Source organism: Plectropomus leopardus, chromosome 1 (genome assembly GCF_026936395.1).
Source record: "Plectropomus leopardus strain MGB_pleo_1.0 chromosome 1, ASM2693639v1, whole genome shotgun sequence".
Taxonomy (NCBI): Eukaryota; Metazoa; Chordata; class Actinopteri; order Perciformes; family Serranidae; genus Plectropomus; species Plectropomus leopardus.
In genome coordinates this window covers 24,138,877-24,283,055 of record NC_142176.1, presented here as the reverse complement: position 1 = coordinate 24,283,055, position 144,179 = coordinate 24,138,877, and the positions used below count along the sequence as shown (strand labels likewise).

Sequence of the window (144,179 nt, the reverse complement as noted above, 5' to 3'; positions counted from 1 at the left end):
GCACACTGATACGTGACAGGAGAAGCAAACATTTGTTACTTTCCTGTCTGTGTTTGGGAGCAAAGACAACACTTTTTTTAAAGTGCATTTTTTCAGCTGAGCATATGACGTCCACAGCAGCAGGTGGAGTTTTCCTTGAAGTGATAAAATGAATATGATTGTCATAAAATATGATATTATGATGAGGTTGAAGAGGTAAGGCATTTCTGACTTTGGAAATCATGTGCCTTAGTGAAGGGCATTATTTGGGGTTGTCGACAGTGCATGAGGAAATCTGTGTTTGTCTCCTTCAGCATAACTGACCTGAACTGACTGATGAGTGTCCATACCCCCTGATTGATACTTTAAATTAGGACGTATTGTATTAACTCAATGAATAGTTCCATCTGTTAAAACTTCATAGGAGGAATTAGGTGTTTTTGACTTGGTTCACCCAGAATGCATTTATACTTTTACAAAGCACATATTAAAACAAACACAGAAAACAATGATATTAAGTCATTTGGAACAAACAGATAGACAAAGTCAGGAAAAGTTGAAATGATAAGTAAAGCGCCTGTAAAATATGAAAAGAATTATGTGGTAGAATGTGGTAGGATGATTGCTGGGAAATGACAACATGCCTCCTCCCACACACACATTCATGCACACACCAAATATGGACAGCAAATTATTGATTGTGATGTGAATTCCAGTTAGTTATAAAACATTATTGGTGGCTTCTTCGTGCAATAGAAACAATTTCAGTGCATCAGAACCTGCAATTCCAGCTTTCATTTATGCTCTCACTAACCTCTCTGATGCTTGTCAAAACATGTATTAACATAACCTGCTCAGCACATGACACTTGAAAATAATGTGCTGTGAATGAGAACTTTGAGCGCTTAATGGAAAATACACCGCTGAAAATCCTCAGAATACACCTACAGAGTCATAGTACGTCAATAATACATTCATATTTTCTCAGCATATAATAGAAGCATAAACCTGTGAACTCATACAAGGCATTTTTTGGTTTTGTTTTGTTTTTTGTGAGAAGAATAACTGTAGATTTGCTGAAAATCAGGTGAGCTGCAGTTTCTGTTGATGATTACAATTCACATCATGCCAGTTATAAAAGAAATGTGCAAAGCGCAGACATGAAATGAGTAAACACTTAATGTTTAACCCATTAGATTAATTTAAGCTTTTTATTAAAATTGTTTTTTGACTTTTTTAGAGAAGGCTGATTGTCTCTGCTGTATTCGAGCTTCTCTTGATCCCAACCAGATTAAGTTGTTTGATAAAGGTTATAATAATTGTATAATATCAATGACCCTCCACTGGATAAAAATGCTAAAAAAGAATTCTCCATGGTTCCCAATACTAAAAACTAAATATGCAGAGATCAAACTGTTGCACTCTCAAGGGTGACACCTGGAACGTACAACATACATTAAATCTCATACATCCTTATACAAGCCTTCTACTTCTACTACTATTTGTGTAGTTTACAGACAACAACCTAGTAGTCTGTTAAAATCCAGGCTTTCCATTCCATGTTTAACAATCCAGGTACTTAACCACGCAGGTTTATTGTCCTTCCAGTTTAAAATAATAAGTCTTAGATATGCAGCCTAATGTCTATAGTTGGTCAGCAGTGACTCCAACATTATTGTCTGGTTTTAGGTCCAGCCACCATGCTGTGGCATAGATAAACTCTGACATGAGAAATGTTACCTCTAAACAGTGTCTTAACAGCTGGACAGTCCCAGAGCAGCATAATAAACATCTGTTGCCACAATTGCCAGCACAAATCTCGGCATCCATCCTGAAAAATCTGACAGGGTTATATTGTAGGAATCCAAATTTTACACATTAGAAGAGCTCAAAGCCAACCCCAAAATTTTGTTCCACTGAGACGCAGTCAAAGATACGTTTAGGTCATGCTAAACCGCTTACGGCACAGTGAGTCTGTGGGTTTCCCATGTACTTATGAAGTCATACATTTACCGTATTTCTTTCAAGAAAAACTGCTTACATTAGCTCATCAGTCATCAGTCACTGCTTCACATCCACTGACAACAGTCTCTGTGGGGTCCAGACAAATCTCATGTTTTCATTGTCACTGTAGTCTTGTGAAATGATCGTGTTGTGTTTGCAAGTATGTTAACAATTGTGTGTGTTTGTGAGAGTGTGAAAATAGCGGTTGTCTCGACTGTCACAAACTAGAACAACCGGGGGGTGGAAACCAAGCAGACTAAAAAAAAAGACTTTTTATAGATGCACTGACATGCTGGCTGCTGCATGAAAACACATACTTACTTTAATACAAAACACAATATCTCAGATATTAGTGATTATATAGCAGTGCTACTCTACTACTTACAGCCCATGGGCTAAATCTGGCCTGCAACAGGATGCCAAATGGCCCGCCATCCATTTTCTAATTCACAATAACAACTAAATTGAGTCACACTGTGGAGTTTTTTGTACTTCTAATGTTAATACGGTGCTAAAAAGCATCAGTAAAGCTTGTTTATCAAAAAAGGTGCTGGAAAGATCCCCCAAACCTTTGGCTAGAGGTTCAGGCTAATTATTTATATATTAATTATTAATTTTTGTTTATCTATTGGCCCCTGGTCCCCTCTCATTTTGCAAAACTGGCTTCAAGACAAAGCAAGTTGAGTGACTGTTGTATAGGCATTGCAGCATTTTAGTATGCTTGAGTATTGAGTTTTGTAGAGAAAGGAGAGGAGAGAAGCAGAGACATGCTGTGTGTGCAGTGTGTGTGTATGACTGGGTATATGTGCCTCATAAATATGTCACAGTATGTGTGTGCGTGTGCGTGTGTCTGTGGAGGCGAGGATGGGCAGGCTAGTGTGTCATTTCCTGAGGGAAAATGATAGCAACTGATGTTACCACTTCCTGCAGCATCGTAAGTCAGCTGAAATGAAAAGTTTTGTCTCTCTGTCTGGATCTTCTTCTCGTCTTGTTTGAAACAGACAAGAAATAGGTATGGTCTGTTGTACAAGAACTCAACAAATATTTGACAGAGTGCCGACGGTAACACACACACACACACACACACACACGCACACACACGCACACACACACACACACACACACACACAGGTCATTAGGTCAGCCTGCACCAAAAGAGGGCAACATCATAAACCACAGTTTATTACGCGCTGTGTTATACTGTCCATGTGGTTGAGCAAATATTTCTGGTTCCTGCACCAGAAAAGAAATCAAATGTAAAATAGCATTAAAATAGAACGTTTAAAGATGAGGCGATGAAGAAATACCCCAAAATGTGATGTTTTTTAGTGATGAGAATCTGGTTTTGACTGGCTTTCATTTAATGCTTCTCTCTTACAAAGTAGTGAATGTTGGTTAAGCTTGTGTACCATGAAGAAAAGCGTTGTGGTGTAATATCACAACACCCCTTTGATAAACATCGAGGGCGAGGCACAGCAAGATAGTCTGATGTGAGATGAAATTGTCGACTCTCACTAAACATAACCATCACAAATACCACAAATATTATCAGCAAAGTTCCTCTTATTGCTAAGATTTGATGCTTGAAAACAGCTCAAATTATTGACAAAACCAGCACTCATTACAAATTATACAGATTTCAAGTGTTCATAGGCTTTAACCAGAGCCCTCACCAGAGCCCTCGGCAGGTGCAAATTAATGTTGTACAGACTGTTAAACCTGTTAAACAAAGAAAGCTGTCTTTTACATTCAAATCCAGTTCAATATGTTCAATATATTGTTAGTAGATACAGAGAAATAATTGTAACATTGTGCTGAATAAAATAGAAATCTCAACATATGTTATAGTTCAGCTTTCAAAAATTAAGTTTGAATATTTCATTCAATATAAAAGTGAGATTTTCAATGAAGAGTTGGAGGAGGCAGGTACAGAATATACAAAATATATAACATACAGTATTTATCACTGTATACAGACAGAGTGGATTTGTTTTCTGTTGACATAAATGAGGGCTGAAATTTAAAGAAATACTAAGGCTCAAGATAATTTCAAGGTACTTTTTACTGCTTTGAAACAATCATATGAACTGAAAGTTAGCAGTTTTGTTGTTGATCCATTTTCATTGCGATCACAAAGTCCTCTCATAACACCACTAAAAGCTAAAGCCCACTAAACAGGCCACAAGCTAATTGAAAATATTGTTTGACTTGACCAACTGAACAAAAGCCAACCTTGGCACTTATTTGAAGTCTTCTGAGAAAGAAGAAAAGAGACAGAGAAAGACAAATGTACACTCTTATGAATGTCTGTGAGGACAGAGTGCACCAATTCAATCAAACTCTGTGTAATTGTGACTAACTCTGACACCACTTCTCTTAATAGTGAACCATCATCAACACTTCCTTAAAATCATATGCACTTTGCGTCAGATGTTTGCAACATGACTTACCACTTCTTCAGGTCTTCCAAAGAATGTGCTGCCCTCTTCCAGCTTCTTATGAACATCCAGAGTAATCTCTGATTCATCATTGAGTTAAAATGATAGACATACTTAATTTGCCCAAGGCATCGGGACATACCAGGTGTTCCACACTTGAAATGTCTCGACTTGTGTTTACCAGCAGTGTTACGTCACAGAGAGAGAAACACACGGATACAGTATACTCAAACATAAGAGTGGTTGAGGAAGCATCTTGATCTTCTACTAAAGTAAAGATTACAATACTATGGTATAAAAATGCATTAGATGTAAGTCCTGCATTAAACATTTCACTTGCACAGAAGTATTTAAAGCAACATGTACTTAGTATCAAGTAAGTTAGGGGAGACTGCCATATGGCCCTGTTAAGAGTGGTGTTTTTATCACAATTTTAATGTGGTCAAGGGGGAGCTATTTTTAACTACTTCATATGCTGTTTTTGTAGTTTAATCTACAAGCTGATCATATATTTAATTTGCAAATTTTTTTTTTGCAAAGTAACTAATAACTCAAGCTGTCAAATAAATACGCACTTGCAGAGTAAAACAGTGCTATACTCCTAGTACAATACAAAAAATGCAAATATTCAGTTTTTTTTTTTTATTCAAGTACCAGCATGTCAAAACTGTAATTAATCACAGAACTTGAAAAACAAACTTGAACTCAATCAGCCACTTAAAAACATAAGCATGCATGCATACATAAATCTGCAGGGCATGTGGAGGCCCATTAAAAAAACACTAATACACACAATGAAAACAAGGTGCAGACACTTAAGCGGTAATGTGCTGTAGGTATCTCAGGAGATGAGGCTGCTGCAATGGAGTTTGTGGTGTCAATATTTTAACCCTATCAGGGGCAGTGACTCCCAGGCATACTCAAGGGCACCTCAGCAGTGCTCAGGAGGTGACCTAGCACTTCTCCAGCTGCCAGTCCACATATATACTTGGCCTGTACTGGGACTTGAACCTGCGACCCTCCAAGTCCCAAAGTTGATACCATCCCCTCTTTTTTCTGTTTGTTTTTTGTCTCTGACTAGATAAGTGCCCTTTTTGCAAGGCAAAATTGTAAATGTATTTCTTTTTCTAAAGTCATATTTTAGGGTTTCGTTTACGTCATTCATTATAAATTAAAAGCATGTTGTAATGCCCAAAAACTGCCTCTGAGTTCTAATAAATTTGTGCCCCCAGTTTAACTTTCTATGTCATAATCACTAATAGCCCATCCACGTCTCCTTGGCCAGCCTTCATTAATGACAGCCAGCCAGGTAACAAAAAAAAAGAACTTGTCACAGTTGTAAAATTAAGGGGCAACCTCCAGCTCACCAGGTAGAATCTGTGCACCATATGTCAAGTCCTTTGCAGCAGCCTGGGTTTGATTGCGGCCTGTGGCCCTGTGCTGCATGTCATCCTACCCCTCTCCCTCCCACGTTTCATGTCTGTCTAACTATCCTATCAATAATGGCAAAAATGCCAAAAAATAATTTATACAGTTGTGAAATTCAACCACCATGAATGTAACAAAATAAACATATAAGTAAGTAAAAATTGTATTGCTGCTCTATGTAAATTTTTTTTTTTCATTTTTATTTATTTATTTTTTATTAAATATAAGGGTTTTTCTTAAACTTGAGCCCCTGCCCCCCAAAATGTCTGTGCACAGCCCTGCTCCTAGGTCTTATATTAGTAATACCAGATAATTGCTTTTCTGTGTGTTATTTAGAGAAGTTGATGCTGTTCATTGATGTTGAATTATTGTATTTCTCTCGTTTCTGTTAAGTCTTGTGAAACTAGAAGACAGCAAAGTTAAGCTGGGTAGAACCACAAAAAAAAGAAAGTTAAAGGGTGATAAACAACCTTCTCTCTCTCACACACACACACGCACACACAGAGAGTGAGCATAAAATTGCTTTTTTCACATGCACCGAGGGGAGCTGAAACGAACAAATTCAGTTGCACTGAAATCAATTCACGTAAAAAGCAGAAGCTCTCGCAGATTGTATCGTTTTCTTATCTCACTACAAAACGAGCCCGCAGCCAATTAAGACAAATTGTCGCTTCCTGTCGGTCGTTATTATCAGAAAAACAGATTGAATCTCCTGGTATTTCCTCAGTCCAAACGTGTAGTTTCGCAAACTCCGACCTGATATCTGATATTTGAGGCTGCTAAATGCAAAAGTTTCCACGGAGGATGTTCAGCCACTTTGTGCACCAGAAGACTTCAGGAAACAATGACGCACTCAGAGGGCTGAGCTCCTTCAGGGGAGTTTGGCTGTCTGACTTCACAGTTTACACTTCATCTTCAACACGAGCACGAGAAGGCGCATTTTGGGAAGGAGAGCTTTTATAGATTTTTGGTGTTTTCGTTAAAGAAAGACAACGCTGAGGATGAAGCTGTTTCTGTTCCTCGTTATCTCCTGCCTCGCCTTGCATAACGGAAAGGGTGAGTCGATAATTTATGACAAAATACTTATTTACTATTGTGACGGATTTTACAGACTTCATGTGAACCTTATGTGAACAGGTTGATGTGGAAACAAGTCAACATCCTGACAGCTTAAGCGCTTTCCTCTTAGTAAAACAGCAGTGAGTGATCCAAACTGAGGTCTGGGGGCCGTCAGGGGTCTTTGATTGACGAGCAAAATTAGGAACTTTGCCACACTTTGGCTCCCTATGTCAGCAGATTGAGGTTACCGTAATTGTCTGTGACTCATATGTCAACGTCAAGTTTCTCTGTCCTCCCCCTGAGCTGATGCCCCAGACAGAAAACACAACTTTAAAGACTAAAATCATCCTTATGTGTACATTATGTGACGAGGAACAACAGACAACACCTTGAGGTTCACGTGGGGAAAATATGTGGGAGTCCCTGTCTGAAATGTGTGAGATCAGAAAAGAAAGAGCAAAGGCGTTTCAGTTTCCGAGTGGATTTTCGTTATGGCTTGTTGATCACTGTACTTGTAAGGGGGCTTTTTAGAGTTTCACTATGTCACAGGAAAACTGAGGAAACCCCGATGAATGAAATAATAACAAGCCTATATTATGTTTTCCCTGAGCTGTATTGGACACTTACAATACAAACAAACAAACAAAATAGTATGTAGCTAGTAGCCTATATAGATATTATAAGTAACGGTTGAGTAGTTCTTGTTATTTCTGTTTGTCTATTGTTTATTTTTATGTAGTAGCCAATGCCATGGAGCTTTTTGTGTCCTTATTAAGTCATTATTATTATTATTATTATTATTATCAGTACCAGTAGTAGTAATACTAGTATATACTATGTATTTATTATCCCTTGATATACAGAGTATCACTCTTTCAAAATTTGTTTTTCTATATTGTTTATATGCGAGGTTCTTTTTTAGTTAATTTCCCAAGAAATACATGCTATTAATGCAGGATGTAATTAAACTTAAGAAAAAATCAGATGAAAAGGCCTGCTACTGTTCTTTCTGTCATATTGTATTTTGCCAATTACAAGCCACAAGCATAATTAAAATCAGAAGCCTAATTTAAATTGCATTAGTACAATTAGGGTTAAAAATGAAATTATGAAATGCCACCTCACTGTATTGTAGTTGTCACAAAACATGCATACTTGACATTTAAACTTAAACTTATTCAACAGATTCTCATCACCACTGAGCCTGTTTTTACCTTTTTTAGTGACTGACTGTCGTATCAGCTATGTGTCACGGGAAACCAGCCATCAAAAAACAACCTATGAATTGATACCACTGTCATATAAATGGCTTATATGATGATGGTGGTGATAGATCATCATCTTGAACAGATTTCATGCAGACTATTAAGGGGGAAAACATTATTTTTAAAATACATCAGTGTTTAAAGTTTTCCAAGAGCCATAAAGCTTTTTTTAAAAAAAGTTTTGAACAATACCAAGAGCCCAATAGTGAAGGCAAACCAGAAAATATGCATTTTGACAGAGAACATAGTTTGATGTGGAATTCATATATTCATAACATCCCCAACATCAACCATCAAACAATCAAGATCCTAGATGGTTAACATGAATTTTATTTTACTTGAACTTTATCTTACAAAGACAGCTCATGTTATAAAGTTATATTGACTCCTGCAGCAAGAAAACACGTGAGAGCTATCAGCTAATTTCTTTACACTGGATATTTGTGGAAAAGAACTGTTAAGCAAAAGATAAGCTCCATGATCAGTTTGCTGCAGAATGATTATGTTACTTCCTATTTTACACATTACTGAAGAGAATAAACAGTGCTGAAGCCCATTAAGCCAACTGTCCCCTCACCATGTTGCAGAATAATGTTGTAATTTTTTGAAACACTCCAAACGTGGAACTAGTAAACCCTAATTGTCACACTGAACTGATCCAGATGAGCAACCAGATGTTGCCCAAGAGCAGTGTGACTGAAGTGAAATGTTGCAAAAAATATTGCATGAGAAAAAAATATATCTCTATCTCTCTCTCTTTTTTTAGGAGCACCAAGAACTGCTGTGTATAAGTTTGTGAAATGTAACCCAGAAGGTGACAAGGCCAACTGTATCACTCAAAAAACTCCAGAAATGGCATGGACTCCAGACCTCCCAGCCAAACTGCTTGCTTCAACTGCACAGTATCTGTAAGTATTCATGTGTGTGTGCAACAAGTGTGTGTGTGGGCAGTGAGTTCACACCAATGTTAAAATGAGTCTGGAAAAACAAAACAATATTGTTGTCAAATGAATGCAGACTTTCAATATGGAAATACTATGCTGCATTGAGTCTGTCACTTGGTTATGACATTTCCAGCAAAAAAAAACCCTCTGTGTGTGCATCTATCTTTGTGTGTATTCATGTTGTGTGTGTGTGTGTGTGTGTGTGTGTGTGTGTGTGTGTGTGTGTGTGTGTGTGTGTGTGTGTTTAAGTGTGAGGTAGGTGGCCAAGAAAAGCCAAAATAGAAGACAACGTGGAGGGATAAGAAAGCCAAAGGCTGACAGAGAGAAGGCAGCAGGGAGGTTAGGGCAGCAGAAAGACAGGCTTAAAGAGTTTATGGTCTATTTCATATTGTCACAGAGGACAGATGTAGGAGAGGAGTACACATAATTTAAAGCAGTAGTCTTTGTCAGCTTTGTTTCACTTTTCCAATACTTTTTAAGAGGAGAAATGTTGTTGTTTTCTCTGCACGGAAAGGTTATTTTCCCAACAGACTATTTTAAGAAAGATTATGGTAAGCACACGCCATGAAAGAGTGTAAAGCAGAAAAATGAAAAACCTTATTGTTTCTAATGCACATTAAAGAGCAAAAAGTATAATGCAAAATTACATTTGGTCATGAATATCAACTAAATTTAAATACATTTCCTCTAATGCTGGTGTGTGTTTGTTTGTGTTGAACGGGCTGTTAAATTAATGACTCTTAAGCTCTTGATTGACTTTTAAGAGTTTTAGCTGACTATCACAATAATCAATCTGAACATTTTTTTTTTATTATGCACAGTGTGTCTTATAGGTCATCTGCTACAGGTCTTCTACTCCCTTTGGCCTCTGTTCTTTCATCCAACCAACTTCTTCACAGTTTCAATTATTGATTTAAAAACAAAACAACAAAACAATCAAATTCTTCTGGGAGTAGTAAATTGTGAATTAATCATGCTTTGAATAGTTTCTCAAAGGAATTCAACCCATCCTTTTATTTACACTCTCTCCAGATTGTTCCATGTAACTTAACCTGAACTTCAAAACGGTGACCCTCTGAAATTAATGAGCCATTAAACAAGTGCATGTGTGTGTCTGTAAGTATTTGTGTGAGTGTGTGTGTGTGTGTGTGTGTGTGTGTTTAGCACATGACTTCTGAGAAAGTCTGTATCACAGTCTTGGTTTGAATGTTCAGTTTCCTCTTTTAGGGTTCTTCTTAATAACCAACTCTGATCTTATCAGTTTATGACCTTATATTTTAAAAACAGGAAACCTTTTCAGAAATAAATACCACAAATCATACTTCAACTACCAGCTTCAGACCATCTACAGTGTTGCTAAAACCAGTTAGTGTGTTTTGATTAAATGCCCAGACACCTGCATTAAAATGACAGACATCTTACAAGAATTCCACAGAAAAATGAAATTTAACATGTCATAGAGCACTGCTTCATATCACATTTTCTAAAGCATATTTTCTAGATCAGTTTTGTACAAAGAGACACAGAAAAGACAATTGCTTTAGCATCAATTCGCCAAAGCAAATAGTACACTTTACTCTTCTGAGCCTCTACCATCACATGTTGTTACCAGGTGTGATCAACAAAATGCTTTAAAGTCCAACTGAAAATAAGATGATTTGGTTGTTGAGCTTTTACATTTCAGGGCAGACTTAAAGAAAAAGAGAGGCAAAGTGTGAAGATGACTGAAGGAAAGGGTGGTTGTAGACAGAGCGAATGTAAGTGCAAAGCTTTTATAATGGAGGCTATTTTCAAGGACTGTTTTTGTTGTTAGTCAGAGTCTTATCTGGCCTCCTATATCATCTCAGCTTGCGTAAAGCAGCAAGGGCTGAGGCAGCAGCCCTCCCTTTTGCTGCTCACCCTAACAGGAAGTCAGAAGGAAGTGTTGAAAGGAAGTGGGCTGTGACGCCTGGTGGGCTGCTACTTCTGGTCTATTGTTTTGTGACTGCGTATATGCCTCAGTAGTCTGATACCCATGTGTGAAAAGTACCAGATTAAAAGAGATCCCTTTTTTTTTTCCTTCACTTTGACTTATTTAAACAATTCTTGAAAGGAGGTCTGTCTACAAAACAGCATATGATTAATAATTTAGTCAGTTTAAGTCAGGTTAAGTTAATGCTGCTTCTACATGAGAGGCTAGCTGTCCAAACAGAGTAAAGGTGACAGAAACAATCAGGGTTAGATGTGAGAAAAGACATGAGCATGAGGAGTAGGGCTTGTGGCAATGCGAATTAACTGCTCTGCTCAAGGAGAATGGAAATCTGAGAAAATTGACATAATTATAGATGCAAATAATAGATGCACCCTCTCTGGTTGTTTCTGGAGAAGGTGTACAGCAGCAGTTGAGAGAAGCTTTGAGCTCTCTCAGTATATTCAAATAGAAAATTTACAACAGAGTGGATAGTGGATGTCCAGAAAATATATATTAATAATTATTAAAAATATATATCTAGATTTGTGTTACAAAAATGATTCATATATATTTTTAGTGTTTGGCAAATTTGGAGGGTCACTTTCTTGTTTGTTTTTTACTTTCCTTTTTTTCTTGATTATTTTCAGGTAATTTTTTTGTAATTTATTTTGACTAATTTCTTACTCATTTTTGGGCTTATCACTTTTTTTTAAGAAACCCAACCAATTTGCCAAGGTTTCAAATGGTTAAAGCCCCCATTCACTTAAAAATGTGTTGTTGTTACTGTTACTATGCAGAATGTTATATATGCAGTAGGACTGCAACTAATAATTATTCACTTGATTAATCACTTTGTCTAAAAATTTCAGTGTTATGTCATAAAAGTTAAATCACTGAAATAAAAAATATTTGCATAGATGGTTATTAAATGAAAGAAAATGAGTAAATGTGCTCTTAAGATTTGCTTTTTTTCTTTTTATGGAGAAAAAATGTCACAGACAAATTGCTTGTTTCTTTTAATATGTCTGCTAGGGATCTTAAAAGCTGAAATCCAGAACGCTTGATGAGTTCAAGTTTAGGATGAGTGTCTAATGTTTCTGTGTGAAGTTGTGTTACTCTGTTGCTGTTTACTATGCAGTGATAAGATCACTGGGGATGAGGTAACATGAACATTTTGTTATTTCCTGATAAAGCTGCATAGCCTTCTTAAACAGACAGCTATGACCTGCCAAACTCCAGCAACATCTTTCAATGTCTGACTCTCTTTCTGTTTCCAGAGAGGCAGAGCCTGAGGAGGGAGAGAGTCCGCCCAGGGAGGAGGAAGTAGATGAGGTGGAGGAGGAAGAGGGTGAGAGTCCACTATGGGAGGAGGAAGGTGATGAGATGGAAGAGGAGGAAACGCCACTCACAAGTGCAGGGTGGAAGTCACCTGTGGAGACTGAGGAGAGTTCTGGAGGTTATGAAGGCTCTGCAGCTGAGGGTGAGACCGGCTCCGGCGAGTCAGACATGAAGTTATACAATGGTAATTTTTTTCGAAAGACGGTCCAGAGTTGCATGACTTCAACAGTTTTTAAGGTTATCCTTCTTTCTGCATCATGTCTGATCTGATCTGATTTGTTTTTCTGATTATAGATGGGAAGCAGAGCGGCATGAGTCTGAGGAGATTGTTCCCCAGCAAGTCTCTGGTTGGTGAGGCGAAACCAGCAGAACAGGAGCTGAGAGAAGACCTCCTCCTGCAGCTGTAGGAGTACACTCACCCCGTCTAAGACACATGCACAAGGCTCACATCTGTTTCATTTCAACCTTGTCAAATAAAACAGTAAAACAAATATTGCACCTCCCCCTGGTGGTGTAAAACATGGTTTCTCAGAGATTGACAAAGGCCAGATATATTTTATATTCTCAGTGCTTTTGGTGGGGGTTACTCTTTTCAGGGGCAAATAAACCGTAAACAATGTAAAAAGTAGCTGCCAAAGTAAACAAATGGTCTGCATAAATGAGACTTATACACACTTAAGTTTAAGGTGGCAGTGGGCCCTATCTATGCTTTCTTGTGAAAAAGATATGTAAGTTGGACTGCTTTTTTACTATAAAATTTGAAATATGCTTTCAAATAATTGTATAATCTGTGCAATAAGATGACGCCTCTGTCCTTGTATTGCTCACTCTCTATAGCTGTGGTTCCAGCCTTAAAAAAATAGCAATGAGGTGTGCATGCCTTTAACACACATTAAAACAAAGACTTATTTATATTATTTGATCCCTTTGTCTCAAATGTTTTGACACTTTACACTTACCAAATAGAGATATGCAACAATATTTGGGAACCTCTGGTCTGCAAAGTTGAACAAGAGAACCTTGCAAACCCCTCAGGAATGGATTCATGCGATCTTAACCACTGTGAGCTTCAACATTATATCAAAATATGTATTGTGCACATGCATGCATTTCAACATGCTCTGCGCTGCCTAATTTGCATTTGGAATACAATAAAAGGTTTAAAACAGCGGTATTCAGTAGATTTTATCCGTCCTGTTAAGTGTTCATTATATTTTTGCAATCGGCTGGGTAGTTTACAAATCTTACATTTGGGTGAAAAGGGTTTTAATGAGTTAGATGTTTCCTGTTCCAGCCTTATACTCACTGAAGAAATGAGAGATGCTTTTTGGATGATTTATGTCTGTGTCATTTCCTAGGAAAAAAAGGCTGATTTTTATTGATTTATTTAGCATTAACATTTAAATTAAATTGACTTTATAAATTGACTCTTTTAAAGACAGAAATAGAATATATGTATAAAGCTTTACTTATCATAAATGCTTTGACTTTGGAGTGTGCTTCATACAACATGTTATTGCTTCGTATTTTTTCTTTTTTTTTTTTTAAAAAAAAGAGGAATTGATAACAACAACATTGAGGACAACAGCAACACAAAGCCAACAAAACTGAACTACAACATGTATTTTCTGAGTAAACAATAGGCCTACAATTAAAGCACCAAACAGAATAGTTTGTGGAAAGCTATTTTCAAGCATGACCACATGATGCAAACCACTATTTAAAGTTTCAGTTTAATTCCAATTGATTTATGTACAATATGGGTCAAGGAATATTAATGAGGGAATTAAATTCTTCAGTTCAAAGAGAAAAGATAAAAAAAAAAAAATAGGCAGAGATTTCGAGAATTTCTGCTGGGGAATAAAAGAAAACAATTTTGCTGTTTGCTGGAATATGGTAACAACAAATAATATCCCTAACGTTGTGTGTGCCCTGTTTTTTCTTTCTTTCTTTTTTTGCTTGTTGTTAGTTTTTTTTTCATTCTTTATTACACAACAAGGTGTAACCATAAAAAACCCCTGTTTAGCATATAGCCTTCCAATAAAACAATAACAAAAGGCCAGGGGGTATCCCATTAAACAAAATGTGCTATTGTAAGAAATGCATGTGAAGTGTCTTGATAACTTTTTTGTGATTAGAATCAGTGAGAACTTTCATATAATCTTACATATCATTCAGAGAAGCGACAATATTAGAATATTAAAATCCTGACCAAAATTGCCAAAACAAAACTGTTTTGTCTTCTATTCTTGGATAATTGAGGAAAACACCACATTTTCCCAAAACAATGTTAAGTGTGCCCTGTATTTTAAATCTGTGACAGTGTCCATAACTGTATCCCTCGGGAGTTTTGCCCCCTCCCCGCCGAAAACAGCCACATGACCCGGGTCACATGACGGTGAGCCCTGGTACTACCTCCTGGTTCAGACCAGACAGACAGGCTGCACGGAGCGGGGCTAGCTGTTAGCTTCAACTGTCTACACGGCCGAGATGGTGAGTGTAAAAACAACCGTCAGCTGCTGGGACTACACTGAGATGAACTGCGGTATATATTCATAAAACCCCAGCATTTACACGGACCCCCAGTTTGACTTGACAACAGCTGTTTGATTTTTAAACCTGGCAGGAAAGCTAGCTGGGCTGGTCGAGTTAGCATCAGTCCGAGGCCGCCTCAGCTCTCTCAGTGATGTTTTGGCGAGCTAACGGCCCAGCAGCTTTGTTAATAATGACAGCTACTACAAGTGTCGGTAAATATGTGAAGTTGGTTCATTTTAGCTTGTTTGTGTTAGGTGACTATAGCAGTTTGAGGGGTAAGAGAAAGGTTAGTGTTAGCTAACATTGCAGGTTAGTTAGCGGGATGTAATGTGGAGTTTAACATTTGTGTTGACTTACAGCAGCGACTCTTGAATTTACGTAATGATTTTAATGTTTAAAGGATATTCTAATAGGAAAAGCGTCGATGGGCTATTGATTTAGTTAAGCGCAATAGGAGGGTGTAACTCTGACTCTGGTGCACTGTTCTTGTGTAACATGTTAAGTTGATTTAGGAGTTTCTGCTAGGATTCTCCTGTATTACATATGAATCAAGTAATTTTTATTTATGTTTTTATTTATTTTGCTTCGCACTTGCGCACAACTGCACCTCTTTAAAATGTTGCATTTTCCTTAATTAAGTGCATTTTATACACTATTTTTAGCTTATTTTTTATTAATATTAGCTCCGTGGGGTTTATTTTCCCTCTTCTGTAAAGCATTCTGTGCGTTCTGTTTTTATACTTATTTGTATCTTACTTTTGCTAGTATTATCAGTTGGGTTTTATCTATGTTTTATTATGTCTTTTCATGTGAAACACTTGGTGCATGCAATTGTTCAGTTGTAAAGCACATTGGGCTGCATTTCTTGTATGAAAGGTGCTATACAAATAAAGTTTATTATTATTATTATTATTATTATTATTATTATTATTATTATTATTACTGGATAGAATCGATCAGAAGCATAGCACTAGTGCCCAGGCAGTGATTGGTCTCCCCTGATATCTTGATGATTGGGGCTGATCCCTCCAGATTTGCAGCATGCTGAAGCATGTGTTTGTGACATTGTGCCAGCTCAGAGTTAAATAATATGGGTGTGCATCCAGTAATAAGTGGTTGAGTTTGTGCAGAAATAACAGACAGGGAGTAGCTGTGGAAGAGTTATGTGCTTACTACTTACTACTACTGTGATTGTTTACAAAGCACACCCATCAGGGCCATACATGTACACACATTTACACTCTTTAAATGTTTTCTTAGCAGCTGTAGTGGCGTTTGTGGTTGTTGCAGACAGCAGTCCAAAGGGTGTGTGTTAAACTCTAAACTAAAATGCTGCTCCAGTCCTGTCACATTTAAAGTTACACCTTGACATTTAGTCCATGCCACGCAAGTTTAATGAAGACAATGTTTCGATCCTACTTGGATCTAATACAGGTCAAAATGTTAGTCAAGTCTAAACGCTTTTTCAACGTTTCAGACTTTTTGACTTGAATGTTTGAAAAGTTTAAATGCTGTACGCTGTTTTAAGATAGCCTTGCACCTACATGATGTGCGTATAATATTTCTCACTCAATACTCAGATCAAGTTGGCCAAATGTCATGGTGATTATAGATTTTCCTGTCTTTGTTCTAAATTGAATCTGTATTTGTTGTTGCATTGTTAATTTGTCTGTTATTCCAGACCTATTTTGATTCGTTTCTTGCAGCATATCAGCAAAGATTATACTTGAAGATTTAAAAAAACAAAACCAGATGTAAACCGTCATTTTGCTTAAAAAATGTGTACCTTCTAATTTACTTTGAATAAAAACTTAGTCAACGTGTTATTCTTACAAACCAGTTTGTCAACTTTAAGTTTTGCATTTTTTAAATGGTCTCTTTCCATCAGTAATGCACTGTTTTGTGTTTTCAGAGTTTCCTAGGAGGTTTGTTCGGGCCAGTGTGTGAGATAGACGTGCTGCTGAACGATGCAGAAAACAGAAAGACAGCCGAGCTGAAGACAGAAGACGGGAAAGTGGAGAAACACTACCTGTTCTACGATGGAGAGTCTGTGTCTGGCAAGGTAAACTGAGTTTACATGATTTATAAGGTGGTATGCAGAGCTCTATAAGGTTAAGTAAGGCGGTCTGACACACATGAAGCCTAATTTAAATTTGCTGTAATTTTATTTATTAGCTGACAGCACAGCAGATAATGGACCTCTCTGCCATACTACAGTCTATTCTGGGATCCTCTGTTTAACTGAGCCCACTGGGAAATAATGTTCTTTTGATGTGTGTGCAAGATTTGCTCTGACTTCTGGAGGGAATGAAGCGTCTATGTTTAGGATCCACGAATGTATCAGCTGATACATCAGCTTTATTAAGTAATATTGGATGATTCAATAAATATGTAGTAACAGGGGATGGCTCTTTTCTTGATTTTATTTTCAATAGAGAAAGGATATTGTAGATGCACTCTAACAAATTGGTAATACTGTCAACTATCATTGTGAACAGTTTTTTTTGGTTCATGTGATACTTAATCTCATCAAATATTTCCTTTCAAGGTGAATCTAAATGTGAAGCAGGGAGGAAAGCGACTGGAGCATCAGGGCATCCGCATCGAGTTTGTTGGACAAATAGGTGAGCGTGATTGGAGCTCTGCTATCTCTCTGTGGTACTGTCTTTGCAAGAGGTGCACACTGTTAGTTAATTGTTGTTAATGTTTATGATGAGCTTATCCAACTCTGTTGTCGCTCCCGTGTTAGTAGGATTGTGTTGATGGATATATTTTGTTTACATTTTAACCTCTAATTTGCTTCATGCAATGAACTCTTTGAAAAATTTGACATTGAGTGCATGGCTTTATAGCTGGCAAAGTACTTGTCAACAGTAGGCTGCTGGCTTTCTCATGTGCCTAAAAGGTTTAACAGAGCATGTGGTCGTCATGTGCAGCCTGCCACAGTGGAGCTGTATTTTCAGGAGGAGGAGGGTGACGAAGGCAGTGTGTTGTAAAAGGTGTACAATCTAAACTAGAAAGATTTTTTACTGTGTTTTATTTGTCCTGAATTATACACCAACACTCTAAATCCTCTCTGTTGTGTTTCAGAGCTATTCTCCGATAAGAGCAACACTCACGAGTTTGTGGACTTGGTGAAGGAGTTGGCTCTGCCTGGAGAACTCACCCAGAACAGGAGCTACGACTTTGAGTTCATGCAGGTGGAGAAGCCCTATGAGTCCTATACTGGAGCAAATGTCAGGCTAAGGTATATTTATTACACAGTTTGACATAAGGCAAAATGTGGTTTCTGTTATCATATTAATCACACGGGATGAATGTATGACATCTATGTGTTTTAGTCCCACCTGATGTTTTAGATGGACAGAGAGTGTCTTTCCTCTTTTCTTGCGCTGTTAACCTACTGGAGGGGGAAAAGAGAATTTCCTTACAGTAGGGGTTCCCAAACTTTTTCAGCTCAAGACCCAAAAGAGAAATTAGCTGTCTCCCTGGGGCCCAAATAAATAAAAAAAAGAAATGCCATGACACTACATATATAAAAACCAACAAACCATAAATATAAACGGAAAGCAAAAAGGATTGTCTTCTTTTATTTTAATAAGGAAATGGCATTGTTATACATTTAATTTTGCCAATTTGCGACCCAATAATATAGGTCCATGACTTATTTTGGATCGCGACTATTGATGCATGATAATTTAAAATGAAATATTTGAATCGGACAACATGCTGATTTCTGCCAATATGACAAACCAATATTTCTTTTAAATTGACTGAGTAAACGTACAAAACATCAACTCTAAGTTTAAGTATTTTTTGTTATTTTGCACAATAAATTAATATTGCATAGAGTGAAAACCATTTTATTTTATGTCTTCATCATCTTTGTCATCACTAAAATTAGATGGGGAAAAAAAGTGGATATGTCAATATTGGTATTGGTTATCCGCCAAATGTTTTTTTGGGGTGTTTGTCAAACAGCATGATCAATATGACTTTAACTTATGAAAACTTAATTGTCGTTTTGTATCCTCTATAATCATAGTGATATGATCTAGTGGTAATTTTTAGTTGCAGCCCTATGTCAATATTAGGAAACACCCTGAATCTGACAAAATTGTAATGAGCAGTACATGGAAATTGCACTTACTCCTCAAAATGGAGAAAGAAGCGACTTGCTAACCCATTTTTTAATGGCTGTGACAGATGGACACAGTGGGGAATTTATCGCTGGATGACAGCATACTCTGCATTGCTGTGCTCTGACTTGTAAAGCTTGCGTTTTCTGGTGTGTTTTCTCACAGGTACTTTCTCAGGGTGACAATAGTTCGTCGTCTGTCTGACTTAGTGAAGGAGTACGAGCTGATTGTCCACCAGTTAGCCACCTACCCAGATGTCAACAACTCAATCAAGATGGAGGTCGGCATAGAGGACTGTCTGCACATCGAGTTTGAATACAATAAATCCAAGTAAGATTAAGATCCTTTACCTTTTTTTTTTAGATCTTTATTGCTTACTCAGCAAATCAGCAGCAAATTAGGACCAAGCATAAATGCACAATTCAAAGTGGTAACATTAAGGTATGGATTGAAGGAATTTTACAGCATTTAATATGCAAATAAATGTCATCCTGATTAATGATATAGTGAATTATTAATGTACAGTGTGCTACCTCTGGTATTGTAGAAGGCTCCTTTTTCTAGCTAGTATGGGCACATTGCCAGAAAATACTTCATACACAATTGAGTAGTTCAGTGAGAACAAGAATAACCTTGCAGATACAGTAAAACAGTATTCTCACTCAGATTCTCTGTATCGCTGATAAACTGTAGGTTCCAATAGCAAAAAAAAAAAAGCATTATAATAAATTAGTTTGGATGGATAGTGTATCTGTAGCTCTCACACATTGACTATACAGTGACCCATTTCCAAAGGAACTGATGAGTGAAAGGCGCTTTTACCCGATTTCAATCCAACATAATGTACTTGAACTGGTCCCACCAGGTCGTGCAGCATGACACTTTGGTAACTCATAGAAAATACTGACTTTAGACCCAACATACTTGCTAACCCACTAATCTTATAGTACACCCCTGTGGCCTTAAATCAGTCTGAGCAGCTTCTCTTGACGTGTCTCTTTGATAGATACCACCTTAAGGATGTGATTGTCGGGAAGATCTACTTCCTGCTGGTCAGGATCAAGATCCAACACATGGAGCTACAGCTCATCAAGAAGGAGATAACGGGCATAGGTAAGAATCCAGCGTAGCAATGTGAAAAACAAATGGATGATAGAAACTAATGCAACAGGAGCATGTGCTACCTGCTAAACGCTGTAGTTGCTTTACCCCTCTGCAACCTGATTCAGTCACAATAAGAGCAGAAGCTCGTGCTATCTCCGCTCCACTTTACTTAATCTGTCACTCAATGTAATTTTGACCTCTTTTTTAGGTCCCAGTACGACCACAGAGACAGAGACTGTTGCAAAGTATGAAATCATGGATGGCGCTCCCGTTAAAGGAGAATCAATCCCCATCAGACTGTTCCTTGCAGGTAAGTTTTCTCCACTCCTCACCTCAGGGTGTCGTTTTACCTGTTATTAGGACATTTAGATAAACATATTGTTTACTTGAAAATTGAGTGACAGATATGCATGGTTGGTACCACCAGGGTATTTAGGATTCCTGACAGTGTAATTTTCCTCATCTTTCTATAAACTTCATACTGGAGAGGCTGTATTGATGATGTTTTGCATGCAGTGCGCATCACATACCCTGGAGGTTACGCCCAGGCCAGAGAGCTGCCTACTGTTAAAACTTCTGTTTTTCCACAATTTAAAAGCACATACTCCACTCATTTATGAAGCCCTGCAAGGTACTGCATTATCAACGACACAGCCCTGCAAATGTTTAGCAGTAAAATACCTTGTGTCAACAAATGAAGGGATTTTGTTGAGAGAAACAGTGTCAGAAGGCTTTTATTTTGAAACAGTAACAGTACACGTTGAGTAAAACAGATACATTTTTATTTCCTCACGTCTGTTACAGAGAAAGACATTGAAACTGTTGTAAAAGGTGGTATAGAGTCAATATAATAATAAAAAGACCACTGTCACTGTATATTTTTAATGAAAACTGCGTGCCTCGTGTATTGTTAGCTCCGCACACTAATACTGTCATATACTGTATACCCCCCTGCAATTCCTGGAAGGAATGAAAAAAAAGATACCGCCCAAGCCGTACTAGCCATAATATCTTCTGTTTCCATACAGGATACGACCTGACACCCACCATGAGGGATGTCAACAAGAAGTTTTCTGTACGCTACTTCCTTAATCTGGTGCTGGTGGATGAGGAGGACAGAAGATACTTTAAACAACAGGTAATAACACACTTTCATGCACAGCAATTCTACAACAGTTGGCTGATATCAGCAACTATTTCTCCCGAACGCTGACACACGTGAAAATGACTGTTATCCAAGTTGTGTCTACTGACAGTAAAGTTTCCATTAAAGCTGTTGATTGGACTCAAGAGAAAACACTGTGTGCATGAGATCACATTGCTTATAAAGACATGTTATTATTTCATAAGTCAGCAAATTGTGTGCGTGAAATTATATTTGGATGGATCTTCCCTGCACAGACACATGTTCTCTCCATGGCTGCTTTGTATATTTTATTCTTTGTAACATGAATATCCTTATTTCTTAGTTCTTGACTACAAACATGTCTGTCTGTGTCAAGGCGACTACAAATTTGATCTATTTATTGTTGATAAACTGTAATGCATTAAAGGTGTCCTGTGGAGTTTTTGACCAATAGTAGAGCTATAGTAGCAGTGTTTTTACAAACAGGTCTCCTTTTTTGATACTTTGAGGATGGCTCAGTTCACATCCTGTTGTTGGTTTCTTGCTGACCAACAGCTGTTGGCCTCAATGCCCCAAGAAGCATAACAATGGCCAGGAAAGGCAGTGAAGAAGTTTGCTACCAAGCAAACATGGATATAATGTCCTTCCAGGATTTCGCTGGCTTTTATGGCGATCGTTGCAGACTGCAGTGCCTGGTTTCATGGCAGTTTTTTTTTTTTTTTTTTAATTGCAATGTATTTTGCTGTATTTTTAGGCGTTCTTTTTGACAAAGTTGTGGGGGCAGGTAAAAATCGCAAAAATAGTTGCAATGCTACCTCAGATTCTGGGTCACGATCATTCAGTATTTCCCAAATATTATGAATCTATTTGTGATAGTGGGGGGTTGACAGGACTGGGGGTAACAACAGCTGATTGCTGCTGTTTGACGCAGCTGAAGGACTGTCTCCAGTCTCAAACTAACACAACAACAGTGACTACTATCCGCCGCCAAGCTGTTGAACTGTCACAATCTCACAGCTAACTAACCTGGTTAGAACTGGTATTGCTAACATATTGGTTTTCAGGTGTGACGTATTTGTGAGATACAATGAGAAACACTGAATGTTAACACTGCCACTACAGTTTAAATTGAGATTTATTTGAGTTTTCATTCATCCTTCTTCCTCTGTGTTTAGGAGATTGTTTTGTGGAGAAAAGCTCCAGAGAAGATGAGGAAAAGAAACTTCCATCAGCGCTACGAGTCGCCTGAGCCCCGAACCCAGCCAGTTAACGCCGAGCAGCCAGAAATGTGAGGGCGATGCCATGAACTGAAAATACACACAGATACACACCAACTCTTCACTGCTGAACAGCCAGAGGTGTGAGGGCTGCCCCACGATTTCCCTGGACTGAGAAACGTATACATGAATACACATAACATACCAGACATCCCCATCACCACTCCGCAGCTTCAGACGTGAGCTGGCTGACCACCTTCACTCTCTCCCCGCCAGAACTGACACACACTCGCATACAGACGCACAAGCATACAATCCAAGAAGGCTGAAAGCTAAATGTCAAGGCAAGAGCGCAAATCAAACCGACCCAAGCAAGAAACAGTGAGGCAGCCTGTTTGATCTTGGCGTCTCAGGCTGAAAACACACACACAAGCACACACCAGTGAAGCCATACAGTCTCAGTTTGCTGAATGCAAAATAAAACAGGAGCAAAGATGGAAAAGAAGAGATGGCTACAGACAACCACCACATGAGTTTATCCCTTTCCTCTACTGCAGGAGTTCATTTTGTCCACGTATTTTGAGAGCACTTATCCTGGAATTTCTCTGGTGTCCTCCCTCTGACACCCCAACAAATTTTATCTGGATGGACTAGTCTGTGATTTAAAGTATTCAACACGTGTGGGGATCAGCCTGAATGAAGGACATGAGAGAGGCTAAGCTATGAGTCAACACATACGCTCTGTGTTTATTCACAATGCCCGAGTTTAAGCTACAATAATACCACTGTGCTCTCGTTCATCCATATGGCTGGGAAGTCAAGAGTGTCGCAGATGTCATTAAGTATGTTGCAACAGTCCTCGGATTGCTTCTTTTGTGCAGATGTCTGCTTAGTGCAACAAATGTTCATCTTAAACAGTTTAATCTTTATATTTCCTTTTTTTAAAATACTGCTGTTTTGCAAAAACAAAACGTTTTCCACTCTTAAAGTGTGTTCACACCAAACCCAAAGCAAAACTGGTTTGAATATAGCGACTGGAGTGTTTTCGGCGTATTCACTGTGCTAACGGTTGTGCTAACAGACCGGAAGGCAGCTAATGCGAACGTTAGTATTTACTTGCTTCGAACTAAATTAGAACTGATAGCTGGAATCGGGTGACGTGCACAGCGCGGCTCTGTGCTCTGAACCAGTGTGACCCAAAACGGCACCACCATTATTTTTTGCATTACTGCTTCCTTCCTTCTGCTTTTTACCTTTTACTATACAAGTCCAACTCAAATCACTTAAAACATTTTGCCGAGAGGCAACAAAACAAAATAGCTTCCACAAGAAACAAATGCATGTTTTCAGAACTAAACATGTTGTCCTATGGCTTTGCTCACCTTTCTTTAATTCTGTTTGTGCAGTACTGACGTTGAGTCGTAGAGCTCTGAGTGCACACGGACAGCAGCAATACCTCTGTTTTGGATTCTGGCGACATCAGGGAAATCTCAACCAGATCTCAACACTGATAGGCTTTCACAACAAAGCATCAAGCCAGTTTCTAGCGTGAGTTAAAAACATTTCAGCATGGGCACATATGTGTATTTTGCATTTTCCCAATGCTCTTTTCACCACCGCATGTCCAAGTCTATTCACAACTTTGCATTGACTTTATATGTGGTCACACCGCGTGAAAATTCACCTTGCTTTTGGTGTGAACGCACCTTGTTTCCAGTTCCAGTCCACATTTAGTTCCATACAATACTTGTGTTGGATTTAAGATCAACATTGTCATTTCAGTGTAATTTATTTCACGAAATAGTCACTTAATAATCATTTGGAGTTGCAATTAGTGATTAATTTCATTATTGCTGCACATTCTTGGTTAATTGATTAATCATATAGTCTATGAAATATCAGAAAAAAAGTGCAGCAGGACCATCAGAGGTTCCTATAGCCAGGGGTCTGCAAATATCTTGTTTTTTCTGATCACTTATGCAAAAATATTATAGATAGATAAATGATAAATGCAGCAGATGCTCACACTGAAGAAGCTAGAACCAGAAAATGTTAGTCCTTAAGTTGTCCTGGAGTTTATCTTTAAAAAAATGAATGAAACACTTAACTGACAAAATAGTTGCCGATTAGTTTTTAGTAAGTGTACAATTATTTAATTAATCATTGCAGCTCAAAGCAGCATATATTCATTTTAACTTTTTCTTAAAGAATCCTGAGCTCAAGACAACATTTCAGCCTCCTTGTTAAGATGAATATTTGATGCCATGATCATTGAGGGTTCATGAGGTCCCTGGTTACCACAGGATTGCCTCCGAGCTGATGTGGAGATTCACCGAGTTTTTCTTAAATCAAAACGTTTCTCTCGCACGAGGCCTTTTGTTTGCTCTTCAAAGTGCTGTTTATTTATGACTAATCCTGAAGAATACTCACCGTTTGTTTGTCCTCCTCGAGTTATTTTAAGGTTTAATACAGCCCAAGGAAAGAAATTGTAAAGAGAGATACCAAAACTTGGACAATCTGTATTGCAAAATACAAAATATATTTATTTCTAATTTAGGTGAAATGAACCCTTGAATTCCTGTATCTGCTAACTCACACATCAGATGATGTAAGACATAGTTTTAAAAAAAATGGTTGAAAGTCGAGGAATTTGTCCAGCTACTTGTACCTGGAAATCCATGTCCTGTCTTCACCACATACGTAATGGTTTCTATTTAAATTTTCAACAGTTCAACAGAAAAATGAAACCATTTTTCAGATTCAGTTTTTCAGAGTTTTCAGCATTTTTGAGCCTGGTGGTTTGGTGTAAGCTGAATCCTAATGTTAAAAAAATGGCTCTTGTCTGCTGCGCTGGAGGGGACGCCATGTCAGTATACTGTAAACTATGTTCCACTGTGACGTTCAGACCGGCCGTTTAGGTCCTGCTTTTAAGACACACACACTAACAAATGCACAGTTTGGTGATGTTACCAGTCTTCTGTGTACGTTGAATTTGCCCTGAAGCTCTGATCTGTGGCCAGTTTTGCACTTTCCCCTCCGATGCTTAACTTTGTTTAAAGGGGCATGGAAGCTGAAACGAAACATCACTCAAGGACAACTTCACCTCAGAGATCTCCTGTGTCTATAATGGAAACAATACTGTCATTTATATATCACTACTTGTTTTAATTGGACTTGCTTGGTAATTGTTTGTCTTTTTTGTGTGCAAGTCATGCTGTCATATGTTTCATTTCATAAACCTCTGAACACTCACATCTACAGTTCAGATTTATTTGTTCCTTTACAATATGTTTTTTTTTCTTTTGGGGAACAGTATAATTTATTTTTCTCTGCCTGTCAGACATATTTTCTGTCTTTCTAAACACTGTCCAGGCAGGGTTTGTTTGCTGTACTTTAAATACCTTCAAAGGTACTGAAGAAACACGCAAATGCCAGACTCTCTGCCCCTGTCTTATCTACTGCATGTTTATATTTTCACAATGTCTAATCATGCCATTGACATGTGCGTGTGTGCGTGTGTATGAAAATATGTGTATATACACCAAACCCAAATATATAGCCAAAATGAATCGTGAATAAAGCAAATTTATACAGAATATCTTTGGAACAACACTCTCTCTTTAAAATAACATATAGTTATAAAAGTCCAGGTCAGGTCTCTATTATTAACAGCTATGATGGAAGTAGCTGAAGAGTGAGCCTTCTCACTCTCATGAGTCGTATCGGGGTAAATGATTAAGACAAAGGTTATGGGCTGAAGCACATGTAAGCATTTAATTATCCTGGAAACATGATTTAAGTTGGATGGCATTAAAAGGATGTGGATGAATCTGCAATTAGAAATTGAGCATTTTGCCGCAAGTCTGAGAGCAAGGCAAATAAAACAGGGTTTTTTTTCAGAACAGTAAACTTTAGTCTTTGTTGTTATTTGTTAACCTCCAGCAAATAAAAAAAATGTTATTGGAAGAAGTAATAATAATAATAATTAATGTATCCAACTTAACATCCGTGTGGAAAAACACTCAGTGGTATAGAATAACCACCTATCAGCCAAAAGGCCAAAGAAACATATAGGAGAGCATACTGCCTGTTTGGTAAACTATACCCATCTACCAAGTAGTACACCCAACCCATTAACTACCACTACACCACTGTAAATACCCACAGCCTTTAACAGAGTTTTTAAGTCACACATTCAAGAAGATCATTTACATTATTCTAGGTATGGCTTTTTCAGTATTTCTAGAATGACCATCTGAGGAATTTTTAAGCCTATGAGAGGTTTTAGAAATACTTTATTTGCTCGTTAATATTCTAGTTATTTCTTCAAATACAGCTGATGAAACATTTCATTGATTATTGTCACAACTCAAATGCTGATAAGTGATTAAAAAAATCATACTGCAACTTTTGTCTTGAGTCATGGCTTTCTATTAATTAACCTAATTTACTGCTCATAAATAGGCCTACAAGTCTGAATCGTGTTAATATTTGGAACCACAAGGTTTTTTCTTGAGGAGTTGACTTCAAACCTTCAAAGATCGTTTGACTCGAGGCGGGCGAAGTGCAAAGAGACGCTTAAATCGGGACCTTTTTTTTTGGGTGGCGAGTCAATCATCAATTTGTATATACGATCTTCGGGTATCGCTTCAGAGGTGTCTATTTTTTTGCCTGTTCATAGTTTTTACTTTTGAAGTCAAACAGTGTTAATAATAAACCACTTTTTATCATGTTGAATTATCTGACAAGTATTAGCTAAATTAAGTGAAAATCACTAATTAAATTTGAATAAAAATAATATTGTATGCCCAATATCAACACAGGCACATTATCGAGCAGCTAAACAGTGCCGGGTCCTGTCTCACGTTGTGTTAGCAGGAAGAGACTCACGTTGAATACTTCCATGGTTGACCGTCCTCTGGTGAAGTCGGTGGTGTGTAATCAACATATTCACACCTGCTGAACAATATGGAGCGACACTAGTACATTTGTGTACGTGTCCCGCAGAAGGTGCTGACAGCGGGGGTGTAAACGGCTCGCAGCGATGTCAGTAAACCGCTGTTTGTATCTGTTCTCTCGGCTCCAGCGCCACATTAGCTCCCGGACTGCGCGCATCACCGCCGGCGGCTGTCCTGCGTCTTCTGGGTCTGTTTTGTTGAACTCACAGCATGAGGCTGGATATGTGGTCTGCAGCAGAAATGTCTCATCCAGCAGCTCCCCACCAAAGCCTCCGGACACGTCTCTGTTTGTCCCCGTGTCTCTGAAGACTGACTCCTCCGCTGATGGGAGTGTGGGAGCGGAGCTGACACAGCCGCTCGATAAAAGTGAGTAAACATTCAGGTCTTTAAAAAGTCCTAAAAGGCATTGATCAAAAAAAAAAAGGGTTATAATTGGTGTTAATATGACTTAATCTTACAAAATACTTACATTCTCAGACACTGGACGTTGGATTTTATGATTTTTTTTCTTCTGGCGTCACATTGTAAATTATCAAAATACAGATAATAATAATCGACAGATTATCGGCCTGGGCGATTTTTGGGGCCGATATTTGGTATTTTCTGATTATCTGTATTAGCGTTTTATGTTAATGAACGCCGATAAAATTGATTAATTTAAAGTGCTAACAAAATTGTCAGCATGGGAGGACTTTTTTACTTTGTCAAACCTCAGGGAGCTATTGTTAATTATTCTTTTTTTTTTTAGTTTCAGTTTGTTAGAAATGTTTTAATTAAATTAGCTAAGGGCACTTTAACACAGTTGTGTTGGAGTTTTTTTTAATTCTAAATAATAAATATTGATTTTCATTTTTAGTGTAAATGCATATCACTTCCAAAAATCGGCCATGGAAAACCAACAGCTGTCGACCTTAGAAAACAAGTTTCTTTCATGAGCCAAGGTTATCTAAGGTGTCAGATGTAAATCTAGAGTGTTTTCTTTTAACACAGTTTGTTTATTGTTTGCTTTCTGTTAATCATAGAAATAAATGTAATTTTCCATGTTTTTCTGATTTAGGTGAACTGCTAAAAGTTCTGAACCGGTTTTATAAGAGAAAAGAGATGCAGAAGCTGGCAGCAGACAACGGCCTGGACGGTGAGAATTTCATTCACATGATTTCCATTTGTCAGCAGTGTTAGGAAGGTAACTATTGGAATGTAATAGGTTACAGATTACAAATTATAGTTTGAAAATTGTAATACATAGTTTAAGTATTTTCATTAATTCATCAATGTAATGTAACTAATTACATTTGATTACTTTTTTAAGGAATGTTTTCAACAGGTTAATAAAGCTATGTCAAAAGAGTATTTGTGCATGGCGAAAAGACTCAAAGCAGCAGAATGAATGTTATATACTATATATAAACTTTTACAAAAAAAAACACAACTCCCCACCCCTGGTTGTCAACACAGAGTTTTCAAAACCACCTAATTTCAGCCTATTATTAAAGCCCTGCGAATAAAAAATGTTTGTAGATATGCACACAATTTACCAAAATCTTTACAAAAGAAGTTTAATGTATAGACATGTTCCAAAATAAGGAAATACAAAACATCAAGAGTCAGATCACTTGCATTTTTTTTTAAATTAAAGCTTAATATGCAGTGATGTCACGATACCATAATGTGTATAATTAGACAGTCAGGGGTTGTTTTGAACCATCATGTCCCACTTGTAGTTTTTGTGAAATAAATTTCCGCTTCTTTCACTCAATAAGTGTTGACATCAACAAGACTACTAATGTGTGTGTGTGTGTGTGTGTGTGTGTGTGTACAGCTCGTCTGTTCCATCAGGCCTTCATTAGCTTCAGGAAGCATGTTCTGGAAGCGACATCACTCCCTGCCGACCTACACATCGTTCTCAGTGACATCTGCTCCGCAGCAGGTTTGTCAGTATTTAACTGGACTTTAAGTTGGAGTTGTGTCAAAAGAGATATTCTAAATCACTTAATTAAATTCAAACTTTAATCAGCTTTAATTTCTGGTGTTCTCCAGGTCATGTAGATGACGTCTACCCGTACTTTATGCGTCATGCCAAGCAAATCTTTCCTATGCTGGACTGTATGGACGACCTGAGGAAGATCTCAGACCTCAGAGTCCCTGCAAACTGGTGTGTATTAAAGAGCACGACTCAGGAACGTCACGCTCTACTCGCAGTACAGTAATATGCTGTATGTGCTGTTTTTACATTTGATATTAGAGATTACCGTCTGGTGCCATCAGGGATGGGAATGAGATTTTTTTTTTAATACCAAAGCCTTTATCGATTCTGCTTATCAGTCAAAGTCTTTATTATTTCCCTTATTTATTTCTGATCAAGATTTCTGTGGGAAAAAAGTAGGCCTACACAGGTTTTCAGCATCAACTGTTTATTATCCCTGAGTGTGAGCACAGTATAGATGAAATAAGAGAGTATTTGTTCAGCTTTCTTTTTAATTTGGGTTTTCTCAGTCAAAGAAAAAATAGCTAAACCTGTCTGTGTGGTGTTAATAATATTATAACAGGATATTTATTTACCTTCTGTACGGACATGCTGCTCGGTTGGGAAGCAGTGGCACTCGTGCGTAGAGCGTCAAATATATGAAATTCCTGGAATTTAAGCCCAGTTTGTGCAGCAAGATGTTTCAGCATATTGCTGGTGTTTCCGCCCTCAGGTGAAATGATTGACAGACTTTATAAGCAGCACTGAGGCCACACGTTGGCCCGTTTCTTCCTCACTGTCATGACTCCCAGCGGCACAGATACATGAGTTTGACATCACATGCAGTGTGTGACTGTGAGAAAAAGATGGCATCATCAATGAAAGGAATTGATAAGCTCAGAAGCACACGATTTGATGGAATCGGACAATTTGGAGCCGGTTCTCAACTGGAACTAGTTGTTAGTTTTCATTCCCAGTAGGTACCAGCAGTGGTATTTCACCTTTACTTAACATTAACTTGCAGGGATGCTCAACTTGCTTTGCATGGGGCCCACTGTTGCAAAATGGCAGGCCAGGGGCCAATTGCAGCAGACCCATACATGTTTCAAAGATTTTAGGACATTTCTAGGATATTAGGACATTCGGGGCTTAGCCAAGACCTCTGTCAGGGGGTGCGGGGGACCCTTCAGTGGCACTTTTTTTTATAAACAAGCTCTATTTTGATGATGTCTTGTGCACGCTGGCACCTTATGTATACTAAAAGCACAAAAGCAATTCCCAGTGTGAATCACTTTATTGTTATTGTGAAATAGAAAATGGTTGAGGGGCCACCTGGCACCTTATCAGGGGCCAGATTTGGCCCATGGACTGTAATATGAGTATCACAGCTGTACTGGCTTTAGGTTTCAGTCATTGTCTGTATACATGCGTCATAGCTTGCCTGATGTTATAACGTGTGTGTTTTCATCAGGTATCCTGAGGCTCGTGCCATCCAGAGGAAGGTGATTTTTCATGCTGGTCCCACCAACAGTGGTAAAACTTACCAAGCTATCCAGCGCTACCTGGCTGCTAAGTCTGGAGTCTACTGTGGCCCCCTGAAACTACTGGCCCACGAGATCTTTGAGAAGAGCAACGATGCAGTGTGTATTTTTTTTTTCTTCTAGTATGGGTTTAAACTGTCCAGCTGTTCTTTTTAAAGGTCCTTAGGATTATGTGTGTGAAAAAATGTCTTTCAATTCTTTCAAATAGCTTTCTATTTATCAAATGTGTGTGTATTTTTAAGATATTATCTTTCATATCTATTATTCCCTACTTGTGTGTGTGTGTGTGTGTGTGTGTGTGTGTGTGTGTGTGTATTCACAGGGTGTGCCATGTGACCTGGTTACTGGAGAGGAGAGGACCTTTGTAGACCCGGATGGTCGAGCTTCTGGTCATGTGGCCTGCACCATAGAGATGTGCAGCGTCACCACACCTTGTAAGTAGCAAACATTACAAATTTAAACATTTCAGTTTAACAGCATAAATATAACAAGAAAACTCAACATTTCTCTGTTGGATATCACATTGATTTGCATATTATCAGATTGTATCCACTAAATCAAAAACGAATGTTTGATGGCTACAGCCTCTTTTCGCGTTGATCCCAAAAAAGTGGAGTCTCATCAGTTTTAATCACAAAAAATAAGATAAAAGATATCTTGGTTTTTGCATGTTTGACTCATGATAAAGAATAAATATAATAAATCCTCTTTTCTATAATCCATAAACTGAAGCAATACTATTTATAAACCTGTAGTTTATTTGTTTATGTTTCATGTGATATTTCAATTGCAGGAAATTTTAACTCCCCATCATACTAACTGATATTTCTCATTAGTTAGTAGAACAAACTATTTCTCCTGTCAGGTCATGTAGAAATTTAGTCACTGAGGGAAACTATGTTTACGTTGATTGATAAATAAGGCGAATATTTAACACAGTTTTTTTTTTTTTTGTATGTCTATTTTCAGATGAGGTGGCTGTTATCGATGAAATTCAAATGATCAGAGATAATGCCAGAGGCTGGGCCTGGACCAGAGCACTTCTGGGTTTGTAACACACATGTCAACCGTACAGTCAAACACACACCCACACAAACACCTGGTTGCAAAAGTAGCATTTATGATTATCAAGTTATCAGAATGAAAATGTTCTAAATGTCTTCATGTCCTGACACACAGTCACAAACACAACATTTTTAGGCAAAGTGCATACATGGTTACCTCTAGATGTGTCGCAATATACATATGAAAATATTATGTAAATAATTTTATTGTTAATTTGTTTCCTTTCATTCATTAATTTTCCAAAAAGGGACAAAAAAAAGCACAATAACCAAAGTTAACGATAAATTTGATTCATATTATTATGTTTTTTGTTTGTATGTTTATTTTTTTATCTATTTCTTTATAGATACTGTAAAAGTATCATGAGATGAACTCTCTTGGCCACAATACTGGTGTGGTAAAAATCTGATATGGTGCCAGCCATCGTCACCTCTAACAGCCCTAATGTAGAGAAATTTCACCTGTTCATTTTTTCTTTGTACCCTTTTTGGTTTTAAATTCTTGGCAAAACACAGCTCACCAGGTGTTTGGACTTAGACGGAGGTGCTGGATCTGAATTGTTATCAACAGTGAAAAACCAAAAGCTGGCATAGTAAACATTTTTGCACAGATTTGAGTGTGAGGATGTGCTTTTTTTCACTGTTGATACCTTTTTGGTTTGTTCTGAGTAATGATGTTTCTGACTTCTGCTGACATCTTTGTGTTTGTTTAGGTCTGTGTGCGGAGGAGATCCATGTGTGTGGGGAACCTGCAGCCATAAACTTTATCAGAGAGCTGATGTACACCACAGGAGAAGAGGTTGAGGTGAGGCTCTAATGCGTAACGCGACAGGAAGAGTTGAGTGTCACTGATATTATGCAGTGTTTTTTTCCTTTAAAAATTAAATTTTGTGTTTGGGTCTCTGTCTCTCTCTCTCTCTCTTAAGGTCCACACGTACCAGCGTTTAACTCCATTCTCAATCTTGGATTACGCTGTGGACTCACTGGACAACTTGAGACCAGGAGACTGTATTGTCTGCTTCAGTAAAAATGACATTTACTCCATAAGCAGACAGATTGAGGCCAGAGGACAGGAATGTGCTGTAATCTACGGGAGTTTACCTCCAGGTGAGTTTGTGAGGGCTTTTTGTTACAAATTAATATTTTTGGTGTATGTTTGTCAGAAAGGAAATACCTAATATATCACCTTGGTCCACAGTTCTTTCAAACTGAAGGTTTGCTGCAAATACAAAGATAAAATGTACTTATTTGTGTTCCCATCGATGAAGCGTTCACATGTTTATCACAGTAGGAGGTGGTCATGTGTGAATAAAGTTTAGTGGGCTCCATTTGTAAAAATGTTCATCTTGCTGCAGTTTAAACTCTACTTTTGTCCTAAAACATACAACAATCAAAGAAAGGTTTAATTTCTGTCATTCATACCAACCATTATATATCTAGCCATTGTTTGAGAACAAGCTTGATTGTTCTGTGATCTGCAGGTACCAAACTGTCACAGGCAAAGAAGTTCAATGACCCTAATGACACCTGCAAGATACTGGTTGCAACAGACGCTATTGGCATGGGCCTCAATCTGTAAGTACTTTCATGCACACAATCAATCCAGGTCCTTCCACTTTTTTTTCCAAAAATTTGAAAAGATTGTAAAATTGCAGTTACATGACGTCACTTAAATAATAGCTTTTTCCCCCAAAGCAGTAATGAGTGAATGTGTTGTCTTCTCTCTGTATGTCCCTTTCTATGGAGATTTTGTATCACCCTGCATGTTGTATTTCCCATGTTCATCTAAATGGTCTTTCTTTAATGGTCATTTTTGTTGTGCAGATTCCATTAACTCGTCTCATGTCTCTCCATTTGTCTGCCTTTTTTTCCACTTTCTCTCTACAGGAGTATAAAACGTATAATCTTCAACAGTCTGGTAAAGCCCAACATAAATGAGAAAGGGGAGAAACACATGGAAACCATCAGCACATCACAAGCTCTGCAAATATCCGGCCGTGCAGGGAGGTCAGTCTCATTTTCACTCATATTACTCCCCTTCAGGAGGGTTAAAGGTGGGAGAGAAGATACAATATTAACAAGCAGTTTATGTATATGTGCATTTTTATGCCTTCACACTGTAGGCTGGAGGCTGTAGATGTTAGGTTTCAGGTTGTCAGTCCATCCCGTTCTTGTGACTTCAGGGAAGTTCTTTAAATTTGGCACGAGCGGTGCCAGGTCACTGTGACCTCACAAAACATTTTTTTCAGCCATAACTCAATTATTCATACGCTAATAAGTTTTGCACGAGTGTCTCAGATAAAATTATGACAGAATGACTTTGTATATCCAAAAAGTCAAAGGTCATCGTCACTGTGACCTCATAATGTTCTGTAAAACCCTTTCTGTGCCATCCAGTGTCATAACTCAGGAACAGACGTTTGGTCAGATACTGAATTGGTGACACTCATTTTGGGTGTCCACCTTGAAACTGTGCTGCTGGGTTGAATGTGTGTGTGAAGTATCCAAGATTTGCCCAAAACACACTTAATACGTCCTTCAGAGGCGTCACTTCATATATTATATGAGTCTGTGGTGGTGTGGGGGTCGACCTACGACCCACGGGCCGGGTGGTTCGGGTAAGTTTGTTAGATACTATCACAGGTTTTGGGCATGCAGGTCAGTATGTGACAAAGCAGAGCTCTGAGTAAAGGTGGAGGCGACTGGTCCTCGTAAACGGTCCGGTTTGGTGCGGATTTTTAAGAAACCCTGACCCGTGCGTCACTACTGGTCAGACATGGATATAAACTGCAACTTGACTGGTTGACAGAGGTGTACAATCGCAAGGCCACAATTCTAGTCAAAGCTGTCTCCTTTGTCACATCTCCCAGATTCTCCTCCAAATTTAAAGAGGGAGAAGTCACCACCATGCACAAAGATGATCTGCCAGTTCTGAAGGAAATACTCAGCCAGTCCATAGACCCCATAGAGGTAACAACTGACACACAAGCATGCAGTCAAGCACATTTGCTAAGGTTAACCCTAAAAAAACCAAGCTTCACTGTATATGTAAGCCGCAGAAATGAAGTTGGCCTGATGTTCAGCTCTCTCTGTCACAGACTGCAGGCCTCCATCCTACAGCAGAGCAGATAGAGATGTTTGCCTATCATCTGCCTGATGCTACACTGTCAAACCTTGTCGTAAGTATAATTATCCATAAATTCATTCATTCTTCTACCAAAGAGTTATTTGTCCTCAGAACAGCCTGAATTCTTTGAGGTGCTCATTCAAACAGTCGCAGCATGACTTTTGAAAGGGATCGTTGCGCGTTTGTCATGCTGGATGAACCTTTTCATAAAAGTGCATAGAAACACTTAAATCTGACTGGTATATACACGTCACATCTTGATTTATCATTTGCACGCTGCATTACTTTTCATCTCACCTTGACAAACTTTGTGACTCCTCTCTCTCTCCAAGGACATATTTGTCAGCCTCTCTCAGGTGGACGGTATGTATTTTGTCTGCAACATCGACGACTTCAAGTTCTTGGCTGATATGATTCAGCATATCCCGCTCAATCTGAGGTCGCGCTACGTCTTCTGCACCGCTCCCATCAACAAGAAGCAACCTTTTGTATGCACCTCCTTCCTAAAGGTAAGGATGAATAGAAGTTAACATGGGAACAAGGGAGGTATATGCAGGAAGAGAGGGAAGGAAATAAGGTTTGGCTGATTAGCTGCAGCAACACTGAGGGGCTGAAGTAAAACATAGACAATATCCAAACAAAACATTTGATCTGTTATCAGTGAGGCACAGTCACTTTTGAAAAATAGATTTTTTTTTTTTAAATTCTCAATTCATTCAACAGGAACTGATTCAGTGATTAATTGTCGAAGAAGAAAAAAACAAAGATCTGAGAATGAGGGAACACTTTTTATAGTCGCTGTACTGTTGCTATGTCACTTTATGACTGTATTATACTTATAAAACAAGATTATCTCCAGAATTAAATTACTGTCCTCAACATGCAACCTTTGAGATTCAAGGTGCACACTGGAGCACACTGATTTAACACAACAAACTTTATGTAAACTCTCAAGTACTCTAAACTCTTAGGACCAAACCTCTGAAGTGTCTCCTGATACAAAACTTTCTTGCTTGTCGATTTCAGGAAACGTGATGTAAATGCATCACAAAACATTTTATTTGGATTGTGTTGAATTCTGTTTGAATTATTACACTGTTTAGTTTAGTTGGTTTCATGAGAATCCCCTTCAGCTACAGCATTTCACTAAATAAGGAACAGACATACATAGTGACAGAGGTGTAGATATTGTCGGGGGACAAAACCTCCTCAACCTCCTTTGTCCCTTCCAATAAAAACATGAAAGTAGCAAAGGACTTTTATTTTGACAAAATTTTAAGATATTTAGACAATAAATTGATGCTGAAAAGGCACAAATTGAAAAAAAATCCATGCCAATAAAATTCACAAGAATGCAGGAAATTTAAGTGTCAAAATTTTCTGGCGGAGGACTCACACACACACACACACACACACACACACACACACACACACACACACACACACACACACACAGACAATTTCTTGTCCAAGTCAATAATCAGAATATATGAAATAGTCCATTTCACTCTAATGACCCCTGTATGCACTATGATGCTGCTCAAGACAATATTTCAGCACAGTTCCTTTTATTTGCTTGTCTGTTGAGCTTTGCATACTCTCCTGTACTTCCAGCTTTGTTGCACTGATTTAAATCTTTATTTCTCGCTCAGTTTGCTCGTCAGTTCAGCCGAGATGAACCCCTGACATTTGACTGGATCTGTCGCCATGTCAACTGGCCTCTGTCTGCACCCAAAAACATAAAAGACCTGGTTCACTTGGAAGCTGTTCACGATGTGTTAGATCTTTACCTCTGGTTAAGGTAACCTGTCATTAAATGGGATTATCATGTGCATACAATCAATCATATCATATTTTGGTTGTGTCTGAGAATGTGGTGCAGTGAATACTGTTATACTCTTTACAGTAAAACATTATGTTTTTCTCTGTTTCCACAGCTACCGTTTTATGGACATGTTTCCAGACACGGCCTTGGTTCGGGATACCCAGCAGGAACTTGATAACATCATACGAGATGGTGTCCAACATATCACCCGTCTCATTCGAGCCACTGACCCAATCATCACTGACCCGCTGCAAACACAGGGCAGCAGGCAGGGACAAACAGGTACTAATAGTGCTGGCAGTAGTTATTCAGCCGGCAGCAAAGGTCAAAGGGGACAAAGATTCTCAGCAGAGCGGATAGACAGCTCTCTGACTAGTCGCCTGGTGAGAGAAGGGCTGTTGACTCCTGAATTGCTGCGGCAGCTGCAGAAGGAGTGGTCCAAAGAGCAGAAGCAGCAGCCCAACAATCAGATCGCAAACAATACACAACAGTACAATAAAAACAACGTGAAGAAAACAAAGAAGAAGAAATGAAGAAAACAATTGTGTGTTGCAGTTGCATGTGGATGGTTAGCGCTGTTCCCATGGAGATCAATAACTGACACAAGCCTTGGATAATATCTGGTGTTTTCATTCAAATGAATCACGTTTTCTAGCCATGGACGGATCGTAAGCAGCTTTTAGCTGGAGCTATAATCATAAAAACACCCACATGTAGTATAAACACACAAGCAGTGCTTGATTATGGTTATTTGGTCTGGACTGAGATCTGGACCAGAATATTGGGTCATTAAATGTTTTCATGTGATTTACTTGTTTTTACTTCTCTAAAAACCTATTATTTTCCCATTTCAGTGAAAGCATAAAATATCTCACAGAATCACCTTGACAACTAACTTAAAACTGTGAAATTTGCCCAAAGACAAACTTTACTGACCGCATTTTAGTGTGTGTGTGTGTGTGTGTGTGTGTGTGTGTGTGTGTGTGTGTGTGTGTGTGTGTGTGTGTGTGTGTGTGTGTGTGTGTGTGTGTGTGTGTGTGTGTGTGTGTGTGTGTGTGTGTGTGTTGGTTATACAGGTCTGAAATCAGTTTGCTTTCATTTTGCTCCATTTAGTCAAATGCAAAACATCAGAACAGTGTGAGTGTGCATCTGTGTTAATTCGGCAATTACAGTCAGGTAAACTTATCTGACATTAAAGGTCCAGTGTGTAGGATTTGGGATTTAGGGGTGTCTGTTAGCAGAAATGGTATTAAATATTCTTTAGTATGTTTTCTTTAGTGTATAATCACCTGAAACTAAAAATTTTGTGTTTTTGTTTTTTAGAGTGAGCTATTTTTATCTACAAACAGAGAGGTTCCTCCTCCACAGTCTGTCATGTTTTTCTACAGTAGCCCAGAATGGACAAAACCAAACACTAAATCCTACACACTGGATCTCTAATTACAGTTTCTGTAAACATTCAGAACAGATTGGATCAAGTGCAGCCCTGTTTGTGTCTATATGCAGATGAGATTGCCATAATTTTTGTTGTTTCTTTGTATATTTAAAGTGAATTCATAAGTCCATTAAAAGTCTGCTATATTTTAGCAATCATGATATGTTTAGATTGTATTTTGCAGCTCACTCTAGAGAATACCAAAGTAACACAAGCACATGAAAAAACTAACTGAAGAATGATAAATGGCAAAATTCAGTCAAGATTTTCACATGTGAATTTTCATGGGACCAACAGCCAACAAAGAGCTCCGAAGACATTGAATCTAATGTAACGATTAGAACCAAATTGTAAATGTACTGAAATAAAAACAGGGAAGATGACTTCATATACAACAGGAAACACTAGACAAACCACATCAATGTAGAGCAACATCAGTAATAAGTTAGAAATAACAACAGGGATGTGGCAGATATACCTGCCTGTTTGTATTTAGTTACATAAATCCCTTAACATAATACTCTTTTCCCCTTTTGTCTCTCTTTAAGTAGCCCTAATAATGATAATAATAATATATAAGGATCTTTATTTAAAGAGCACTTTTCAAGAAGTATTACAAAGTGCTTTAAAAGGCAGCAAAACAAAACAGACAAGTCATAAAATCAACAGGTTTTAAAAGAAAACATTAGAAAAATGTATGTTTATGTGAGATATCTGACTTGGCTGACTTGAATGCTTTCCCCTTCAGTTTTCAGGCCTCTGAAACAGACAAGAAAACCTGTGTGCGGGGGTCTCAAAGTGTTCAAAATTGTTCAAATTCTTCTTTGTTGCTTTTAGATCTTCAAATGTCTGCACCATTAGATCAAATGGAAGTATTCTAGATGTCATGTGCACTATTTCAAACACGTTTCTACAAAATTCAGCCTCATATATTCTGTATCTGATAACATGTTGGGAATCCCTTTAGGATGTAAAATAATGTTCTGTGGGTTTGTACAGCGTTTATCTGCACAGCATGAGTTTGCTTGTTAAACCATTATCTTATTAGGGCATTATCTAATTCTTTTAATTGTTTCACTACCTCATATTCCTAAAACATGCAGTTTTTGATGTTTTACAGACATTCTTTTAATCAGTGATAATGACCTTAGAAAATGGGTCAAGTTAAGTCACTGACAACATTTCTGTAAGTATCTCATTGCTGATATTTGATGATCCTACTTTCCCACAGAACTTCAGTAAGGTCAGGTGAAGTTCACAATAGATGCAAACTGAAACTAAAAATAAGACAGGGCTGGGTGATAAGAGACAGTAAAATCATTGGAGGAAATGATGGGAGAAAGGGGTTTGGCCTGTTGTTAATCATTGAGTTGGTGGTTGGTCTGTGCTCAGTGGACTCAACAAAACAAGACCATCGGGAGGGAAGACACAGACCGGATCTTAATATGTGCACACACTGAATGAGTTTTTCACCAACATTTGTGTGCAGTTGTATCGGGCACTGACAGGAACATTAACAAACCAGCTGGCAGAGTTTCTTGGTGGTGTGTGTTGTACATCAAGATGTTTGCCGTTCACCTTTTTTCTTTCTTCTTCTCCAAACTCCAGGAGGACCCCACAAAGAAGGTAAGAGTTACCACACAGTGTTACATGATGCACACACTGAACTTTCAATACTGTGACATTTAAGAGACTTTCACTATGTGATCTGCTACACACGGGATATTAGGAGATGAACAAAAATTTCAGATAAATCTTTTTGTAATATACAGAATTTTAAAAATCTAAACAGATGTAATAATGTAATGCTGTAATAATGTGCCATTATCAGTAGTTACTGTGTCACCATTTTTCTCCTGAGCAATGATCGTCTTTTTCTGTGTGCCAGCACTCCTCTCTTAGTGCAGATGGGATCAACACACTGTCTCAGGGACAAAGTATTGACGCTCCCAGATTAAACACTGACTGCACACATTCACACTCACAGTTTGACATGCAGCCTAGTGACCTTTCCCTTAACATGACACCACAGTGACAGAGATGTGACTGAGTGTGGGAGGGCTTGTTCATTCATGCTTTTTTGTTATTTCTTTAGATTTTGTTTTTCACACACCCTTTATTTCCCAACCACTCATAGCAAATAAGTCAATAGTCTTTCTTCTTCATTCAAGCAAGACTTCCTGGATTAAGTCTAACCACAAAATGACCTTTGAGCTTTTCATTGTACCGAATCTGGCATGCAGTAACAAGCATTGTGTTGTTTTAAATGTTTGCCACATGGTAACATTTTTAAAAAAAATCTGATAATTGTCAATAAATCTTCACATCAAGCCCACATCTTCATTCTTCTATGAATATATACCTTAATGTAGAGGGTTGAACAAACAACACTGAGCGAATGTGATCTCTTCTAAACACATCAGTTCTGCTACTCTAATGTGTTTATTACTTTGTTGGCAAAATAGAAAACATAGAATAAGTCAGTATGCATCATTTCTGTTTGCCTGTGTTTGCCAACCGTGTTTTGCCTGTGTTTGCCAACCGCTTGTTCTTTTTCTCCTTTCATTTTTTAGGTGGACAGGTTTCTGTACGCCATGCGCCTCCATGACGACCAGTTAAGTGACATCTCAGCCCGTTTCCAGGCTGAGATGAAGAAGGGGCTTTCAGCAGAAAGCAACGCTGCAGCAGCTGTGAAGATGCTGCCAACACATGTCCGCTCCACTCCTGATGGATCAGGTGACTCACATCAATGGTTCTCACATTTCTTCAGGCCATTCTCAGTGTATTTTGAAGAAACGTATAATACAGATAATGTATTTTTGCCTGTTTTGACCACTCCTGCAGAGAAAGGACAGTTCCTGGTGTTGGATCTCGGAGGCTCCAGGTTTAAGGTGCTCCAAGTTAAAGTGAGAGAGGGCATGGGGATCAGGAGGGGAGGAGTGGAGATGGAGGAGAAGACCTACCCGATACCTAAGGAGCTACTCATTGGGAGAGGCACTGAGGTACGGAGGAGAGGAGGAGGCACAGGGAGCATGGACGGTGAAAAGTAGAGAAACAATAGAGGGCATGTTGAGGTGTTTTGGATAAGGATGGGAGCAGAGGTGGGAGGGTTTAACCCTTTAAAACCTGGACTGACATCAGTTTTCCTGCACTGTGTTCAGGAGCCTTTCATAAACCATTTAACCCTTTGAAAGATGAGCAAATTGGAATGCATTTTTTTAAAGCACAGCAGGCAAAAATTAATTTTTTTAAAAGGTGAAGAAAATTAGAAAATTGATCCAAAAAACCAACAAATCAAAGGAATTTGCTCAGGTGTCAAAGAGTTAAGAAGGGTGCAACAACAGAAGAGAGGTAATATATTTTCAGCCTTTTCCACCCACTTGACTGTCTTCATGTCTTCCCTCCCTCTCTGTCTGCAGCTATTTGACCACGTGTCAGAGTCTCTGAAGGACTTCATGCATGAGAAGAACATCAGTATGGAGAAGAAACATCCTCTGGCCTTTACTTTTTCCTTCCCCTGTGAACAGTCCGCCTTAAATCAGGTACTGACACTCTACATCCATCCATCTGGTTTTCGTGACCTGCACATGCAGTATAATGTGTTGCTATTTACTTTTTGCCTTTTACTCTGCAGGGATCATTGTTAAACTGGAGTAAAAACTACCGGCCTCGAGGCCTTCTGGGTAAAGATGTGGTGCAGACCCTCAGAGGGGCTATTGACAGGACTGGGGTAGGACTTCTATATTCACCACAGTACACATTAGCTTCTATTGCTCATCTGTATATGATCCACAAACTATTGTTTGTGGTTCTTACCCACTTTTCTTTACTTAGACCTGATTGCTTTTCTTCAGAGACACTTCATTTAGTACACAGACTGTATTGTATTTAATCACTCATCCTATAACTCACTCTGCAGGGTATGGACATAGAGCTGTTGGCCATGGTCAACGACACTGTTGCAACCATGATGACCTGCGGCTTTGATGATCAGTACTGTGAAGTAGGACTCATCATTGGTGAGTATTAGTGTTGTCACTATACTAGAATTTGTAACTCCAATATATTACAGTAAAAGATATTGCATTTAATACCATTTTTGACATCAAGAGTAAAGACTGACATTGACCTTGAGGGCATCAAGTTGAAGATTTTTATTAAAAGATAAATATAACTAGAAGAGAGCGGAGAGTAGGGCCAGCCCTGGCAGACCACGGCCTGACTCTGCCACTGTTTACCCTGATATTCTTACCCTAACCTTTTCTCTTAAGCTGACACAGGGCTGTGTAGAGGTGTGGCTATGCAAGACTATCCTAACCTTAACCAATGTGACTCCTTTTGCCGAAGCCGTATCAACCCAACTAACGAGAGCAATGAGTAATAGCCAGGATATGCCACAAAGAGATAACAATACTTTAACATAACAATGTCAACTTTTTGTGTTATTAACAGAGAACATCAAAATAACTAAAGTAAACATTAACAATAAGAGAGAGCGAAAAAAAAATGTATCTGGTGCCAGTTTATCAAATACACAGAATCAATATGTATCAATATATTTTATATTTCTGACAGCATGAGTGAGTAAATTAATCTTTAAAGTTGATGTCATCAGATTTATATCATTTTCTGTACCTGATCATTGTGGCAGCAGACAACTGAGGTCTCTAGGATACTTTGTGCCAGTTTTATCTTCCACAATTCAGCTCTCTGTGTGTGAAAACAGTGCAGGGGGTGGAAAAAAACCTGACAACACAAATATATCCCAACAAAACAGCAGCTTTAAAACGCGCAAAAGAATTGAGCAGAGACCTTCCTGAATGCCATAAAAGTTAGAATTTGGTTGTTGTTTGCAATGAGCATATTTTGGCATGCTATGATTAGATGTCAAATGCTGTTTCACAAAGTTGTTGTACACCTACATGGTTTTGTATTCTGCTTTAACAGTTGCCAGTTTAATATAAGTTTAGGTTTAACATATTTTTTTTTATTATTCAGAGATAGAGAAGGCAACAATTTTCTTTTAATAGATTAGATATGGACATCTTTTATATTTTGGGTTTAGGTACTGGCACCAATGCGTGCTACATGGAGGAGCTGCGTCACGTTGACCTGGTGGTGGGAGACGAGGGCAGGATGTGTGTGAACACTGAGTGGGGAGGCTTCGGAGACGACGGGGCTCTGAAAGATTACATCACTGAGTTTGACAAGGAAGTGGACGCAGCCTCCAGCAACCCTGGGAAACAAATGTGAGGAGAGAGGCTTTGTTTAATCTCAAGAAATGACACAGCGTATATTAACCTAATATATTGACCCCATCTGTTTCTTTTTTTCACCTAACTGTAGCTTTGAGAAGATGGTCAGTGGGATGTATCTGGGTGAGTTAGTGAGGCTTGTTGTTTTAAAGATGGCTAAACTGGGGTTGCTGTTTGAAGGATGGGTGTCTGAAGCCCTGAAGACTAAAGGGAAGATAACCACTGCACATGTAGCAGCCATGGAGCAGTAAGTTACCTGCCCGTCCATCTGTCTGTGTTACTCTTCGTCTCTGTTAAAACAAGTTATCTGTACAAGTCTGTCTATTTCAGGTACAAAAACGGTCTGAACAACACCAAAAACATTCTCACAGATCTTGATTTGAACCCAACATTTGACGACTGTGTTGCTGTTCAGCATGTCAGCACCATAGTGTCCTTCAGGTCCTCAAATCTGGTGGCTGCAGGACTGGCTGCCATCTTGACTCGAATCAAGCAAAACCGCAATTTGAGGACATTTAGGATCACTGTAGGTGTGGATGGAACTTTGTACAAGACGCATCCACAGTAAGTTATCGTATTATGGAAATATTCACCAAAAATCAGATTCAATGCCAGTGGTGTACATCAACAGGCCTGTTTCATTTGGAGATACAGTATTTCGAATTATTATCCTCCAAAGCAGAACCCTTGAATTATTATTGGTATGACCTGTAAAAATACATTCGTATCTAAACTTACATGTCATTGCAGCTGTTTCAGATTACCAATAGAGGTTTGACATTAGATCTCCTTCCATTTCAGGTATCCTAAACGTCTCCACAAAGTAGTGCGGCGGCTGCTTCCTGAGTGTCAGGTCAGGTTTGTCCTCTCAGACAGAGGCAGCAGCAAAGGAGCTGCCCTGGTGACAGCAGTCGCCCAACGACTGGCATCACGGAGGCAACAGGTGAGGATGCTGTGTGTGTCTTTCTGTATACTGTGTGTAGTTTGTGTCTTTACAAGTGTACACATTTCATCTCCATCAGTGCTAGTGGATATCTGGCAGGCTTGTGCAGAGGGGGAAGTTTAGGGTGCTCAAGCACAATGGCTGGATTTCTGAACAGGGTCTACCAGGCACAGGCCCGGGAGCTGAGTATCAGGGGTCGCTCTGGCATTCATCTACAAAATTGGACTCAAATATCACTTATTGACCAGGAAGAGACTGGAGATGGAGCAAAAAAGCCACATAGAGGTGCAAAGGAACTGCAAAAAGACACAAAATAACTAGTTAAACAGGCAAAACAACCACAAAGAGACACAAAAAGATATAAAATTAGCTCAGAGAGACACACAAATACCTCAATATGACACAAAATTACCTTGAGGAGGCCTAAATGACTACAAACTGACACAAAACAACCACAAGGAGAAACAAAATTACTAAAAAGAGACATAAAACCACCACAAAGTCTGTGTATCTTGCTCCTCTGTGGGCGAGGCGGTTGGGCCCTTTGCATTTATGTGCCCAGGGTCTCATTAGTTCATAATGCGCACCAGCTTTTATGCCCCTTGATGTTCAAGGTCAAAAAGTCAAGATATATTGCATATTGAATGAAATCTAACTATAACAAATTGGAATTCATTATAATGTAATGTTATTTTGTAGTTAAACAAAGGGAGCGCCAAAGTCAAATAGTCATTTTCAATTTGTTGTTCGATTTCTTGAGTGAACTCCAGTTTCCCAAGGATCATCACCAGCACAGTTTTTGAGAAATACAAAAGGAAAGTCCCCTAAAACAACACCATAACACATTCATAATTTCCCCATATTATAAATTTCATTTAAAAAGAATCCTTAATAGGTTATATAGAATTTCCTATCGTTCAAATTCCTATTATTCAGAGTTTTTGAGCTGCCACCATACATGTCACTTTCCACCAATGGCAAAATTCAATTGCAGTGGTCAGATTTCAACCAGTAGAGGGCAGCCACTATTCATATTTATAACACAAAATGTAGAGGTGAAAATACTTCGCACTCAAATGTCAAGGTTTGAACCTGACTCTGTCAACAAACAACACTACTAAATACCCAAGTACATTGGTTTTCAGCTGAAAAAAAAAAGTGGTTAGAAGGTTCAGTTACTCTTTAAAGGGTTTGAATATGTGTTTGTATAATTCAAAAGCTTATGCTGTGAGTTCTGTTGGCGTATTGAGTTTTAAAATATTGTTCCATGTGCCCCATTTTAACTTTGAGCTGCTGCCCACTAAAGGACCCTGCACGGCCCTGATATCTGATGTCATCCATGTGTGTCCTCCGTGTATCTCAGGTTGATGAGACGCTGTCTCCCTTCAGACTGACTGCAGAGCAGCTGCAGCTGGTGAAGAGCAGGATGCGTGCCGGGCTGGAAGCAGGGCTGAAGAGTAAAGGCTCCTCTGCTATCAAGATGCTGCCTTCTTTTGTGTACCGTACACCTGACGGCACAGGTCAGACACTAAAATGAAACGCACTATAAACAATAAAAGTTGTTTCAAAATTGTTTTGTTTTTTTCTTTTTCAATTTAAATATATTGAACTCAATCATATCAATACAGATCATCAATAAGAATTTTTTTGTGTATTTTTCCAGAGCATGGAAAGTACCTTGCCTTGGATCTGGGTGGAACAAATTTCAGAGCGTTGCTGGTGAACTTTAAAAAAGGTCTGCATCAGAACACACGACTTTACCACAAGATCTACACCATACCACTGGAGATAATGCAGGGGACCGGAGAGGAGGTAGGACCGTTTGTTACTAGTATTAAAAACTACAGGTATAGACAAATGACATGAAACTGAGGTTTGGTTTAGTGAAATACTGATAATGAGTATTTAAATAACTGAGCTAAGAAGCAAACCTCAGAAAAATGAATTGTAATTTCCACTGCTGGCTAGCTTTTTTAGACAGCATTGCATGAAAAGTACAAACCTGATGATTTTCAATTCAAATAAAACTTTCTTTCTCCATCTCTCTGTCTGTCTCTAGTTGTTTGATCATATAGCGCAGTGTGTCAGTGACTTCCTGGACTACATGGGGATGAAGAACGCTCATCTTCCCGCCGGCTTCACCTTCTCTTTCCCCTGTGAGCAGACAGCCATCGACACGGTAAGTGTGGACTCTGTTGACAGAATGTGAGTCTTGTCTGTTAGTTTCTTTTTATGCAACGAACAAACTCTTTCTAATAACAGCCAATGATCAAATTAATGTCTTTTCAGGAAAAAAAAAAACATGATTAAACAGATATTAAAATGAGAAACATCCATTTTTTAAAAATTTTTTCAACCTTTGTGTGTTCTGTAGGGCACGCTGGTGAGCTGGACCAAAGGCTTTAAGGCCACAGACTGTGAGGGACATGATGTTGTCGGCATGCTGAGGGACGCCATCAAGAGGCGCAACGTGAGTCCAAATACCACAGAACAGAGTTTATAATGATTACCAGAGTTTTGTCAGTGGTGAAAGAATAATGCTGCAATCTTTCCTGTTTGCACTTCCTATTTGTTTATCTACAAATGCTGTAAGATGCGCAAAACTGTTTCACCACAAAATGAATGTAAATTACGAGGACAAAAGAAGTCCAGTCACTATATTTTTGTTTACTGTAGAGGAAATGACATTACATTTTCTTGGATGTTTAATCCATCTTTATATGTGTGTTTTTGTACACACATGCATGTTTGTACCTGCAGGAGTTTGACTTGGACATAGTGGCGGTAGTGAATGACACAGTGGGGACCATGATGAGCTGCGCCTATGAAGACCCCCAGTGTGAAATTGGACTGATTGCTGGTATGTGACCTTCAGAGTGTTTACACTTTTTACAAAGTGTTGACATTCTGGCTAGTTTTCAGTAACTCAGTATGCGTTTTTTAGGTGTATGTCCTGTGCTGGACCTAGCAGATTCAGCTTCCCCTGCCCCAAATCCCCCAGCCTAACCAAAAAATATTTCTTTTATATTCATTGTATTTATCACAAACAAGAATAAGAGCTAATAAGAAATTAACCCCACTGGGTGGCACCCTAGGCGGCCGCATATGTTGCCTCAAATAGGATCTACCACTGTGTGTGTCTTTCTATTTACAGCTGAAATTATGTTAAGGGTTATGGTCAGTCCTGTAGCTATAATGTCAAATATTATAATGTGAGGAAAGAAAAGGCACCAATCGGGGTCCTTCAAAATACTGTAACAGTAATGCATGTTTGTGTGTGTTGCTAAGCACAATGGATTTTGTCTCTTAACTCAGGCTACTGAGTTTGAGCACACAGTATGAACAGTATGAGCGCTTGCTTTATGTAGTTACAGTGTTTAATATAACACAGACCTTGCGACTCTGTTTCACAGGAACTGGCACTAATGTTTGTTACATGGAGGAACTCAAGAACATTGAGAAGACAGGACAAAAGACAGGGAAACATGAGAGAGAAGAGAGGACGCCTGAAGGAGAGGATAAGGTAGAAGTCTTATAAAAGGTTTACAGTGTTTAGATTGTCCGTAAGCTGTGATGTTGTCAAATAATTTTGGGATGTTAACCTGAACATTTAGCCTCCTTATTTGTTTGTGCTCCTTGCAGGATGACGGGACAGAAAGAGAGAGAAAGGAGGGGGACGCTGAGATACCAAGGATGTGTATAAACACAGAGTGGGGGGGTCTGGGTGATGACGGCTCTCTGGATGACATCATCACACCTTATGACATTGAGGTCGACCAAAACTCACTAAATCCTGGAAAACAAAGGTAAGAAACGCTAACCGTGTGTGTGTGTGTGTGTGTGTGTGTGTGTGTGTGTGTGTGTGTGTGTGTGTGTGTGTGTGTGCAAACAGTAGCTTCATTGTGTTTCTGTGTAAAAATGTGAGGACATCCTGACACCTGTACATGCTTGTTTGTGTTAATTGTGTGGTTGTGTACTCGTGTGTTTAGGCCACGTGATATTTTCAGAGTTCATACAGAATGTGTCTCTCGGCTGCAGTGATTTAATGAGTGTTTCAGATTTATTGAGCTGATCAGTAATTCCATCAGGTGGTCACATGGTCTTTCTGACAAATGATTTGTTGTCTTTGTGAGTATGCAGGTTTGAAAAGCTGACCAGTGGGATGTATTTGGGAGAAGTTGTCCGTCAAGTATTACTGGATTTAACCAGTGGAGGTTTGCTGTTCAGAGGACACGTCACTGAAGCTTTAAAAACATCTGGAATATTCCAAACCCAATACCTGTCACAAATCGAGAGGTAGGTGCTACTGTGTATTTATATAGAGTATAAATTGTATACTCTGTGTTTGTATGTGAGACTGCGTGTGCAAATGTATGAAAGATCTTTTCAGGTCATGTCCGAGTCCACAGAATAAAAGTTTTTTTAAAGTGTTGTAATTGTCCAAATGATACTTTCCTACCAGCGGGGGGCGATGTAAGTGTGCAGGACTATAAACGTGCAGCTGTATTTTACTGTAACGTGTCTGAGCTTTGTTGTCTCCCCCCAGTGACCGCCTGGCTCTACTGCAGGTCAGATCTGTTCTCCAACAGCTGGGGCTCGACAGCACCTGTGATGACAGCATCATTGTCAAAGAGGTAGATCACAGAGGATAATGAGCGACACTATGTTGTGTTTGTACACAAACAGCTGTTTCGATGCAGTGTCAGACTTTTGACCAACTTTTTTGATCAACAGATGCAATACTAAAGACTTAATCACTGTTACACTGTAACTGATGACTGCAGGACAAACGTTCTTTGATATTTTGGCATTTTAATATATTTTATATATTTACTACTAGAGTAGCATCACACAGTCAGACTACCAGTGCGTAGTATACCAAAAAAAGATTAAGTATGTCCAAATACACAGTATAAAATAAATTACAGATTGTCTGAGACATAGCTGCAACCACATTTTGTTCTGGTGCCTACATGACGCGCCTCTACAAACCATGCCCACAACCAGTACAAAACTAACCCGCCTACGGTGGTTATTTGTACCCTTCTGCAACGCAACATTGTAGTGAATAAATAGGAGCCCAATTTGGCAATAATGCACTTTGTGATTCATTTTATATGAAGACATGATTCCCCATAAAAAATAACAAGATGTTCCACTTACCCTAACCTTAATTGCGTCTCTTTTAACCTAACACTTACTTGCAGGTAAATGCTGACTTAGCTCTTCCTTCACGGCTTCCTCTTTCCACACTTAGGGGGAAAGGGGCTAATCATGGGCTGATGGTGGGCAGGTCACGTAGCTGCTGCAGCTGCACCTATAATCTACTTACGATGTCCTTCTGCATGTGGTCACATTTTGCAGTATGCATGCCAGCATGCCTTTTTGGCTATTTTGATCGACAGTCCTCTGCACAGCAGAAAATACGTGACATTTACTGAGCTGCAAACAGACGACAGCTGACAGAAGCCACAATGACTTTATCAGTTTATCAATCTGTCAATTACAAACAATCAGTATGCATTTATAGCTTTAAAGGTTAAAGTGAAATACACTGAAAAGTAACAGCAGTAGAGTTCTCCGGGTTTACCTCCATTGCTTGTTGGTTTGTCGAATCTGCAAGGTAACGTTAAGTGATAGCATCAATATCTGCTGCATTCAAAATCCCATTCCCTTTTTTAACTTTAAATTTCACGCTACAGACTGCAACAGATGTACAGCATGAGGAAGAGGGTCAAATTTCAAGGTGCAATTTTATGATAAAGTACTACGTCCCAATTGTATGCATACTCCATGCAACAGTATGTACCTTGTAAGAGCAGGTGGGTGCAGTGCTTACTGAAAGTAAAAACAAAAAGTGTGCAATTCATAATGCAGCAGTACATCCCACAAGACTTATGTTATAATTGATTAACCTTCTCACTATTGGACAAGTAGTCTTCTTCACAGCAGTTACTTTATTTACTGCAGGAAAAACACAAGTGTGACTCCTTCACTCTGTTCCATTTAAGTTTTCTTGTTCGACCATGCTGGTGAGCCAGAGTGCAGGGCCCCGAAACTGGCACATCTACATGCATGAAGCCATCTTCAAAGTTAAACTTTTGAACTTTGTTAATCAGTTTAAAGAAAGCTGTTAGAAGTAAATATCATAAATGTGCAACCCTCTGGCCTATTTATTTTTTCAAAAGCCAGAGGGAGGTTAAGAGTTTAATTTTGACACACTTCCCAGAAAATCATGTTCTCTGTTGCAACCTCACTTTGAGATTCAGCAACATTTCTTTTCACTGAATGAGGAGTGATATGATGTTATCTGGCTCGGAAAGCTGTGGCACCAACAGTCTGTTAAGTGTTGCAATAATGATGGTGGTTTTCATTGTTATGCAGGTATGCGGCACAGTGTCACGTCGTGCAGCTCAGCTGTGTGGGGCAGGAATGGCGGCCGTGGTTGATAAGATCAGAGAGAACCGAGGACTGGACCATTTGAACATCACTGTAGGGGTGGATGGTGCACTCTACAAACTTCATCCACAGTGAGTTATTTTTATTTGTTGCAGTCTTGCTATAATACAGGCATAACATTACTCAAAAAGGATTCAATTCAGTTCAAGGTTTTGTTTGTCGACTGTTATTCAAAAGCTACTTCTACTTGCTTCCCTTTATTTAGCTTGTTCATACTGCTTAAAGGTCCATTGTGTAGGATTAAAGGGAAATATATATATATAATGTATATACTGTGTTTTCATTAGTGTATATCACCTAAAAATAAGAACTGTTCTGTTTTTGTCGCCTTAGAACGAGCCGTTTATATCTACATACATAGCAGGTCCTTTTCATAAATATTTATAGAAATAATGGGTTCAGTCCAACAGAATTGTTGGCCTGGTGTATATGCCAATGAAAGTTTCTAGCTTTCAGGCTGACTTTGAGAATATGTAGCCCACTGAATATGTGCAGTAGTGTTTCTCCCTGTGGGACCCGCAAGTTTCTAACCTTTACTCTGTGATTACATCACATATTGTCAAGTCTCTTTTCTAGGACTGAGGAAAGTTTGCTAAAATGTTAAGCCTCCATGAATCAAAATTTCATAATAGAAAGTTTCATAACTGACCTTGTTTGCAGTTGGAGGTGTCCTGTCAACATCTGACCTATCTTTTATAGTGATGGTCTATGAGGGAAAGCTTTTTTTGGGTAGCAGGGGATTTTTTTCACTGCAGTTCTGCAAGTGACCACTGGGAAAAATAAGAAGCAAAGCTGAGCCGCGTCCTGGGGACCTTGTGCTCTTCCTCGGAGTCCATCATGTAGTTCTATAGTATCCCTGAACGAACAAATCAAATACTGGCTTTGGATCCAGCCAGTCACATTTTTTACGTCAGCAGTCATAGTTCTCCTACACGCTTGGCACAAAGGAGAAGTTTTAGTTCTTTTAATTAAAATAATTTTTTTTTCTCCTTATTTTGCTGCGGTTTCTAGTTTCTCTCGAGTCCTCCAAGAGACTGCCAGAGTTTTGGCTCCTCAGTGTAACGTGACCTTCTTGCCATCAGAGGAAGGCAGCGGGAAGGGTGCCGCCCTCATCACAGCTGTGGCCAAACAGAAACCGGACATGTAACTTCATGTAAATGAAAATATCTATCTATATATATATATATATATATATATATATATTTTGTGAACTTCTTAGAATGTGTAACTCCCTCAGCTGCTGTTTTTGTCGCTACAGTTGTCAGATCTGAGAGCTTCTTTTCAGCTGACAGCAAGGAGTCTCACCTGAAGGGCATAAAACATGCTGAGGTTTTTACTGCATGATCCCTCACAGGCTTCCCACTCATGAATACAGCTGCTTGTGCTGCATTGTGCGGTCAGCTAAAATTGAAGTGCTGCCTGGGATTAATTTCTGGTCCCCAATAATATTTTAAGAACTGGACTAAAACTATTGTTTTTGTTTTTTTTTACAAAATGACACCAAAGCCTGTCAACCTGAAAACTTTTCTCATTTGTTGCTCAAGAAGCCCTTATTTTGTTGTTTGTTTTTTTATTAGGCATGGACTATACTATCTGAAAAATCAAATAAATATAAGATTGACTTAGCAAAAAATATTTGGTTTTTGGCCCATATTTGGTATTCGAGGGCTTTAAATCAAATCCTTTAACTTTCTAATCATTACCAAATCAGCTGTGGGAAAAATGTCACACCCACAGCTGCACAGTCACATGCCAGTGTTAGCCATGCACTGATTAGAGTCTCCGTCTTTGATACTGTGACTCAGATCTTGGTTTGGGAAAAGAAAGAACGCTCATATCAAAAATCACACTCTGAAAACTGCTCAAGGTCAGCACGTTATGTGCGACCAAACAGAAGGGATACATGTGTACAGCTGTCATAACAGTCACCATGAAGTTATCGTGTAAGTCTGATAATGAGCTTCAGTTGTAAAAATGTGATTTGTCTCTGAAGTCTCTGCTCAAGCCTTCTCTCTTTCTCTCTCTCTCTCTCACACACACACAATCTGCTTTGTTTGAAGTGTTTCCATTAAACTTTTACACTGCAATAATATGTATCAATAATTTGATTAAAAATGTTTTTGAACTAGATAATTCCTACATGCTATAAATAACTATTTTGTATATTTAAAGGTCCAGTGTTTAGGATTTAGTGGCATCTAGCAGTGAGGCTGCATGTCGGGTTGTTCAATAATGATCTAAGATCGCTGACGCTTTTCTAAGCTGGAAAACAAATTCAAAATTAAAGGATATTTTAGGGGAAAAATCGTTATGTAAACGTATATGCGTGTGTGTGTGTGTGTGTGTGTGTGTGTGTGTGTGTGTGTGTGTGTGTGTTGTCTCAGTATTGATGAAAGGCAGGAGGAGGATTGGAATGCCACTGACCGCATTTCCCAACAATAACAACAACCGGCGCTCTGTTCGGTTATTCTGGACCGACTGTCCTTGTGATCATCTAACTGTCTCTCTCTCTCAAGTTCAAATTCAAATAAACTTTATTTTCATGATTGCTCAAGTAACATTATTACCAAAGCTAGATTACATACACTGGAATAATATAAAATGTTTAGTGCGGGGAAACCAAATAGATAAATATAGATAACAAATACACTTTAAATACCCATTTTTTTTAACAGATGTAACAACAGAAACATTTACTGCAGAGCTTTCTACTGATGTGTGGCAACTTTTAATATCTTTTTCAGTTTCTTATCGTTGGGGGGGGGGTTAGATAAATTTAAGATGAAAAGATGATTCTACCTCAACGTCTCTGTTATTACAAACTGAACACAGCCGGCCTGTTCTGCCTCTTCTGCCTGTTTCTGTGGCCAAGCTGTGTCCAATCAGTCCGTACACCATCAACGTTTTCCTTAATTTTCTATCAGTTACAGTGGTTAGTTAAAATAATTTCAATTGACTTTGTCACTTGTTGATATAATTTTCTTTTTGTTTTGAGATGATTTTGTTGGTACAGACTGTTTGGTGATGGTGTGTGGGAGCAGAGCTTCATGATCAGCTGGTAGAGACACCTCTTATCTCTGTCTGTCCATCCGTCTGTCTGTGTGTCTCATTTTGTCTGTTCTGTCTGTCTGCTTATCTGTCTTGCTGGATACTTGCCCATTTGCAAATGTCGTTATCTGGTCTGTCTGCATGGTACATGCTGAAATATCAGTGCAGACAGAAACACGAAGAAATCCATCCAAAGAAATTTGATGTAACTAGTGATGTGTTTCAGTATCACTGATTACATTTTAGCCTAAAATCATAAACTATGATGTCATATTTATCTTTAGGAATGTGATGTTTAGACTTTTTATCAATCCTTTTAGGCAGAAAATCCAGTCAGTTTTTGTGTTTACAAGTTGCATTATAATCTCTTACTATTGATTTGACAGTGCTGGTGCAATCCAACATTGAGCAGCGCAGTGATCAGTGTATTTATGCTAATCCAGTCATGACAGATTAGATGATGTGTTGAAGATGAGGGTGGGGAGAAAGCAGCATCGTGCCAGCAATACAGCAAATGATGCAAAGCATCAAGAAAGACTGCAAGGGAAGGAAATAAATCATAAAGGATTAAAGAAAGGAGGAAGGAAATGAATTGGGAAAGGCTGCGTGCTAACAGGAGCAAAACTGAAGCTAATCTGTCAGGGATTAACATGTTAGAATGCTGCCCGCCGCGGGCTACGACACACACACGCTGCACAGTAATCCCTCACTGTCCTAGTAGTGACCTAGTAGCTTCACTGTTAAACCACACATGCACTGACTCTGCAGCTTCAGTGCAGCAAACACAGCTGGGCTGCTGAATCTGCAGCTCGTGCAGCACGGCACAGTGAAATGACTGATACAGAAGCTGGCACGTTCTGTCACTCCGGTTCATGTCCTCAGTTTCCCTAAATGTCTCTTTCATCCTGTGCAAACTCCCTTCTCTCTTTTGTACACCTTATACACAATCACCATACACCCCCTTTAATTTTAGCCCTTATTTTAGTTGAATAACCTCAAGTGCTCCGCACATTTTTCAGTCTTCCCGAATGAGCATTCTTCAGGGAGCAAGGTGTGTGAGTCCTATTATACATTCACTTTCTTTGTGTGTGTGTGTTCAAGGCTCTGTGAGTGTGTGCCTTTGTCTTCCCTGTAAACCAACAATCAGAGCTTTGACACACACGCACACACAAACAGAAGAGGTCACCAGTACATGGGTAGAGTTGAGACGCTGGTTCTTCGGACTTACAAAGCTCCGCGCTCTGGCCCTTTTCTTTTTTGTCATCACACAGTAGTTTTCAGGGACCACAGGTTTTCATTTTTGTTTGACACTCATTTATTGTCTTTAAAGACAAAATGAATGCAAGATTTGAACCTCTATGTGGAGTGGGCAGTGGAAAAATGAGGCACCAAAATGCCACACAACAACATTGTGGTGACAGCCGTCGGATGCCGGCTCTGCCTGATCATGGGAAAACGTTATTAATGAAGGTAATTTAATTATCTAGATAGTATAATAATCTGGAGAAGCTAACATTGCTGGGATCTGGATTATCTGTAATGGGTCTGTAGAAAAAAGATAACACATTTTCTTGAAATGGATGATGTGAAGCACAAAAAAGTTGAACTCTAGAGCCTGAAAACAGTGCTGGCTGTAGGCACTGCGCCGTGATCATGGTTGACTTATTGCCATATGTTACTATCTGAGCAGGGTGACTAATGATAGCTTATTGATCTGTAGTGTAAATTTAGCTGGCTGGCTGTTGATCTTCATGGTGAGAGGTGTGTAAACAGGTGGCTAATTGTTATCCATAATTAAGAAAGATTAAGACAGAAAGAGTTGCCAGTGAAACAGACTTTCTACCAGCATTTTTTTTTTTGTTTCTTGCACTGACATTCTCTATGATTAACTTTTTTAAAAAACACAGGTTTCTAATTATTATTACAATTATTTTATTTTATTTGTTTTTTAGGCATTAAAAGCTCATCAGAATAAACCAACCAGATGCTGTTTGGGGCTTGCAGAAATTAGACATGATTTGCATGGCATTTTGGATAAATAAAGCAATATGCAGATGATTTCTTGTCAAAATCTTTGATTAATGTAATTAGTACTTCTAGGAATGACTTTCACTTAAGCAAAAATGCACCGATAACAGGATTAAGAGCAGATTTAATGGACTTTAATGACCAAAATATTTCAGTTTTATTGTGGAGGACAACTTTGGACATGAAAAACAGCAGGAGGGGGATGAACCTGTGAGAGAAAATGTTTTTGTTATTGCTGCATGCAAGCAAACTAAATGTAGATGACATGATGTTACATTAATTTATTTTTAACCTCATACAAAGTTCCATAAGTGAAACTGTGTCACTGAAACATTTGTTTCAACAGACCTATTTTCAATGCAGCCAGGGCAGTCTGTGTTTGGTGTAAGCAGCACAAATCTCACTGCACAAATAAATACTACAAGTCCAGGCAGGTTGGCAGAGAGGATGTTGGAAGGCCCTCTCTGGAAGGAAGAAATCACAAGCAGAGGCAGATGGGTACCATGGCAAAACAACACCATTAAAATACAGTGAAACGTCTGGAATGCATTATTAAACATCACAGATGGTCTAATGTTTAACATTCTGAGCATGGAGCTTCGTATTACGGCACAGATTCAGGGTTCTGTGCTGTATTCTGTCAAACAAAACAGAAATGCCAGGACAAAAACTGCCCTATAAACAATATCTGCTGTACTGACCAAACAAATATTGTAGATTTGGGTTACCTTTATATAGGACATTTACTGTAAGGAAGCACTGAAAAGTGTAAAATTCAGTTAGTGCTATAGTAGTTGACAAAAAACACCTTTTAAATGTACCTCTTACGATTTGGTTGCATCTAGCTGTGAAGTTGCAGATTGCCAACTGAAACTTGTCAACTTGTCAACTTTGCCAAGCAGAAGTACAGTGGCCATCCACTCCATGAAAAAGGATCTGCTTCACATGTAGATATAAATAGCTCGCTCTAAATTCTTACTTTAAATGTTGTTTTGCTAAAACCCTTCCATAATGAATTTAGAAGTCAAAGCATCATCTGTACACAGTGTCTTAAAGGACACTTCAGCAGATTTGGACTGAGCCCTGGCAACTCACTTTGCCGCACTGCTGCCTTTTAGATAAGGTATTAAGGTGGAATTAACTCCACGGCCGACATATTAAGTGTATAAAGGATTACAGCTGATCAGTGTGTGTGTGCGGTTGTTCTCTAGAGAGGCCAGACAACAGACAGCTGTTGTCATTGTGACAATGACGTCACGTCTGCCTGGGAGAGAAGTGGAGCCAGAGAGAGTGGCTGTCTGATGGGTCGATCCTGAGTGAGTGAGCGAGCGAGCGTGTGAGCAGCGGGTGGGGCGAACAGGCAGGCACATTCTGTCAGTAACACTGTTCTGCATGTTTAAAAAGGTAGGAAGACAAATGAAAAGACATCAAAGCATCTGTACACTGGTTTCTCTATTGCAGCACCTGGTTTACTGTCAAAGCTTTCAATCACACAGACCCACACAGTACTATCAGTCCCACATATAGGGAGGTGGGATCATACATTTTTTAATTGGCCCACCAGAGGTGATGAAAGACAGTAACCTTTTCAAGGTGCAACACACCAAAGAATGCAAAAAAAAAATAACATGACAGACAAAACAGAGGCCTTCAATGACAGAAGCATAACACTGAAATGTAAACATGGCCAAGTACATAAAGCAAGTTCAGGTCCATGAAATACATTTGGAACAATGATGAATACCAGGATCATCCACTGCCAACCAGCAAAGGCAACACCAGAGACCCACATGTCGTATCTGAGGCAGAAAGGCCAGAAAGAGATGGAAGAAATTATTGCAAAAGAGAAAGTTAGACAAAGATTCATTTATTACGGTAGCCCATTGCGGGGAATTTACTTTGTTGTTATATATAAATGTCGAGCGGGCTGCCCATGGACTGGTGCCCCGAGCAGTGCGTTTGCTTCCTTGCTTAAAGGTCCAGTGTGTAGGATTTAGGGGGATATACTGGCATAAATATAGTATAAAAAGTATGTTTTCTTAATTGTATTATCACATGAAAATAAGAATTGTTGTGTTTTCGTTATGTTAGAATGAGACATATATATCTACACAGGGAGTGATCCTCACCTATGAAGATTGCCATGTTGCACCACAATGTTTGTACAGAGGCCCAGTACAGAAAAACCAAACACTGGCTCCACAGAGGGCCACACGCGTTTCCACAACAGCCACCACAGTTAGAAGCCCCTCCATTCTGAGTACCTTTGGGAAAAAAACTGGTCCATTTGTTTTGGAGAGTTAAAGATCTCTGCAGATAATCCAGCCCGTAATTACCTCCTGAAAGATGAACACCGAAGTTACAGCTGGTTGAAATCTGCAATCCTCACCACTAGACGCCACTAAATCTCCCTCAATCTTACACACTGCTCCTTTAAGGTCACCACGCCAGTACCCAGGAGAAAAACTGGCACTTCTCCAGCAACCAGCCCATACTCAGTACTTAATGTCATTTGGCTGATGGATGGATGGATGGATTGATAGATGGATGGATGGATGGATGGGGGTGGTTGTGGCTTAGAGGTAGAGTGGGTCGTCCTCTAACTGGAAGGTTGGCAGTTCCATCAGTGTGAGTGTGTGTGAATGGTCTAAAAAAACTGAGTGGCAGGTGGGACCTATAAGGTAGCCCCGGCAACCAATGTATGAAGTGGTTATTGTGACATGTAGTGTAAAATGCTTTGAGTGGTAAAAAATGACTAGAAAATCGCTGTACATGTGCAGATAATCCACTTACCATAGCTAAGATAAGATAAGGTAGACAGATAGATAGATAGATAGATAGATAGATAGATAGATAGATAGATAGATAGAGAAAAAGTCCAGTTTCTCAGAGCCTAACTTGAACTATTCATATTGCTTGTTCTCAGTGCAGCAGCACCAGTTGGGAGGTCAATGTACATAACATTGACTTCCCTGCTGTCACAAAGCTTTGTATTAAATCTTTTCTTCCTCAGGCTCAAAGAGCTCAAAGAAACAGAAGTTTGCAACTTTCCCTCCCTTTCTTACCATCCTTAGTCATTCTTTATGACTTTGAGTCATTCTCACTTACACATACCACATGATTACCAACTTTACAACTTCCTTGAAACAGCCAATCCCAAATCCCCCTCTCATCTTACTTCCCTCTTCCTCTCTCTGTCCCTCCCCCCTCCTGCTTCCTAATTAGGCAGTCCCCTCTCTTTCTCTTTTTTCCTCCTCCATCACTAAGTTTGCCTCCAAGGCGTCAGCAGGCCGGCCAATCACAGAAAAGAGGATGTGGCACTCACCCTCCCATGGCCACTCAGTCTCTCCAACCAATGAGCTCAGAGATGGTGGGCCGGGCTCGTGCTCTGCCCCTCCCTGCTCCTCTCTCTCTCTGCCTCCTGCAGCTAAACTTGCTGTCTCACTCATGCTTCCTGGCTTCACTCACATGCTCAGAGAGGGAAGAGCTGTAGAGTCTTAGCAGCACATGAAGAAGCTCTGTCTATTTTAAACCACACCGGATTGGACTCAGGATATTTGTATATCTCTTGTGGCGTGTGACAGAGTGTATGTGCGTAGAAGAACCAGTGCTGAGTCTGACTTCCTTTGTTTTACCTTTTTTGTGTAGGATTTTTATCCATCTGACTGTAGGTGATCGTGTGTGTGACAGAGAGAGGGAGAGTGTGTGTTTGAGTGAGTCTGCATGTGTGTGTGAGAGCAAAAGAGGACCAGGATGATTGCAGCCCAGCTACTAGCCTATTACTTCACTGAACTCAAGGATGATCAGGTCAAAAAGGTGAGTGATGTCCGTCCCTTCTGCCTCCATTTTTGACTTTGTGTTTGAGAGGCTCAGAGAGGCTGATGGAGAGAAAAAGCAGAGTGGGGAGGAGAACATGTGTTTGTAGAGGTCATTGAGTTCAGTTATACTGTCATCATCATAACTTCGCTAAGTAAGACTGGAGTTTTCTTGTGAGGGGAACTTTTGTTATGTGATACATCTCTTTCAGGAAGTGCCTAAACATAATGCATGCTGGGAGAGAAGTGTGGTAGTCACCTCATGGTCGCTAAGATTTGTTTTTGTTGTAAGATTTAAATCAGCCAGGCGAAGTGAGACGTGACAAACTGCACACGGCGGTAGTAAGACGTGTTGTACTGACACATTCGTGTGTGATTGTTGCCATGATGTAAGTTTTTAGAGGTGTGGCAAAGAGGAGGAGTGAGGAAGCCGAGCATTGATGAGAGGACACATGAGCTGATGGAAGAAAAGGTATAGAGCTCGGCAACAAAGAGCAAAGTTATTTAAGGGGTCACCGGCTTCTTTTATGTTCTAATTAAAATTATACTTGACACTTATATTTCTCTCAGTAGAACTCAACAGAGTAGAAAAAGGAAGAACAGCCAAGACACCCTTAAAAAGATCACATATGCAGTAAATTTGCTGCCCGTCTTTTTGTCATTTTACAGCAGCATGTTAACAACTGATCTTTGACATGCTCATTATCATAATAATAAGCTGTTTGTTTGTTTTTAAGAGAAAAATAAGTAAAAAAGTAATAGCAGTGTTGTCTCAATATTTGCTCCAACCCAATGTCCACATGCTTTGTGTCCTGTTAAAAGTCTCCTGTAGCATTATGTGTTTAACTTAAAAGAATTAAGAAATAATTTGAGTTCAAATAAGAAAAAAAAGTCCCAAAAGCTGGTTGTTTTAAATTCTTTTGGTAGGTTTTAAAGCATGATTGAATATATTGAAGTTCAAGGTGAAAGAGAAGAAGGGTGACATAAGCTGAGCATCATGATTATCATAATAAATTTAGGGTTATAATTTGTGTGTTAACGTATCTCCCTTGTCTCCATCTGCTCCTACCCAACATGCTTTGTGTCTCGTTAAAAGTCTCCTGTAGCATTTGTGGCTTTAACCTAAAACAACAAGGAAAACATCTGAGTGTAAATCTGAAAAAAAAATCAGATGATGTAGAGTATTTTAAGTGGTTTTTAAAGCACGACTGAATATGAAAAGTTTCGAGATGAAGAAGGAGAAGAGAGACATGAGTTGAGCACCATGAATGTGTGTCTTTCATAACCTCTCAGCTGAGCAGCCCCCACTGTAAAACCTCTGCTATAAAACTGACTGGACCAGTTTGAGTTGCCCTGAGAGTAGTGTGCGTGCGTGCGTGCGTGCGTGCGTGCGTGCGTGCGTGCGTGCGTGTGTGTGCGTGTGTTGAAGTAACTGAGCTTTTCCAGTCAGACGACCCCAACAGTTCTGAGCACTTCTTAACTGAATGTTTCATAAACTAATGTTGCCAGGTGAATAAAACAACTCCATCCTGTAAAACTTACATAGTCCCATAAAGTAAAACTGAGTCAATGTAAGTTTGTGACATCAGATTTCTATCGCTGCTTTTTGGTGAGCATTTTAACTTTATGTTATGTTGCAAAACTGCATGACGATGACCTGTGAGTCCTGAGCAGTGAGGAGATAATTAGAGAGGTTTCCCATCCTCTTTTTAGTGTAGACCAGCTGTTACCATCAGGCAGACGGTGTAGGGTGCTATCCCTTCAAAGCAGCCGGGCTTGCAAATCATTTGTGCCAACTGTCGTTGCACTGTAACAACTATTAACAAAAAGCACTGAACCTTTGTGTGTGAGGATGCTGCACTTGCTTATGTGTAGAGTACTTTAACCCCTTAAAACCTGGGCAAATTTTCTTGATTTCTTTGAAGCACACAGAAAGAAGGCAATGAGCAACTTAAGAAGAAATGACTCAAAAAATGAACAAGAAACTACAAAATAAACAAACAATAGATGGGAAATTAAAAAAGAAAAAACAAGAAAATAACCTGAAAAATGCTTAAAAGATTATAATAATTATGTAAAATATTTTAAATATATAATTATTATAATAACAGATGTAGTTTAGTTTTAGACCTTTTTGCTAGTTTAAAAAAAAACATTTAAATTTATCTATCTAATATCTTGCAAATTGCAGGACATTTCTTGTCAAGTTGCTTAGTGCCTTTTCCCCATGTTTTTGAAAGAAATCAAACCAGTTCGCTCAGAGTTCAAAGACTGTAATACTTGTAAAAGGCATCTGAACTCAAGAAGAAGAAGCACAAGAAACGTGATTATGATCCAGGTTGCAAAGGGTTAATGATAGCAGGTGAATAGGTCAATAGCAATGCAGAGGTGCCCTGTTGTTGTTGTTGGGTGCTGTTGTTGTCCTGTGTTGTTAGGGAGTTAGTTTTAGGGCTGTGCCTTTTTTATTTCTGGCCAGTTAATTAGCTTTAATCATTTGTGCTTACGACTATTTTGTGTTATTTTGGCCAGGGCTCTCCCTTGTGATTTTCTCACACTGTCATGTCTGACAGTAAAAGAGTTAAGCTGCACCATGTAACTCCTCATTTTCCTCATCTAGCTTAATGTTACTCCCCTCTCCCTTAGACCAATTTGGGGTCCTAAAATCAGTGTTGTTATAGTTGTCTCTCTATCTGGCAATTGCTGCACATTATGTCTTCCCCATAATTTATGTTTATTTCAAAGCCACATCTCCACATGTGCTGTCAGCATATAGTGCAGGGTCCCTTTAAGGTCACTTCCTGATGTTGTCACCAACTGCAGACTCTGCATCAAATGCTGATCTTCTTCCTGTATAACTGGAAAAAGTTTCCAGCTATCATGCTTTCCTCTTCAATTCCCCTTTCTGCCTGAGGCCACTTTCTCAGTTCAGTTAAATCCAGCAGTCTTTGTTCACACGAGCAATTGCTGTCATTCCCAGGTGTGCCTGGTGTGCCAGAGTCAAATCAATCTGTTTTGGTAGAAGACATTCATTAGCAGTGAGGATCTGATGTAATACAACACATCTCCCTTCTTCTTTACTCCTGCTCTCTTCCTCTCCCTGCCTCCCTAAAATAGGCCAGCTTTGAACCATGTGACCATAGGTGACAGGAGGAGAAGGCTTACACACAAATACACACCCACACACACTATGCCAGGTGTGTAGCTATTGTGTTTCTTTTCAAAGAGCCTTGTGTAGACCCCAACGTCGACAGCACTAGTTGTAAAATTGTGAAACACAGAGTTCATGACTTAAGCAACCAAAAGTGAAATTAAACAGATAATCTCATTGCTAATGTGTCCACAGATAAACTATGTGTCGCTGCAGCTGTCAGAGAGCTGCAATCAGCTGAGTGCGTCCCCACTTCACTCAATCCACTGCAGTATCCTTGACTGTACTCTTTGATACACAGAGGGCTGTTAGCGGGCATCCAGAGCTCTGTGTGTGTGTGGGGGGACGGGAAGGGTGCAGAAGAGGGCAGCCAGTGTAGAGGACAGTATTTTTCCACATGGCGAGGCCATGTGTGCACAACATAGTGCACACGTACGTACACAATGGAGTCGGGTTTCAGTGCTTCCTCGAACCACCTCACAGTGACAAGGAGAACACGGCATTGTTGAGAGGAGGAATGCAAACAGAAAGGAGAGGGAGAAGGAGAACAAGGGGGGAGAAAAGGGGAGGAGGGGAGAGACAGAGTGAGTGAAATTCAGCCTCAGGCAGTGTTTTGTGTCAGAGGTGTGTTGAAGGGAAAACATGGCCTTTACAGTTTTATGCGCACAGACACACAGAGGCCTCAGGTCACCTTATCAGGAAATGTCTCTTTGCTCAACATGAGTGGAAGAACTGGAAACTCCTGTTTTGGATAAAAGACCAAATCAGTCTAATGGAGATGTATCATACTTGTGAACAGTATTTCCACGTGAGGTGTTAAAATCCACAGCAGAGATCTGAGCTGTGATATCAGATAATACCAAGCTGTAACAAAGTGCTTATGCATGGTTTTTAGCTGCAGAGTGCTGAGTCATAGATGCTAATTTCTTTCCTGCAGCAGAAACCAAATTTAGTCTTAGTTCAGTGGATCTAATGTGGAGAAATGTGAACAATGCCTGCTTTTAATCCTCCCCTTTGGAAATGAGACCCCCTGGTCAGCTAGTGACACATTGTTATTCAAGTAGACTCTCTAAAAATGCATTCTCATTCAATTAGATGATTGGGAAGACACTGAGAATCGAGTGCACATGTACTGTATATAAAGTGGTTGGCTCACTGAGAATACAGTCAAAACACTCATGTTATTAAGTGAAAACATTATGTGTGAATGGTTACACAATTACATTGCATTTGGATGTACAGTTCCCATCATCTTTTTTTTTTTCTCAAAAAAAAATCACAAACATTAATTCATTTTTTTAAGAGCAGACATAGAATTTTTCAACATAATGAATTCCCACCCCACCCCAGCCCAAATGTAGTGCAAAACAGCACATGCCATTATACTAAGATCTCATTAAGCTCGAGCAGAGTCTCAAAACAACATCAGCAAAAAAAAAATAAAAAAAATACAGCAAATACAGGCTATAATTATATTACATAAACTGCTCTAGTTCACCCCCTATACTGGGGATATAATCTACAACATGACCCCATACTTTTTGTAAATGTATTTGTTGCCCTCTTACATGACACATGTTTTTCTCAGGGGTGCAATAGGTTAACAGTTCTGTCCACCATAAATAAGTTTCTTTCATGACCTTCAAAGTTTATCAGCACTTCACTGTTGCCCAGAATACTTTGTCTAGTTCCCATCATCTTGATTAATTACAAAACAGAGCAGAAAGGGACAAGGTGGCGATGGGATGAAAATATCTATTAAGAGCAATGAGAAGCAGCACTGGCAGGCAGCAGCAGAGTAGTAGCAGTTGGCATGAGCAGGATTGGGTTGGCAGAAGCCTGAATAAGTGAAACCTGAATGGATCTGTATACATCAGCTGGCAGCCTGAGGGTTCACATGACCTGCACTGTACTAACGCGTGCTTAATTTCTTCACTCGCAGAGACAAAAAATCTCTTTTAAAGTACTAAGTCACATTTGTGTACCTCAGTTTGATACAAAGTAGACTCTAAATTAAGCTTTGAAATGCTGTTTAAACTTATTAAATTTTATGGCTGTTAACATGTTAGCAAACACTTTGCCAATGTTAAGTGACCTTTGAGGCAGTTTTTTGGATTTTATGTAGCTTCCTCTGAAGGCATAAAAAGCTTAATGCCACTTTTTTCCAGTACTCTGCAAGACCTCTAAACAGATAGTAATGTTTGAAAGTCGGAAAGACTACCAAAGTTTGATGTTTTTTGATGATGGTCGCTATCTGACCTGTGGCCTTTTTGGCTACATTTAATTTAATTTTCAGTTTTGGTTCTCCTGTGAGAATACAGCCTCCCTCTTTCATTCCCTCGAACACCATCTTGAAAAGGTCGGTGTTGGGATTTTTGCACATATACAAAAACCTTTTCTTATCCAAAGCTTTTCATTAAGTTTCAAAGTAGGTGTATTTCTTCTTCGGGCCAGAAATGTGGGCTTTTATTATGGGCATGCATCGCTAGTGTGCAAGTAAACGTAGTCAGTTGTTATCTGCTTCTCAGACACTTAGGCACTGGAGAAACCTGAACTCAAACAGGACCAGTGAAACAAAACAGTGAGCCACAGACAGCACAAAGCTGCAGACTAGGCTATTGATTCCCAATGGAATCACCAGAACTGGCAACCATTACACATTACAGGGATGCATTTGTTCCAGTGTGAGTATCATAAATATTGATAAATGGAACTTTAAAAAGGTGTCATGTAAAGCGAAGTGTTAATGTGTTAGTACATGGTCTCGCAAGGTTTGTAGTAAAGCCAGGGCTCCCAAATCATCACGCCATCATCATGACATCACTTGTGGCAGTTTATTAGATTTAGTGAGGCCCCCCTCGGAGACAAAAGAGGCTTCATAAAGCTTTTTTTTTTTTTTTTACATTTGCTGAAGAGCTCTGCAAGACCTCTGAACAGACTTTGATGAGTAAAAGTGGAATAAATGTTCAAAGTTAAAACTTTCACGTCATTGGAAAACTTAAGTTGGTAAATGTTTAATTTGGAAAGTTTGTTCTGAGGATGTAAATATTGTTTCCTAAGTTAGCATTAATTTAGGGTGTGATGAATTGCATGACAGTCTCCAGCTGACCTTATGTGTCACTGATTATGTGTATATGCACAAAATATTACAGTATTTTCCCTGTCTTATTCAGCTGTGGGATTCAATTGTTTTCATATTTATAGTCTACATGTGATGTTGGCTGTGGTTTAGGTGGGGGGTGCACTTCTACAGATGCAGATGAGAGCTTATCTATATATTCGGATGGCTTTTTGGCTTATAGGTGGTACTGTAAACCAGAAAAAGAGGTGGGTATATCCTGTTTACCTGCGTGTACCCTCCACTACACCACTGGGTGTTGGTGGAAACTACAGACATTTGTGTTGCAGTAACTTTTATCCAACTCTGCTTTCATGTCCTGAGGTTGAAGCCTTGACCTGGGTCAAACAGACCACATGCAAATATATATGTATATGCAAACAACAAGCTCTGTCTTTACATTTCTAACCTGTTTGGTGCCTTGGCTGTGCAGTGACAGACAAACAGCAGCATGTTTTAGTTCACCAAGTTGACTTTAAAATTCTTTGCTTTTAACAGCTCAAGTGTTAGTGAGTTTGCGGCTTTGTAGTCTGTGTCAACACTATCCATCAAGTGTTTGACAACACTGAGGCGTTTTTTCTTTTACATAGAACTCTCATTTTCAACTCTAAATTGTTGTCAGAATAGTTTTTTTTATATACTGACCTATTCTGAATACATTTAGTGTGTGGAAGCAGCTAGAAGGGGCAGTATTTGTGTTGCAACAGAGAGAGCTGAGATGTTTTAACAGTTGTTTATAGTATAATTGGAATAACAGATGTTGAGGGCAAGCTGTAACGTCATAAGGGGAGGATGTTTTCAAGCACCCACGTGTCAGTGCTGTTAAAATCCCTCTTTAAACTGCAGACTAGACCTCAGGGTAAAATACAGCTCAGGTTGGTGTTCGTGGAACGGTCCAGCAGGTTATGAATGTATTTTACTGAGCTGTATGGAGGTGAGTGGTTACATTTAGTCAGCTGCCGGCTCCTGTACTATAAGAGCATGTGCTAATGAGCTTTCATCCCATATAGGCAGACTCCACATTTAGACAGAATATAGGGAATGTAACACCTGAAGAGTAGTTATCAGTTGGACAGTGCTGTTCTCATGTGTGTGCCTCTCTATCCAAGTTGACTCATAACATTTTTGTACTATTCAAAACTGACTATAGGGTTACATAGCAGATCAATAATGTTTGTCTACTTGTTAGTGCAAATTTATTGTATGATCATGAAAGCCAAATTGACCTCTGAAAGTGGTGGAAAATGTCTTGTCACACTCTTAACACGCATGCTTATGGTTGTCATATCAGAACCTGTGTATAATACACTGATTTGCTCTTTCTTTATTTTGAAAAGACATATTTTAAATTCAATATGTGTTCATTAATTGATGCCAAGATCTAAATGTGGATTTATGTACAATGAGTTAATTGTCTGCTGATTTTAACTTTAATTTAAAAAACACTATATTGATCCTTTCCTGTCAGCACACATATTTTCTCCATTGTTGGGGAGCAGTCAACTTCATGTACTCCAATTACTTGTTTCACCACAATTTACTGCAGTTGGGTGACATTTCTTGCCCTACAATAACACAATGCCACACCTCATTGCCCACAGTCATTTAACGACTATCATCTGCTATCTGACTAAAATCACCACTGGTTTGGAACCAACATGTCTTGATTGGATACTGTGAATTTCCCAAGAAGTTGAGCATTTTTCTGATTTCACTCCAACAATTGCTCCCTCTTCTCTCCTTAAACCACATCCTCGCTCAGGCTGCCTATGTGAGAATTGGCGTGCCCTGATCCGTAAATCAAACACATTGTTAGTTTAGTTATGCTTCCAAGTAATGACATTAAAGTCCAGGCTCCGATTGTGATTGTATCTCGAGAGGTAGACTTGTTTGGATGTAGTTCAACTTATATTTGAAACTAGTGTATTGTGTAAGTACTTTTCAGTGTGATGTAGCTAATAATTTGGTAAACTACAGTTGTAATGTAGTTCAGCAACACTGATTTTCACTACTATACAAATCCATTTCTGTGGCCAGCAGATAATGATAATAATAGTAATACATTTTATTTATAGGCGCCTTTCTCGACACTCAAGGTCACGTCACATTCAATGATAAAACACACACAGCAATAAAATTGTCGTTAATAAAAAACAATAAAATTAAACAGTGCAATGTGGTCAGGGGGAATATGTGAGTGTGAATAGGTGAGTTTTTAGTTTAGACTTGAAGTGTGGGAGGGAATCGTGTTGCAGATGTGACTCACACCCAAACTGGCATTGTCCCGAGCCAGTTACCAAGGACCAGAGCTGAATGGGAAATACAGTTAATGTGCGACTCCTTTTTCAGGAAGTTAGAACATTCCAATCTGATGTCTGTTACAATGAGTTGTACGAGTAAATTATCACATTGGCGTCACAGTACATACAAACATTGTTTTTGTGTGACTATTAAATCATGTGAGTGTGTTTGGTTGTACTAGGCAAAGTATATCAAATCATATTCTGGTAGTTAATGTTAATCCAGTTATGGTCTGGCCTCACTCGCTATAATTTCAACACAAGAAGTTACAGTGAAGGTGACATTTGAGCAGAGTTATATGCCTGAAACATTCTGCTCTTTGTGTGAAACACTTGTGAATAAAGTAGGTCTTTGCTTCATTAAAAAGTGTGATGCAACAATGGGTTTCACCAGGATTGGTTAACATCCTGTTCCTGAAAGGTCAGATGGCTCAGTCTGTTGTGTGCTGTATCTGCATCAGTTTACACAGTTCGCAGTTTCAACAGGCAGTCAGACCGGTCAAGATATACAGTATGTGCTGGACGTGCTGATAATTACTTGAGGGCACACCTTGTTGTGCTTTATCTGTGGTTATGATACGAATTATACTTTTGTAATTAATTCCCCAGAGACTCCTCTACTCATCACAGTCACACCTGTAATAAAGTCATAAGGAACACCCTTCTGTGTAAATACGCTTGATAACATTTCCGCACGAGTGTCCCGTACTTCCTGTTCTCCCTGTGTGTCACCCTGACGATGCTGTGTGTTTTCATTAGATACCGACTGTGCGATATGACCACAGTATGATAGGTGCAATCAAAGTCACTCAGTTATGTTGCAATAACGCTATATAAAAATAGTTATTTTGTTTTGTGGCTCTGATTCATTTCTTGGTAAAGCACAGTGTAGATCAATCAGTGTAGGAAGTGTTTAATCTTCACAGATGACTAAAACATTATGGGATGGTCAGTCATATTCACTGCATCATCATTATTACACAAAATGTGGACTCTGTCTTGACCAGATGCGGGAAGTCTCCATTACTTCAATCAGAAACTCTGAGTGCATCAGGCAGAGATGCCCTGGTAGCTCACTGGGTAGAGTGCGTACCATTAAAGCTGTGTCCTGACTGCAGTGGCCAGGGTTTGAGTCTGGCCAAGGGCTCTTTGCTTTATGTCCTCCCCTTTCATATCTGCCTCTCACTATAAATAAAACATAAAAAATGCTCAAAACATCCTTTACAAAATGATGATGAATTGTTTAGAAAGACTAATGCCTCTGTTTCTTTTCTCTCTTTTCAGATCGATAAGTACCTGTACTCCATGCGTTTCTCTGATGAGACATTAAAGGAAATCACACAACGTTTTCGGAGGGAGCTGGTCAAAGGACTGGGGCGGGACACCAACCCCACTGCTGTGCTGAAGATGCTACCAACATTTGTGAGGTCAATCCCTGATGGCTCAGGTTAGTACCTTTGACCCCAAATTTTAACCATGGTAAAATAATCTCAGCCCGTCGTCAAGAAATCAGTATCAAGGACATTTCACTGGTTTTGCCACCGTATGAATGGATGACAACTAAGGTCAAATTGCAAACTTCTTTTGTGCTTATGTGTTTTTGTATGTTATCTTTGACAATTGCAATCTTGAAAATTTCAGTGCTGGTTGATTTGGCGACATTGGTAGTTACTGGTGGTTACGACACTAATGGTTCATATCCACAGGGGCGTTTTAAGTTGCGAGAGGTTGCACCATCATGCAGCATTTTTTTTAAATGTCACCCTCCACACCCAGTTCGTAATACGGCAAATATAGAAATATTGCAATATTGTCATCATAGGCTCAATCACCATTGTGGTACTTCACGATATATTGTAAATCTGCAAACTATATTTAAATGAAAATCTCTGAGATTATTAATTTAATGCCAACACCCTGCCTATGACTAAATCTGGCACGTTTACCTGATGGACTCAGGTGCTCCTGTTAATTAATTGCCTCCTCTTAAATAAAATAATCATAAAACATAAACATAATCAAATTCTAGAACAGAGAGAAAATAATCTACTAAAATGACAATGATCATTTAGTCTCCCCTTGCTACCTCTCTAGTATCCCTCTGCACTTTCCAAAAAAAAACAGTAAAGATTATTTTGCCACCACTGAGGTCCAGGTCCAGCTACATTCAAAAATATTTGACTATATGCAATAGTAAACTGAGTCATGTAGTCACCAGGACATTGTATTGCAGTGGAGAAAGAGAAAATGTCAGTTTGTATTTTTAAAGTTGCTGGGCTTGGTCCCAGCTTTTAGAAGACAGGGATTAATCTGTGGTAGGAAGTCACTCCCATTTTTTAAAAGTGAGCGATCAACCTGATCTTGCAGGTTTGATCTTGCAAAGGAAATGTAACCACAGTAATGCAGGGCAGACATGCAGAATTTATACAGACAGCTCTGGTGCTGTGATCTAAACTTAAATTCTTGTAGCTGTGATTCAACAGTGCGCACCACAACAGAGTGTGTAATAAGATGACATCAGTATCAGAAGGGCTTGTGACAGTTGTTGATGAGAACATATAAAGATCTTGAACCATCAGTTCCTGAACGGATGACAAAAAGTAGCTTACTGCATCTTTCACTCTCCATCTGGCAAATTAACTCAAAAAGAAAAACTACTGTTTCCTCTTAATATAGTGACACTTGTAACCGATTTAAATATTTTCATCTCTCTCTGCCTGTCATGATGTCAGTATCCACAGCATGCTGTCTAATCCTAATTTCCTGCAGTTGTTCTGCCCTTATAACCCAGGTGAATGTGAGTTAAAAATTTGTTCCTATCTGGTACGTACTGTACTGTAGGAGGAGAGTGTCCGTCCGCTTAAACTGAGAGACAGATTTTATTGCCTTGTAGTCAGCTGAATATTAATGGAAGTAAAGCTCTGTCTCTTTCCTTCTCTCTGAAAGGAACGCTTCACCCACAAAATGACCATTTTTATATCATGTAGTCATGCCATGTTACTTTGAATTCATATAGAAAACTTCATTTTTTCTCACCTGCCTCTAAGGAAAATGGCAAACATATTGATTTACTGATTGATAGGGAACCGCATCCACCAGCAAAGCTATATCAAAACAAACAGTTTCCAAACTTGCAAACAACTTGTGCAGTGTAATCCAAGTCTCATATATCCATTCATACGCTCAGTACTTCCCAAACACATGACTTTTGTGAAATGAAACTCATCTATATTCTCTTCAAGGCCAGACTCCAATATCAGGTTTTATTAGTGAAAATGCATGTAAATGCTCCCACTGACCAAAACAGACTTTAATCAATAATTAGAAAAGACTAGAATTCAAAAGAAATGTTTTATAATTTTTCTCATCATTCTGAAACCATAATCACAGCTGTCCTTTTATTTACAGAAACTAACACCAAATATATTTTCTCTGGTTTCCTCTGCAGATTTACATTCCTCAGATAAATTATCAGTCAGTCTGACCTGGCCTTGCATTCTGATCTGTACAAAAAGTTGTGGCACAAGATCATAGTGAAATGAAATTACACTGCTGGGTAAATTGTATCTAATATTAATAGAACTTTTACTCTACAACCTAAAGTGAAATTTCTACATTTTTAATCACTGTTTGCAATCATTATTGCCAACAGAAAAATGTGCGCAAATCAGCAGACTCTCTACTCTGAACTCTGTGCAGCAACACCAAGAATCTTCTGATGTGTTGGAGATCTTGTACTTGTTACTTTCTAAATGGGAACTCGAGGTTGAAAGTGACAGTTTTATTTGATTTTTACTGGTCCCATAGGAATCACAATTTTTACAAAACACAGCAATAACAAGAAAACAGACGGTATGTGCAATGAGTTAGGGGGCATTTCCTGCTTTATCACCTATTATCAAAGACCAGTAAGTTCTTTGAGTCATATTACTATGGATTTATAAAAAGCAGTAAAACACTATTGCAGTTTGTCTAATTAGAATGATTGAAAATTATGACCCCACTTAGACAGAAAGAATATACTGGAGTCACCATTTACTGCCAAGTGAGCACAGACTAAAAATATTGCAGAATTTCATGGAACTGAACTAAACACACTGTATGTCACAGACACCATTCCCAGGGCGTAAAACAAGGCCTCTTTGTCATGTTCCTTTGCATGTGATATGAACACCATTGCGCCTTTATGCTATGCACAAGGCTTTTAAGTAAATCCAATGTAAACCCATCCATAGCAACATTTGATGCTAAAGCAGCTGATGTAGGCATAAAGAGGGAGAATGTCAGCGTAGGGCAGGAAGGAGACAACACCAAAACCCAGTGTTGCTGACTTTCATTAAGGGCTGTTTTTTTTAATAAAATCAAAACTCAATGTTTTATCGTAATGCTATATCACTTACCTAACTATGTTTTGTGTAGAACTAAAATTCTTACATCACGACCTATTTATTTCAACCCAAAACACGATCTCTTTCCTACACCTAACCAATAGTTTTGTTGCCTAAACCCTAATCCCTATTGTTTCACAACACTAACCGTAAGTAACGATGTGTTTCAGCTGTGCGGCACATAGATACGCTAAAGATTGCCCTGTGCATTGTTATAAGATGCAGAAGGGTGTGACAAAGCTTTGCTTTTTGATGATTTGGGAATGAAAACATTTGCATACTTTCTGCATGGTAGAGGTTTCTATCTGCCACTGCAACATTTGCAAACATTTCAACATCTTTTTATGCAGATCATGTTTATTTGACAAAATAACTGCTAACAGTGAGTGAAGACATAATGATAATGTGATGATGATAACTTATTGTGGCTGAAACGGCAGTTTCTGTTTGAATAAAAGTAAACAGTGTTAAGATTGTTGCCATGACACCTGCCATGGGGTTTGGCAATCATTAACCAATAACTATACAGGAAGTTCATCTTGCAAAAAAGATGTAAGCAAACCTATAGTAAAGACACCAGTGTGCACACACAAAGAACCACACAATGCATGCATATAAAAATACACTTCAAACTTAAGTTTTATGGATTTATTTACAAACTCACAGTATACAGTATACTGTATTTGGAGGAGTTGATGATGGCAGCTTTAGCCCAAACACAAGACATCACTTCTGTCCGAAACAGCTTTATTTTCTCATACACAGTGTCTTCCCTATGTTGCTTATCAATGACACATTGTGCGACATGAATTCACTGTAGGGTACTAGAGAGCGCTGTACTTGTCTGCTAAGTGAACAGAAGGGAGACACACTATTGATGCACGTCTTCCTTCTGAGTAAAGTCCCAGTTCAGAGCTGAGTAATTAAGTGTGTTCTTCAGTAATGTCAACAACATGTTCCTTATGTAACTAACGCTCCTCCATCTCCCCACCTCTTCTTTCACAACAGAGAAGGGAGACTTCATTGCATTGGATTTGGGAGGCAGTAACTTCAGGATCCTCCGCGTCAAAGTGAGCCATGAGAAAAAACAGACTGTTCAGATGGAGAGTCAGATCTATGAAACACCAGAGGACATCATTCACGGCAGTGGAACCAGAGTAAGTTATACTGCCAGTACACAGAGACACACACACACACACACACACACACAAACAGTCTCACAGTCTCATCAGCTCACCCTCATACAACCTTTCCCTCTTTTCACCTCTGTTCCAGCTGTTCGACCATGTGGCAGAGTGTCTTGGGGACTTCATGGAAAAACAAAACATCAAAGACAAGAAACTCCCTGTTGGATTTACCTTCTCATTCCCCTGCCAGCAGAACAAACTAGACGAGGTGAAACTAAATAAAAAATTGATCAATGGACAAGGATGTTGATGTTGTTGACTTCCTTGTGATACATGACACTTTTCATGTATTATCTTTTAATTCAAATATCTGAGGGTAACCCGATCAAGTATGTCTCTTTCCTTTTCTCACTTTCCTCTGTGTCTCTCTGTTTGTCTCCAGGGCGTTCTGATGACATGGACAAAGCGTTTCAAGGCCAGTGGAGTGGAGGGAATGGATGTTGTCACACTGCTCAACAAAGCCATTAAGAAACGAGGAGTGAGTCTTGTTTCATTTGAGGCCACACTCAACGTATTTATCCTAATGCATTCGGTTTAATTCAAGCTGGGATGCAGGATGACACAGATAAGTTACCGTACTGAGTTACTTAGTGTGCTTTCATGTCTTTTAGGACTATGATGCTGACATCATGGCAGTGGTAAATGATACTGTGGGAACGATGATGACCTGTGGTTTCGATGACCAGCGCTGTGAAGTCGGCATTATCATTGGTACGACAACAGTGTGCAACTGAAAAGTCAAAGGAGCAATCAAATTCAAGAGTGTTTTTGGCATTATTACAAGCAAAATGGAATTTATTTCTCTCCAAACCAATAAAAGGAGCATAATACATATTGATTGAACTGTATTGACACATATTTCTCTGCGATTAGGTACGGGTACAAATGCGTGCTACATGGAGGAGCTGCGTCACATCGACCTGGTGGAAGGAGACGAGGGCAGGATGTGCGTGAACACTGAGTGGGGAGCTTTCGGAGATGACGGCAGGCTGGAAGACATCAGGACAGAGTTTGACAGAGAGATAGACCGAGGCTCTCTGAATCCCGGCAAACAGCTGTATGTCAATCCAAAAGTATTACACTGTTGCACATCTCTGAGATAATCTAAGTGAGCTAATCACTGAATCAGCTGATGACTAGCTGCTGTTTATTGTTCTGGATAGAGAGAAAGATTACAGTGAGTTTACAAATATTTATTCATTTGCAGTTAAAACAAAAAAAAAAAATCTATCAAAAAGTATTTTTATGTAGTTGCCAGAAACTTGAAGGATAACAGTCATGCTGTTTTATCTTAAGGTGAATATAGCTGATTTATGATGCCATGCTTTAACATCCAAATTATCCTGCATGCTTGCTGCTTACACAAGTTGTCACAGAAATCCTGCACTCTGTTAAAATGACCAGCAGAGAAAAAAGGCAGTGCTCTTTGATTGCTCTCTGCCCTCACATTTTCCCACACGGGAGCCAAAGTCTGTTTCTCTAAAAGTGTGTGACGCTAAAAGCCTCACTGTGTGAAGAGCAGCATCTGAGTCAGCACATTAAAGCAATACCTCCCCCACAAATTATCATTTTTATATCAAATCTGTTATGTTGAATTTTAAAAGACAACTTTATTTTTCTCGCAAGCGCCCACACTGAACAAAGAATCCAAGATTGGAGAAAATTCTTCATGAAATAAAGTAAATAGGGACTGCGTTTCACAACAGCAAAACTATATCAAAACATCTATTAACAAATTATTACTCTCTTAAGAAGTATAATCTCAGTCTCATTTATTCACTTGTGTACTCAGTACTTCCAAAACACATGTATTTTCACTAAAACCTTACTAATCAAAACACTTCTGCATATGAGTAGCATGCTTGGACAAGCGTGTGTGTTAAAATTCTGCTGCAAAACTATTTATGAGGAAGTGTTTTAAATTGTAACTGAATTGAAACACTGGACACATGACTTGAAAGTCAAAGAAAACTGCATTTATATGTATATGTTATTTAATTTGATTTTATTTTAAGCACTTTTTTTCAGGCCATTTTGTTGCTTGTTTGTTTGTTGGCCATTTCCTGAAGTAGCTTACTGGCTCTTCTCATGTTTTTGGAAGGAATCGAGCCAACTTGCTCAGGTTTCCAGAATGTTTAACCAGAAGTTTCCAATTTTCTCTTTCACTGTGTCGTAGATTTGAGAAAATGGTCAGTGGTATGTACATGGGGGAGCTGGTTCGTCTCATCCTGGTGAAGATGGCCAGAGAAGGCTTCCTTTTCGAGGGACGGATCACCCCTGAGCTGCTCACGAAGGGGAAGTTTGAGACCAAACACATCTCAGCCATAGAGAAGTAAGTCAATCTACATTTACATTCAATGGGACCAACATATAAAATAAATACATAATAAATTCAATATGTTTTCTTAAATAAATAGCTGTAATAAATAATTGAATTCAAAACGATGTATATCTCTAGTCTATCACTGCTTCTCTGCCTCTGTCTTTCCTGTTAAGGAGTAAGGAGGGGTTGTCCAAGGCCAGAGAGATTTTAACCAGACTTGGTGTTGAGCCCTCAACCGACGACTGCATTGCTGTGCAGCATGTACGTATTGTTGCTGAAATAGCTCTCTCATCTTCATAATCACAATCGCCATAATCACATGAATTAAGGCTGAAGTATAATTTTACCAACATATCTGAGATCTACGCAGTCGTATCTGAAAAGAGTTTACATCAAATAAAATGTGCAGTTAGTTAGTCTGCAGTTTATTAAATTAGGATGTGTTTCTTGATGAATTTCTCTCCTCCCTTCCTCCCTCAGGTTTGTACTATTGTGTCTTTCCGCTCTGCCAACCTGATAGCTGCCACACTATCAGGCATCCTACTGAGGCTAAAGGAGAACAAAGGTGTGACACGACTCCGAACCACTGTAGGCATCGATGGATCTCTATACAAGATGCACCCACAGTGAGTGACATTAAAATATGTTTATTTTACGTGCTCTGTCAGCACTTCGAGAAAATATCAAGCATCTCAGTGCTCCTCATATTTCCATAAATTTCACTGCGATCTGCTGTGAGGTGTTAAGAGGTGGCTGAGTGCATATCCTGCATTATGTTATACATGTTATTTATCAGTATTTAGCCCATTCTGTCTGGAGAAGAGCAAATTTTCTGGAATAAATGTTCATAGATCAGAATTTAAACTCTCTCAAATGTATTTCAGATATGCTCGTCGTCTTCATAAGGCAGTCCGCCGTTTGGTTCCGGACACTGATGTCCGATTCCTCCTATCAGAGAGCGGCAGTGGAAAAGGAGCAGCCATGGTGACAGCTGTGGCCTATCGACTCGCAGAACACTCACGAGAAATTGCCCAAACGCTGTCCGAATTTCGCCTGACGACCGAACAACTGCTGGAGGTGAGGACAGAGTGACACTGTGGTGTGTGTGTGTGCGCTTGTCTGTGTGCGTGTGTGTGTGCATGTGTGCATATGTGTGCCTTCATCTTTCACTGTATGTTACTGTACTATTCGGGGTATTCTTAATTTCTACAGGTAAAGAAGCGAATGAGGATAGAGATCCAAAATGGCCTTTCAAAGGACACACAGGACACTGCCACTGTCAAAATGCTGCCAACCTTTGTCAACAGCACTCCTGATGGCACAGGTGACACACACAGACACACACACACACTCACTTGCACATACACATTTAAGCTGGCAACTTGTGATTGCACCACATGTGTGTCTGTTGGGCAGAGAGAGCAGCTAAGATCATGACATGACATATTTCTCACTTTTTTTTTTTGCCATTTCACAATTCCACAATTCAGAAATTGGTTTTGATTTGCACTGATGAGCACTTCATTGTAATGTATTATTACCTAGTTCTTATGACAGTGATGTTTTGCAGGTTATTATATTAACTTATTATTGTATATTAATGATTGCCTTTATGATCTTAGTGTTAGGGTTAGTATTAGTATTGTTGTTCAACATTAACATTATAGGGGTGTAAGTGTAATTGCAGATTTAGACTACAAATGAAACAGAAAAGTTTGTAGAATTTCGGATTTTTACATTGACTTCCTCTATTTTTTAGGACCATTGTACAAGGAAAGGGTGAGGGGAACATATATGAAATTGTGTCACAGAGGGTCCTCTGCTAGAAAATTTTGAGCATAAAACAATTTCCTGAATTCTGATGAATGCACCAATTTGTGCCTTCTCTGTATCAATTTGTAGTGTAAATGTCTTGAATTCTGTCAAAATCTGCTACTTTCAAGTTTTTGTATTTCTGTTAGACATGGTTACTGTTTCATTTATTTATCAGTCTTATCTGTTTGTCTTGTCATCTAGAAAATGGTGATTTCCTGGCTTTGGATTTAGGAGGAACCAACTTCAGAGTTCTGTTGGTTAAGATTCGTTCTGGCAAGAGGAGAACAGTGGAGATGCACAACAAGATCTACGCCATTCCTCTAGAAGTGATGCAGGGCACAGGAGAGGAGGTGAGATGCATTAGTCATTAGACTCATTAATCTGCGTTAAACTGACTGAAGTGATGCAGGCGATGCATTCAGGCAAAAGTCAGAAGGGTAGGAGAGAAACTTTGAACTTCACCTCCTGTTGCCTTGTGGGTCCAGTAAAGATCAGGTGGGTCTGAGGTCAGGGATGTGACGCTCAGTGGTAAGTGGCTAGGAGGTAACTAGGTCGATAGATAAGAGGTGGACAGAAATAGATATAGATGACTGGTTGAGATTAGCATTGAGTTGACCGTCTTTAAAACATATATTTGAACTTAACTCTTGTGCAGCAGCTGAAGCTTATCTCGTCTGTCACCTTTTGGCCTTTTCATCTTCACTCTCACTCCACCATGTGTTTCTCTTCATCCTGAGGGACACAGAATAGAAATAGAAATAGCACTATGTCACTGCAACTTCACCAGTGTTTGCATTTATTTTGCCTAAGAAGAGTCTTCTCCAGACCAAGCATATCACTGCCCAAACCTGTGTGGGTGTGCAGGGCCTTTTTTGAAGTGTTATATGACTGTGGATGTAGCCTTGTGATTTAGATATTTTAGAGGTTGAAATATACAGAACTGTTGTATAATATGACTGGTCTGCAGACCTGTGACTGTTAAATCTGTTGACGTGTGTCGCTTACTTAACCAGGCAGGTTAATTTATATTTACAGTAATGGTCAGGGAGAGTGGTTGTTATAACACAGACAAAATGCTGAATGACAGTTGTTTAATGCTGATCAGTGGTGAAAGAAGTATGCACTTAACAACTTGCATTGGAAAAGTTACTTTAGTAAAAGTAAGTAAGTATAACTAGGGAAATGCACTTAAAGTATTCAAAGTAAAAGTATCCAATGCAGATTTTTTTTAAACTAAAAATTAAATTAAAAAAATCATGTTTTGCAAAGCCCTCTTATGTTTTTTATGTGAACATCTTGGTTTGTAAATTAATTAGAATTTAAAGCTCTCAGATAAATGTAGTAAAAAGCAAAATATTTAAAGTATAAAGTGGCATTAAAAGAAAAGATTCAAGTAAAGTGCAAGTAAAACTAGTAACTAGTCTCATATCACAGCATCAATATATTGCCCATCAGTGGAGCAGTAAATTTTCTATCCACTGTACATGATTCAGTGATGATTTATCTGCTTATTGGTCATCACTGTGATATGAGACTAGTAATTGTCACTATCCTGTTGTCTTTTCCTGATTTAAAAGCTGCATTATATTAAAGTGATGCAATTTTCTGAATTTACCCGACTGTTCCAGCTGTGATTTGTAATTCGCTGTTATTATATCCACATCACTGATAATCATGTATCAAAATCCCATTGTGTAAATAATTTGTAAAAAAAAAAACTGTTGCAATCGCAACATTAAAGGTATTTGGTCAGAAATGTCCAATATTTTATATACTCCATATCTCTGATCCATATTTTTATCTTTAAGTACTCCTGAGCACCACCCCCTTCAGTTATGTCCCCGCAGATATTTTGTACCGGACAGCTAATAGAAAACACATGTTATGAGGTCTCTGACTGATGTGTGGCCACTGACGCAACATACTTGACTTTTACCTTGAGGCATTGTGAAATCATTTGAGTCAGTGGCATAGGAAATATGATATACTGGTATGTAAAGTGAATAGTAAAAAATCTTGGACACAAACCATGACTCATTGCTACGACAATTTTCTGGCTAATATTAGGATTTAAACCACTCCTTTAATGTGCTCTACAAAATCCATGCTATGTATGATTTTCCTAAAACACAATCTACACTAATACAATAGTAATCCCTCCCAATTTATGAGAGGGATTTATGAAACTCTAGAAGTGGTTTAGGGTGTCTTTTTCTGCAGAGACTCTGCTCTCTGCCTGGATTTTCTCTTTTCTGTGTTGGGGACATTTATGGGCATGTACCCACACATTGTTTAGATGAGGTCAGAGCTTTGGCAAAAGGTAGCGACTACCAGACTGTAAGCATCAGGCTTAAAAGAGAGACGGCCTAACCTGGGGTTTGCTTGTTCTTTCACTTCCACTCGCAAGTGTGTTTAAACTAACTGAATAGTACACCTTTTTTAGACCAAATGGATTACACTTGTTACTTCCTGTGGTCCATTATTTTTGCTAATTTTGCCAGACAGAACAGTAATCTGGCCACTAATAAATACTGAGGGTTAAAGGTACCAAACTGATTACCGGAGGCTCAAAATGGAGCAAAATATGCTAAATGTTCTCAATATAAGTGCTGTAGTTTCACATATTGTCATATGTTGTTTTCTTCCAGTTGTTTGATCACATTGTGCAGTGTATCAGTGACTTCCTGGACTACATGGGGATGAAGAACGCTCGCCTTCCTCTGGGTTTCACCTTCTCTTTCCCTTGTCGACAGACCAGCCTGGATGCTGTGAGTGTCCTTTGTCTATGATGTGCTAAACTGTCTCTTACTTCCTTGGGAGTCTTAAATCAGAAACACACGTATTACCAGCATCAAGAGGAAACCCCAGATGTTTCCAAACTGCTTTTCAAAAAGCAGATTCACAAAACTGCTTCATGAGCCCAAAAATTACATTATCTGAGCCACTAGCAGGACATGAAATCCTTGTATGCTTTGGAAGATATGACAATTCTCACTTTTGTGTGTGTGTGTGTGTGTGTGTGTGTGTGTGTGTGTGTGTGTGTGTGTGTGTGTGTGTGTGTGTGTGTGTGTGTGTGTGTGTGTGTACAGGGCATCCTGGTGACATGGACAAAGGGATTCAAGGCAACAGACTGTGAAGGAGAAGACGTGGTGGGTCTGTTGAGGGAGGCCATTAAAAGGAGAGAGGTAGGATATGAGGAGCAGCATCATTCACTCAAACATGGAGCTGTGAGCAACAATGTTGACTGTGACGTTGCATCATGTTCTTCCTTCTTTAGGAATTTGACCTGGATGTAGTGGCAGTAGTGAATGATACAGTGGGAACCATGATGACCTGTGCTTATGAAGAGCCCACCTGTGAGATAGGACTCATTGCTGGTTAGTTTACCTGAAATCTACTATTTGTTTGCCAGTGTTCATTTTTTGTTTTTCTATCTATATAACTAATGAGTCTCATTACAGGCACAGGCAGTAACGCATGTTACATGGAGGAGATGAGGAACATCGAGATGATCGAAGGAGATGAGGGACGGATGTGTGTCAACATGGAGTGGGGGGCTTTCGGAGACAATGGATGCCTTGATGACATTCGGACAGAGTACGACCGTGCTGTGGATGACTTCTCCCTCAATCCAGGCAAACAAAGGTTAAAATACACACACACACACACACACTCAGAGAGTCAGACACGACACCTGTTGGGGCATTAACCGCTTATTTCCTGTATGCATAGATGTATTGATGTATCTTTACATGTGCATGTTTGGTGTTTGCATTTGTTTTACAGATATGAGAAAATGTGCAGCGGCATGTATCTTGGCGAAATTGTGCGGAACATCCTGATAGACATGACCAAGAGAGGATTCCTGTTCAGAGGACAGATTTCTGAAACACTGAAGACGAGAGGCATCTTCGAAACAAAGTTCCTCTCGCAGATAGAGAGGTAAGAAAATGTGTCTCAAGGATGTGAAAATTAATCTGGACTTTTGTCTCTCATCTTTCCAAACTGTGAAAGTGACATCAGTCCCAGCTGATTGCACTCCATTAGCACCCCTTGTAGACCAGCTTCTGCAATGATGTATCTTTCCTTATTTTGTTGTTAGGCTACTGATGTTTGACTTTATTTCCTTTCTGCTAATGGCTAATGTTTTTGTCTTTCTCCAGTGACAGATTGGCTTTGCTGCAAGTGAGATCCATCCTGCAACACTTAGGACTGGACAGCACCTGTGATGACAGTATCATAGTCAAAGAGGTAAGGTGAAGCGAGTGGAAAATGTTTGCACAAAATATTACATTAAAATTTGCTTATCAAACAATAGCACAAAATCATGTTAAGTAACTAATTCAGCGTCATGCTCAACCCTTAATAATGTATCAAGGGCAGTTAATCACACAAACTCTTGACCATTATTGCACCTTAGAGGGGAAAATATTCGCCCAGTTAGCAATTTTTTATCAGTAAGGAGTAGTGAAGTACATGTAATTAAACTAGCGGATTAACTGCATTTAACCGTATCTTACTGGTAGCCTAACTACCTTCATATTGTTTTTAGTAATTAAAGTATTCCATTACTTTTTTGCCATTTTTTTCCCTTTTGTTAACTACTGAAAATACAAGTAAAAAAATGAAATAAGAAAATGAATAATCTTTTTGATTTTATTTCAATGAGTCATAAGTATAGATTATAGCTATTTATTAACAAATATTCAGAGAAGTTACCTGGATTAACTGCTTGGTGTAACACTCCCATCTAGACTCTAGTTTCTGGAGGCAGTTGTCTGATGGACAATATATGTATATTGGGTATTTTATCATTTTGGTTTATGTATGATCTTTTAACAAGTAAGCACTTTCTGACATAAACTCAATTCAGTGTTTCAGTTTTTGGCTGACACGTGGATTTCTGTTTTATATTTTGTTATAATTTTACATTACATGCACATTATGAATTTGATCATTTTTAATTTGTTTTAATTAGCTTGAGTTAACCAAACTGGATTTTTCCCTCAGGTAGCTTTGCTGTAGTTCGGCATCTTCCGCTGTGAAGTAATTAGTAGTTTGTAAAGCTGTGCCTTCAAAGTAGCTTCACCAGCACAGTTTACTAGGTATACATGTACCTAGCTCTAAGGTGACCATTCAGTTGAATTATCACCTCTCACAGTTTCAACAAACACTGAACAATATAACTGTCACGAAAGTGCGGGACTGTTGAATCAGACTACATTACTTTCAGCAATGTGTACCTCATAAAACTGGCAAGTGGACATTGTGAAAGAATCGGAGCCCAACAATATATTATTATCACACTTGTCTTGTGAAAGAGGCAGGGATATGTGACTATACAAGAAACAGACGTAAGACACGACACGATATGATATACTTTATTGTCCTCGTAGGGGACATTTGTCTTGGACTCAGTGCTGCACAGATAATGCCTCCACTCCACGTGTTAAGTTTTATTTATTTTCAGTGTTGGTGGCGTGACATAAGACTTTCTGGCTCAGCAAACTGTGGCACCAGTGCTCTGTTAAGTGTTGCAATAATGATAATCATTATCATTGTTATGCAGGTATGTGGTGCAGTGTCACTCCGTGCCGCTCAGCTGTGTGGGGCAGGAATGGCGGCTGTGGTCGATAAGATCAGAGAGAACCGAGGACTAGACCATCTGGACATCACTGTCGGGGTGGACGGGACGCTTTACAAACTACATCCACAGTGAGTTGAATTCATCAGAAATTGATCATACTTAACCTTTCACTGGCCACTCAAGTGCCTAAGAAACCATGACAGGATGCAACATATGGCGACCACACCAGTTTATGTTCTGGTACAGCTAATGAAATCTTTAACTTTAATATGTAAAAATTGTGTTCGTCAACCCTGGGGGAAATTACGAAGGAGAAGATAAGCAAAAATGCAAACAAAGGCAGGTCCAACCTGTTGTGGACAACAAGGAGCTGTAGGCTCAACAAATAAGTCTCCATGTCAACTCCTTTTTAAATCCTGTCCTGGCAGTTTTCTTTCTCAGCCAGCTCATGATAAATGTAACTGTTGTTGTGTTTGAGCCGCCCAAGGCATTTGGCAGAAAATCATTCTGGTTGATGACAACATTCATGTGCTACCTGCTTGTCTAAATCTAAAAAGAGAGACCGCAGCATGGAGCAAAGGACACTGGCTGTATTAGACTGGTTTCTTGTGTGCTCACTTGTTTTATATTGCCAAATGTTAACAGTGTGGGTAGTAATTCACACCCAAACTGTGCAGACCCTGCTATTTCATGTTTTTGCATTTACATTTGCCATACTCATACAGCATGAGTACTGCACACAAAAAAGCAGTAATCTGAGATTCTGATCACATGCACCAGTCTGATACACTAATTTAAAGGTACGCTTTGCAGAAGCTTATTGCTTTTAACACAGCATCCAAAAACTAGAGAGTGGATTAAGAGAGGGAGTGGCATTAATGAGAACAAAGCAGTGAATCACAGAAATAAAACCACATTTTCTGATTGATTCATGGCAGTTACATTGTGTATTACAAATAAACACACCCACAGTGCAGCACTACCCCCCAGGAAGACACCGCAATGCCAGATTTTCTCTAAATTCAGCTATAGTTCATGATTTTTCCACTTGTCTCAAACTTGCTTTTAAGAAAACAGACACGCAGACCTGTAGATTGCGCCCACAGGGTAAAGAAGAGTGACTGAGACATGGGTGTAACAACATTTTTTAAGTTCTGACCTTGTGCTGCTGTTGGCTGGGGGCTACACTCACAGAGGTTCCTCAGATATGTACTTAAGTACATTCATTGAGTAAATGTATTCGGTTACATTCCAGCACTGGTCAACAGAGGGACACAGAGTAACAGACACTGCAGTAATTGGGATCAATGCACCAAGTATAGTAGTATTTCTTTAGCCTTGAATGTTATAATCCAGTCATTACAATTACTATTAAACATCATCTAAATTTGATTAAAAGATATACATGCATTTTTTAAATGCGCTGGGCAACAATTTGCAGCCTTTGAAAATGAGATGTTTTTCTCTTATCTGGCTAACATTGGCACATTTACAGAAATGTTGATTAATGTGTGTTGTCCCTATAAATTAAAGAAAAGAAAATTAAATTAAATTAAAAGTTTACAATTCCTGCTAAGCTGGTTTAACTAGAGGAGTGTGTCTCTTTATTCAGGTAGCTTTAACTCGCTTTTCTGGAACCTGCAAATTGTTTAACTTGTCAGATGAGTAACAGTTGCTCTGCAGTTTTAGAGACACATCTCCATCGTTTCAATATTACATTTACACTGTCTTTTTTTCCTTCTCAGTACAATGTTTTTCAGTTCACTGTTTAATGTCAAACTTTTTGTCTTTGCCTAGTTTCTCTGGGATCATGCACCAGACGGTAAATAAACTGGCCCCTCAGTGTAACGTCAACTTCCTGCTGTCAGAGGACGGCAGTGGGAAAGGAGCTGCACTCATCACAGCCGTGGGCTGCCGGCTGAGACAGGAGCTGAACAACAAATAGAAAATGTCTTTTATGTCTCGCTGGTATCTCCCTTCTTTTCTGTGTTTCCCCTCTCTCCTCCTTTCTGTTCTTCCCCCTTGTCTCCCCTGTCCTCCTGAAGCCAACCAGTCCAGTCAGCGCTCCTGTAGGTGCTTTAGTCGGTCTACATGACAGAGAGAGGAGATCTCTGCTGTGTTTGGTAGCAGAGAGTCAGGCCCTGTGTTGTAGTTAGAAAATGTTTGATTAACCATTGTGACAATACCCAGACTCTTAAGGTTTTTGTGTTTTCCGAGGTTAAACGTATCTGTAGAGATAAAAACGCACGCATTCAGCTCCTGTAAATAATATGCAGGGCAGAAACAAGAGTCCACACACTCCTGTAATGCTCCCATGAGCTGTGTATCATCGCCATCTATGGGACTCCTCTGATAACTGCAGTCTGTTACAATATACCAAGTACAACAGTTGCAAGACAAAAAGCATTGCAGAGAGATGTTTATCTTTGCAACATTTTGAGTGGATGCAGGGACATAAAAACACTGTTTTAAACCAAAGTTTCCAAAGTGTGTCTGCTGTCTGCTGTAGGCGACTCACTGTCTCTACAACAAGAGGCATGAGGTGATATATAAATGTGTAATGAGATGAAAGGGAATATTTTTGCTTTAAGAATGTTGATATCTTACCCAGATATGAAACAATATGTTATACATACATTGTTGCTATTTATTTTATTTTTGTATCAGACAATGTTGGAAAATATTGCTGTTGCAATAATGAGGCACATGGAAGTCCCCTTAGCCGGTACCTGTCCTGTAGTGTTTTTTTCAACCACGTCAGGGCAGAAAAGTGATAAGAGCGGGATTTTTACCTTGTTTGATCTGCAGGAGATGCTTGCTAAATGTGCAGATTTTATGTAATTTATGACAGCAATCCTATTCTACTCCGATGTGCTCTATACTGTAAAATATGACCAAAGAGCACCTGTATTTTACTATTCTTTTAGTTTTCTTCCCAGCTGCTGCTAAGTTGTCGTCAATGTCTTAAGAGGTGCTGACTACCCTCATCATCACAGTGAGACTTACCACTTACTCAGTAACAGCCATGAAACAGGAATGCGGTGCTAACATAGATGCCAGTGGAACAACAATGGCCAAACGACCTATAAGAAAAATATTACAGTGACTGAAAGGGGAATTTGAACATTTTGGAAATAAAGCTTCTCGCTATACTTATGCACTGTACTCCATATGCTCCTACAGACTCAGAAGGGTAATTAAGTGAACTACTGTATGTCTTATTAATAATTCAAACCACAAAAAAAGTCATTTCTTTTTGTCTGCAATAAAATCAAATAATGATATTATTGCTATTACTCATTGAAATTCAGGTGAAATTGTCCACTTGCATTTTTCTGAGACATATTTTAATTGTAAATCCTAGAATATAAGAGCACAAATGCTTTTTAAATAATGGCACTGTAGCTAACAGGTCATTCTGGTGCATGGATAAATCAGTGAGATGCTACAGCACATTTAAAGTTTCATTAACCACAGTTAAAGTTCTGGTTTGTGGTGACAGATTAGCATCAATCCAAAACTGTTACAGTTAAGAAATCTCAGCAATGACATTGCAGGCAAGTTGAATGTCCATTCCTACCTATTACTCACACTGCCAGGATAAAAAGGGCCAGGCTCTCCAGCAGGTCCTGAGCTGCCTTTAGATGTTCCCGAAACTTGCAGAAAAGTCTGAAAACCAGCCCCACACCACACAGACACTTTAATGTCTTTGCTTCTGTTCACAAAACCCAGACTGTATCTGTCCAACACTGTCAATCAATCAGTCACTAAATAAAGACAAACCTGTGTCTACCCAGTGTGTTGTTGGCTGTTCAATTGGCTAAAAATATTTAAGGAATACTTGACCTGCAAAATGACCATTTGTAGGTATGAATTACTCTCTGCATGTTAGATATAACTGTGAGGAAAACCTTTTCTTCAGAAAAGGTTTTTCTCTCAAACCTCCATGATGAACGGTGAATCCAAAAAAGTGAACGTTCCCCATGAACCAAAGTAAACAGGTTCTGTGTTTAACAGCAGCAAAACAAAAAATCTGTTTACAAACTCTCACACAACTCGTGCAGTTTAATCCAAGTCTACTTTATCCAGTCTCATGCTCAGTGGCCTACTTTCCAAACACATGCATATTTGTTGAAACCACATGATTAAAAATAAATAAATCAGCACAAACAGTCTCATGCACGACTGAGTGCGTGCGCTTAAACCATTCCATACGCAGGCGCGTGTCAGGCACGCACAGGTAGGCGGAAGTGTCAATTCTGTTGTGACTTTTTTTGTGAAAATCCACGTGTTAAGGAAGTACGATTACGTATCAAGTTGTACGAGGATTTGTAATCGGATGTTTTGATATAGTTTTGCTGTTGTTAAACGCGGTGCCCGATAAAGAATTGTGGAGGATGTTGTTTATCATGGAAGAAAAAGAAAGTTGTTCTCAAGAACTGGACGAAACAGGCAGTGAGTAATTAATGAGTAAATGGAAGCTGATTGTACGGGTGAAGTACTCTTTTAAGCTCTGTCAGCATCAGGCCTTCTGAAGTTTCATTAAACTTAGCCCGGACCTCTGGAGCAATTTAACTAAGTTCATTTATTCAAGTACATTTATGGAATGACAGATTATTAGAGCTGGGCTTTTTATCATTGTTAGGACTCTACAGCCTATTTAAATCAGGGGCTATTTATAAAATATTCAAGGCTGTAGCCTCAGACACCTAGGCCTGAAAACACCTCTAGCTCCCAGCGCTGCAGAATGAGGGCCAGACCTCTGCCCCCTCTGTAATATTATTACAGAGGGGGCAGGATATAATGTGTAGAGGACAACAGACAAACCATTGCACTTACATACATACAATGTCATATTTATTAAACATATTATTAACTTTTATTTTAGGCCACAAACAAATACCCTGCTGCTTAGTGTAAACAACAAATACAGATGTTTTCACTTTTTCACTGTGTTGAAATTTCATAAAGTTGTTGCAAGGAATCAAAAGGTTTTCTCTACATTCAGACACGTTAACACTAACAAAGCTTTTTACAACATCTGCTGCATGGTCACACAACCATCGCGCAAGTACAACATTTGCATTTCCACTTCATCAGCGTATTTTACACATAAAATAATATGATATTCAATAGATTACATTTTTCATCACATTCGTCTAAGTAGCTGCACTTTTATAATCTCAACACTACTTACACTGACCATATAGAAAAATACAGTTGTCACAATCTTTTTGAAACAAACTATATGAGCACACACTGTGAAACTGATGTGTTAAAGCAATGAGCTGTACACTAACAGATACATGCTAACCATTTAACTAATAGGGAGGGATATCCAGCTGCTTTTTACTTCTAATATGTGCAATAATAGTTAATGTTGAAGTTTTATGTGTGTTTGACACAGGAGGTGATGCCCTCAAAGTACTGAGTATACCGCTGTACCGTCAGAGTATAAATAGTTAATTCTGTGTCTGCTATTTTCATATGTTGAACAAGTTTGATTGTAATTTTATGTTTATTTTACCACTAGGCTACTCAGACAGAACTCCATTAAATGAACTAAATGCTGACTTCATAAAAGTCTTTTATGAAAAGATCATCAATATGGCCAATCCCTATTCACTATAGGAGCTAACCTGCACGTTGGTGTTAAATTTGAATGCTGGCCAGACTAAAATTACCTTTTTTTCCAATAAACTGAGTGACCGATAACTGTCTTTAACTATTACTGTGTGTTATGGTGGGTGAAGTAAATAAGTGCATCAGAAAGTGTCCCCTTGAGAAAAAGCCAATTTCTCGTCCAAGAAGTCTGTGGCAATAAAAAGAAGAACAAACCCACAAAAAGCAACATTATTAAGGCTTGGTGCTGATGCCAGCGGATTTTTCATCCAGTCTATGCTCTTAAAAAACAGTAACAACACAAAAACTCTACTGTTACACAAAAAATATATACACAGTTCACAGCAGAAAAGTGATGGAAGAAAGGATGTAGATGATTTAGAGGAGGAGAGAGATTCGGCTCCAGTAAAAAAAATGAATGAGACTTAACTACAGACTTTCCTACTGACAGCAGATTAGAGCTGCAACTAATGATTATTTTCATTATCTGCCTATCTGCAGATTATTTTAATGATTAATCGATTGATCATTTAGTCTATAAAATGTCAAAATATTGTGAAAATGATCATCACTATTTAAAGTTACTTCTCCAAACGTCTTTTTTTGTCCAACCAACAGTTCAAAACCTTAAGACCCTTCATTTACTGTCATAAATGACAAAGTAAAGCAAATTCTTACATTTAAGAAGCTGGAACCAGAAAATGTTTGACACTGTTTCTTGAAAAACACTGACTGAAACGATGTATCGCTTATCATAATAGTTGGTATATGGTTTCTTTCATTGGATTAATTGAATAATCAACTTAAAGATGAAGCTTTACGGCAGGTCTTAACAATCCAATCTCTCTTGTTGTTCGGCATCCAGGTAGCTTCTTTATATATAACTTCATTTTTACAGGCTCTTATGACCACTTTTGCATGAGCAAAATATCCATCAGCTTGGTTGTCGAATTCATTTATATCCCACTTTAAAAAAAGAGGTCATTGGTCCAGAGTCAGGTCCAATGAACAACACTTCACTTCAAGGTTTTCCAGGTGGATTAATGTCCCCATATTTTGCTATATATTTATAATATCTCTGCTCGGCGGTTGGCAGCATCTTTACTCAACGAGGTCTATTTAATCATCAGCTCTGTCACTGTACAAAATCCCTGTTTCCTTTCTATCGAGGACGACCTCTTCATGGTTTGTTTCAGCACTCAGTGGCTGTGCTGCAAAAGTCTTTCAGCTGGGGATTTTATATCATCCAGCCTCTTCACCGCATGCGCGTTGTTTGTGCTAAATGTTTTCGATGGTGTTTGTTTTTTCAGCTGAATGCAGGCATCTCTCTCCTTGTTTATCTCAGCACTGACAGCCACGTTTGTGTCAAAGTTTGTTTTGATGGAGGTGTGAGTGCTATTGTTGCGGTGGCTGCGTGTCATGGTGACTCTGAAGGTGTGTGTGTGCTGCAATTCCATCCTGTCCTCCTCTGACACTTTGATAAAGGGACACCAGGCGAATGCATGACGGAAACCAGCACGAAACCTGCAGAAAGAGAGAGAGAGTTGTTTTTGGGATACTGGAACTTGCTGAATTAATGGGAGTGAATAAGTCGTTTACCTTTGGTTTAGACAGCAGTAAATGATAGGGTTGTACATGGTCGAGCTCATTGCCAACCAGAATATGGAAAGATACACCTGAGAAAGAAAAGAAACATGATGCTGAGAAAATAAGTCAAATGAATCAGACTAAAAAGAGTTAATAACAGACAGAAAAGCAGCTGCTAACCTGCTGAATGTAATGCTGTTTGTAAATGTCTCTGTTAAATGATCCCAGTATGAAGTAGATGTGGTAGGGCAACCAGCACAGGGCAAAGGTCACCACCACGACGACCATCATCTTCACCACCTGTCAGAGATCACAGAGAGGAGGATACGCTGACTTAGTCCAGGTCATCTGAGCATTTTGATCACAGTGAGGTGTGTCAAAAGCTCAGATTTATAGTTTATAGCAGTAGAAAAACAAAAGAGTGTGACCTTTCTCTTGGCTGTTATCTGGCTGTGGTAATGGTCTGTTGCCTCTCCAGGGATGTGCCCTCCCCACAATGATCGGCCGACTAAACTGTAGGTCACCAGCATCACCAGCAGAGGGAGCAAGTAGATCAGCAGTATCACTGCATACTGGTAACTGCAGAGGGAGAGAGACCGAGTAAAGCAAAATGGGTTAAGATATTGTGAATGATCCCTCTGGTTGATCTCTGCTATCATAGTTTATTTTGCCTCTGAACTAACCCAATTTACTGCCTTACCAACATTTAAATAATTTAAATAAAATAATAATAATCATAACCCTCCATAAGAGTCAATCAAGCTGCAGTTAAAAGTGTAGAAAAGAAATTGTCAAACCTCGGGAGCAAAAGAGATAAGCCAGAGGGAAAAAAAACATCCACATACACAAACTGTACCAATCTCGTAACTGTACGCTAGCAGTCCTAGATTTTTAGAAATTTGTGCACTATAATACTGATTTGCATTAATTTCACCTTGTAAATTCGCTAACAGGTGTCTTTTCCATTTCAAGGACTTTACATGCATAAATATGCATGAAAAGTGTCTGTATAATACATTATTTTATCGAGCAAAATGTCCTTCAGTTTATCCTAATTGCAATATGAAGATACATTATGTAAAAACCTGTCTCTACTTTCCAACACACATTCCATGAAATGTTACAATAACAGTCCTTTACAAATTTTTCTTTTTTAAACAATTGTTTCAGTCTATTTCTATTTATAATTTAAAAATAAAATACATATTTCTCATCTGAAATTCATAATATGTTCATTAAAGTTTGGATCATAACACAGGTCCCATGATCAACAGGAGGTAGTATCACTACTGTCTCCTGAAGGCCATAGGACGACCAAAGGAAAGTTCTCTCATTCAGTCAGTCTCAATCTACAGTCCTGTTACCTTAACTATTTCTTCTTCATAGTTCTCATACTATTACCATTGACGTTATGTGGCTGCATTTCGTTTCATGTCACAGATCTTCCTTATTGTAAATGTCTGTCTGTTTGTCTATCTGTGTTTTCTATAACAGTATTCTTGTTCTTTCACCTTAGTTGATGTGTTCCTCCGTAATCGTCAGGCCAGTCGACCATGCACACGGTTCTGGGGTAGTAAAATATTGTCACACTGTAGTAACACTGAGGGAAAGCCAGTAAGACTGCTACAATCCAAATCATGGCGATCACAACCTTAGTGGAGGTGGAGGAGAGACGGGGCTTCAGAGGGTGGATGATGGCCATGTACCTGAAAGAAGACAAAAAGGCTGATTCATTACTATCTTTTTTTTACACAGAAATCTGATGTTGGGCGTACAGGAACAGGCAGAAAGAAACCAGGGTGACTTTGTAAAAGGTCGTCTGTGTGTGGGCATCTGTGCTGCAGATGATCCTCTCATGAAAAAAACATTCATCAAACCATTAGCTGGGAGATAATATTTTCAAAACTCTTTCCTTGTGATAATTTAAAAAATCTGCTGGATGTTTTTCATTGTAAGCCTCTATCAAAATTCAGCCCTGCAATAGTCTGGCAACCAGAGTGTAACCAGCCTCTAGCCCAAAGACAGCTGGGATAGGCTCCAGCACCCCCGCGACCCTTACAAGGACCAGCGGTTACAGACAATGAATGAATGAATGAATGAAAACTATATCAGAGCATCTGTTTACAAACTCTCACACAACTCATGCAGTGAAATCCAAGTCTCATTTAGTCGTATGCTCAATGCATTTTCACTAATAAACCTCAGTATTGGAGTCTGGCTTTGAAGTGAGCATTGATAAGATAGTTCAGTTTAAATAGTAGATTGATTTTTTTTTTTTTTAGCAAAAGTGCACGCAGTATTGAAAGTACTGAGCATACGACTGGATAAATGAGATTTAGATTACATTGTACGAGTTGTGTAAGAGTTAGTGAACAGATGCTGTGTCCCCAGACAGTCAATAAATCAATATGTTTGCCGTTTCTTGTGGAGGCAGGCGAGAAAAACAGTTTTGTGCACAAATTTGAGGTAACACAGCATGACTTATTGATTTACAAATGGTCATTTTGTGGATGCAGTATTCCTCAAAGATATGATTTCACTATCATTTTTAAATTGTATTTGTTGTATTAAGGTAGGTGAAGCATACATGAAAATAAAAATGAATGATGCTAATAATTTGTAAATAAGAGAGTACAATGTTATCAGTTATTCTGACTCTTTTGTGTAGAAACAACCCCACTCTCTGGCCTCTTTTATCAATTCATTGCTCACCTCTCATTTCCATTCTCAGTTAATTTTCTGTTTTGTTTTCATAGTAAAATCAGACCCACTTGTAAAAAAGGGTAAAGAGACCTTTTAGGGTTGTTGCTGTGATGTGCTGGTGGCAGGGAATTATTGTATGAATGCAGATTATGTTTCAGAATTTATCTGTTTAACATATGATTGTTTTTGCTTGCTGCTGCAGCTGCCGATTCAAAGCAAAACTGATGGTTCCATAAATGGAAAACTAATGAGGAGGCATTATCGAGTTTTAAGCAGATGTTACTCCTGGTTGATCTTAGCATATGGCTCATCCATCCTGAGCCACAAAGAGCCATGTATCTCCTATGTTATGTATATGGGAGAATAAAACAGTGGGAAAACTGCGGTAAAACAGTGTCTGTGTCATAGAAGCAGCGAGGTCTGTTGTTGCATGTCACAACCTACGGCTGTTTTTTGTTTGGTTTTTTTTCATTATGCGTATATACAGTAGACATACCACACACACACACACACACAAAACAAAATGTTCTTGCTCCTCTTTATTTATGCATCTACTTTTTTTATCCAGTTGCTTATGATTTGAATATCATCATTGATTCTTTTCTTGTATTTATTTATATCATCATTCGATTGTATCTGAGGCTTTGGCAATATTGTTTTACAAACATTCATGCCAATAAAGCAAAATGAATTGCATTGAATAATGAATGCTCCAGTGAAACGCTCTCTAGTACAACTGCATTGCAGTGTACAAACAGGTATGAGTCTATTGGGGCCACCTGTGCTTTCAAATGCAGTCTAACACAACAGCACTGCGATAAATCCTGTCTTTGTGAAGTTTATAATGTTCTGTTTTTTTTATACTGTTTTAGTAAAGTGTGGATTAAACAGTATGGCTTAATTACTAATGGTGTTTTACTCTGTTGAACACCTTATGCATGTAAATGGAGGTGGACAAATAATGACTTCCATACAATGCAGTCAATACAACACATCCAAGCACCGCCTATATAGAATAAACATACACTTAATTAATGCAGAATTTGTAGCAAGGAATTATGTCACATGTTTAGCACAGTTTCAGATGGGGAGCAGACCGACCATTCATGCTCCAACACGCATTAATAACATCTGTATCTCTGCTGCTTGTTGACCCATATCTCCTTCATGCAGCATTTTCCTCGTACAGGGTGAACACTTTCTGCTGCTGCTGATATTAAGTGATGCTCATTCATCTGAATGAATCATAATTTCACAAGTAGTTTCTCTTTAACTGCAATTGACAAATCTCTGACTCACAAAGAAGCTCTGAAAACATTCAGTTAAGAATAATCTGATGAAAACCTTTGTACTGGACCAGCCACCTGTTATTAAAGACCAAATACATGCAGGTAGTTTTCAGGATATTTTGTACTTAGCAACCTGTATGTTAATAACATATATACATAATTAAAATCCATAAAGTGGGAAACATAATTTTGTCACATAGTGTAGTAATGTAGCAGTCAAGCAGGTTATTTGTATACTGCTGAGGTGACTGTTTCAGTAAGTGGTCATCCATCCTTTTCTGACTGTTTCCATAATTCAGCTCCAAAATGGGGTGTTGTTGTAGGACACAAGGATAAGTCCTTCCATTAGTGTCCAGTGTCTGGTACATTGTCTTTGCTCTGGTTTATTTTGTGTAATTCCAAATGCAGCAAATGTACAGATTACTCAGCGTCAGTGTTCCCATGATCATCTGGTCTCATATCTGGGTCAGGTCATATGGTCATGTTTCATCAACATCATGCATTATGTTTGTTTTTGACGGGAAGCATGGAAAAACTGCCCTTGTGTGTGTTTATCCAACACTGGATCGACTCCACAGACACACCACCACGGGCATCCACCTTTAGTGAAAATGCTGATGCTTTCAAGTCATTAGAAGAGTACCAAGTCCTCAACTATTTAGGTTTAAATTCCCCCCAAACAGATGGCATTGTCAAATACCATATCTCGTGCTCAGCTGTAAGAAGTCTCTGCCTACCTCCAACAGATGGACCCTCTCAGTTACTGAGCTTTGATCGTCCATCGCTGTGTTAAAAACAACACTGAGAGGGGAGTTTCAATCCATATGATGTATAACATTACATGTATTACAATAACAGCAAGGCAAATTACCCGTTCTCCCTTCTGAAAGTACGAACAGTGGATGAAATCGTGTATCACCTTAGGTTGGGTTGCAGTGGCTGTCTAGTTTCTCTCATAGTCCTCCCATGTTTGAGTTACACTATGAAGAAGCTTGTCACGAAGTTACCATTACTTCTCTTTGTTGTGTTGTCTTCTTCCTTTCTGCTGTCTTGCAAAATATTATCAGATTTTCTGAATTATTTTTCATACAGATTGTCTTTCTGTTTACAAGACATTTATTGCACATCTATTGAGAGAGATCTTCGACAAATTGTGATTTGTGACAGTGGGCTTATGAATAAAAATGACTTGACTTGTTTTAAAGCAGTGGTTCCCAACTGGTGGTTCGCGGTCCAAGAGTGTATCAAAGGTCCATTCTGAATGAACTGCAAAGTGGCTGAAGAACACGTCAAGTTTGTAAAAAAAAATAAATAAATAATAAAAAAAAAGACTTTATTTTGAAGTGCAGTGAATTTCCGGCACAGAGCTTTTACTTTGAAGCGCCATTTCCTGCTGTTCAGCAACTATTATATAGCCCTGTTCTTGGTATTCCTTGATCTATTAACATGATGTGCCTTTTCAGTGTTTTGTGTCAATGATCTTGAAGCAATTTTATGCACTTTTTTGATTGCATTGCTTTTTATTTGCGTTTTAAGTGATTGCCTTTTATTTTGCAATATGTTTTATTTCTTTGTGTTCTAAGCCTACATGTTTTGTGACTAAGGATAAATCTGGACCCCATGGCTGGACCATTTGGGAACAATTGTTTTAAAAGCATACAGACACACTTAGAGGCCCTGTGCTATTCTGCTTGTTGTTTGGACACATTTAAGGCTTAGTGTTTGCACATGGAGAAAGGTGTGCTATCTGAGTTTAGGCTGTGATGACTGTAGTTTATATTTAGAATGTGTTTTATCAATAAACATACAGTGCAATGAATGAGTTTTTGGGCCACCTTTGTGTTAGAGTTTGTTGAAAGAATTGTGAAAATTGAAATCTGTGGAAAAAGGTGAATAGTGTTTAATGTTTTGGGAAATGTGTCTGTCTTTTGGTAGACAGTGTCATGGTATGGGAAGTTTAGTTAAAATGCCCAGTTATAATGGAGTAAATGATCAAGAAAAACTGTAATTTGGTCTTTCTTTGTTTCGTAAGAGAGATTTCCTACCTGTCCACTGCGATGGCAGCCATGGAGTATATTGATGAAAACATGGCGGTGATGGGGAAGAAGTTCTGAAATCGACAGTAGCCAAGGCCAAAGTACCAGTCGTTGTGAAGCGCATAGACAAAGTTGAAAAGAGTGTTGAAGGTTGCCATGGAAACGTCGGAGAAGGCCAGGTTGACAATGAAGTAGTTGGTTACAGTCCTCATGCGTCTGTGAGCGAGAATAATCCAGATCACTGTGACATTCCCGGTGATGGACACCAGGATGATGAGGGAGTAGGCTATAGCCCACAGAGCCACCTGAGAGAGGAGAGGAGAGGAGACGAGATCAGAGGAGAGGAGAGGAGATGAGAGGAGAGGAGATCAGAGGAGATCAGAGGAGAGGAGAGGAGAGGAGATCAGATGAGATCAGAGGAGATCAGAGGAGACCAGAGGAGAGGAGATCAGACCAGGGGAGAGGAGAGAAGGAGACAAGATGGGAGGAAGAGGAGAGGAGAGAATAAGAGGAAAGGGGAAACAAGATGAGGAGAGACAAGGAGAAGGACATAAGATGAGAAGAAGGATAGGAAAAAAGACAAGGACAAAGAAGAAACAAGAGAGGAGATGAGATGAAAGGTTGGAGGAGGAGGAGAGGAAAGAAAATAAAAGAGGAGAAAATGAGGAAAATGAGAGGAGACAAGAGGCATGGGGGGTTAAGGAAAGATGAGGAAGAAGAAACAAGGAGAGAGGAGTGGAAACCACAGTAAGGGGAAACAAGAGGAGAGAGGAGGAGTGGAGAGGGAAGGAAAGATGACAGAGGAAATGAAAGAAGAGAGGAGGAGATGGTACAAGGGGAGAAGAGAGGAGCGAAGAGAAAAAACAAGGAGGAAATGAGAAGGAGAAAGGGAGGCGAGAAAGAGGAGAAGACAAGAGAAGAGGAAATGAGAGGAGAGGCGTTGAGGGGAAAGAATATATGAGGAAAAGGAGAGAGGAGGAGTGAAACAAGAGCAAGAGGAAACGAGGAGACAAGAGAAGAGGAGAGAGGAGGAAGGGGAAATGAGGAGGAGTGGAAACAACAGGAAGGGGAACCAAGAGGAGGAGTGGAGAGGAGAGGAAGATGAGGAAGAAGAAATAAGAGAAGAGGGTACAAGAGGAAATGAGATGAGAGAAAGAGTCAGAAGGAAAGGGGGGAGAGAAAATGAGAGAGGAGAGGAGGGAGATAAGAGGGGTGATAGGGAAAGAAGAGATGGGGAAGAGGAAGCAAGAGGAGAGGAGAGGAAGAGACAGAGAGGAGAGAGAATGTTAGGGAAGGAGACAAGAGGAGAGGAGAAGAAGAGGAAAAAAGAAGAGAGGAGAAGAGACAAAAGAAAAAATTATCTCCACAAAATGCTGCCCCAAATGACAACATTTGTAGACTTTCATAAAAGAGAGGATAAGTGTTGCACCAGATTCAACCACTGGCTCATCTGCAGTCTCTGGGCAGTCAGACACAAATATCATTAGATCAGCTTTAGTGCACTCTTTCTTTCATTCTTTCTCTCAAGATTCCTCTAAATGCTCCTGTTCTCTCTGCTGGATGTAACTCCCCCATTGACAAAGAGCTGGCACTGACTTCAACCACTTTCATCTGCGATTTGTGTTTTCCCACCTGCCAGTCAGGCTGCTGGAACTGATTCCCAATGGTTTCGTTTCCATCCTCCAGCCAGTCGGTGGTCACTGAAAATGGGAATGAGGTGGCCTCCATATCTCCTTCAACGTGTTGAATAAGATTCTTGCCATCCATTTTTTCCCCCCAGTTCACCTGGTGATAGAAACTTTATGCATCATGTGAGACATAATTATTGAATAAATCACCCAAAATATACCTTGCTTTGGAAAAAAATCTCATGCAGTTTATATAAGCTTTTGCAAAACACTAGCTGATGAATTTATATTTCATTTTAAGCTGACTGAAACATCCATGAATTTCAAATTTGAGGCAATCTCTTCAGGTGTTACACTGTCAGAACATTTGGCTCAATGAAAAGCAGCACCCTTAGTTAATAATCATACATCATATCACCATTATGGCAACTTCTGCAGTCTACTGATAGCCTAATCTCACAGTAGCACGTTAGCTTTAATAAAACATCCCTTTGTGCACTGAGTAAAGCTACAGTTTGTTTTCAGTCCACATTTGTTTGAAAATATGGTTTGATAACTGTTATAAAAAAATTTTTAAATCATTCATCGCGCATCATACATTAGGGTGACGCACACACACAGACACACACACTTTGGGTGCCGAACTCAGTCTAAAACACAAGTGAATAATTATTGCACTGGAGAGCACTAGTGCAAGATGTTCTTTTCAAAAATAAGACCAAATTTCTGTCAGATCATTACTTTAATTTGCTTACCTACCTGAATACGCGGTTGAGTTGTCAGTTTCGACATCAGTTTGTCCAATCCATAGTTAATAACGTCCGAAAATTAGACTGCTTCTGCGTAAAGGACAACCGGATCCATCCAATAATCCATCAAGACATCCTCACTCTGTCTCTCTGGCACACGCACATACCCACGCTCTCACTCTCTCCTGGAATGCGTAAGTAGCTGATTACGGTGCAAACTGCTGAGAGTGAATGAGGCGCGCTGACAGCCGGCACGCGACTGTGCGCGTGCGCCAATTCAGAGGAGGTGGGTGGGGGGGTTGAACAACTCCACACTCTCATTTTCTCAATTTCTTCTGTGTGGAAAAAATGAAAAAATATATATGTATTGCAAGAAAAAGAGGAGTGGCATTATTATTTGAAGGCATGTGTTGGCTGTGCATGACTCCATCTAAAACAGCATGAGTAGAGTATGAATGAAATACGGACCAAATCAGCAGAGGGCTGACAGCTTGGATAGGAAATGAATTTCTGCAGCCATCATTTCCCAGCTCCCCTGATAAGCTGAAGCCCCTCTGTACTGGTTTCCTCTTAAATTGACCATAAACTATTAATTATCTATCCTCGTCTATTGCGCAGCATATAGTAAGGGAGACACCGTGAGGGGTGATATGTAACATGTACACTGTAAAATCTGACAAGTTGATTTTACTTAAAATAATCTTTGAAACCAATTGCTTTTAAAAAAGAAAGCATAACCACAAATCTTAATGTATGTTTATTTTATATCTATGTTAGGTTTTTAATTTAAAAAATGTGCTGCATTAACTTAATTTTGTGAAGTTTATGCAATGTAAAAATGACAAGTGAAATGACCTTGTTCTTTCTCAGTGTTTGCAACAGCAGTAAACCAGGTGACTAACCTTGATCATGACAAAGAAATGTGCAAATATGACCAACTAGGCTGCAGGCAACAGAAAAAATATGGATATATAGAACAGTATACTTTGCTTACAGAAGTTGCTAAACTTAGAAATGTATCATTTTAAGTTGCAACAATATTAAGTAAATAAAATAACAAATTTTTAAGTAAACATAACACTTTTGCATAAAGTAAGCAAAAATTAAGTCACATTTTACAATGGTTTCCTAGATCTCCTTTTTTTGTAAAATAAAATCAACTTGTCAGATTCTACAGTGTATGCTGGTCCTCTGAGAACACAGGGAGAGCTCTTTGGGGATTTGGCTATCCATACCTTCATTATGTGTAGTAATGTAATGTAGAAGCACTGTATGTTACAGGCCAAAATGAAATCCCCACTTCCTCAGCTTCTTTAATGGAGTTCACATAAAAGTTACTCTAGAGATGACTATTAGATTTTTGCATCAAATGAACCCCAGCTCAATGCGCCCAGTTCCATACATTGCACTACGTTTGGGAATTTTACATGGACCACATTTGCAGGGATTGTGTCACCTGTCTTCTTAGAAAAGAAGGAGAGTTTTGGCATTTTCAAACATTGGCATTATGTGTGTTTGGATGCATTATATACAGGCCAAAATGAAATGTCCACCTAATAAGTAAAATGCTTCTTAAATTGAGTTTACATAAAGTTCTGTGAATACTGCATGAAGATTCATCTAGATTTTTGTGCCAAATAAACCCCAGAAATGTTGCAATTGGTTCGTCATTGCTTTGCATCTGTGATTTTGACACTGAACTATTCTGTGATGTTGGTTTTGCACATTACCATACAATGTCCTCATTCCCATTACTTTTGTTTTGCACTGTAGCTTGGAAATTGTACTTGTTTTGTGTGTGAATTTATATGCAACTGTTTCTACCTTGTGTAGTAAATTAATGTTTCATTTATTAATCTAGTGCTTTTTTGTATTGTTTGTTTTGTTATATTGGATTGCCTATGTTTGTTTTTTTGGATGATACTGGTATCATATAAAATTAGAAGACCTGAGGAATCCAGTGTTTTCAACCATGTCACGCTAGCTTCTCATGAAGGGGGCTAAATAACTCTCCAAAGTTAGGCTCAATTTTGGCAATAGAAAAACATCATGGTCATTTCACAGGGGTCCCTTGACCTCTGACCTCAAGATATCTGAATGAAAATGGGTTCTGTTGGTACCCATCAGTCTCCCCTTAAACGCGCCCACTATATGCTTATCCCATGCAGTTTTTTTTTTGTGCTCACTTGATTCCTAATCAAGATAATCTGAATTACTTTACCTTGTCAATATGGACTTCAAAGGTGTTTAGTAATGCAAAGTAATGGAAAAGATTAAAAAATGTGAATAATCGTGATTAGCCACAATTAAAAAATATAATCGTTTGACAGCCCTAATTTCTGGTGTGTGAAGCCTTCATGAGGCTGTGTTTGCATTTCATTGTACAATCCTGTACTGTATAATGACGATAAAAACGAACCTCAGACCACAACTCCTGAGATCCATTTAAAAAAGTCACTTCTTTATGGTCAAGGTTCTGTAGTGCACAATCATCTGTATTCATCTGGATTTGGTGAGATTGTCTTCTTGCGGGGTCCTTTTTGTGGCTGGAGAGGTCAAACTTTTTTGCAGTGTGGGTATGGATTTTTTTCTTGCTGCTGGAGGGAGATGAGTTCCTGGTGGGGAGTCTCTCCATTCTTTGCTGCCACTCCTACAAAATCTATATTTCTAAGTGTTGTATCTTTTATAGGTTGTGCTCAATGTTTTTCTTGTACCTCTAAAATTTATTCACAATCACCTTCATATCTATACAATATTCATTATTGTTTAACTTTGGGGCACCTCCCACCGTACATAGACATGGAGGTTGAGTTAATTGTAGCCTGTAAATTTCCTGTGTGAGGGTGAGTGTGAGTGTGAGTGTGAATGTCAGCTTCAGTGAGTGATCTGTTTCTTTTTGATATCTGAACTAACTGCAGTGCTTCCCACAGGTAAAAAAAAAAAAAATCTATTTGAGATTAACTGAAGGCGTTGCACAGTTGAAAATTAGGTTGATAATCAATGTTAAAATGCTTGCAAAGTACAGCTCTGTTTGCATTTATTGTCAGTCACACATATAGAAAAACTGTTGCTAGTTAGATCTGCTGCATGTAAAACATAACAAAACACTTAATGTTTCCCCAGAGATCATATTAGTCAGTGCTTATGTGCTGCTGGTTTAAAAATATGAACATAATTAAAAGTATTAAAATTTGAGCGTATGTCAAAGGAAATACACACAGGAGACTTGCTCGAGCTCTTGGCATTATTTTGGTATTTCTTTAAACACATGTGCTACATCAATGCATGTGTGTTTAAAAGGAGATATACAGTATAAATATGTACTTTTTAAATGGGCCACTTATCACTAACCATAAAGTGCCACTGAGGACACCCATATTAATGTAAGCTCACAATGCAAACCTTTCTGTAAAGTTGTTTGGTCAATACTTTAGTTGTGTTTTTCTCCAGTGCATACAACAGGTAGTCGTTGTGCCTTCAGTGTGTAATGGATTGTCTTTAGTTACATCTTTTCTTGTGCTTTCTGTTGCTTTTATTCTCGCTGACAATAACCATCCCTTTGGCGTTTGTTATTCCTCACACTGTGCTCTTTTTGTGTCTCTCCTGTTTTGTGTGACTCTCCCTGCCTCTCAGGGGACACCTACACTATGTGTTCATGTGTGTTTGCACAGAAAAGAACAGAGGTGGAGCCTGCTGACTACAGCTGAACTCATTCTGCCTTTTCTGTGTTGTATTTGTACAGTACGCACTGTATGCGTGTACTTTCACATGCTCACGAATCCTTATTGGCCAGCAGAGCGTGGCGAAGGGCACGTTGAAGGGTACAGGCAGGGGATTGAAAAGTTTTCTACCATGCTGGTGTAAGTGTACATAACAAGCGCTGTCTCCTGAGTGAATCTGAGCCTGAGGCACTGTCAAATGACAAATAACAGTGGTGACTATCCAGGACCTGAAACTAATGAGGAAGGGATGAAACACATCCTGTCTGCCAAACAAAGACAGATGGCTGCATCGAGTCACACCGTTTCACATCCTCTGTTAAATGCTGCACCTGAACTCACATCAAAGATCACATCTGACCACTGAAATGCGGTAACATTTTTCCACTATGGTCTGTGTTTGTTGTCCAGAAAAAACAACAGTTATGATAAAAACTTGTTTTCATGCCAAAATAAATTACATTTTCCGAATGCAAATTAAGAATACATCTAATAAAATCTGAAACTGCTCGTTTACTTTACTTTTCATGGTTTTGTCAGCTACAGGTATTTTGCTTATTAAAGAACATAAGAAGTTGAGGTGATAAATATGGAATAACCAAACTAACCGGAGACACTTAGAGCAGCCACTCAGACAGCTCCCTCATACCGATTTAGAGCACTTAATTAGCTGCACAGCTGATGATAGGTGTCGACCAGAGCCAGTGGTGCCTGATAAACTGCATACAGTACATACACACACTTTGATGTGTGACTAAATCACTTCACAGCAGGAACCATGGGTTACCAGAACAATCTGGAAACAAGGACAATTATAATGTAATATTAATAACAGTGCACACGTTAAAGGAGCTAATGGGATCACATTTCATTGGCGTTGTACCTTGTGTAACTCCATGTGACAAATAAAAATTGATTGATGGTTGGCAACAAACATCCCAGAGGTGGGTGCCTGTTGTTTTGGTGTATCAGGTCTACAACTGTATGTTCTTGAGTGGCTCACACTTTCTGCTGAAGGGCAGTCTTATCATTTAAAATCTTCTCAAAAACATATTTTTATTGTGATTGTGATTAGTTTTTGGTGCAATGTATGTGTTGTATGCTTTAAAAATATTTTTGCATTTTTAAAATGATTTTCATTTTCATTTTGAAATGATTTAAAGATGATTAATTGATTGATTTAGCCAGTAAAGAGGATCAGCTTTACATTTATAAGTTGTGTGCGGAGGCCCAAAACAAAAGCTGTGGTACATGCAGTAATCCTCATCAGATGTTCCAATATCCATATTTGGGCAAGGAGCTCCCGAAAAACTTTGCATTTTACTTGGAAGCACTGCCTTGTGTCTTGCAGAGTGTTGTGTGCCTGATGCGCAGTCTTCACATTGGGTTGTTATGTCACTTTTTTGATACGCTTGCAAAACTGTAACAGAAAAAGTTGTTTTTAAAGGTAATGTTTGCCTTAACCCCAAGATAAAGGCCATAGGATTCCACATGCATAACTGTACTTTCAAACATAGATGGGGTTTTTGTTTTGTTTTGTTTTTTTGTGATCATCATTTTGTGAAGATACACTTTGGTTTTCGCTGTTGTACTGCTGGCATCACTGCAACCACAACTTTTCAAATGACTGCTAATAAATTCTTAAATTGGCTATGACAACATTATACTAGAAAATATTTACCACTGAATAGTGCTTAAATATTGACAAGTAGATGGAATAAATTATGTTCAACATCATAAATCTACCCAAATGCAGGGTTTTCTGTATTTGATATTAATGTACTATATTGTATCAATAGATGCCCAAACGGGCCTCAGTGTACACAGGTGTGAGACCAAAATACAAAATAAAGGAAAATTTTAATAGTATATTCTGCATGCCTTCATACTAGCAGCATTTATTATCCAGTCTAGTTTGCCCAACTTCCCACACTCTAGAAATAAAACTAGCCTGTACTTTGCCACACCAACTTCTCATTTTCATCAAACCAAACTGGGAAAGCTACTGCACTGGCGCCTCCTGCAAAACCATGCCCATTGGGTAAAACACCAAGTTTTTAGAAACTCCCATTTAGGCAATTTCTCCAAAGGTTTCAAGGGCCACACCCTTAAGATGAGCCAGTCTGACACAACACAGTTGGAGAGATCAATTCTGTTTGGTCTCTCTCCTGTAATTCACCACTAGGGGGCAATGTTACATGTTTTGAGTTATAATTCAAAATATGTAACTTTGCAAGGTATTGATTGTTATCCATAATTTGCTTAGACCAAAGGAAACATCATGGTCAGTAAAGCAGAGGTAAAATTGTTTTCACCTTTCATGTCTCTGACATGATTACACCTCTAACCAATGTACTGTCTGAGGCTCATGCATTCTTAAAATTATCATCTCACATAGAAATTCACTGGCAACAAGTAAGTTGATCTTTGCATAAAGACAAATACATTTTTATCACCACTTTGTATCTATATGCAAAACAAAGGGCAGCCTTTTTACAAAGTGTGCTTGTAATTTATCATTTTTGACAAAATCCTGTATCCACAGATTAATACTCTGGAGCGCAGGTAATTCATAAAGGCATTGTGTAGATAACTGGCTATAGAGGAGGGAAGTCAGAGTTGTGTAACACTTCTTTTTTGTTCAGTAGCATTCTCCAGTCCTTCTGGCATATAGGTAATGTGCAGACTACAGACATCCAGCCTCTCAGTTCACTCAGCTCTCTCTCATGTAATTTTAAGTCTGTAACACTCACACCTGTCCCCACAAACAATAGCTGGTAGGAACAAATGTTACTCTCACTGACAGCTACTGGGACATTAAATAGCAACTTAAAAGTACAAATAAATATATATGAAACAATTGCTATATGTAATAATACAAATGACCAATGTCCAAAGTCCAAAATAACAATGTGGAATCACTCCTGCTAAAACATGTCTTTTTCCAGTTTCCCATAACACATACATTAATAAGCCTGTGGTAACGTAACTACAATAACCCCAAAGTATAATGTGTATAGTAACTATGGTTACAGTTACATGGTATTGTAGCAGTTTTTTTATGTTGTCTTCTTAGCCAAACCTTTCTTAAAAAGGGGTTTATAACCGAGACTCAAATGGATTTTTTTAAGGGTTTTTTCTTCTTAAATAAAGATAAAGGGAACATGCAATGATCCCATAAGTCCTGACCCCTGCCTGGACAGAGGGAGTTTGAGGAAATTATATCAATTTTGTGCTTTGTCAGTGTTTAAATCTAACCTATGACTCTTTAGCTATAGGGTACACATAAAAGTGTACCAACGCAAAATCCCCCGCCCATAAACTTCCCATTCATCCATCACTCCCGCGTGCGCTCACAGGTGTGGTGACGATGACAACGCGGAAGTGCTGTCAACAGAGAAGGGAGCTGCTGGAGTCAACTGTCCTCAGTCAAACACGATGTCCAACAACAGCGAGACCCGGTACTGTCACCGCTGCTCCTACGTTTTCCTCAAATTCACCTTGTTCGGTTATGCCATCATCTGGTGGGTGAGTAACCTCATGACTTTGTTTGTTAAAAGAGGAGCGCGCGCTGTGTTTACAAAGATATCTGGGCTCGAGGACATACAGATAGTGTGTGTGTGTGTGTGTGTGTGTGTGTCTGTCTCTGCTTTGGGAAGTGTATATGAATAGACTCGATGTTACTTCCCCTTTTTAAATCGCAGCTTTCAGTTTAGTGAGCCACAGTTGTGAAGCTACAGGTGTTTGTACCTGTGGAGTTTTCTGCAGGCTCTCGCTTTGTTAACCGTCTTGTCTGTGGCCACACCCTCTGCGCACCTTCACCCTGTTCTTTACCTGCTGGGTAAACACATCGAGAGAGCAGATAAAGAGGGAAAAAAAACAAGAACAATATATTCAGGCTTTTTAGTCTGGTAGATTCTGCTTGTTCCCATTTTATTATGTCCTGTTGTGGTCATGAGTCATAGTGTGTGGGCCATCTGATGACAGATCAGACATCCACGACGCTTTCAGTAAATGTAAGACAGTGAAATAACAGCGTTAAATTGCCCTAAATGACAGAGCTGGTCCAGTAATTGTAGTGTTTGAATACTTTAATTACCACCCAACATATTCTGTGTGGTAGCCTCCAGTTAGGAACACTATATTCAGGCATATTCAGTACAGTTTTCAGGTTTTTCTGCTAATGTTCTTTTTTTTTTTTAATTAAAAAAAGCACAGTGAGGCATTGCAGATGAATTGGCTCCTTGCTTACAGTACTATTAGCGGTAGGAACTGATAAAAATTTATTGATACCATTATCAATTGTGCTTACCAGTCTGATTCTTTATCATTTAATTAATCAGTCATTTAATTGTCATATGGAAATAATGCAAGGTAGGAGTCCACTGAAATGAGATCTCATCAGCTCCTACTGTAGTTTAGTTCCTCTTGCTTCTGCTTAAATTGATTACTGCTGCTTCATAATTGTCCATGTTTCCAGATGGTTCTGATAATCCATGGTTTCTGGTTGTGGAATAATTTAACTGTCCACACGTCCTGACCCTGACAAGATGGCTGTATGGTATGCATGCTTATCGATTTTCTGTGTGAAAAATAAGAAGGCACACACTGGTTTTTAGCATCAGCGTAACTGTTTTACTTTCTCAACACAGTGTAGAAACAGAGTAGAAAAAAGACATGCATGTGGATCAGGTGTTCAGATTTCTGTCGTACTAATGTTATAAAAACAGAGGATATTTATCCTCAGTAATGGATGTGCTGCCCAGTATGAAAGCGGTGGCCCTAATGTGTGTGTCAAATTCCTGGAATTTAAACCCATGTTTTGTAGAAAGATGTTTCAGCATATTGCTGATGTTTCCATCCCTTGAAATTATAATTTCACAAACATTACAAGCAGCCCTGTTGTCATCTTCCTTCATGAAATGAAGTCTTGCTTTGGACCATTTCATCCTCTCCACTGTGACTCATTGTTGCAAGTTTCAGGCAGCATAGATGCATGAGTTTTACGTCATTGTGTTGCATTGCATAACAGTCAGAAAAACATCAATAAAAGGAGTTGATTAAATTGAACTGTACACAATAAGATTACCAAAGAGTGAAAGGATCTGCTGCTCTATGTGGTGTTTTTTGGGTTCCTGTAACCTCTGCATGTCTGGATTCTTCAGAAGGACAACAGATGCCAATAGGTTCACTTCAATTATCAAAAGCCCCAAAAAACACAAGTAGATAATATAGCAGTGTTGTCTCAATGTCTGATAAAATTTGCAAACGTGCATAAAATCAAATTCCTAAAAATTTACAGCATTAGTAAGAGGCTGTATTTTCTTTTATCATTTAATTCATTCAAATTTAGTTGTGTCTGATGACAAGAAAACAATTATGTGAAAGGTATTGCTGATAATGATGAACCTCAACAATTATCACCTCAATCTGCAGCTCACCTCTGGCTTTATATAGCTTTGTAGAGTTCAGCTTATTGTTCACAGCTGTCATTGTGTCACTTTCAGCCACAACAGGCAGCTGTTATCAGGTAAAAAGCTAGTGTTGGATTTGGGGGGTATTTATTAGCAGAAGTGGAATATAGTATAATAAATATGTTGTTTTTTTTGTTTGTAATCACCTGAAAATAGGAATTATTGTTTTCCTTATCTTATATTGAGCCGTTGATCTATGTTGGAGGCAGGTCATTATCCATGGAGTCTGCCATGTTGTTCCATCATGTTTCTACAGAAGCCCACAATGGACAGACCAAACGATGGCTCTAGATAGAATAAACAGTTAAGTTTCACTTTCAGTGTGCCTGATGTTCTGCTGCTCCATCTGTGACCAAAGCACATGCTGCGATCCGAGAGTGTGATGCAATGAATAACTTAATGGTATATATTACAACAGTACTACTGATGAACAGACTAGCTCCAAAAATAGAAAAGCTGTTTGTGGCAGCATATGTTTTAATCCTGGCAGGCCACCACAAATAAATGCATGGAAAACCTTGGAATCCTAACTGGAAGTTCACGCTTGGTACATGGGGAAAGTTTCAGCTGGTTGCCATCTTCAGTCGTGACCTCTAGATGCTTCTATATACCGACACACTGCTCCAATATGAGCTGGTGAAGGTGAAAAACCCTAATTGTATTCATCAGCTGGACATAAACATAACTCCAAATGGACGATAATGTTGCTCTGTAACTTCTGAAATAGTAAATATGCAACTTTTGCCATACCAACTAAGATATGTTTATGTTAGGACTATACCCGAATCAGAATTATGCCATTCAAATTTATTTTGAATGTTCAATATGATCATTGGACGATTTCTTATGTTTTCCATACAAAGTTTCAAACAAACAAGGTAACTCCACTAATGACAGGTAATAAATGGACAATATTTTTTGCCGACAATGATTCAAACAAAAGCCAGAGACTTTCATGTTAAGTTGCTGTGAGCTGTAAATTAATTGCTTCTGCTGAGAAGGTCTCTCCTCTCTCCTCCTCCATGCTGCTGTCTGGATGTCCACAGCTCTCTGCTCCAAAGTCTCTTGAAGTCAAGAGCATTCACTCCACAGCAGTATCTGAAGACCGAAATGCACTGCACACTGACTAGCAAAAAAAAAAAAAAAATTAAATGACTGCTCGACTTGAAGCACTCTCAGTCGACTGACGGCCTCCATCTGATGATTTGAATCTCCAACTTTCAAGGGCCAGCGCTAGTTAATGTTTTCACAACTTGTTTTTGCTGACTCCAAGTGGCCAAAAAAAACAAAAAAAAATCTGTTATTACAGGTGTTTCCAGTAGAGCAGTAAAATGTTTCATTGTTTGTTCAACCTAGACCTCATTAGTCAGCAATTGATAGCTCAACTAAAAACAAATATCATCTCAGCAGTAGGGGCAACTTCTGATACATCAATACTTTTTTGTGAGTATAATTTGATTGGTAATGGAGTCACTTGGCAGCCTGACAGTTGCACATTGTAAGCTCCAGGGGATAATTGTCAAGCTCTTTGTCCAATTAAAGTGATGTAGTGCTTGAAGATGTTCAAAATCCGGGTCAGTATGTTTTGTTTTGTCAAATGCAACAACTTTAAGCCTTTTAATTTCTAGTGATGGCACTTCTTCAACAATATCTTGAGACATCTATCTCAAACAGCATATGCTGATAGCTTATATAATACCAGTTTTTTATGCAACATAGCCAGACCCTGCAGCTGCTCATTCTCATGGAAAACATGACAAATTGTATGTTGGTACAGACAGATGGCTGATTGACACAACACTTGCCATACAAAGAAAATCACTAGTTGTGTATTCATGGAGATAGAGAGCGGGAGAGGGAGGTGTGGCGAGGCGCAGGGAGTCTGTGATGGGTTTCTTATGGAGAATGAATGCAGCCTTGATAAGAGAGGCGAGACAGATTAATCAGTTATATTCGCTTTGCTCCTACAGCATGTTGATTCAGTCATGATAAAGAGGTAATCTTACCGCATGCTGGCACAATACAGTCAATAAAAAAGAGCAGTTTGGGTCATATTGGGGTGCTGCTTTTATTGATATCAGCATCAACGGTTTTCTTCAATAATGCCTCAGAACTGGTGTGCTTGAGGCATTTAAATTAAAGCATTTCTAATCGACTGCGTGTTTTTCCTACATTTCTTGTAATTAGTTACAAATGTTGTTACAGTAGGCAGTTTTATTGGCAGCATTGGTCAAGTAGTGAGTTAGACCTTTACTTTCCCAAAGACATCTCATTACAAAAAAAGAAACTAAGTGTATTTTTGGCCGTTGTCTTGTTTTCAGAGTAAATTTTTGCTGTCTTTTAATGACCTGTTCTTCACACTAGTTCCCACACTAGTTCAGACTAGCATCCCACAGAACAGGATGCTTGTGTGCTGGAAATCAGTTGCTGAGGCTGCAAACTGCAAGGGAAAAAGCATTTGTTGGATAAACAATGTACAGGAGTTATTTCCTGCTTACTGTGGAAAATAAATGAAGTCATAAGAGGACAATGACTTTACCTTACCCAGTTACATACAGGATGATCATGAGTGTTAGACAGACTAAAACCAAAAGCAAAACAAAGCATGATAAAGAAACTGTAAAATGATAATTCATGTTCAAAGGTCATGTTTTACTTTATTTGAAAGTTACTCTGAGATTTTGCAATGCCCATGTGTGCATTGACATAATTGGGATGTGCATCATGATTGGCAAAAATAATTATCACAGTTATTTTTGATTGGTATTGAAATCAGTTATTTATTGATTTTTACAACTTTAGTGAATTCCAGTCAATAAAAATATCCTCAATAGAACATTTGTCTGGCATGAGAGCTGTAAAGGTAGGCGTCTAGCGTCTAGCGTCTCTAGTCAGTAACATAAATGGTGGTTAGTTAAACTAATTTGTTGAACTTATTATTAAAATGAGTTATTATTTAATCCAATTATGTTCATTCAACTTAAATTATATTACTTTTCCTAAATATTTTTTTTTCTGAAAAAATATTGCTTTCAATAAATGTTATTTTTGAACGTTTATTTACCGAGTTGACATGTTTTGTACGATAACGTGCAATTTTCATAATGATAAGTGCAAAATGCTCGCAATTTAATATGCGATTTGGTTATTGAAAAACTTGATTATGCAAACAGTGCATTTGGTAAGCAGAGCAGAGCTGTTAACAGTGGCTCACACTGGCACGTTGCAACACATGCATGCACCAGTCGGGACTTCCCTGTTTCACTCTGGTCTTTGACTTATGACCACTCAGCCGTTGTAATTGCACTGTAATTTGGGACTTTGTGCCGTACTGACAGAACAATAACCATTGTTGTGTGAGGGGATCATTTCAAATTCAGTCATCTCCATTTCAGCAACTTTTAGTTTATCCATCAAGTACACATGTCCCTGTTTACCTCGTGTGAACTTTATGTGAACAAGGTTGACCGATTTTTAGTGAGAATGGTATTTTTTGGATTTTATTTTTGTTAAAAAAAATACATATGTAGGTGATAAAAAAATCATGATTTTGGCTGGGCTCTGTACCGCACAAGCATATTCTTATGTCTGGAATATAACTAGGCAGTGGCATTTCTGTAGCAACACAATGCTTCATTTATATTACTATGTTGTGATACATTTGTATAATGGTAAGGCTCATTTTACCTTAATCCAAAAACTGTAGCTCCTGTAATTTGGATATTGCACTTTGCCACACTGCAGTTTCAATAGTATTTTGACTAATTCTGCAGCCCTACTACAATATGCATCAGTATAACTTCCTCTGTTATTTTCAGTGTAAACTCACACCAGTGTTATGTGTCCTTCGATGTTTGATGAACATATTTATTAATTGGATGAGTAGACTTGAAACAAGACTGAAGTGCTGTAGAGAATCTAATTAAAGAGTCTGTATTCATTCATTTCATTTATTCGTTGACAAACTAAATTATCTGTAACCGCAGTCCACTAAAGTCTGATGAAAATGCAAGGTATAATTAGACTCAAATGGGCTGTATGATGTCAGTAGCAGAAGTTTCATTGTCTCAGACAGGCCAGTGGCAGGCCAACTGAATTAAGAGATGTAATATGATAGGAAAAAAAATACAAATTAAGACTTTCCCAAAACCATGAGACACATGTATGTTTCCAGTCCATTACTTCAGTGCATATTTGCTTGATTATGTTATAAATTGTTTTGAATTATTTACAGTTATTCTAGTTTACCACTGATAGAGGAAAAAGCTTCAATCCTTAAACAGTGAGTCCTTGTATGAGTGTGTTTTCGTCTCATGTCTTCAGCTTGTAACCCTGTTGGTTTCAGAGCCTCATCTGAGTTTCAGTACTGCAATGAATGCCCCCAAGCACACTGACAGCTCTGTAAAATTGTTTTAGCAGCATGTAAGAGGTTTTTTAATACAACTTAACCTTGGCCTAATGCTCTGATATTGTCACCAAGCCATCTGCAGCTAAGTGCATGCTGATAAACAGAGAATGGCCTGTTATTATAATATCTCTGTTATTTTAGTTCAGATTTGTTGACACAACAGGACTCTCTGTGAAGATGATCATGAGTGATCATCTTCACAGAGAAATTAAGAGTTGCTGTGTTTATGTCTCTAAGTGCCTCCCTCTCCTCCTGGCTGAATTAATGTCAGTTCAGGGTAGCTGTGCGACAAGCCAGCAGCAAGATACCATAACAGACAGCAAGCAGGGACATGTAAGGAAAAGACATGATGGGAGATTATAAACAGTGGTTGGACCTCCAGGACTCACAGATGACTATGAATGCATAAACACTCCTTTCTTTTCCCTTGTTCCTTCCTCCTCTCGTCCTCTTGTGCCTCTCAGTTTGGAAAGTCTGAAGATAGATTGTGGGGTGGATGCAGACCATAATTAGCAACAAACCTATCAAAGAATGAGGTGCTAACAGTCACAACATGCTGTGATCAAAGTGTCTGCCACTAAGCTGTGTGTATGTGTGTTTTCTTGGAAGTCATCTTTGCGTTGGGGAAAATTGAGACCAGATTAAAAAGGTTGAATTTGCCGCTTAGTTGTTTTCCGTTGAGTGAGTGCTGGGGTGGCGCAATAACCAATGCTACTATTGGTGTGCAGACGATTTGACTGTATTTTTACATTAAGCTCCATGTGTTAGTGCTAATTAGCAAATATCAGTGTACCGACATGTTAAACTGAGATGGTGTACATGGTAAACATTACACCTACTCAACATCAACATGTAAGTGTTGTTTTTGGGACATAAACATTAAAGCCGGTTAGTCTTGTCAAAAGCCTCATTGTAGTTGCCTTTAGTTTTACCTTTAAATAAAGAGATTTACATAATCAAACGCCAACAAAACTGTCGACTTGTTTACAAGCTACCATCAGTTTTACAATGTTCATAATAAAAATGAAACCCAAGCTGAAAGAAACCAGTTTTCATTTACAGAAAGGGAGTTTCTCTCTTTGTGTGTGTGTGTGTGTGTGTGTGTGTGTGTGTGTGTGTGTGTGTGTGTGTGTGTGTGTGTGTGTGTGTTAGTGCTGTATTGTGGGGTAAATGTCTTGATGTTTGCTTGTACACAAAAGGCAGGTGTTGCAAGTTAGCAGAATTTGCCATTTGGCTGTAATTGAATCTGTGTAAGTTGCCTTCTTAATTTTAGATTTGCCTGGAGCTTACTGTATTGACATACTTGATCATTAAACATTGTTGTTGTGTATTCAGTGGATTCATTTTCTTATTCAATTTACAGCATGCAATAACAGGGAGAAGAAAAAGCTGCTTCATCAGAATTTTTTCTTTTTTCTGGATTTACCCAAGTACGTCCTTTAAAGGGATGTAAAGGTTTTCAACCAGTTTTGTTTCATAACAATTTGGGTAGCGTGCAGTAGTAGATTAACTTTGGTAAACTATCCTTTGTGGAACCAGAGCCCATATCTCCCTGCTTACCTGCACAAACTACAGATTGTATTTCTGCATTTCCGCATTCCACGGATACCAAGAGTATATAAGCGGATCAAGAGAGAGAAAACCACCCCTTTCTCTCTCTCTCTCTCTCTCAAACTCTAATCTAACAGTAGAACTAAGCAGCGCTAATCAAATATAAAGCAGGGCTCTGTTACTGCATGGCCTATTTCTTTGCCTTAAGTGTTTTGAGAAACATATTTTATCTTATTGTTTTCATCAGCCAAGCATGCATCATATCACCCACCAGCGTGTGGTAGTGTTTACTGGTCTAGTACAGTGCAGTTCTTGGTGGTAGTTGAAGGTTTTTTACCTCTTGAGCAATAGCAAATGCTGCAGTTTTCTCTGGTCATTTAGCACCAATTTCAGAAGTATTTGCATCAAAACCATCTTCCAGCAGTGAAATATTCCTTAAAAATCAAGACTAAGAAACACAGTCATCTTCATCTGTGCACGGCGAAGCAAACTGTCATGAGACTTGAGTGTATGTGTGCAAGGCCTCCTGTTGATAATTTGCCTCACCAACAATTTCAGCAGGCTGTCACTGTTAACTGCTGTGCTGCTGATGAATGTTTTATTTATATCTTATTATTCACTCTGTTGTTTTGGGTGGCAGAAAACATATCATGGACAGATACTTAAGACTCATCCCAAACTATCTGTGTGGCTATATAATGGAAGGGGGAAGTGAAAAATAAATTTTGCTTTCTTTTTAATTTTGGTCAGCTGACCTTTTTTAAGCTTGTGGTCACTCTCATAATGCCCTAGGCAGGCAGTTGCTGTCCCTGTTTGCATAATTAGCTGCTTCCAGATGCTAATTTAATGCCAATTACAGAAGCAGCTTTGATGTATGTTAATGTGACACTAAAGATGGGAAAAGGATGAAGCAAAATTCTGGGCTGGATAATTTACAGATGACTTTTTTACTTTGACTGCAGAATTAAGCTTCTGTCTCAGTCAGTAGTTTCTCTTTCATGCCGTGAGCTCAAGTCTGTCTAAACTCTTGTCTCTGTTAACAAGGTCAGTGTGAAACAATTACTACATTTGCCAGATGCTGGTCCTTAAGTGAAAGGGTTGATCATAATCTCATTAAACTGGCCTTTTGAGGAAGGCTCTAAAGAGCAATTTTAATTTCCACGTAAATGAGCCTTGATGTGACACATTCTCTAGTTAGTAAAGGTTTTTTTTCACTTTTGTTACTGCAGGCTCAAACTGAACCTCTTACCATACAGCTGAGACTTTTAAATCTAACCAACATCCTATAACTGAAGACCATAAGTGGCGTCAGCGATTCGTAAGGGACACCTTTCTCTTTATACATCCACGGCATTTCTCCTGTCCTGTGCATGATCACTAATACCGCCTGTATATAAACACTGGATTTATTTTAGCGCACGCGCGCGCACACACACACACACACACACACACACACACACAGACAGTGACACCATATTCTTCAATGTTCAGTCAATTGTGGCTGACCTGTTGGAGAGAGAGCCTGTAATTTGCATCCATTAGCAGGCATTGTGTTATAGGGTTGTCTGTACATACATCCCATTCTTGTGAACACAATATCTCAGGAATGCCTTGAGGATTTTTTTCAGATTTGTCTCAAATGTCCATTTGGATGCAAAGATGAACTGATTAGATTTTGGTGGTCAAAGGTCACTCTGACCTCACAAAACGTGGTTTCGGCCATAACTCCAGAATTCATATGTTAATTATGACAAAATTTGTCTAGTAGTTTAAGATAATGAAGTGATGACATTTTATATCCAAAAGGCCAAAGGTCAACTTCACTGTGACATTATAATATTCTGCAGAAACACTTTTCTGGCCATTACTTAATGTCATTACTCAGGAACAGAAGGGAAGACATGAGTTCAGAAACTGAACTGGTGACACTAATCTTGAAGCCAGTGTGACTGTTACGATCTTCTGTGCTGTGGGTTGAAGTTGTGTGTGAAGCATCCCTGTGTTGCCATCCGTTATGGCTGCTCTCTGGCACCTAATTTATATTCAAAGTCCAGAAAAAAAATTCCTGGTGTAAATAAATGTAATTTCATGGTGATTTAGAAAATGGTTGGCAAGCCACCTAGCTTGCTATCACAGGCCAGATTTGGCAGTACTTGTGTACAGCAGTACTTTGAAGTAAAGTCAGAATGCTAACATGCTCACAATGACAATACTAAGCAGGTGTAATGTTTACCATGTTCACCATCTTAGTTAAGTGGTAACATTTGCTAATTAGCACAAAAGTCAAAGTATATACACCCGCGAAGCATTTGTCTGGCAGTTTCTGGGCGCGCATAAAAGTTAAATATTTTCAGCTTTTCAGCTCATGGTGCACAGTCACACTGCTTGTCAATGTCATTTTTGGCCACACGCACAAAGTATGCACACGCAGCTCCGCTCCACAGGCACTCCCAGCTGTTTTTCCAGATGCGCTTGTCATTGCGGCGCAATGCGTCTCAGTGTGATCGGCCCCTAAAATTAAGACATCTGATCACTGGCGTGTGCAAAATGTTTGGTCATCAAAAACAGTGATTTGGTATCTTTGAAATGAACGAGAACCTATTTATAAACTTGGAAATAGCAAATTACTTGGTAGAACGCAGAGACCACTGTGGTGAATAACTGAACAATATGTTTATTTATGGAAATATTTCTTTTTCTTTTTTAAACCATTAAACTAATTGGATAAACCTAGATAAGGATTAACTTTGAATTCAAAATCTCTAGTAATTGAGGGGGCAGCCATGTCTTTAGCAGAATAATGGCCACATCCAATTGGTTAGTATTATCTTACAGCGTATTACCTTTTGTCATCAAGTATTACCATAAAATCAATCTAATTTTCACCCTCATTCCACACCCATCATATCTAGTCTTTGGCAGATTAATTTCCACCAATGTCCAATTGGTTAGTGTCATCTTACAGAATATTACCCTCTCTTATGTAGTCATAAAATGAATCTAATTTTAACCTTCAGTCCAACACCTTTCAGTAAGGATTGGGTAGCCCAGTCTTTGGAAGATTAATTTCTATTTTGTAATTGGTTAAATTTCTCTCCCCATGGAGGAGGCTGGTCATCTGCTTACATCCTCAAAGAGCTGTCAATTTCAAATTTAACCATCTTCAAATCTGCATCTAACCAGCCTATGATGACTGTAAGCACAGTATGATCTAACAACAGTGCACACATTAGCCAACAACAACTTAACTCTGCCTACAGGGAAGTCTGGAGTATAACCAAATGTGGATTTAGTGATTCCACCCTGCATCCTCAGCCCTTACTCTGCTTGGACATGAGCAACATAAAAATACTGTCATTGTATTTGCTCCCACTGACAGGACTGACCAAAGTCCGTGTGCAGTTGAGATCTGTATTTAGACAGCATTTTTCTTTTTTACGAGCAGACTTGAGCTGGAGATATTTGGCAACATTTTTTAAGGAAAGACACCCCAGGTGAATCAAGTAAAATTTTAAGTTTTTTTTGTATTTATTCTTTTTATGAGACTTCCCCAGTTTATTACTGACATTAGGATATTCTTCTAATTATACGTTTTCTTTCATTTTCAAGTTTAAGTATGCAAATGAGGCTTTACCTAAATCAATATAAACATTTTGCATAAAACTTCAGAACAGAAATCTAAAAATAAACACCCAAATGTTTGCTTTAAGACAATCAGCATAACTTGAGGTTTAGTTAATCTTCTAGTTCTAATTCTTCTCATTATAATAATTTATAACTGTTTAATTGTTTAAATGCCAAAATCTAACAGCTTATCTGAAGGATTTTAAAATGATTCAGATTTAATTAACCAGCAAACACGTGATTTTTACACTTGATATACTGTAAACCTGATGACCCCATGACTTTCCTCTGCCACTACATCTTTTACCTACAGTATAGTTGTTTATAATTTCTCCAGCTGTGTAGTGTCTTTGAAAGCAACATGTAAATAAAGAAATCATTAAGATTTGACTTTGATGGCTGACAATTTTCCTCTTTTAGCCACATTTAAAAATGATGATATTATTGAAATTCATGCACCTGCTTGTTTTCCATCATGTTAAAGCTGATGACTAACCTGCCCTAACTGCTTATTGTGTCTCCAGTTGATTGGCGGCTTTATCCTGGCAATTGGCATCTACGCTGAGGTGGAGAGACAACGCTATAAGACGCTGGAGGGAGTGTTTCTTGCCCCGGCGATAATCCTGATCCTTCTGGGAATCATCATGTTTATTGTTTCACTTATTGGAGTCTTGGGTTCACTGAGAGATAATATACTCCTACTGAAAGTGGTGAGTGATGTGCTGAGAGCACATTAATTTATCTTATTAAACAACAAAGTGGCTACTGGGATTCTTAGGATGTGTCTGTAAATGCTCTTTTTATTCACTGTTTGTTTTTAGTGACACAGTTTAAGAACAGTGCATGATTTCACTATGTTTGTTTTATTTACATGGCAGCAATAGTTATGAACCATTGTGGTTATATTTACCTCTATTTGTACCCATAAATTAATTTAAAAACCTATGAAAAAGATAAAGTTGCAGTATAACAGTACTTGATCATACCAAATTGTGTGTTTTTTGAATGAATTTGTATAAACACCTGGTTCATCAGATGATGGTTCACTATAAGCAAGGTGTGGAAGTGTTGTTAGGTGGGAAAAGGCAGATAATGTGGAGATGAAGAACCTATTCGTATCAATTATTTCACTGTTAAACAAAAATATACTAAATGAGTTAGTTAATTTCTAGTTGTCTATGTAGACAATGGCAGTACCTAACAAAATGATGAGCTGATCTATAACATTTTTTAAGGGAGACAGGTTGTATTTAATCTGTGGCTTTTAAATAAAGGTTGGTGTTAAAACAGTAGGTGGTTCATGGGTAAAGTTATGCCCCATGATATGAATTTGTCTCCAGAATTTGTACAGGTGTAAAATAGTTTTTACCATTTTTTAAATCAGACCTTCCAGGTGATGCTGTGATGTTGTGATTGCAACATTTAACACAAATTCAACCAATCCCTGTTAATTTTGCATGACCTTGCATTTTTTTTTCCAATTACTGCAACTTTTCTGCAAATTTGAACTCTTATGGCCTCAAAACGAAGCACATCCCAGGACGAGGAATGTAGGAATGTTTGAAAATGTGTATTGCTTGCAACACAAGTAATCTTATATATACATAAAGTATAGAATAATTGGGATTTAGAGAAGTGAAGTGCAGACCTTGTTGCCTTAGTTGTTGCGATGGAAGAATATGCACACAAATAACTGTGACGAGATATGGCAGTGATTCTCAACTTACAGCCCGCTGGCCAAATCTTGCCCTCAATAGGGTGCCGAGTGGCCCTCCAACCATTTTTTAATACATAATAAAAGTAAAGTGATTCACACTGGGAATCATTTTTCTACTTCTGGAATACATAAGGTGCCAGAGGTCATAAATCAGCATCAGCATCAGAATGTCCTTAAATCTATGAAATGTCCTAAATGTCCGAAATCCTAGAAATGTCCTAAAATCCTAAAAGGTCAGAAAATCCTCGAAACATCCTTAAATCCTAGTAATATGTATGGGGCTGCTGCGACTGGCCCCTGGCCTCCTGTCATTTTGCAAAAGTGGCCTACAAACAAAGCAAGTTGAGTATCCTTGAGATGCAGCTTTAAAGCAGTGGTGACCACTCTGAATTATTTGTGTCAAAGTTTATGGATAACTTTCAGAAAAACAAAAAGCATTATTATATACAGATAAGTACTAACAGTTGAAGTGTATACTGTGTTAATTGAATCTTCTTCTCTGTTTTCTGTTTGGTAACAGTTCATGTACACCCTGACTGTGTGTCTGATCCTGGAGCTGCTGGGAGGAATATTGGCGCTAGTGTTTCGTAACCAGGTGAGCTCTCTGAGGCGTTGATCAATAACGTGGCAGTTAGAAAAACGCAACAGGTGGGCCGTTTTTTCTGTTGTTAGCATTGTGGAGTGAAGTTTACCTCCTGTAGTGAGAGAACAACCAAAGATTGATTCAGCAGCAGTAAACTGATGTTGACGTTGCTGTTTATCATCACGAGGAAATGAACCAAGAAAAATAAAGCTGAGTGATATTGTTTCATTTGGTTTTTGGTTGGTCTCAGTATGACTCAACATGACTAACATCCACCAAACACTGCATGTCTCTTCTAACTACACAGGATAGTGTTAAATAAACCATTTAGATTATGTTACACTTAAAGAAAAAAGTATAGCATGATATATAAGGATAGGGTCAATTAAAGTAAAGAAATGTCATATGATTCTAATTTTTCAAAACGGACAGTCACCATTTTTAAACAAATAATGAAGTAAACCATGCAAGATGGTAAGTTGATATTAAAAGGGGACTTCAGTGACATCACATTCAAACCTTATTTTCTCATATTTCCAGTCAGGAAATGCACAGGGACAATGTAACAACAGTTGGTCTGTTCAGGTAGTAGATAGGATCAGTGTTCTGCTTCCACAACCCATCTTTGTGTCCTGGCATCTTTCTTTCCTTCTCTTTGTCGTTCTCATGTTGAATATCTCTCTCTTAGTCCTTGTCTCACATCCTCTCTCGTTCCTTCTGTTGTCGTATTCACTACCTCTGTCTTCAGTTTTTGATCTCCTTTCCTTCCCTGCAATAAAATCCAATATAAAAAAATCCAAAAGTCCCTGCACATAATGACACAGCATGATCGCTTTTTTTCTGCAGTGGTGACTATATTAGCAGCATCCTCCAAAACAGGATCATAAGCAATGCTTTGTGGGTAAAAAAAAACTACTTTAAATGTAAACCAAACAGGAACATTGGCATTATTTCCTTTTGTAAAGGAGGTGTGTAAAGAAGAAGCCGTGTGTTTAGATGAACAGCTGTGGCTGATAGAAGCTTTTTGCAGTTTGGGTGAACCTTCAACAGGTCACCAATTTAAACACATTTCACTGCGCTGAGCCTGATGGAAAACCTCTTTCACCAGTGCCAGAAATTCAGCTTGTTAGTGTCTACCAGGTGAGTCATGAAAATTTAATGAAATACATTTTTTCCCAAAGTATTTTAGCTTTTAATGCTAAGCAAATATCAGTGTCATAGACTCCAACTTACTGTCATTTTGTGACCAAAATTCACCAACTGTCATACCAGTTCTAGCTTTTACAGTACGTGACTTAACTGACGTGACGTAACTGTTTTTTTTCTTGTTTTGTCTTTGGCATTTGTAGAAGTAGTGAACATACAAAAAATATGGCAGTTTGTCTTCTTTAATGTTTTTTTTATCTCCATCTCATTTGCATGAAGATGCGTGAAGTGCTAATGTGGTCATGTGACCACAATCCATGAATGATTATGAAAGTCCTCTGATGAGATATTCAATACATCAGTATTCTTGATAAAAGAATCTCTCATTCGTGAATATTTCAATGTGGCTCTGTGGGGAAATGCTTGATGATCAGTCAGTCTCTTCTCCCCTTTTATTGCTTTCAATCATCTAATTTACATGACATGACATTAAATGTAATTATGGCCGGCTGTAAACAACTTTTTTAACAACATGATGTTTATGCCTGTTTGTAAAAAAGGATATGTCAATCATTAGCTTAATGATTGTACATTTCAGTGTGTTAATGACAGTGTCATTTAAAATATAATAAAAAACAAGCTTCTAATAAGTCCTACTGTTATTTTACTGGTGACTCATTTAGCCCACATTGAGACTAAAAAGATATGGCTTTGCATTTTAATATAATAACATTTAGTAAGATCATTTTCTTACCAGTATTAGTAGATTTTTGGAAAAATGGCTGCATTAAAGAATAATGCCATGTGAGCTTATCGTGAGTTCTTTAATAATGGTCCACTGTCTTCTCTCTCAAAAGAGAGACGCCTCTGTGAGCAAACTCCAAGTCCATATAGCACATAGCAGTCTTTGCCCCACAGATTGACTATGAGGGAAGTGAGAAGGAAAGAAATAATCTAAAAGGCTCAGTCCCTTTAATTTCTATGACTCATGAGGGAACCGGTCTCAGTCTTTATTGTCTGTGGTAGAAAGAAGAGAAATGACGAGCATCAACAGCCTGAATGGGGTAAAATGCCAAAGGCTTTGTTGCTGTCCTCTAGAATGAACTATAGATAGCATATCTCAAACAAAGAGAGAAGTGAGGTACCATTAATGGACTAAACGATTAGTTCTCTAAGTGAAAAGCTCTCCATGAATGTCCTTAGTGGAGTTTCAAGTGGCAAGTATTTATTCTTGGTCTCTGGATAGATTAATGCATTAACTAATGTGACCCCGCTGCACCAGATTGTGACTGACAGATGTGAGCTGTCCAACTGCCACATTTTAATATTACAGTTCAGTGGATCAGTCACCTTGACTAATCAGAGCATTTCCTCTGCAGAGCGGCCTGTCTGACACATTGATTGTAGATCAGCTGTGTCATAGAAACAAAACAAACGTGCTAACATGACGTCCTTTATCACATTAACACTCACAATCTGTTTCCCGTTTGTATTCTTTTTTTTTCCCTCTTACAGACGGTGGAGTTACTGAACAAGAACATCCGAAGAGGCATCGTGAACTACTATGATGACCTAGACTTCAAAAACATCATGGACTTTGTACAGAAGAAGGTACAGTGAGGTTATGTGACTATTTTCTCTCATACAACATTCCTGTTAAACAGATGACAGGACTGAAACTCCAATGAGCTTTTGTAATATTTTATAATGCAGTGCAATTATAAACGCAACAAACTTGATTGGCATCATGAGGCTCAAGTCAGGATATGAAGTGATCTTGGATGATCACAGCAAGTTGTGTCCAAAATACTCAGAACTGTGCAGAGCTTTCACACTGCACCTGCTTTCAGAGTACATCATGCTGCTACACACAGCCTGATGCTGAAGATTTCATTATCAAAATTTATCAAGCACATGGGGATGCATTGTCAGGCTCACACTAGGCTTTGGCGGTATTACAGTAAACGAGGATATTTAGAAACATGAGGGTATGAAAAAAAAACTTGTAAACCCGTGTGTACACATAACACATTACAGTAAAGGAAAAAAAGAAGAAAAATCCTGATATAATTTAAATGCTGTCAAAATACAGAAGCTGAAAAAACATGAAAAACACATACTATAAATCATGGCAATGTGTTCATCCCATGGATCTATTATTCATCCTAATAGAGATGAGTCTCCAAAATATTAATTAATTCAATAAAATAAAAATACATTAAAAGAAACAGATATCTGTTTTGGGACAACTCACAATTATATCAGTATCACGTATCACTTTGATAATCTAAAACAAGAATTCAAAGAAGTTCATAAATCCTTTCTCTTATCCATTGCTCCATTAGTGATTTCTCCAATAATCTAAGATAATGCGTCCTTGGTAAATCAGTGTTCAAATGGCCATTTATCTGTGTATAAATTCCTTCCCAGTATGACTTCAGGATGCTCCTCTTTCTATTAAATTCCTAAAAAGATTCTGTTTTGAGGATGTATTGTATGTAGTGCACATCCTGCACCACCAGAGGTCTTGCAACAGGTTGAGAAAGATAGCGACTGACAGTGGTGGGGATAATGTTACAGTTCTGTAAACAGCCGGCCAGCAACGGCAGGGAGAGACAATGTGGACTAACTAACAAGGCAGCTAACTATAACTATTTTGGTGAAACAATTAACATAAAGGAAGAATAAAATAGTGAATTTAAATAGAATAGAACATAAGATAAAAAATATAGAAGCAGTTTAAATATATAAAATGATAAAATACAAAATAAAATGATAAAATACAAAACAATTGTACAGTCCCTCCATTGCACCTTTTGTACATACTGTACAAAAGGTGCAATGGAGGGACTGTACAATTTTCAGAAGTAGAGTTGCAGTGCAAATATCTTAAGTTTAAAAAATTAAGTTGGCCTAAAGTGAGCATAGTACAGAAGTCCAGTGTGCAGTAATGTGACGCATAAAAACTGATTTAGTTTAACATTAATGCAATGTTTTCAGACTCTAGGGCCGGATTAGAGCCTGTGTCATGTGGGCGGTGGGGGAGGGGAAAGGGCCGGATTATTGTTTATGATGGTGACAGCAAGGAGAAAGAAGCTGTTCTTGAGTCTTGAGGTTTTGGTCCTGACGGACCGCAGCCTCTTGCCAGAGGGAAGGGTCTCAAAAAGTCTGTGTCCGGGGTGAGAGGGGTCAGCCACAATTTTAGACAACTTATTATTTACTATTTCTCCGTTTAGTAAAGACAGTGGTGTAAAAACATTACCTTTCTTGACATTTTTTGAGTTGATGTTGTTTATTTATTAGACCTTAAAAGCTAAGAGAGCTTGGGGAACATGGCAAAGTTGCCAGTCAGAGGCAGTTAAGATAAGATAAGATAAGATAAGATGGAATAAAATACAATCAAAAAAAATTGCAGCTCCCACAAGTTGGATATTGCACGTGGCTATATTGCAGTTTTCACAATAATTAGTTTAATCAAGCAGCCTGAGATATTTCCAGTTTAGTATACCTTGATAGTGCATGAATTATGATGGTCAGTTTTGGTATGAGTGGACTACTGGGAGAAGTGCTGGTTTTAAAGTCTGACAGCAGCAGGAAGGATGAACCTACAATATCTCTTCTTCACACACTGCATGTGAAGCAGCCTGTCACTAAAAGAGCTGCCTTCTGCAGTCAAAGTGTAATGCGTGTGGTGAAAAATGTTTACCTTTAACAATGAAAGCTTAGCCATTAATCTCCTTTCACTCACCACTGGATCGATGGGGCATCCCTGGACAAAGCTGGCCCTCTGAACCACACTGTTACTTTCTTCATGTCAGCCTTTGAGATGTTAACTTATGAGTCTTTTTTCTTAGTGAGCAGCCTGCAACAAATTCAACAATAAAAAGATAAACGACCCCTCGGTCTAGAGGGAACATGTCACATGCTATTAATAAATGTGCAGGATGACCAGTTGCAGGGGAGCAGGATTGTGTCTCGATTGAATGATATTTTGGAGCCTGGAAGGCCCAAAAGTAGTGGCTTGGCTGTTGTTGTGTGGAAAGTCATTTAGAGGTCTAGCAAACACCACCCTCAGTTCAAATCCCTTCACAATGGAAATGGTCAGCTTTTAAATGAATGTCTTTAATCCAAAAGTCTAAACCTCCAAACACTTTTAGACTGGCAGACTAAACAGGCACATTTAACTGAAGTACGGTGCACCACGGCAGTCCAGTTCTACCATTTTAATCAGTTTCTTAATACGTGTAGTGTTTCCCCGACAATGTTACAGGCCTGGCGTAACACCAGGCCAACGAGACCCCAGGCCAGGTCGAAAAAATTGCGACATTTGAGTAAGATGGCGAAGATGTTTTTACCTGACAAAATGACCAGTGCAATCTGACTGAAGCCAACCAGGCCAATATGTCATCTCAGGCGTTGCATCTGTTAAGGGTTTTTTTCTTTGAAAAATTCAAGGGGAAACACTGTATATGAATGAGCAATCGGATCGTCCATGAACACACAAAGTTAGAACAGTTCTTGTTTCACATCACAGATTTATGTATTTGTGTTTTTTTCTCTTCATAGTGGTTTGAAGAATGAGGATAAGTTAGAAAAAGGGGATGTCACATACTTCTGTGCACCAATCAGGATTTAGCAACATTTAAATGTGATGACAGTTGTGGGGTAGTTGACTTTTTTTTCCTAAAGGCTAATGTCAGTCAAATCTGATGAAACTACACAGATGCAGTCCCACGGAGTTTTTCACCATTGGACTCTTAAAGTGTCAGTGAAACAGAAGTTAGAGTGTCTTAAGTCTCTGTGATGTATTTCACAGTGAAACAGTATATTTGAGGGGTTTACAGTCACAAGAGACATTTAAATCAAATACTTTGCATTTATTTTGACCAGTAAAAAGTGTGCGGGTTAAAGAGCGTGGATCTGTTGGCTCCACATACACTGTTATATTAGATTAGGAGGAGGACAAGGGAGAGATGAATGAATTAGACCTATGTCACACTGTTTTAGACTGTAGAACAATGGTTTTGCCCCCTGATATCCAAACACACATCTCCTCCTATCTCTCTCCATATTGCTCTGTTCACTACTACAATCTACAGACAATAAAGTGGTTTTTATATGACCGGAGCAGCTAGCTTGTTTTTCAGAATTTCATTTCATTTGATAAACTTTGTAAAAGCCCCTGAATGTGGGATTAGTCATCACACATTTAAAACCATATGACAGGAAGGCAAAAGAGTGGGATTTTAATATACATACTCTGCTACTGATTTATTAAACATATTCATTTTACTAGATAGCAAGAGAAAAATGATCAGCTGAGACAGGGACACAGAATTAAAACTTTGAAAAGTTTTATTTCATTAAGTCTGTAAAGTGGCTATAATTGTTTTTTTTCTAATAACAATGTGTCATAAGACAGTATGAAGCAATGTGATAAGAGTGAGTGGGTCTTAGTGATGAATCTACAGAGAATTATCAGCTGAATCTGCAGCTCCCCTTGAGTTTTATAGAGGTCCAGCTCAGCCCACAATTTTGCTGTTTTGGGTCACTCTTATCGCCCTCATAGCCTTGTTTTTTGCTGCATTAGAATCAAAATTTCCCTCTGGAGTTGGTGGAGACTAAAAACAGCTGAAAAAGAGTGAATGTCATATTTGCATCACCAGGTGGACATAAGCATGACCCTAAACATATGATAAGTGCATATGCTACTGTTCACCAGATCAGCTGAAAAGGTGATGATATTTTAAAAGAAAGGGGTCAAAGAGCAAAATTGAATATTTGGTTTTAGAGAGAAATACTTAAAATCTGGAACCAAGTTGTTGCTTTGAAGCTGCTATGTTTAATTTCATTCATGACTGTCTGTGTTGATTAAGAGACTCTGCCATCTGTGTCAGTTGTTTCAGTGCTGCCAAGAATAGCTGTTGTTGCTGGCGAGATATCAAAAAACGTATTTGTGCAGTTCAAAATTTTCAAAAACTGACTTTGTCAGTTTTATTTTTTTGGCATACCATTTGGTCGACGTTCTCATCAGCTTTGGCAATCTTGTAGCTGTTTATTACTTCAAAAGGAGTTCCACTTAATTATCGTTTCAAATAGAAGACGGCCAGCCACTTAGGAGCAGATTTTTAATGTTTATCCAGTGATGTGATTTCTTGAAGATCTTAACTCACTGGCACTCTGATCTGCTCACTCTGATAACAACAAACAGTGCCTCAGTAATGGTAGAAAGCCATTTGGCAGTAGCAGCTTCTTCCACAGTGTATTTTTCCTGTCATGGTTTAAAGCTGCTAGTTGGCTCAAGTGTTCTGCTCTAAGAGAGGTTTAAGTGTTTTTTCTGGGGGACTTGGATGAAAAAACAATCACAAAACCTTCATTGGGATTTAGGCGGTTTTCACATGTAAATGGACTTTGTGGATTTATCTGCGTATGTGAGGACAATGGCCTGAACGTGGCTGCAGTCCTGTGTTTGTGTTGAGTAAATTGGTCTGTGGTGACACATCTTTTCTTGGCTGTGACTAGAAGATGAAAAAAAAACCCTTTATTGTGTGTGAGTTGGTGACTACATAGGAATGTGTCAGAATGTGACAGTTAGTGTGCGCCTACAGTGTTTTCCTTCCCTGTTCTTGTGCTTTCATATATTAAGTGAAGTGTGTAAATTTTAATACTGCACTGCTTTTTGTCAATGACTAACAAGATCAAGTCAGTGGAAAATGTGTCTATAAAACTTTGAATCAAAAATATAGATCTAGCATCAAACAACCCTCAACCCACCACCAAATTATCTCTGAGTGATGAAATTAATGGAGTCAAACATAACCTATAATCCTCCAAGAAGCATCTTAAAGGAAATTTAAGGCTTCAAACACTGGTGATTGTTTTGCACCAATTTATGGTTGAAATGTTTTTACTTATGTAAAAGAAACACTGGATGAAAACTAGTAGTGAAAAGCAGGCATACACACCCCGCAATAACACCTCAATAACCCCCCCCACACACACACACACACACACACACACACACACACACACACACACACACACTGCTGACAACCCACATTGAGTTGAGAAAGGTTAGGTGCAGACAGAAAAAAAATGCAACACTCCAGGGATTAGGGTCATCATCCATTATATATCATCAATAATGGTCTTAGACAACGTTTGAAGGTCATACTTTCCTATTAGGACAATCTGATGAGCACCTCCACTTCATGCAGCCATAGAGCGTCCCAGGAATGAGTCCTGAAACCCGGAAATGAGTAGGCATTTCATCACCTCAGTTTCCCTCGTCTTGAAGTTGCTGTTTTTTTTAACTTTGTTTTTGTTTAGATGCCTAAAATGTCTGCAGCTAATGCAAGCTCAAGGGACTTTCTCGTTTTGTTGTGCGACATAAAATACTTAAGTAAATACCGCACTTGTGAACTTTAAAGCTTTTATGTTACTAAAAAGGTGGTTGCTAACAAGTGGTTGGATGAGACGAAAGAACATCATCATGCTGAGACGCGCCTAACATGGCTTTACAGCCTTGTTGTGGTGGGGACATTAAGTCATGTGACCATAATGTAGTTTGTTATGCCTTTGCACCAGCTATATAACTCACGTTTTACGTTGACCTCATAAAACATGTTTTTGGACATAACTCAGAAACCTTGGGTCCCCTCCTTGAATCTGTGTTTGTTGTATAGATCTTCTGTGCTAACTAACATTTGCTTTTTACCTCTGGCAATTGCATTTAAGCTTCAAAAATCATAAAAATGATGTTCACTTGTGAAGATTATCTTGAACAAAATGTGTCAGTATCATAAATGTTTGTTTGCTTTCTGAAAATGATCAGTTAATGGAATAATCCATGAGGCTTTTAAAGAGGAAACCAGGGCCATGCTAACTTCCACGTCTGCAGAAAAACGTCATCCTTGTTGCTCTCTATTGGCGCAGTGTGCAGACGTGAAAAAGTCTTCATGGGTACAAATGAGAGTGACATGATGAATGCCTCTGAGGACTGACTCTCCAAAAGTGTCTATGTGTGTCTCATTATTCTCTATGACGACAGGTTTCTTTGCCCGCCTTTGAGTGCAGTCTTTCAGTGTGGCTATGAGCCCTTCTGCCTTTTAGATGTGTTAAACATTTTGTCCAAGCACACTAAACCTGCAGTGTCTCTTAACTTTCTAAGCTCTTTGGTCCAGTTATAAAATTGTGAAGCTCTAAATAATATATCAGATGTGCAACAACAGGAAATGAGAAAAATCTCATCCTGGAGCGACAAATATGTGGATCAGTGGCAGGCCATATTAGATTCTGTTCATTTCCAGATGACCTTTTTATCCACTGCGCCTCCATCATCTTACAGAAATATGACATTTATTCCGCCAGCAGTGGCTGCCTGGATCTTCAGCACTGGGACAGATGGTAAGGGCCTAATTTGCCCTCACAATTACATAGTTAAGAAAAAAAAAAGCAATCATCATATTAACAACTGCTGTGTCTTATTGCAAGAAAAAAACATTTTTCATTTTACTGATCAGAGAAATCCAAGCAACTCCATGCGACACTTGCATACATTAACACCACACAGCTCAAATATTTCAGTCCACTTTTTATCAGAATTAACACTGCAGACACAGCGTTCAGTGTTGTCTCAGCCGTTGCACCAGAATATTTGTGGTTTTATGGATCAAGACGTCTTGTAGCAATGCAAACAACAGTTCAGTCATTTAGACAGACACTAACTTCATTTTCTCAGCGCTGTTTGGTTGTTTGACACAAAAGTGATCATGCATATTTATGAGTTCATTTCGGATTCATCACAGGAGGCACTGGTGGCATTTAGGCAAAGCAAGGCAAAACAACTGCATCTACAATGCACGTTTTATTAGAAGTAAACTGAATGTGTGTTACATTTAAATGCATACAGAAACAAGTAGTGTGTGTATATATGAGAATATGATGAATAATATCCGAGGAAACAACAAACGGGAAAAAAGTATTAGATAAATACCAAAAAAACATTAATAAACCCAACACACACATACACACAAATAGTAAGTGATCAAAATTCAGTAAAAGGTTTTTAGGGAGTTTTGTCTTTTGAGAGCAGGATCACAGTAACGAGCAGCAGTTTCACCACATCTGAATTTTATTCAGGGTCCTGTTACAAAATCACTGCATGGTGCAACAGGAAGCTACAAAACTCAATTTATACATTGTATGCACTGAATATGGCTAGTTATTCAATTATTAATGAATTACTTTGTCAAGTATTTTGCCAAGAAAAGGAAGGTCAGTTGCAGGGATGGAGTTTAGAGTCTGTCAAACAGCAACTTTAATTTGTCAGCAATATAGTTTTATCTATGAGATCACAACATATAGATACTACATTATAACTGAAATGTTTTGTGTGATATTCATAGGTCTTTTCACTCTAGAGTGCCCTAATAAACAGGTCAAACTGTACACAATCTACAGGTAAAATTGGAACTGGCTTTCTGGTAACAGTCACACAAACATTTAGCCTCTGTGGCCATTTCACTAATGTGAGTTCATCACCTGAATGACTCGTGACTATTAAACAGGAATTGATGCATCTATAACCAGAGATATGTAAGGGTGAAACAAGCATAGTGCACATGATCAAAGTGTGTTGCTCATATTAGTTATTTTAAGTGTAAAAGGTGAGTGTTGCCCTCAGAATATCAAATCAGTCCCTCCACTCGTCTGTTATTGATTCCTGGCTTCCTCTGTTATACCCACAGAAGCCCTGATTGATCAGTTTGCTCTTTAAAGTATGTCCATCCATCAGATAGGAGGTTGGCTTAATGTTGATCGAACAGTTCATTGCTGATGTGGTACAATAGATTGTTTGGTGAGGTTGTATTCTGTTGATCTCCTGTAGATCTTCTGCTGCTGCCCCTTTTCTTCACAACAGCTTGTTTTCGCCAAAATTACAGGTGGTTATCCTCAAAAATCCTATAGCGGTGCATCATTGTAAGATGGGGTTCATACTTATTTTGTGGCAGTCCTAGTGATTTAATTACATAGTGGATGTTTTTGTCCACCGTATCCTTTTGGAAAGAGAACATTGATTTTACAGTGGAGCATCTGTAACAGTTGGAGCCACAGAGAGCCAAGTGTAAGTCTTAAGTGGTTTCATACAACATAAAACATTTCATGTAGGGCAGGTTATTTTATATGAAATTTCTTTTTTATTCAAGTTTACAGAGGGGAAGAAAGCAAGCTGAATTGTTTTGGTATACTTACTGTGCCTTACTATCTTTTTATTCAACATCACATCATTCATTTTGGCAGTTGTGTGGTGAAACCACCTAGACCAGTGAAAGTCAACTTGTTTTGCCCGAGGGCAACTTTTACCAAATGATAGAAGGCCAGGAGCCAGTTAATAAACAAAAAAAAATAATTTAATTATTTTATTATTATTTTTTATAATATATTGGTATACATTATAAATGATTGATTACAGTCTATGGCAGGAATGGATTAACTGTGTTTTTGTCCACAGCTCAGATGGATAGAGATTTGGAAAAAGGTCTGTGTATGCTGCAGGTACTTTCTGCTTGGAGAAACTTTCAACTGTGTCCACCAAACAGTCTTTTACCAAATATTAACATTTTTGTGGTGTCTGATGCTCAAAACACATTCTGCAGTATAAATGCAGCAGCCTGCTCTTTGAAGATATTTGTAATGAGAACCACTAATTACCTGCTTAGTCTTCATCCTCAGAGAGCATTATCTACTGGTTAAGAGATTAATTTTGGAAAAGCAAAATACAGAAGTCAGAGACTCAGAAAAAAAGGAGTTAAAGTTCTGGAAGGCGGGAGGTCCGTGATGGGCTGACTTCTTGTCTTGCAAGCCTCATTTTGAGCAGCAGCTGGCCAATAAGCCATCCTGTTAGTCACCCAGTCAGCCAGTCTGCTGGTAAACAACTGGTCATCAGTCAGTTAGACAGTTGGCTACAAAATCATTCACTCCTTCTGCAAATATTTTATCCTCAGAGACACTTAAGCCTGTATCCAAGTAACCGACCTTTGATGAATGGTTGTCATCCAACACTGAAAAAGACAACGCTGGGAAAATGGGAAAATAAAACTGAAAATGGAAAAGCCAGCAGAGCCAGAAACAATATTTGAATGAAATAAGATGAAGGAAAGAGCATAAAATTTGATTTGTGTAATATTCTACTGTAAATTCAGTCCACAAATTGTTGTGTTATCAAGTCATAAATCTGAAAGGGACAAGGGGAGTCTCTGTGGTCTCTTTTCTCGTGTTCTGCACTCTTACTGGTGTAGACAGGTGTTTTGAGAGATTGGTCCCTCAGATTCGTCCCATGAGCACATAAAACCCCCTGAACTAAACTCAACATCAATCTTCCTAAAGATCAGATTTACTGCAGGACTCTTGGATTATTAAATTGTACAATGGGACCTACTAAACCTGTAACTCCGTGTGATGTTGTAATATTTTTGGACTTATACTCAACACTTGCAGACATTAATCACTTCATAATTGCTATGCCTTTCCGTCACTCTTGTTCGGGTCTTGACCCGATGCTGGATAAACGGTGCTCTGTGGAGTAACGCCAACAAGAAGGGGGAGTAAATTCCTGGCACACTGGCATCATGTCAGCATACTGATCACACGGCCTGGCAAAGAGCAGCTTTTAATGTATTCATTTATTCGTCCTTTCTTCATTTCCTGTCGTCCTCTCTTATCATCTGACCCAGTGTTCAATAAAGTGTTGCAGGAATGAGTCCTGAAACCTGGTGCGGAAGCATTTTTTGCTTCTTCAGTTTCCTCTTCTTGAAGTTAATGGTTTTTGGTTAGGTATCTGAAATTAGGTTTGTCGTTAACACAAGCTGAAGAAAGTGTAATGTTTTATTCTACATCATAAAACCCGTCAGTAAATACTCCACTCATGAGCTTTTGATAGTGTCTTTAAAAAATGTGGTTGCTAACAGAACATCAACACGCTGAACACAGCTTTACACCCTCATTGTGGTGGTGACGTTTAGTGATGCATAAGTGAGAAGCTTACACTTGATGAAGTCATTTAACAATGCTCTAGTTTGTTTATAGCCAGATAATATTAGCTTTTTACACCAGAAATCCAAAAGTGGTGTTCATCTGTGGAGATTACTTTGCTGAAGATATGCAAATAATATAAACTTTTGTTTGCCACAGAGCTTTTTTGTGGCCATTAGAGCAACTACAGTTTTTGGCATTTCCACATTGGCTTCATTTTTCAGCCTCAGAGATTGAGTTTTGATGTTAACTCATCTACTCACCTTTAACATGGCCCTTACAGCCTTGTTGTGTTTGTATATGTGCTCTTGCAACTATAAGAGATAAAGATAATGTTCAAATAGATTACTGCAAAAGTTGCTGAGGCAGGAGATGACTAAGGGGTGAGTGAATGGCAGAAGAAAGGAGAGGTAATGAGTGGCGACAGGGAACAAACAAGCATTAGATGATAACAAAATACACGAGTCACCAGCGTAGGGGCCTGATATCTGCTATAGAAACTGAAACAACAACCTGATGATGAGTGGAAGGAAAGCCAGGGTGGATATAAGCTGCTGTGGGTGGGTGGACTGATTGCAGATGCATGGTTAACCTTGAGGGGCATTTTGTTAGTGGGCTGGGTCCAGGTTTGCAGTAGCACAGGAATGAGACTTACAAACAGGCAAACTGGGGACACAGAAGATAAGAGGAGCAAGGGACACAGTGAAACACCAGAGAGAGATGGGAGCAGTGCTGTTGCTGTGACAGATAATGAAGTTCTTTGAAGCAGCCTTTTGTCAGTGTGACTCAAAAGCTCTCAGCCAAAACCAATAATAATTAAAATCCTTTAGAAAGCTTATCAAATCTCATTTATTTTCCCCTGTGAAGTAATAATATTTTCTTCTCTCCAGGGTTTGTCACTAATGGCTAAAATAGAGGGCAATAAAAAATAATTGGTTGGTGTCACAGTATTTTGTGCAGGTATCAGTTTGTTGATTTGCGCTGCAAGTGTTATTGATTCAGGAGCAAACCGTGTGTGAGGCGCTGGCTGAATGTGCTGGATAAGCAGCAGAGGCTTTTCACCAGAAAAATGTAAGCATTTGGGTATTTCATCAATAATAATTATTATTTTCTAATGTGAGTGAGAGAACAAATAGAGCGTTGGGTTCCTTGGCTGTTGGAGGTCTTGATTTGTTGTTTGTTATTGCGATGATACCTTCTGAAAATGTTATATTTGTTATATTTTTTGCATCTGTTGTCCAAATGAATGAATCATAGATTTTTATCAATTGTTTGTCATGTTACAAGTTTGTCATTAATTTTCCAAATTTGAGATATGTGTTTATATTGGAAAAAAAGTTCTAATATTGTAATACTATATTGTAGTATCATATTGATTTTAACTATATAGCCCAGCACAACCACCACCTGCACACTGATGTTTGCAAAATTAAGACAGAAACACACACACACATAAAACAAACTCATAATTGCATGCAAATTGTTCTTAATCATGGCTCATTTCATTCCAAAATGTTACTGACATTATGCAATCACAGCAGATAAATGTTGTTTATCAAGTTTACTTTCTTTTTATTTCTCCCCTGTCCCCTCCTCTCTATCTCTGACTTGCCTTATGTATCTTCTTCCATCACTCTTTTGGTCTCTCTTTTTGTCTTGTCTCTACTCCTCCATCTTTTCTCACCTCTGGCAGTTTAAGTGTTGTGGAGGTCAGGAGTACACAGACTGGTCGGTCAACATGTACCACAATTGTTCTGCACCTGGTCCACTAGCCTGCGGAGTCCCTTATACCTGCTGCATTACTACTAAGGTAGGTAAAGGTACATATTACTGTTAGTATCATCAACACTATAAAATGCTATTCCATTGTTACTGTTACAGCAGCATGTTCTGGCTGTCAGTTATAGGTTTCCGGTTGTATTAGGTAAATCCTCTCTACACTACAGCTGCTAAACTACAACTACTGCATTACATTACAGCAAATACTGTCCGAGACTATACAACTTGAATCCAAGTAATATAACCAGTTTTAGTGCATTGGATGCTTTGTGGCATATTTTCTGAAGTTGAATTTTTTCTTAAAAAAAAACAAAACATGCATTGCCATCATAGTGTCTGTCATTGTAAGATTTTTTTTCAATATATAACATACCCAGGCAAAATATATCAAATTAAAGGCAGTGACCTTTAAAATAAGACATAAACATCAAATGGTTTACAAGCATGTCTTTAAAGGACAGCCAAGCTGCATGCAGTTTTCTGATGATTTCCCAAGCTTATTGTAGATTTTGACTTTCCGCTTTCCTTTGTTGTATCTGGCACTTTTGGGGATTAATTTAGCAGATTGAAATTATTCCAGATGCTAGTGTATATGTAAGCCTGTAACATATAGTCAAACTGTCTCCTTTTTAAGTTTAAATGTCCTTGTCAAAGAGTATCTAAAATAATTCATTTTTCATGCATCATGAATACTTTTGGATCCAGCTTCCTTGATAAAGTAAGTTGAACCAAAACCAAGTACCACCCACCAGCAGGAGCAGACTTCTTTATTTTACAGATAAACAGTACACCAAAATATTTTCTGAAACATTTTAGGCGAGAATGCAGTAACAGAATCTTGATTCACATTTGATGATTGTTGCCTAGTTTGACAGTTTGACCTCAGTTCACGTGCATTATTGACACATAATTGACAGCTGCATTAAGGACTCCTCAGCTCTGATTGGTGTTTTTCGTTCTTGGTACGGTTGACACTTGCAAATTGCCACTGGTAGCACTACAAGAAGGAGGAGGACATGATTTCTTCTCACAAAATATCTTTTTTGTAATATTGTGTGTATGTAACGACAGGTTCAGCAAATATGTCAAAATGTTATTTTATAAAAGTTACCAACTACAGCTTGAACTACAGTTTTGAAGATCATAGGTAGATATTTGCAAATGTAACTTTACCTAATGCTTGTAAAAAGCCAACATTTAATGGCTCCTAGCTCTATTTCTCTAAAAAGGTTCTGAGAGCCTTTAGCCTCTAAACTGGGTTCATTTGCATGACATTATAGTAATAACTGTTATAGTGTGGTGTTACATTTAAAATACATCTCATCATCTTTATGATAGTGATTAAGCCTTTGCCATGCCAGACATGCTCAAAGGCAATTTTCTCCCACACAAAACAGCATGTGTGCTTCCTTCAATTTATACACCTGCCTACGCTTCCCAGAGTTTAGAGAAAACAAGAGAACAAACAAATACTTTCTAGTCAGACAGGAAACAGTTTGATGAATGAGACAACTCTGTCATATAACTGAATTCATGACACCTCTGCTCATTTATCCTGCTTTATCATACATCTTTAGTCAAAACTAAATTCAAACACTTCTGTTTTACCATAACCAATCCATTAACATTTCCTATAATTTACATTATTGTGAGTCACTTGTGAAACATTCATATAGTGGTCAGCTATAAAATTAACCACAAACTAATTTGAAAATCCCTTAATCAGTGTGAGTTATTTCTTAAAGATAAAAACACTATAATAACAGTAAAGTTCATATTGTTGGGTTTGGGACAAAAACATTTTTTTGCATTTTTTTGATATTTTATAAACCAAAATTACTAATCAGTTCATCAAGAAAATACTTGTGAAATTATTTGACATGGAAAATCGTTAGTTGCAGCTCTACTTGTGATAATGAGGATAAGTGTTAAAAATGTAAGTATTTTTCACATTAACATAACATAACATCCCAACTCCTACCATTGCTATCATTGTGGTGGTCCAGCTTGCTTGTTTTCCATTCCACTGCAGTGCTGTTCCCAGTACTGGATTCTTAAAAATGTTGTCTATTGAGTGATGTCTTTTTTGTCCATCAGTTGTGTATTTAAAATCTCATATAAAATGAAGATTTTTTACAGCATTTATGATGTCTTTATTTAGGTTCACATTCATGCATTGTCATTATATTGGTTACTCATTAGTGTCGGCTCTAATAACTGGTCACAGTCAAGTGATGGTACCTCAAAAGTTCAGTTTTCTACTCTACGATCTTTGTAATTATCTCTGTAATTGTAGGCCTGTATGCTCATATTAACATAAAGCAGCAATTAACCATCCGATCGAGCTTCAAGTTTTGCCACCTGTTTCCTTGAAATATAAAACAGAGCCTGCAGTCAGGCTCATACCTGTACACTCATTTCTCAGTTACTCTGCAGAATCATGGGTAAAAGTAGGGACAGTGTGCAGTGAGCTACCCTTTCATTACTACTAAACATAATACCACAATAATTTATGAAAATCTAAAACAAATGTGATTCATAAAAGCAATGAAATGTATAAAGAGACTTAAAACTGGTGATCACTCCTGCTCTCCTGCCAGATGGCCACAAGAGTTTGTCTCATCTCATTTGCATACACGAATACATTTGAATATTTGAATATGGAAAACCAAAGGCCAAAGTCATTGGCACACACACACACACGGTTTCGTGCTCCTTCAGCAGTCTTGTTCAAAACTGTTATCTGAGTGCATGAGGCAGGCAGTTACAATGCCTGTCAGTGTGTGTGTCTCTCTGGCACTCTATAATTTCAACTGCAAACCTGCCTTCTTCTATCCGCTGTTGATTTATCTCAAGGCTGAAAGCTGCTCACAAGTTTCTGTCTGTTTTTTTTTTCTTTTCTACCTCTCAGTAACTGTATCTTTTCTCTCTCTCTTCCAGCCTAATGAAGTGGCCAACACTCTGTGTGGGTACCAGGTGTTGAAAAAAGAGGTAAGACCTCAAAGACTGATTTACATGAATGAATGAATGAAAAAAAAAAGCTGCTATCTCTTTCAAATGCAGCTCCTCTCCTTAGATGTCAGTTTAAAATATTTAGTGCAGTTTTTGCCTGCTTTCACAGCCAGACCAGAAGAGATTTAAAGACGGACCTATTATGCTCATTTTTAGGTTCATACTTGTGTTTTAGGGTTTCTAATAGAACGTGTTTATGTGCTTTAATGTTCAAAAAATTGTATGGCCGTTGGTGGCTCAGTAGGTAAAGCGGGTGCCCCATATACAGAGGCTGTTTCCTCACTGTAGTGGCTGCAGGTTTGAGTCTGGCCTTGGCCCTTTGCTGCATGTCATCCCCTCTCTCTCCCCCTTTCACACTATATCTATCCTGTCCAATAAAGGCAGAAAAGCCCTGACAAATATCTTTTTAAAAAAACAAAAAAAACGTCTATGTATGTATGTATTCCCACTCTGTCTGAAATGCTTTGTTTTAGTGCCTGTCTCTTTAAGCCTCTCCTTCGATAAATGTCTCTCAGGTTTTCAATTTTCAGGATTTTACTTTTTACATACTGCACTGCTCACTTTATTTATTTATTTGAATACTAATTTGCAAACCCAGTATTTTAGTTATTTTATTTTGTTTAATTAATGATCACCAAGATCTGAGTAGTTGATTTCGTTCTTAACATGTTTTACATGTTTGAAATGATGACAATACAGAATCATTGTCATCAATCATCATTGATCCTAAAAAAAAAAAAAAGCCCACGCAATTTTTTCTATTGTGAAAAAAACCCAAAAACTCTTCACATTTCGAAATGTTCCAGCAGGAATATGATCCAAAATTGGAGAGAAATTAACAACACTGGCAACCAAGATCCCCCAGTGAATATAGTGACAGTGAAGTGAAAATGTAATATTTATTTTGAAATATAAGATTCTATATACAAAAGATAATTTAGATAATTTATTAAACTAGAAAGACCACTTAATAAATCATTCCTTGAGTGTAACCACTAACACCTGAAGTGACAGTAACAAGCACCTTGTGTCTCACAGCGTTTGTCCTTGATCGAAATCATCCACATCAGAGGCTGCACTGATGCTTTCTTCATCTGGCTGATGGACAACTATAAGATTATGGCCGGACTGCTTTTAGGGATCCTTCTGCCTCAGGTACACCATAAACTCACACCCACACATGAGCAAATCTGTCAGTAGCCCTTTAAATAATATATTAATAAAGTATTCCAGTGTGGTGGCACTAGATGGCACTTGTGGTGCTCAAAGTGACAAAAAAAATGCATTTAAAAAAACAGTGTCTCTTTCCAGAAATCATGACCCAGTTACTCAAGATAATCAACTGACCTTGTTGTGACCAGTTTCATGTAGGAACTGTTTTCTTTCTGCCGAACTACACCCACCAACTTTATCACTGTGCAGAAGGAAGCATGCAACTGCTAGCTTACCTAGCCGCACTGAGTCAGCTAACATTACAGGTCAGATGAGGAAGACGCCATTAATGTTTACATCTCTAACCGTCACAAGCACGAGCCTCTTGTCCATGAGTGAATGCATGTGTCCCTCTGCACAGACATACAGTGATTTATGTCACCACAACAGACTCTACTATATAACTGATATACTGTAAGACTGAAATGTCCCAGTTGTTCTGCAGATATATTGATTTCGTTGCACAGCATTTGTCATGTTAATCTAACTTTCATCCTCCTCAAAAAGTAGAGGTGTCATTTGTAGCTGTGACTTCATCAGAACTTTGTACAAAGCACAAAAAAGTACAAAACTCACAGCTGGCGGAGTTTTAACAAGTGAAGTTTTAGTTTCAGTGTGTCCTGAACATCAGAAGCACACTGACAATTTTGCATGCAACTCGAAAGACTAAATGGGTGAAAATGTAAATTGTTTCACTTTGGGTACATCTGACAAACTCCACAGCGGTAGGGATGGAAAATGTGCACTTCAATTTTCACAAAGTGCTTTACATGCCATTTAATTCAGATTTCCAGTACATTTTGTTATTAACCTATTACAAAAAAATGTTTTGTAGTACAAGGCTTTTGAAACAGACAAGTATTTTTCTCGCCTTAAAAACATTTTTTGTGATTTTGTGACACTTCTGTGATACTTAAACCCACATATATACATGTTATAAATCCACAATATACATCTGTCACTTTCCCTCGATATCCAGCTTTTTTTAACAGATCCATCAGAGGATGTGGGTGTGACGGACAGGGATGCAAAGTTTCATTAAAGTTTCACTTCAAAATCCTGTCACACAGACACCTGTTGACAGCTGTGAATGTATGAATGAAGATTGTACTTGACTTTAATAAGCATTGTGGGCTTCACTGAGCTGTGTGTTGAGGAAAGGAGAGCAGAAGCTGTCATCCACCCCATACATGAGGTATTTCTCATTTCTCTCTTTGCGGAAATTGATCTTGTCCGCCATCGTGAAGGGCATCCCAATTTCATATTTTTCTTTGGAAGAGTGACAACAGAGGAGCAAGGAGGCTGCCAAGAGGAGACTTGAACGAGAATACAAGAGACTATCCCAGTTGATCATCTGCAGATTTAAATTGGGACAAATAACAGAGTAAAATCAGGTGCAATATCAACACCAAGTTAAGATTTTGATTTTGAGTTATGACTTGCGGGCTGTATAATCCTAAAGGTTGGTTCATTTCATCAGCAGACATTGAATCCTGCTTGAACATCATTAACATTTTTGTTTAAAATATAAGTCTGGATTTCTCTGAATGAAGGACCAGCTTTACTTGGAAGATGCTTGCTGGAACTGCCACCATTAATGTCCCCATGAGCGGATGCCTCTAGATAACCATTCGTGTGCCCTACAAGTCAGTCCTGCACTTTTCAAACATATCAGTGATCTTCAAAGTGGTTTACAAAGTGCTCATGTATAGCAGGAACGCCCCGCCCCTGCTGTAATCAGACCCTTCTCAAATTATCTGCTAATACAAAGTCTGAGGCGTGCAGAGCTGCAAACACCTGCAGACTGCCAAGTGATCCTGTCTGTCATGTGAAGAGACATCTCATTTCTCTCAAAGTGATACCTTCCCATGCATCTATTTGTAGTGTCTAACATAGGAGGGATTTTGACACAATGATCAGATGGAAGTAAAGGAAACAAGGAGACATCTCAGACAAATGAAAAGCACCCACAGTGAACTCCCCCTCCTATACTTAGCTTCCCTCTCTCTTTCTGTCTCCAGTTCTTTGGTGTGATAGTCAGCTGGCTGTATATCACTCGTGTCGAAGACGCCATCAGTGAGTATGGTCACTACATGGATCTACTGGACTCAAGCGCTCAGGGAAGAGCAGCCAAGAGGCAGGGCCACATGGCCAAATGGTTCAAGTGTATGCCAGAGATCGACTGATGGAGACAAAAATAAGCAGCAAATGGACTAGAGCCAACATTCGCAGTTGGTTAAATCACTCCAATCATTCCAGATAGTGCTGCAGCTGCCGCGGGAGGCTGTCTTTGAACTACAGGTTTACTTTAGGCTCTCTCCACTGTGGAGAAAAATATGTGTTGATGTTTTTTGTTCTTTCTTTTTTGTAAAGAAGGAAATGCAACCAGACCGCTGACAGTTTGATATTCGAGTGTTCCTTCTCCAGTTTAGTGTAAACATACTGTGTGTATCCAGCACAAAAACATTTGAAGGGCCCACTGTGGTGTTAATTATAATTACTCTGTTAACATACAGTGCACTAATGCACCAGTGGGTTCATTTAGACAGGTGCTTTTAACTGCATTGTGCCTAAGACAGTCTCAGGGATAAACGCAGACTCCAATACAACCACTTTTATAAAACTCCTGGTTTTAAAATATGACATGAAGTTAGTTCAATCACACAACCACAATATACCACACTGACTTTTTCCTATTTTTATACATGTGTTCATTGTTTGTTTGCTACCAGTTTAGACATTGCTCAGTTCCTCCACAACTGATGAGCTCCATCATCCAATCATTACTGTTGCCATAAACTACACACAAGATAATGTAGGCTAAGAAACCCTTTATGTCAACTGAGAGCATGATGTGTTTGCCTTATTTGTATATAGAACTGGAAATACTCAGAGGTTTGAGACTAAATTTGTTATTTTTAAGTTTTTTATACGTACCCTGTACATCCCTGTATGAACACAAGTGCTCATTTAACCACTGAACCAACTGCATCTCCTCAAAGCCTAACCTTTAACTCCAAAAAATGCATTTTCTGTTCATGTCCAGTCAATTTACTGGTATAAATAGAAAAAGATGGAATAAAGCTGATCTTGCACTGCAGGGCCTATTGGTGCAGTGCATTCACGCTAGGAAGTCCGAATTTAATGTGTTGCTCCATGTTAAACAACGTATTACAATTTGCTAGCCAAGACATATTGTAGATAACTATATTATCTTAGAACATCCTAAAATATACTGAATGATCCATTGTGGTTTTCAGTTTTACAGATACAAACTCATCAAAAGTGAATTTAATGTGCGATTGAACTTTTTTTAGTTCGATATGTAATTGGAAGTACTGCATCATTCTTAATACTACAGTATTATAGTATTACACACTGATAAAACTTATTTGCAAGCATTTTGGTTCTTTTCAGCAATTCCCTCTGTTCAAAAGAATACAAGGCCAAACAGGATTTATCAAGGTTTATATGTTAGATTTGTTTACACTGGAGGGTCAAACGAAAAGTGTCAAGACTTCATCCCCATTAGTACGGTCACATATCAAGGCCAAATGTCTAATTGTCTAAATTAAACTAATTCATCTTATTCATCCTGCTGCAGAAAAGGCCTAAATTTTACATTACTCGTAATATGTTGGATTTTTTCCCTGTTCTTTGGAGTTACCATCTTCAGTGGTGGAAATAACAGAAGGTGGAACAGCTGTAATAACTGTGGAAACTTGTGTAATTGCAAGGCTCTGAGGAAATACATTTGTCTTTGCAACAGCGGCACCAACAATACCACATGGAAATGTCATGGGGGGGGGGGGTTGTATTGATGAACTTTCTGTAACTATCATTACTATAGTCTATAATTGCAGTACATGCCAAAATTCCAGGGTTGTCTCTGTATAGGAGTAAGATGACACACACATTTATATTCACAATAATCTCTTTAGTTTCATATTTGCAAGGACATTCAGTACACCACCCTTATGTATGCCCTGTACCGTGTGCCAATCATTTGTCATATTCTGTATATGAGTGCATACATTCAGTATGTGTGTGGCCTCACTGGGAACGGAGTCCTTTGTCTTTTAAAGTTCATCATCATCATCATCATCAGTTTGTTGCGCTGCACAAGTCTGCACTAATTGAAAAAAAATGTTTTTTTCTGGTTGTGGGTGGAAAATAAAACGATTTAAAACTGTTCTGTTGTTGCTCCTGCACTGAATAGATCTTCCTGTACAGGGATATTTGTGGGTCAGGCTGCGGTTAAATAAATGATGGCTGATACAGTATCATGCTGTGTATTTTCTAGAGCAGGCCTCACCGTGACTCACAAGCAGTGTCTAAATTTTTCATCCAAAAGTATGTAAATTTGTATGTGAAAGGTCCTAGTATGAATACAATATAGATGAAAAATAGTTCAGACCCTGTGAGAGGACATACTAGAATTATTTATACTAAT

General features: G+C 38.6%; 7 protein-coding genes across 8 annotated transcripts; 6 read left to right on the top strand and 1 right to left on the bottom strand.

Moving 5' to 3' along the window:
- Positions 1 to 6,742: 6,742 nt before the first annotated feature.
- Positions 6,743 to 13,580, top strand: srgn (serglycin). Of its 2 annotated transcripts, none has more exons than XM_088078423.1 (4): positions 6,743 to 6,905; positions 8,940 to 9,081; positions 12,346 to 12,548; positions 12,701 to 13,580. In XM_088078423.1, exons 1-4 carry the CDS (start codon positions 6,851 to 6,853, stop codon positions 12,811 to 12,813), a joined length of 513 nt encoding a protein of 170 aa, XP_087934549.1. In that variant the 5' UTR covers positions 6,743 to 6,850; the 3' UTR covers positions 12,814 to 13,580. The 2 variants fall into 2 exon arrangements, with proteins under 2 accessions (XP_087934549.1, XP_042356219.1); XM_042500285.2 differs by having other exon boundaries at positions 6,744 to 6,905; positions 12,346 to 12,590.
- Positions 13,444 to 26,123, top strand: vps26a (VPS26, retromer complex component A). The gene is given in 11 exon segments (XM_042500162.2): positions 13,444 to 13,468; positions 14,834 to 14,874; positions 14,876 to 14,899; positions 16,854 to 17,003; positions 17,490 to 17,565; positions 18,032 to 18,188; positions 19,246 to 19,410; positions 20,087 to 20,193; positions 20,393 to 20,494; positions 21,213 to 21,322; positions 22,486 to 26,123. Coding segments are annotated over 11 exon segments (1,074 nt in total). The 3' UTR covers positions 22,603 to 26,123.
- A 1,269-nt stretch (positions 26,124 to 27,392) lies between these two features.
- Positions 27,393 to 38,598, top strand: supv3l1 (SUV3-like helicase). Its single transcript, XM_042485847.2, has 16 exons — positions 27,393 to 27,851; positions 28,543 to 28,620; positions 29,305 to 29,412; positions 29,523 to 29,637; positions 30,920 to 31,088; positions 31,312 to 31,423; positions 31,959 to 32,036; positions 32,767 to 32,858; positions 32,980 to 33,160; positions 33,535 to 33,628; positions 33,941 to 34,060; positions 34,924 to 35,023; positions 35,152 to 35,232; positions 35,513 to 35,689; positions 36,833 to 36,981; positions 37,118 to 38,598. Exons 1-16 carry the CDS (start codon positions 27,572 to 27,574, stop codon positions 37,536 to 37,538), a joined length of 2,355 nt encoding a protein of 784 aa, XP_042341781.2. The 5' UTR covers positions 27,393 to 27,571; the 3' UTR covers positions 37,539 to 38,598.
- Positions 38,599 to 39,845: 1,247 nt separating this feature from the next.
- LOC121953002 (hexokinase HKDC1-like) lies at positions 39,846 to 53,643 on the top strand. The gene is made up of 21 exons (XM_042499947.2): positions 39,846 to 40,066; positions 41,014 to 41,176; positions 41,285 to 41,442; positions 41,860 to 41,982; positions 42,075 to 42,170; positions 42,360 to 42,459; positions 43,506 to 43,689; positions 43,787 to 43,942; positions 44,026 to 44,259; positions 44,497 to 44,638; positions 46,002 to 46,158; positions 46,302 to 46,450; positions 46,698 to 46,817; positions 47,013 to 47,108; positions 47,399 to 47,498; positions 48,052 to 48,161; positions 48,281 to 48,444; positions 48,779 to 48,934; positions 49,185 to 49,272; positions 51,023 to 51,168; positions 52,109 to 53,643. The coding sequence occupies exons 1-21, from the start codon at positions 40,004 to 40,006 to the stop codon at positions 52,242 to 52,244; spliced, it is 2,841 nt and encodes a 946-aa protein (XP_042355881.2). The 5' UTR covers positions 39,846 to 40,003; the 3' UTR covers positions 52,245 to 53,643.
- Positions 53,644 to 59,619: 5,976 nt separating this feature from the next.
- Positions 59,620 to 87,646, top strand: hk1 (hexokinase 1). Its single transcript, XM_042500056.2, has 21 exons — positions 59,620 to 59,989; positions 69,839 to 70,001; positions 73,951 to 74,099; positions 74,218 to 74,337; positions 74,512 to 74,607; positions 74,741 to 74,840; positions 75,003 to 75,186; positions 76,306 to 76,461; positions 76,626 to 76,713; positions 76,933 to 77,078; positions 77,337 to 77,529; positions 77,665 to 77,776; positions 78,469 to 78,617; positions 80,916 to 81,035; positions 81,357 to 81,452; positions 81,545 to 81,644; positions 81,729 to 81,912; positions 82,054 to 82,209; positions 82,431 to 82,518; positions 83,837 to 83,982; positions 85,652 to 87,646. The coding sequence occupies exons 1-21, from the start codon at positions 59,927 to 59,929 to the stop codon at positions 85,797 to 85,799; spliced, it is 2,757 nt and encodes a 918-aa protein (XP_042355990.1). The 5' UTR covers positions 59,620 to 59,926; the 3' UTR covers positions 85,800 to 87,646.
- A 783-nt stretch (positions 87,647 to 88,429) lies between these two features.
- On the bottom strand, positions 88,430 to 99,674 carry tacr2 (tachykinin receptor 2). The gene is made up of 8 exons (XM_042499830.2): positions 99,479 to 99,674; positions 98,724 to 98,876; positions 97,101 to 97,396; positions 92,575 to 92,769; positions 91,492 to 91,642; positions 91,244 to 91,363; positions 91,076 to 91,152; positions 88,430 to 91,000 (listed from the first exon to the last, which is right to left on the bottom strand). The coding sequence occupies exons 1-8, from the start codon at positions 99,509 to 99,511 to the stop codon at positions 90,676 to 90,678; spliced, it is 1,350 nt and encodes a 449-aa protein (XP_042355764.2). The 5' UTR covers positions 99,512 to 99,674; the 3' UTR covers positions 88,430 to 90,675.
- A 6,876-nt stretch (positions 99,675 to 106,550) lies between these two features.
- On the top strand, positions 106,551 to 143,918 carry tspan15 (tetraspanin 15). The gene is made up of 8 exons (XM_042499711.2): positions 106,551 to 106,715; positions 118,769 to 118,954; positions 120,482 to 120,556; positions 123,206 to 123,301; positions 135,417 to 135,533; positions 138,443 to 138,493; positions 139,553 to 139,669; positions 141,748 to 143,918. Exons 1-8 carry the CDS (start codon positions 106,626 to 106,628, stop codon positions 141,910 to 141,912), a joined length of 897 nt encoding a protein of 298 aa, XP_042355645.1. The 5' UTR covers positions 106,551 to 106,625; the 3' UTR covers positions 141,913 to 143,918.
- The last annotated feature ends 261 nt before the right edge of the window (positions 143,919 to 144,179 follow it).

What these genes read in the sequence shown, in the direction of transcription:
- tspan15 (XM_042499711.2), top strand. Translation starts at nt 106,626, where the DNA reads ATGTCCAACAACAGCGAGACCCGGTACTGTCACCGCTGCTCCTACGTT. An exon ending in CGCTAGTGTTTCGTAACCAG is followed by an intron (nt 120,557 to 123,205) that starts GTGAGCTCTCTG and finishes TCCCTCTTACAG; the next exon opens with ACGGTGGAGTTACTGAACAA. An exon ending in TAGGGATCCTTCTGCCTCAG is followed by an intron (nt 139,670 to 141,747) that starts GTACACCATAAA and finishes TTCTGTCTCCAG; the next exon opens with TTCTTTGGTGTGATAGTCAG.
- LOC121953002 (XM_042499947.2), top strand. Translation starts at nt 40,004, where the DNA reads ATGTTTGCCGTTCACCTTTTTTCTTTCTTCTTCTCCAAACTCCAGGAG. An exon ending in TGAAATTGGACTGATTGCTG is followed by an intron (nt 47,499 to 48,051) that starts GTATGTGACCTT and finishes TCTGTTTCACAG; the next exon opens with GAACTGGCACTAATGTTTGT. An exon ending in CTCTACAAACTTCATCCACA is followed by an intron (nt 51,169 to 52,108) that starts GTGAGTTATTTT and finishes TGCGGTTTCTAG; the next exon opens with TTTCTCTCGAGTCCTCCAAG.
- tacr2 (XM_042499830.2), bottom strand. Translation starts at nt 99,511, where the DNA reads ATGTCGAAACTGACAACTCAACCGCGTATTCAG. An exon ending in TCCAGCAGCCTGACTGGCAG is followed by an intron (nt 97,397 to 98,723) that starts GTGGGAAAACAC and finishes CTCCTCTCTCAG; the next exon opens with GTGGCTCTGTGGGCTATAGC. An exon ending in GCTGCCATCGCAGTGGACAG is followed by an intron (nt 92,770 to 97,100) that starts GTAGGAAATCTC and finishes GTCTTCTTTCAG; the next exon opens with GTACATGGCCATCATCCACC.
- hk1 (XM_042500056.2), top strand. Translation starts at nt 59,927, where the DNA reads ATGATTGCAGCCCAGCTACTAGCCTATTACTTCACTGAACTCAAGGAT. An exon ending in TTCACGGCAGTGGAACCAGA is followed by an intron (nt 74,100 to 74,217) that starts GTAAGTTATACT and finishes CCTCTGTTCCAG; the next exon opens with CTGTTCGACCATGTGGCAGA. An exon ending in AGCAGAACAAACTAGACGAG is followed by an intron (nt 74,338 to 74,511) that starts GTGAAACTAAAT and finishes GTTTGTCTCCAG; the next exon opens with GGCGTTCTGATGACATGGAC.
- srgn (XM_042500285.2), top strand. Translation starts at nt 6,851, where the DNA reads ATGAAGCTGTTTCTGTTCCTCGTTATCTCCTGCCTCGCCTTGCATAAC. An exon ending in GCTTCAACTGCACAGTATCT is followed by an intron (nt 9,082 to 12,345) that starts GTAAGTATTCAT and finishes TTCTGTTTCCAG; the next exon opens with AGAGGCAGAGCCTGAGGAGG. An exon ending in AGACATGAAGTTATACAATG is followed by an intron (nt 12,591 to 12,700) that starts GTAATTTTTTTC and finishes TTCTGATTATAG; the next exon opens with ATGGGAAGCAGAGCGGCATG.
- supv3l1 (XM_042485847.2), top strand. Translation starts at nt 27,572, where the DNA reads ATGTCAGTAAACCGCTGTTTGTATCTGTTCTCTCGGCTCCAGCGCCAC. An exon ending in GACACAGCCGCTCGATAAAA is followed by an intron (nt 27,852 to 28,542) that starts GTGAGTAAACAT and finishes TTTCTGATTTAG; the next exon opens with GTGAACTGCTAAAAGTTCTG. An exon ending in AGTCCATAGACCCCATAGAG is followed by an intron (nt 35,024 to 35,151) that starts GTAACAACTGAC and finishes TCTCTGTCACAG; the next exon opens with ACTGCAGGCCTCCATCCTAC.